Source organism: Aythya fuligula, chromosome 1 (genome assembly GCF_009819795.1).
Source record: "Aythya fuligula isolate bAytFul2 chromosome 1, bAytFul2.pri, whole genome shotgun sequence".
Lineage (NCBI taxonomy): Eukaryota > Metazoa > Chordata > Aves > Anseriformes > Anatidae > Aythya > Aythya fuligula.
The window spans coordinates 136,785,553-136,928,845 of NC_045559.1; the positions used below are offsets into that span (position 1 = coordinate 136,785,553).

At 43.8% G+C, this 143,293-nt stretch overlaps 3 protein-coding genes and 1 non-coding gene across 5 annotated transcripts; 2 read left to right on the plus strand and 2 right to left on the minus strand.

Moving 5' to 3' along the window:
- Positions 1 to 13,242: 13,242 nt before the first annotated feature.
- RP2 (RP2 activator of ARL3 GTPase) lies at positions 13,243 to 30,462 on the minus strand. Its single transcript, XM_032207764.1, has 5 exons — positions 30,316 to 30,462; positions 22,369 to 23,034; positions 20,638 to 20,752; positions 19,403 to 19,488; positions 13,243 to 16,241 (listed from the first exon to the last, which is right to left on the minus strand). Exons 1-5 carry the CDS (start codon positions 30,460 to 30,462, stop codon positions 16,158 to 16,160), a joined length of 1,098 nt encoding a protein of 365 aa, XP_032063655.1. The 3' UTR covers positions 13,243 to 16,157.
- Positions 30,463 to 44,212: 13,750 nt separating this feature from the next.
- Positions 44,213 to 106,417, plus strand: SLC9A7 (solute carrier family 9 member A7). 2 transcript variants are annotated; one of them, XM_032186309.1, is made up of 17 exons: positions 44,213 to 44,545; positions 71,054 to 71,253; positions 72,526 to 72,603; positions 73,260 to 73,336; positions 74,331 to 74,443; positions 75,764 to 75,869; positions 76,157 to 76,298; positions 79,159 to 79,264; positions 79,662 to 79,750; positions 79,879 to 79,992; positions 82,945 to 83,056; positions 84,320 to 84,473; positions 90,476 to 90,535; positions 93,884 to 93,947; positions 96,547 to 96,629; positions 99,624 to 99,729; positions 104,662 to 106,417. In XM_032186309.1, exons 1-17 carry the CDS (start codon positions 44,260 to 44,262, stop codon positions 104,908 to 104,910), a joined length of 2,139 nt encoding a protein of 712 aa, XP_032042200.1. In that variant the 5' UTR covers positions 44,213 to 44,259; the 3' UTR covers positions 104,911 to 106,417. The 2 variants fall into 2 exon arrangements, with proteins under 2 accessions (XP_032042200.1, XP_032042207.1); XM_032186316.1 differs by lacking the exon at positions 90,476 to 90,535.
- LOC116485216 lies at positions 102,550 to 102,743 on the plus strand. Its single transcript, XR_004252819.1, has one exon. It is a non-coding gene; the product is annotated as a U2 spliceosomal RNA (small nuclear RNA).
- Positions 106,418 to 123,030: 16,613 nt separating the features above from the next.
- On the minus strand, positions 123,031 to 125,048 carry CHST7 (carbohydrate sulfotransferase 7). Its single transcript, XM_032206612.1, has one exon. The coding sequence runs from the start codon at positions 125,046 to 125,048 to the stop codon at positions 123,621 to 123,623; it is 1,428 nt and encodes a 475-aa protein (XP_032062503.1). The 3' UTR covers positions 123,031 to 123,620.
- Between the last annotated feature and the right edge of the window lie 18,245 nt (positions 125,049 to 143,293).

The following is a 143,293-nucleotide window of genomic DNA, read 5'->3' on the forward strand; positions in this document are numbered from 1 at the left end:
CAAACTGGCCCGAGGGCAAGGCAACTGCAAACGGGACCCGAGTACAACAAGGAGGGCTGCAGAGAGCAGCTTGCTTGGCCTGCGTGCACCAGCGATGGCACACTACCACGCAGAGCTGCTGCGGAGCCTCCCCAGGTCCCGTACATCACGTTCTCCGCAGTACAAGTGCGCACCGGTACCTGCTGGTGGAGGCAGAGCAGCCTGAAGCAGCTCATCCCTCCCTCACCTCTCCTCCCACCACCACAGAGGCTGACAAGCTGCTCCGCGGGATGCTACAGCACTCAGCTGCCTCCAAGGACAGTCATCACGCACCAGCTCAGGTACCAGCTCCTCTTTTTCAGGACGAAATATGCCACGACAGCCTGGAACAGGATGCTCCTCTCCCTCCAAGGGGTGGGTGCTCCCCGCAGCAGGTCACACGGCAATTCAACAGAGTGCAGCAGAAAGGGCACAAATGCAACGGGCAGAAGACTTAAATTGGGATAAAAGTACTTGGAACTGGCGGGATGGGGTACAGGCACATGTGAGAAGTGTGTTTTGGTGCTACCAAAAGCTGGAGAATGGAGCTGTAAGCAAAAAATACAAAACAAAACAACAACAACAAAAAAAAACACCATACATAGCAAAACCAAGCTATTTATGAGGATCTGGAGAATAATAAAAAAAATAATAATAAAACACCACACCCTAACTCCAGTTCTTAAGGAAAGGGAATACTGCATTTCCCAGTCAGCCAGAGCCCCTCGTTGGCAAGCTGGGCTTTAGCCATCAACTCGCCTCATTCAACTTGCTCATCCTGTGCTAAATAGATGGACTTTTACACGCATTCCCTAAAGCAGGGCGCTGGCAGTGCTATTTCATCTCATGTTCTGAAGGGAGACAGGCAAACCCTGCGGAAGCAATAATCTAGATGACCTAGAAGCATCTTTTCCCATAGCTGATTTCCATTATTTAATGCAACTATATTTGCCCACAGTTATGGACATCTCTAGCGGAGATCTTAAAATAAGAAAATGTTACAGTTCACCAAGTGTGAGAACTTCTGAAACACGGTAACAGATGTTATGTTTTTGATGGCACAGCCACGCTGTTCTCATACACTCTGCAGAAAGTCTCATGACCCCACAACAAACACCAGAGAGTCACAAACGCTAAAAGCAGCATCACTGCTTCTCGCTGGATCCTCCAGACACTGGCGATGTAAGAGACCGAGGGCCAGATTTAGATTTAGGACTGCAGCGATACTGAACCGCGCCATTCAGTGCTTTCAAGTTCAATCTCTGGCTCCCTAACAAGAAAACAAACCCCTTCAGGCTCCAACCAACTCCCCAAGAAGCAAACGAAGAGGCCTGACCAGCAGGACTCGACGTACCCAGCACGCTGAGGACAGCCAGTTTGTGCACCAAAGAGAGAAGCACGTCAGAGCTCTCTCCTCCTGCTCGGATTCAAGTGCTGATTTGCAGCCCTGTAAACAGATACCTCCGGGGATCAGGTCTGCACTGGGACCTTTCTTCCTCCTCTCCGCACCTCACGCACCCAGTTCAGCATCACGAAAGGCCTGGGCAGCCACCACACCTGCAGAGGCCATCTCCTCCTGCAGCTCACCTGCCCACAGAGCCTCAGCCCCATCTGCAGCCACCAAACCCCAACCCCTCGCCCTCGCAGGGCTCTGCCACTGCCTGCACAGCTCGCCCACAGCCAGCCCCTGGAAGCCCATCCTGCACAAGCCTCTCCTCATCAACTTCATGCCCGCTAGCTTCCACCACCTATGTGCAAGACGGTCACTGACTGCCGGCTGGATCCAGAATAATTTATTTCTGGATTACCCTAGGAAAGCTAACTCACAGCCAGCTGGCAGTCGTCAGGAAAGCATTTCTGGATAAGCTGAGCTGTAGCACTCACCCCTGCGTAACTCACGGGCGCACAGAGACTGCAGCACGTATGCTGCCAAGTTTCTTCAAGAGCTCTGGGTGCAGGGACACTAGAGTCTGAGCGTGTAAAATAGTCTGGGTATGGTGAATACCTTTCATCTTACCAAGCTCCCAAGAACTAAGCTTGCACCAAAAGAAAGCTGTCAGCACCTGACTCTTACCAATTGCTGCCTGTTATTTTTATTGTTGGTCCACTGAGCCACTCACACCGAGCTAGATCTAATAGAGTGTATTAAATGCCTAGGAAAAAACAATTCCTCCTTCCTGGCTTTCAAGGTGGTCTCAGCACCCTCCGAAACATCATCCAGGCAAACAGCTCACCCCGCACCCAAAGGTTTAGCCGTATTTAACTGCATGACAGTCGGAGGTAAGGAAGGGTGAGAGACAAATAGCAGTGCTGACTTCACCACAGTGATTTAGAGTATTTCCCACACCCCTCATCAAACCCATGGCAGGGGCATTTGTGAGGTGCTATAAGGAAAGGCCCCCGCTCCCCCTCGGCATTCAGACCTCCTCCCCCCGCAAAGAAACCCCAGGAATAAATAGAGCGCCCAAGCTGTGCACCGGGACGGCACAGACAGGGCTGGAGCACAATCAAGAGACAATTACCGAAGCAGCAGAGCAGAAACCCTGCTAAACAAGGCTTAATCAACTTCATCCTTTGTGGCTGCAAATTCCAAAGCAGCGACCAAAAATTCATTCTTCCTTGAAGATGATCTTAAATCCTCAGAAAGGGTTGGGGGTTGTTTGCTTGTGGTTTTTTTTTGTTTTTTTTTTTTTTTTTTGGTTAAAAATGCTATGAAAAAAGACTTGTTAGTCGACACAGGTTTCTTTTCCAAAGCCATTCCCGCTCAGTCAGACAAAACAAACGACAAGTTCTGAGAAACAAGCAGGGAAAACGTGGCCTCAGTGGAGTCGACAGGCATTAAAGCCGGTGCCAGAACGAAGCCAGCAATCAGCAAGACATTTATCTAATGAATTTGTTAGCAGAACTCCTGTGAGAGAAAACTGTATTTATTTCTTCTCAAAATCTCCAGATGCAGGCATGCTGGGGGGGAGGTGTCGAGATGGAGCTGTAATGCAAGAGGGCTGCTCCGCTTAAGCACCTGCTGCCAGGAGAGCTGACTGACAGAAGGAAGAACAGGGCCTTCAAGAAAACTATCAGAAAACGCTGAGATTTTTATGATTTATTGATTTTTATTTTTTTTTTCATTTTCAGCAGGACTCCTGCTTTCTAAAGCTGTCACCTTCGCGGAGGCGAGGCTTTTGAGGTTTTTTAGGTCTCAAGGGGCTACGCCAGGAAGGCAGAGCGGCTGCCAGCCAAGCGGGCACAGCAGGGCCGAAGGCCACCCTCAGCCCCTGGCACCCCTGAGGTGCTGCACCCACCAGCAACCACCTCCAAAAGACCTGGAGATGTTTCATTACAGCCAAAGAAGCCAGGTAAGGGAGCGAAGCAAGCTCGCCTTGTGCAAATCAGATGTACATGGCCAGCTCGGCCACCATAACATAGTTACTCTAGCTTGACGCCTCCAAATTGTTAGAAAATTGGTAACTTTCCTAGGAGGAGATTAAAATACGTTCCCTAAAACGATTTCAAAGAGGAAAGAAAGAAGCATTCTGACAAAAAAAATAACACAGGGCAGAAAATTGGTAGAAAAGGCTTTGAGGACAAGCACATCTGAAGCCGCTTTGAAGTGTTTTGAAAGTTTCTCAACTAAGTCACTGCTTTCCCACTGTCTTGTTTTTCCCAGCGGCTCCTCTTGATACATTAAAAGTTTCTTTTTCCCTTTCAAAGGCTACATATTATCTGTGCAAAGTAAATGATGCTGATGGGTGTTTAAAGTCAAACACAGATTCAACTCCCTTAACCAAGCAAAACACACATATGTACAGGCATAAGAGCACAGAAGTTTGTGTGAAATACATTAGCAAAATACTAATTAACACAAGCGTTCACTAAAAAAAAAAAAAAAAAAAAAAGCACGTTTTATAACGTGAATGTTTTACTTCATCTGAATATTAAAAAATACAACTTGATTTTTCAGTGGATGATCCTTTTATAAATCCGTATGTAAACACACACGGATACCTCCTCACATAAAAACACCGTCTCCTATCAGACCCACCAAACCTACATAGATCTTACCCAAGAAAATCCCCAGAGGTTTGCCAAAAATATTTTCAGGCTGACTGCAAATAATCTGGAAGCCCGTTCTGTCTGGAGTTTGGTAGAGGAGACAAATTTAACGTGACCTCGCTGATTTATAGGGTCCCAAAAAGACTGCGAGACACTCACGAGAAACGCCGGTTTGCTACAGCAACAAGGAAAAAGTTGGGGAAGTCAAGGCAAAGACAAGAGGGGCCAGCCAAAGACCGAGTACAAAGGCATCAAAGACATGGCTGGAAGAGATAAGGAGCAACTATAAATCACATTGGAGTTGTTGTGTGCGCTTGAGGCTTTTTTCCCCTTTTTAATTTACTTCAGACCCTTTTTCAACCCTTAACCCATTCATACCTCAAGTGGACTGTTTGAAACGCTGAAGTCAAGCATGCAGAAGCAAACACACAAAACAAATTGATTCCAATAACCTTAAAAAGAGGATGAAGCGGCACCTGCAAAAGCTATTAGCCGCCAGCCCGAGCTCACGCGCACCCATTTGCTGCTGCACCCGGCGGCTTCTGTTACATGCAGAGGCTCTGACCTAGAACAGGCACGCAGAAGACACCGGGCAAAGGACCCACGAGCACTTAAGCCAGATTAATCCCAGCAACGGGAGTCAGGGGCTCCGACTGATCCCACGCTGTTTGTCAGGAGGGAGAGCTTTCTGAAAACTTACATCCTGCCTTCTCCGAAGTTTTCTGACATTTGTAGAGGACGAAAAATGAAAACCCCGCACGTCAGATTTAGCGGAGAACCCTATACACTCAGCTATAAGCAACAGAAGAGAGTACTAAATACTTGTACGTAAACTAATTTTTAACCTCACCCTCCTTCACTGAGCTCAGACCAGAGGCTTTATATTTGACAACAGCTTTTCCAGTTATTTCACCTCTCTATAGCCGCGATTAGAGTGAGCCAGGTCTACATCAAAACCGCAGCACGGTACATAGATGTAATCTGACAGCCCCTGCCAAAGCCTCTCAACTCTCACTGCAAGTAAACTGCGCATTCTCTAGCTGTATATATATAAAAAAAAATAAAATATTTTGATCAAAAATATCACGCTTACTACCAACTTCAACATACTCATATTTGGGTGTTTTTCATACTTCATCATGAAAAATGCCCAAATAAAGAAAAGCTTTCAAAATTTACATGAAATATTACTGGAAACGCATAGTATGAGATCTTAATAATTAAAAATAAAATAAAATAAAGAACAGATACCAGTTGCAAAGAACACCCCAAACCAGCTTGCCTTATTTTCATTTGTATCGGAAATTTGGAATTATTTCATCCCACAAGTTTTCACCTCTTTCATTTCTTTGCCCGAGAACAGCGAGGCAGCACTAACCAAAGAAAGCACAGAAAATTAATTTCTGCAACAAGGACAGAGCATTCAGCGAAAATAATTTCTAGAGAAGAATCAATACCATTAAGCAGGAGTGAATTTTCCTTCCCCTCCATGCCAATGGCCATTACAACACTGTTGTTCATAAATACGCACCTTGTATTAACATCAGCCTTTCAGTTCCTCCCTCGCTCTCTGCACATTCTGCTACAGAACTGCAAGTCCAAATTTGTCTGGCAAAATGCTTCACTTACTTCTTAAGATTGCTCATTTCATGCTACGCTGGAAATGATTATGTTGTTAACATAAGGAAGACTGCAACTTCATTATCAGGTTTAAGTATCTGCCTTTCAGCTGCTTAAATGACAGCCAATTTGATTTTTTCAGAGGAGCACAGCCGCTCCTGAATTAAGCTGATGCTGAGGAGCTGCGGGGACTCCCCCGGACGAGGCAAAGCGCGGTGTGGCTGAGGACCGGCCGTCCTTCCCTCATCACATCGCCGGCCAAACACGGGGAACTATTTTCCACGCTGGAGGCAAGCATCTCTCCTTGCTATCAAACAACATTTAACAAGGTTTACCTTTCCCTGCAAATGATCACCTGCTCTCGCTGCTTCACTCCAGTCCATGAGCTGCAGCGAGAAGAGCCTGTCTGCATCAGGGCAGGCACGGGAGCGCAGATTTGTCACCCCCCTTCCCCTGCGAGTGCTAACGGGGGCAGGAGAGGCATCCTGCACCCTTCTGCAAGGGCCCCCTCGCCCCACAGTTGCCTAGCTGACCGCTTTCCCCTGCATTTCCACAACTCACACACGCACACGGCGTGCTTTGGCTGCACGAGGCTTTTTCCATGAGAGCCCGAACCTGCGTGGGATACGGCCCCACTTCAAACGACAAGTCCCCCCAGCCGCTTCAATACCAACGCCTGCACGTCAACACTTGAAGAATATTAAAGAAATGCAAGCAGTTAAAAGCAGAACAATGAAGAGAATTAAAAACCACAAGTAATCCCACTAGGGACATTTCTCTCCTCCCCTGTCAGGGTGCATGCTTCTCCTATACATTTCGCACACAGCGGCTCAAGACCTAAGACTTCCTGTGTGGCAGTAGGAAGAAAATACTGCCAATTCATCCTGCTATACATCAACAAGCCTTTCACATTTAGTGCACTGTAAATACTAATTTTCTCAATATCTTAGCGGTCCTTAAAGCAAGCATTACTTAAAAATTGCCTGGCCTGTTCAAAACAAGTCGCAATTTCAGAGCGGTAGGAAGGAAAGCTCGGAGCTGGGCTGTGATTTTCAAGCGCTCGTGTCCCTGCGTCAACCTAACAGCCGTGTCAATCTCTTTTTGTTAGGAAGGAAAAAAAAAAAAAGTGCATTTTGTCTAAGATTTGTAGAAGATGTGTCAGGTATTTTGCCTGCACGAGGAGCTCCTCTCGCCCAGCACGGTGCTGTAGGTAAAGGCGAGGTGGCTCGGGGCCTGGCGCTGTGCAGCCCTCCCCGGCCCCGTCCTCATAAGCACACACAACCACCTGGGATGGGACTTGCAGCAGATCAGGTGCTGCAGCTCCTCACCACACGCTTGGACCGCGTTTTTAAGAGAGAAAGGAAGAAAAAGGCAGGGAAAAAAACCAGGCCCGGACAGCAGTAGAGTAGCCAAATAACACACAACCCCCTCCAGACCGTGTGACGAGCTTACTCAGTTCAGCAACCAGTCGGGCATGTGCATAAACCTGTTCTTTAACATCTCCCTGCAGCTCTAATTAACGCACACGGAGGCATTAACGACACCAAGCACTACGTTCAGCCTGCAGTTCAATAAGCAAGATGCCCTGCAAGTGCATCGTAGGAAACGAAAGCGCTCCCGAGTTTTACACGCAGCTGAAGAGGCGAAGGCGAGCCCTTCAGTGCTCCCCATCCCCGCCAGAGCCGGTCCCAGGGCACGCCAGTCCACAAATCCTCCATCTCCCACATGCTGCAACAGGATCCACAAGCACTGCAAGCTCAGATGCTGCCTGGAGAAGGGCGACTTGACAGTAAGCGAGCAGCCCAGGGCAGCAGGGAGGCTCTGGACAGTTACACCGGGGTGGAAGGGCGACGAGCAACGCATGTGGGCCTGGCATCGCTCTGCCTCCTGTCAAAGAGCAACACCAAGCTCCACGCAGCCTTGTGCCGAAATGCAGAGAGCCACCAGCTGCCTGGCTCCCCCCTCTCGCTCCGCCCTGCCCCACCTTCCACCTGCACAGCACCTGACAGAGCCCCCACGCAACGTCTCGGGATGCGAGCAGCATCTGCGGGCTCCCATTACATAAACACCTCCGATAAGAGCTATTATTAACTTGTTAGTTCCCATTTTAAGTAAAGCACGTCAACACTGCTTTTCTGCCTCCAATTACACGAAGCCTCCAGTGTCACAAGCACTTGAGATCTTCACAACACAAAGGGAAACGCCACGCAGGAGCTGTTCTCCCTCGCCAGGGATTCCCACGGCGCCGAATTCCCTTGCCCACAGCTCCCCCAAAAGCAGTGGGAGCGGGACGGGCGCACGTTTGCGTGGCTGAGCAGCGGGGTTTGCCTCAGCCCGCTTTGGCCTGCTCGGTCCGAGACGCGGGGTGCGCCAGGCAAGCAGCAGTGACACCGCTCATCTAGGTGGAAAGGCAAGGTTTTGGTTATTTAAAAAAATAAAGCAAAACAACATGAGGAAACGATAGCCACACGTAATAAAGCATTAGGTTTTCAACTTCGGTTCGATGTAGTATTGCTAATTAGCGAATTGGCTTGGGAAGTGGGGTGGAAACACTGCAGCATCAGAGCTGCTCGGGCAGCAGCCCCCACACGCTGACACCCAGGGGTCTGCGCACCCGTGCCGTGTGTGTGTCCTTGTATCAGGCCGTGCCTTATATCAGGTGAGAGGCGACGCTCAGGTGCTGCCGAGCGGCGTGGCTGTGTTATTTTTAAGTCTCCTGGTGCTGTGTCTCCAGCACCAGGCACCCGCCGCCACCTCAGGCTGTCCCTGGGGCGCAGAGGCGGCCGCTCGCCGCGCTCCCGGGGCCGGGCCCTGCACCCCTGCGGTTTTGGGGAGCCCAGGGGCGGGCTGCGCCCCCTGCCCAGCCCAGCCCAAGCCCTGCAGGTGCCGGGCGCTGCTGCTGGGGGGCCGCCGGCCGCGCCTGGCCTCCCCTCAGGGCCGGGCCGAGTTCTAGCAAGTTCGGCGGCGGCGGCGCGGCTCTGCCCGCATCGGGCCCCGGCTCCATTTGGCGAACAAAAGGGCGCCCAGACCAGACGCAACTTTTCCCTGCGGGCTGCCCCCTCCTTCCTCCCCCCCCCCTCCTCCTCCTCCTCCTCCTCCTCCTCCTCCTCCTGGGCCTTGGCGCCAAGCGCCTCCACCTCCCCCCCCCCTCCCTCCCTCCCCTCCTTCCCCTTCCCCTCCCCTCCCCTCCCCCGCGCCCGGGCCCCTCCGCTCGGCGCGGTGCCGCCGGGGCCGCGCTCACCTCCCCCTCCCCGCCGTCAGGGCCGCCGCTGCCGCTGCCGCTGCTCCCGCTCCCCGCGGTGCCGCCGGTGCTGCCGCATCGCCCCCGCCCGCCGGGCCCTGTGGCGGCGGCCGGCGGCGGCTCCCTGCCCGCCCTGCCCGGCCCCGCCGCTCCTCCCCCGGCCGCACAAGGGCCCTATTGTGGGCCCCGCGCCGCGCCACGCCTCTTCCCCTTCCTCTGCGCCCCGGCACGCACGGGCGGGGGGCGGCCGCCAAATGGCACACGGCAGGAGGAGGCGGCGTCCCAGCCCCGGCCTCCAAAGCCGGGTGTTAAGGCGCCGGTAAAACACAGCACCCACACAGAGCCCCCCCGCGGGAGGAACGCTCTGGCAGGCAGGGATACGCGAGCTGTGGTCAGGGTGAAACGAAGTGCACGCATTCGCCATACCCGGGTTGAAGCGAGTCATTATGCGGCTGCACGAAGGCTGCCCACAGCATCTCGGTGTGCTGAGGAAGTTAGCCCGAAGTGATGTGTAACATCGGAGAAATTGGGGCACTCGGAGTTTAACGTGGACTGGAGCCACAAGAGCAGCACCTATAATTGAAATGCCTACAAGTATTTCAGTAAAATTCAACAGAAAATGTTGCGTTTTTTTTTTTTTCCTGCAAAAATCTGGCTTCTCTGATCCAATGCCAGAGCAGTGAGAAGCAAACGGGTCACAGCATCATGAAGGAGTTGTGGGGTGGGGGGGAAGCGAGGTTATTTAACCCATACCCCTTACCTCCAGGTCTGTGCAGCATCCCCAGCCCGCACGTGGAAGCCTCCCCGGACAGCAGTCCCCGGGAAGGAAGGGAAGACACCGACACCAGAGCCTGCCATTCCTCCTTGCTTTGAAACCTGCAGATGCTGCATAAAACCTGATTCATCGGTAGATCAGATACCGCTGATGAAGCCTTGATAGCATGTCCTTGAAATGAGAGCGAGCACTGACAGCTACTGGCAAGAGCCAGAAAAAAAGCTCACCTCCCTTATTTTCTTTTCACAATGAGCAAAATTACTGAAGTGTTGCAGTAAAGCACAAACACCCACCTGCAAACAAGAGAGCTAATTATCGCTGTGGAGTAACTTTCATTCTTCTGCATGAAAAAAATAAAAATAAAAATGCAAAGCAGCGTCTCATCTAAGGATCATTAGCTGTCTCGAAATCCTCCTGTGACTAAAGGTGTTTCTTTCTGATAGGCACTATCAGAAAAAGGAGCAAAGAACACTCGGAGCTTCAAAAGATCATCTTTGCCTCTAACACTGCGGCCAAGCCTTTAGCACCTGTTGGGGCAGCTATCAAAAGATGCCCTCGGGTCATAGCACAGCCCTGCCATTTAATTTGCAGGGCCCTTTTGAAAGAAGTACCTGAAGTGGTTTTTTAAGCAGGGACTTCAGAAACGGGGGGGAAAGGTCTCCCCACATAAAAAGGTCTGACAAAAAGACTTTATAAAGTACTACCACAACCGTGAAGCATCTACGCTCTTCAGAGCAAAATGTGCGCACCAGCCTCACTTCTCAGGATCTGACAAGTTCAAAGTCTTGCGCGCAGGGAGGAGAAGTATTGCTCTTTCTCCTTCTGAGACAGTAGCACAGAATGGAGGGGACTGCCAGCAGCTTTCAAAATGCATCAGTAGTACGGGTCTGTACCTTAAATGCATGCCAGTACCTACCTGCCAAAAATGAATCAAAGAATGTAATGTATGGCTGCATTAGTGAGGAAAAGCACAGCATCTCTTACCTAGAAGAGCTGGAAAGCCTCGACGTTGCCATACATGCTAGCGCCCGGACAATCTGCCCACAGCGGTCAGCATCCATGGACAGAGGAGGAAGTAAGGCTGCCACTCCCCGTAGTGCTCAGAAATCACAAGCCAGCCAGCTCTGTCCACCCTTCCCCCCAAAAGCAAAAGGTTGTTTCAATTTTATTTTTGAGCCGCGCGTTTAATGGCTTAAAAAAAAAAAAAAACACCAACCAGAAAACTAGCTTTTTGAGTTTTCTTCACCATCACGGGAACAAAACTAGCTAAAAATGAAAGCGCAGACTCTCACATGACTTTATCACCCCAATACTTACGAGAACGTTGGAAGAGCAGAGCGATGCGTACCGCTGTCATCCTCGGAGCTCCCAGTAGCGCAGAGGCGGTTAGCCTTAAGCTTAGGCTCAACGTTCTGGTAGAATCTGTAAGAGCCCCTTGCTTTTAGCCTTTGCAGTTTGGCAGCAACAAACTCTTGTTTAAACAGTGCTCAAGAAGCCCTTTAGCTTAACCTTAAGTTTCTTCACCCACCAACTTTGCCTGATGCTTTAAGGATAAACATCCTACAGTGGTTTTTATCAGAATGGTTTGAGGGAAATCCACGTGTACTTGGAAGATCTCATTAGATAGACCCTTCACAGCACTGGCAGTTGTAGAGCCTTGTGCAATTGGAAAAAGGATGACTTGTGCTTGACAGATGCTGGTCACATTGAGCAATACCTTCTGGGAAGGACCTCAGATGCTCCAGCCGTGAAATTGTGCATAGCCAGAGATCAGCACTGGATGCATACAAAAATAAAGGAGTGAGCAGTTGCTTTTTTTTTGGTGTGCGCTCAGAAAACTTTAGAGCTTTTAAAAAAGTGTCTCACTTCCCCTCTTTTTTTCCCCCTCTCTTACTCAGAACCAGCAATGATTACATATGCATCAGGAAGACTGCATGACCACAAACACGGCCAGCAACAGTCTCACAGCAACCGTACACCCCAATAAAGGCAGTAAAAGCATTCTGCTATCTAAATGGACACCGTGACCGTTCAGTGAAGCCACCTATACACACTGCTTTTGGTTTGATGCTCCTCAAGATTTTCATACCAAAACTTACCCCTGGCAAACTGCTACAGCTCCTATTGCAAGTTCTGAGACACCCAGGGAACTGCGTGGACCACCACAGAGCTGCTTTTCAATGTACACGGGAGCAAAAACGCAGTATTAGAGCACTCAGGGGAATGGTGCTGCTGCCCACGTGCACCGTCCTTCTCAAATACACGCATACTGGAGGCAACGCTTAGGATCAGCACTTATTCATGGCTTTTAGTACAGTTAGACTGGAATTTAGATGTTTGAGACCAGGTTTAAACGTGCCTTGGAGGAGCTATTCCTGCAGACCCCCAAAGACTTATGTCACTCACCATTATGGATTCAGAAGCACTTATCAATTGGGGGAAACGGCATAAAATACAAAAGAGCCAGCAAGGAGCTAAACGTGAATTAAGAGTTTAGGAACTACTCAGGCAGGCACTTGGGTTGCTTCTAGATCTTAAAAGATTCATTTTGCTCCAGCTTTTATTAAATCTTTAGGAAAAAAGCCTAAGAAATGGACAACTTCTACAAGATATTATCAGCAACGCTAATTTGAATATGCACAGAAAGTTGAATGCTGCATGAATAAAGCCTGAATGCTTAAAAGCCAGCATTTAAGACAAGGAGATACTCAGCTACAGTTCTCTCTCAAGCCTAAGTCAGTAAAACTCATTTTTGCCCCTATTAGTCAGGATGACTGAGGCACATATTTTGTAACACAGTTTCAAGCTCCTTTTTGGAATGGAAAAAATTTGTCCCAGTTATGTAAGTGCAGCCTGGTATGTGGATTACTCTTAAATACATGCATTTTATGCATGACTTATCTAGATAGGACAAAGGAAAGTGGGTGACTTCCTAGCAACTAGGCACAGATACAAAGCTTCTGCTGCTTAGTAGTTGAGGATGCGACTGGTAAAAATTATGAAAATATTTAAGCTTTACTATTACTTAGATACTACGTTAAAAAAAAAAAAAAAAGATTAGCAAGCAATTCAAATCTAATTGGGGTGTAAGATTTTATTTGAACTGTAAAATTGTACAACAGCCGAGTGCAAATCAGAAGCTTTTATTCTTTTAAGCTTCCCAGTTGAACCCAATCACTTTAACAGATTATATTGATACAGTACTTCATGTTCTTAGCGAACATTTATGCTTTGTGAAAGTTACCCTGGACTACCTCTAGCAGGAAAATTCTCATTTCTGACCAGTTTAAAGCTCAGACTGGAAATTTATTAAACATTTACCTGCTTTCAGAAGTCCTTAGATTTTAAGTAGAACACAAAGGAATTAGTTTCTAAACAAGCAATGCTACTATTATAAACACCACTGGTTTTCATGTGCATACATTGCTAGCATCCATCCAGGACCCAAAGAGGTAAGCACAGTTAAAAAGGACAAAACTCCTACATGTTAAAAAAACAAACAAACAAATAAGCAAAACCAAAACAAACGTGCACACAGAGCAGGAAAAAGTGCTTTAACAGCCTCCATCCTTGAATCTCTGTACTTGTAACTCTACAACTTGATATAAGAATATTTTCCTGCATATTCTACTTGGAAAACTGCACTGTAAAGTTAATCAGATCTTCAGTGACTCTGGGGAAGAATCCCTGACTGGGTTGGAGGATGGATGACTGCACTGCTGTCAAAAATGCATCTTTTTTGGTGGACGGATGACTACAGAGTTTGATGCTTATTTTCAAGTAGCTGTGAGTATCTGACAAAGTCCCTGTTTAAACATGGAATTGTTTTAATATTTAATTATATTTTGCAATGGCTTGCAATTTAAGAAAGTCTTCTAGAACCCAGAGTTTAGATTTGCAATGTTTATTATGAATTACATTCATGGTGCAATGCAAATTACACAAAAAGATAGACATGAAACATAAAAAGACTACACGAAGCATGTACCATTCAGTAATGCATACAATACCTGATGAACTCTTATTTAGGCTAGAAGTGTTCTTAACAACTGTTAAAAAGAAATTGAAGTCAAAAAGATAAATAACTGGATTGAGAAACTCCTTCATTATTTAGGTTTTTAAAAATTAAAAACCCTTTATGTTGCTTAGCATACTAGCAACACAAAAAAAGCAATACCCTGCTCTTCCCCAGCATGTAAAAGAAGGTTTTCACTATTTCAAGCCTTGATTAATTTTCAATTAATCATCTTGTCCTTCATCAAAAGTAGTCACAAAAATCAATTTAGCACTTTGCTTCCAGATTAGTTTGAAAATACAAAAAATAAACTGTAACATATACATAATTATGTGTCAGCATATAAGTTTAAAAATATGGTATGTAAAAGGTTAGAGATCGAGATGGTCCAATACACGTACTGCTAAAAGAAATGACACAATGACAGCTTTGAAGTACATTACGCAACTCTGTCCATATCAGAAAAATGTATTTACAGTACATATCCAAAGTAATTCCAGCAGTATTCACTGACAAACTGTGCTAGTGCTTCGTGGACGGATCCAAAGATTTGCAGCTGACTTTACAGCCTCTCCTCACACATTATATAAAAAAAAAAAAAAAAAATCTAGCTGGCTAAGTGCAAATAAGCAGCAATTTCTTCCACCAGTCAGATTTAGGTGGCAGTTTAATTTTATTTCACTCTGTCAAATACAAACATTTCACTAAAGTGACGTTTTTCTGACCTTCAGTATGCGAATGGTTTAGTGACTTCAGGAGATATTCTTCCTTATTTAATCTATGCATAATGTTAGTAAGAGGTCCTAAGGACAGATTCTTGATATGTAGTTTAAACTAAGAGTATGCATTTGCCTAACAGTGACAAAATGACAGCCCGGAACATCTCCTGGGCATGACAGAACTATGCACTTCAGGAGAACAGGTTCTTTCATGTGCTAATTCTAAAAAAAAGGTTAGCAAGAGGTGTGTTCTCAGCCACCCACTTTGGGAACTCTAGAGCTGTGAAACGGATGCATTGTGCATCTGAACTGAAAATGAGTCTCAAGCTCTGATTTTTGGACAGATGACCATAATGAGGACATTACTGCTTTAGCACCTCAGCACAGCCAGCACTTGCTCAATGGGTTGTAAAGGCTACACATATTGGCAAACCACAGTTTTAATTAATAAATTTGGTTTTGTGCATTTGTATGCACAGCCTGTTCAAGAATTACAGAGGGCTTGTAAACCTGGACGTAAGCTTTAAGTTCCTGTAGGAAACTCGGTGAGGATCAAATATGCCCAAAGGAATTAATCATGTATTTAATATCAGTATAGATATGCACTCTAATATGCACTATAAAGAAGTAAGCATCCTTATTGATTGCTATTCAAACACATCTTGTATGTTAGTAGCACTTCTTCAGTCTGTTTTTAGAATTAATCTGAAGTAAACCCTACAGCACAGTGTAGTACTTCACAGCCAATTTTTCAGTACTACTACTGAACTTTTTTGTAAAACCCTGCTCTTGAGGCTTAGCAAAGAAAATACTCTTAATGCCTTCAGAGCCCTTCTCTGGCTCCAGGTTGCTGTACATCCCTTAGAGCAAACAACAACAGTGCCAGAAAGTCATTGCTCCAGAGCCCAGGAGAACCTCAGGTACATCCCACAGGTGACATGGGACCACCAGAAGCAGTGGAATCTCCAAAGACCCTGAATGGACCTTAGACCTCTGCATCTTCAGATGGGCGCTCACACTCAGAACTCACCTCAGAGCAGAAGAGTCTAGCAAGTGCTCACTCACCAGCTTGCTGATGTGACAACTCTCAGTTTAAATGTTCCTGCAAGCAACTTTATTAAATAAAAATAATAATAATAAAAAAAGACGCCAAAGCAGAATAAAGCAGATAAACATTTTAAGCCAAGCACTGCTTCTGAAAGCATGATATAAAGGAAGAATCATTCCAGACTAAGCTTTCAGAAGAAAGTCATCAACTACAGCTTCCTCTCTGCCCCCCAGTGAAGGCAAATTTGCACGTGGGAAAGTTTTGAACAATGAGTGTCACAGAAATACACTTTCTAAACTGTGTCTGAGTTAAAGTTCACAATTATTAATGCATTAAATGTGTATCAGCATTGCACTTGTCAAATGTCTTCCTATTCAATGTTGACAAGAAACATTCAAACGTCAATAAGAGTTTAGAAATCACTATAAAAACAAGTTAGTACAAAAGTTCATGGTTTCTGGAGCTGGCTTCAAACATAATGCACACAAAGAGGTATGAAATTTACTCCAGTTCTGGTAATGTGGTATTAAAACTTCCAAGAGCTTTAGAAAAGGAATATATGAGAAATACAAAATCAAATGACAAAAGTTCTCTGATACTACTACAGTGTTCACACCAAGTGACATCCAAGTGTTGAGGCAAACCATACGTGAGCATCTGTGCGTTCCACTTCACATTCCCATCTGCATTTCAGCAAAGTTGTAGAAATTGTCTACGTCTTGAGATGCTGATGCCTTGCTCTCCGATACAAAAACCTATTTTATTAAACAAGGGAAGAGTTATGCATCACCACTAGCAAGTTCAGGTAGTTTTTGATCGTTCACAGCCAGTCATGATTTTTTATTTTTGCTTTTCACGAGAGGCACAAATCGCTTGGTTTCCACTATGCGTTCAAACAGCCTTTGAATCCTCTGAGCCCTGACGCACCCTTGGTTACTGTGACCTGTTCCTAGCAGTCACACGAGCTGCAGTAACAGTAGCCTTACACTGACAGGAATCAAAAGTTTACACAAAATTATTCAGGGGCCACAGCTTCAGCTAGTATATGGTTAGATGTATTTTGCTTGGTAAACTGTCTGCAGGGCTGGGAGTAGGGAGAGGGCGGACACGACAGGGATGACAAAACCTCAGGCTACCATTAAACTTCCATTCCACAGAACCAAAGTTTGTAAGAAAAACTCCCTTGCATTATATTCCCAAAAAACTTACAGCTGCTGCTCCTTCTTCAGGTTACTATTTTTTTTTAAACAAATAGATTTTCATTTTGTAAAGAATTATTCTGAAGTGCAGTGGAACTGTAGAAAGAGATAGTTACAGAAATGTAGAATTATTCCAGATAATCATGCTTGTATAGTCCTGTTTTTCTGCTTCAGCTCAGAGTACCCTACCAACATAGACTATGACAGTTCCTTAAATTGGTTTACTTTTAACATGTTCTAAGATGGATATCCTTTTGTCCAGCAAATTTCAGGTTTCAAAACAATAACTAAAAAAACCCTATTTCATCACAAAGCAAGCAGCTTCCTAAACTACTGCTTGGAGGTACAGTAGACTCCTGTTTGAAGGGATATGACAATATCTGTTAGTTATTTGGCAGTTTGCTGGTGCAACAGCAATTTGTACCACGGCCGTAACAAATGTCTTGTAAAATTAAGTTTATTAATGGATGAAGTCAGTAATTTTTAACCGTGGCTTTCAAATGCAAATGTAACTACCTGCTTAAAAATCAGACTAGCTTCCCACTAAGTCTTACAAGATAAATATCTTCCTAAGAGTTTTTGTCATTGCTTTGTGATGAAGGGTACCTACACTTCTTTCTGAGCGCTCTACCAACTCTCAAACTGCCCCAATGATAAAGGCAATGAGGTGAAAGCATTTTATAGAGCTTTCCTGAACCTTCTGGTAGTATTAAGTCTGAAGTTTGTTACTCCCTAAATTGCTTCTAAATTATGTCCTAAGAAAGAAATACATTTCCTATAAATACAGGTTGAGAGAGCTGGGGCTGCTCAGCCTATGGAAAAGAAGGCTCCAGGGTGACTTCATTGCAAACTTCCAGTACCTGAAGGGTCTTAGAAAAAAGACAGAGACACTCTTTGCTCAATCAGATATTGACAGGACAAGGGGGAACGGTTTTACACTAAAAAAGGGGAGATTTAGATTAGACGTTAGAAGGAAATTCTTCAGGTGGTGAGGCCCTGGCACAGGTTGCCCAGAGAAGCTGTGGCTGCCCCATCCTTGGAGGTGTTCAAGACCAGGCTGGATGGGGCCCTGGGTAACCTGATCTCGCGGGTGGCATCCCTGCCTATGGCAGGGGGGTTGGAGTTAGATAATTGAGGTCCCTTCCAACCAAAGCCATTCTACGATTCTATGATTCCTAAAAACATGTAGACATGATATTTAAGTATCTAGAGATCCATTAAAAAAATGCAGCTCTGATTGGATGTTTTGGGGTTAAGTTTTTATCTAAATAAAAGATAGATAGTTCCCAGGAAGCCCAAAGTCCTGATTCTTAATTCACTTAATGTTACTTAGTGTAACAAGTGTTTGGGAAGTAAGGTAGACTTTACTGTGGGGCCAGGCTGTAAATAGAAGTTTTGAATCCAAGAGCAAGAAGTAATTCCACATTTGTAACCTTCAAGAAAAACGATTACTTCACAGCAGGAAGTGCATAGCCTGAGTTTCCTGGATGCATGTCAGATCCGGACATTCACTGCATTATGACAACAGATGCCAGTCATTTTAGTGAGGAAAGTATAAATTCTTATATGTTCTAATAATTAATATCACTTCAGCCTCTGAATAGAGAAACTGAGATCTAGAAGAATAAGTTAATTACCCACCCACTGTCAGCCTTGTTCTGTATGAAAAGAATATGTTAACTATACCAAAAAAAAAAAAAAAGCCACTGTAAGCTCCCAGTCAAAAAGGTGAATTTTATGGTAAAAATTGCAGAGACTTGTGGGGAGCAAGGAACAATCAGTAATAGCACTGTCCAGACTGTAGTTCTTGTACTCTCCAGACTCAGAGATCTAATTTAAGGCCTGCAACACATCAGGGTTTTGCTGATGCAATAGTAAACCCAAAACAAAAGCATTAGCTGCATTTCAGGTGACAACGACTTATTAAAAGACTGTTTTCCAGAATCTGTGCAGTCTAGTTTCCTGAGCAATTCTTTTAAGAGGAACTGAAAGATAGCGAGGAGCTGTATGGACACTGTATGTCCCAAAGACATTCCAGTCTTCGCTGAGCAGCTTGAAAGCAAAGGGTTTGTCCCTTTCCTACTATCAGTAATGCTGCTTCCTTGCAGTGCTCTAATTCTTACCAGACACTTTCTCAAATCCACTGCCATTGAAAGAAATGGGGACGGCAACCAAAAAGCAAGTATGGTATAAAGAAGCTACAGTAAAACAAGTTGACAGAAGAAAAAAGCAAAGTATATTTGAAGGAAGGCATTCTGCAATATCCTTCACAGCAAAAGTAAATCTTGAGAGAAGCTGAAATACCATCGTATCTTTGTCAGGGTTTAATAAAGTAGGACATGACAAAGCAGACTTCAGTGTAAGACCTGGAGGAGAGCTTTACCCTGCTACATTTATAAAATTTGTTTTTACTACTATGTGGAATAACAGTTTTAGGTGGAAATACTCTATTCTTTAGTAGGCATGGAGATTTAGTGCTCTTTCCTAGGGGCAATTTTTCTCCTCTCCTAGAAGCAAACTTGAGTTCTGTGTAAAACAAAGAAACAAAAACCCCACAACTGGGATACTTGGATTTTACTGTGCAGAAACATAAAAAGAACATTCAGTACGTCAAAACTACAGCTCGACCACAAAGTCTTCACAAAACTACAGCTCGACCACAAAATTCTTAGATGTCCTGTAACATTTTCTGCTAATAAATCAACACACCAGCTTACCTTGGTTCCATTAAAAACATCATTTACAGTGCTTTGACATGCTTCCACAGCACCATCTCCATTGAACTCCAAAGCAACTACTGGACCTAGAAGATAGGTTTATCTAAAATCAATGCCACTTTTAAGCACTAAAACATTAGATTTCTCTTCCCTTCACAAATTGTGAAACTTGCAATAACCATTTGATTTTTTGTTGTTGTTGTTTGAGCAGCCATAACACAGGATAAAAAATAAAAACAAGCATAATTTCAAAGCACAGCGTTATCTGAAAAGAAAATATCTGCAGTTCCATGCTCATTTTTGCAGAGGCTCTAGCAGGTTTCCAGTTTTATTTCTTGAAAGGCAGCAATGGCACAGAAATGCTAAAGAGTGGAGGGCATCATGGAAGTGAGTCAGACTATACTGCTCGAATAGTGAGCCATTGCACAGACATCTGGAGTAGGACTGAGTCATTCAGGCATTTTTACCTCAGTACCAAGATAGCAAACGGCCTGACTTTCAGACTTATTCTCACCCCCCTATTTCCAGATCCCCTTTCTCTTCTTTCATTTTGAGCATGTTATTTCTTCCCACATGGGTGCAAACTAGCCCTTAAACGAGTCTGTCATCTAGAAAGTGTAACTTTTGTCCTATTCTTGCAACGAGCACTATGGACCTCATATTATTCTGAAAAAAATGCATGTTGCTGCTATGTTTGGGAGCGTGTACTGAGCTTCAGCATATAACAGATGGCAGGATGTCAGCACTTCTACGGCAACAGACAAAAAGCAATTACAGACAAATCAACAAAAAAGCTTTTGAAGTACTCTGACAGTACACCGTTTATAAACAGGAATTTAACACTTGCCTGCTTTATAGACATCCACACTGATTTGCTTCAATGTGTGTACAGAAACACTGAACATCTAAGTTGCTCACCTCTACTGCAATAAGCCAAAATATTTTGATTATAGAAGCACAAGCTTTTGTTGCCCACCCCAAACAGATCTGCTGGCGCCCCAGCTCCTGAGCTATGCAGTTGGGCCACTAGAGGGGGGGCAGAGCCACGAAGTACACGTGGATTTGTTCATTTCTGATGCCTTCAGTTTTGACTGGATCAGGGCCTGTCTGAGGCTTCCAAAGTTCACCTCAGCTGGCTTTACACCGCAGATTTGTCCTTCCTTCTTCTCCAGAATGCTCCACGGCCAGCTAGCCTTCTGTATCAAGAGGAGAAACAAAGCAATGCATAATCTCACCTTTTTCAAGCAGTGGAATGAATTCTGATGCACACTGACGGAAAACTCTCTGAGCATCCTCTGCTTTCATTGGGACTTCTTTGGTCTGTACCAGCTGAAAGCCTTTGCCAGTCATCTATTAACAGATAAAGAATTCAGGTTAAAAATGTTTCTAAGGCACACAGTCCAGCTTGAGTATCCAAACTACACTGGAACAGACCCATATGCTTTAAGCCACAGAGCAAAGGGACCCTTTTTCCTCCTTTCAAAGAGGATTTTCTACAATTCTGTTTATTTTCATTCCATTCATCCAGATTTAGTCCTCTGCCTTAGTGCACCTAGAGTGGTAAATGTGAATTTGTGCTTTATGTTATGGCTCGGGTTGTGTATTTTTTTTTCCCCACAATCCCTGACAAGCTGAAACTAATAGGAGTTAAAAGCATTCAAGCATCTGGAGTCAAGCAGTTAGTTCTCATTAGTCTGCAATAGTTCAGACAAGCATTAGCTCAAACACTCATCTACCCACTGCTGCCGTTTTCCATTTTGGAAAAAAAAAAAAAAAAAAAAAGTTACAAACTTTCAAACACACACAGCATTTTACTTCAGATTTAGTATGAAACTAAAGGCACGTGAAAAACAAACAACTATGTTTGTACTTCCAAATCATTCATTAGTCTACAGGGCAGTAAGATAGCCATAGCATTTGTCTAAACTAGTCTTTTAGAATCTCCACAACTATTACTTTCAAAGGGGACAAACACAGGAGAACACCTCTAATATCCTCTTTACTGCAGGTACTCCTTCTTCAGAAAAAATACCCCAAAATATCTCCCTTCACTCAAGTATCTTTTGGTAGCTCAGTTCCATCAAAATCCAACTGGGGGAGGCATGGAAACACCCTAGAGCTTTTTTTTTCTCCTCCCTTGTAGTTAAAAAAAAAAAAAAAAAAAAAAAAAAAAAACAAGGCAAGGAGCTCCATCAGTTGTTTTGTTGCTCACCCACCACTGGGATCTGCAGCTTTTGCAGATATCTCTTTCAAGCTGTAGCTCAGTTACTGGCTCTGCTCTGTCATCCCTGGCACTCCAGAGCACTAAAAGCAGCCAGCCACTCCCAGATTTTAGCCCAGTGAAGCCCAAACTCAGCCAAGCTTAGGAGCTCCTGCCTGACAGGAAAAGAGACAGCACCAGCTATTTAAGTAATCAAAGACAGCTGACCAGCTGTGACAAACACTCTCTGCCTTTTCCAGAAAAAAAAAACCAAACAAAAACAATCCAACGCTGAGTTGGGGAAGGAATAGAGAGGGGGTTAAAATTTAACATGTTATTTTTAGCTCTGTTAGCACTGCCAAAGCTTTCAGGACAGATAGCCAATTAACTTTTTAGCTTATTGCCCCAGAAGTCACAGCTATCAAGGCTATCTGCCTTTCACAAGCATTGCCAATCGTTTACATTTGGCCAAGTTCATCGAATGAACTACACATTTTCCTCAGAGCGTAGGTTTGGTGTGCTGTGCTGAAAAAATACGTTGGGACTATTAAGGGACAGATATGCCAACCACAGCATGTAGAATAACTGTTCAATCAGATGAGCTCCATTCTCTTATCTCACTATAAGGTTTTAAGAAGTGCAGTTGATTACTATGGTTAGTAGACATGCAGAATCTCACCGTTCTCCCTTCAGTAAGCACCACGGCTATCCAGAGGAAAGTTCAATTAGAAATTCATAAAGTTGAACACAGAAGAAGGTCACTTACCTCATCAATTAACTTTCTGGCATTTGCAGTCGTATAGTCACCAGCAAAAAACACGGCCAAGCACGATTCCTCGCTGCTTTTCTGTCTCCGCCCTCGAGTTATTGGTATTATGCTCCTCATAGCATCCGTAGAAATTCTGACAGCTTTCAGCTCTTCAGAGCTGGGCAGAGGAACATAATCCTGAACCACAGCATTCTCGGGCAAAAGGCCCCAGTTATTTTCTCCTGACACAGGGGTAAAGTCATGGATGTTGCTCCATGTGTTATTGAAGATACTCAGTCCAGCATCTTTAAATTGCAAAGCAAGCTCAGGGTAATAGTACTGGAAGCAACCAAATTTCATACCTGTGGAGGACTCGATAATGGGCTGGGTAGCACAACACAAGAACACCTCCAACTTTCTGCAGTCCCGAGTGCGAAACTGTTGGCAGGCTACTATGCATTTGCAATCTTTGCAGTCACGGAAAAACACGCTGCCTTTTATTGGTCCTAAAAAGATTTGGCAGTTTACACAGTCATCAACAGTGATTGTAGCAGAATGGTCAAATATGTAGATGCTACAGTTCTCGCAGTCCTGAATGATGAACTGTTGCCCTGCTACTTTTCCAGGCAGTCGACCCACAGTTTCATCTTTAAGTCCAGAAAAAGTGTAATCTTTTGGGTCAATCTGAAGAAAGAAGGAAGAAAAAATAAAATGTGAAATTCTTCACATAGAGAATATTCTAATGCCAAATGTTAATTGGTTTGGATTAGCCGAGATATTACAGAACTGTACAGGATAACTGTTCTTTGAAGAATATTCTGGCAGGTTATCAGAGTGATGAAAGATCGGAGGAAGCTTTTTTAGCCAAGGTACTGGAACACATAGTATTGAGGTACAACAACAAACTGAAACAAAACTTGAGATATTCCAAAATAAATAAATAAAACCCACCACAACTCAGCTTGTTCTCTAATAAGGAAACTGGGGGAGGGAAAGGGGGGTGAAGTGAACTTTCTCTGAGAGATCTAAACCGTTCCAACAAGAACGATTGTCCTGGGTATTCCGGTAATAACAGCAATAAATGAATTGGCCAAGGTACTTAAAGATTCATAAAGCTAGGAAGAGATAGTATTTCGAGCAGCTCTCTTGGTCTTATGTTACCACGCCTCGACACATTGCAAGGAAACCTTGCTACCTCCAAGCAGCATCTCCTCTGTTATGTTTGCAAACAACAAAGCTTGCTTAGCCGTGCCACAGCAGTATCTTGTGCTAAGAGCCCTGGGCTTTTTGTGCTACCGCCAGCTTCATGACTGTGTTAGCTGTGAGTAACAAGCGCGCGCTGGCAGTGCTGGTGTACAGGTCACGCTCACAGACCTCTCCTCCTCCCCGCCCCAGCATTCTTCCGCCTGGGAGGGACGCTCCAGGGGAGCTGTGGCACTCCCCAGCGCGCTGCGCTCAGAGCCCAAAGCTGCACAAGGGCTGTCATGTGATGCACGGGCACTACAGCAGCTGCTGCCATAGCGATGAAGGAATCCGAGCCGGGTTATTTGACAGTCACGGCAATGGTGCTTCCCAGAACAGATTCTACTCTGCCCCCTGGTGCAAGCTTATTAACATAGCAGTTGGAAGTATGTGAGTACCTGAACTAGTCTGACACCAACCAGATCACTTCACAAGCCTCCCACTTCATTCAGTCTGAACGCCTTAAGGCTTGTGCGCTGTAAGCAGGGTTAATGCATTGCAACAGCTCCCAGAGAGCTCAATTTGGATGAAATTCCTCCTCCCCAGTATCTCAAACTTGCACAAGATGAGACACCACAAAAAGGTCTCTAGTCTCTAAAACCACAAACCAGGATGGGCTTGCGTCAGACATTCAGTACAACAGCTCAGTTTATGTAAGTTTTGTCCAGAATAGCTACTGGAAGCTCTAAGTGTAGATTAACTGACCAACTGTGCTTTGATACACATCATATCTGACTTCCTGACACAAGACTACGCTTGCAGCTGATGAATCTGCTCCATGAACGCAACCCAGAAATCCCCCCCTCAGCCACATTCAGTATCACTAGCACACATCCAGGAAGCACACATACAGGACTGGGAGGCTCAGATGATAAGCAGCACAGCATGGAGACCCAGCTGTACGATTAGGAGTCAAACCCTTTCAGGTCATAAGCAAGTCTCACATAACGGTACTTACTTGATCCAGCAGGGACTCTCAAGACATTGAGACAATTTCAATATCAAAGCTGCCATTAGATTCTTCCCGTGCATCTCCTAGTACGTGCATGCACACATCTGTGTTTATGAACTTGGGAAACAGACACACTGCCTTGGAAACAGGGTTTGGAGGAACAGTTACTTCTCTTAGGAAGGGGAAGTTCAAAGTTTCCGGAACTTGCAGCTTTTCTGAGCCTTAGCAACTACTTGTGTCCTTCTAAATCAGTCTCTTCTAAAAGCCTGTGGAGCAGCACTAGTTAGTCCTACACTGAGGTCTTTGCAGACGTGTGAAACTTCACCTTGTGATTTTATTTTGGCCTATGTGAAAAACACCGGTTAGTCAGCTAACCCACAGGTTACAGAGTCTCAGAGACTCTCGGAGAGAGAGCCCTTGAGAAAAAGAGCAGTATTTGAGTTTAACGATAATCTGTATTGATTCAGGAGCTCAATTTTATTTCCCTGATGTGAATTAAGAGTTGTGCAGTGATGCAACTCTTACTTCTCAGTTTGTTCACCACTCTAGGGAGTTTGCCAATTTCCTTTAATTTTGCCTTGAGTTTTCCTTGTATAGAGCAGGAGTATTTATTGACTAACACAGCCACAGGCACTAGAGGGACCGAGCAAGATACATGTAGACCTCAGCACTCTCCCGGCCACACCAGGTTATTGGCCTTGAGAGCAGGCAGTAAGCCGAGCAGCTGTAGCTGCTCGAATATTGAAGTGAAGAATATTTCACTTCCCCTGCGTAACAGAAACACCTTAGAGAAACAAGCATCAAAGCAGAACTATAATTTTAAGGATGCACACACACTTAGCACCGAGGTTCACGCTTAACAGTACTGAAGTCTACAGATATCATCAACAGGTTACTGCCACATGGGTACATCCACCTTTCTTCCCCGGAGACGGGCAGCACTAATTGCTTCAGTAAACAAAGCAGACCAGGAAATACAAAGCAACAAAAGAGAACGTCTGAAGATTCACACATTGATAACCATGGCTACTTAGATCCTCTGCCTACTCATTTGGTGAATTTTTGTTGTAAAATCTTGAGCATGTGGCAGGTCAGCTACAGAAAAATCACCAGGTTGGTAACTCATCCACCTCTCATTCACATTTGGACAAAGCTTCAGAGAACCCTGTCCAATGCTACCCACCTCACCCAGACACAAGTTTTATTCCCCATCCCTTAAGAGATATATATTTTTTTAGCTCCTTTTTCCAACCTGGTGTAAATCCAAACAATGACAGTATTTATAGATGCAACTTTAAAACTACTCTTTCATCTGAATTTAGAGAGACAGTTTGGCATTGATAGATACAGGCAGAGCTCAAGAGTTGAAACCTTCTAATCAAAATGCGACTTGTAGGTTCAGGAATTACTTCATATAGTAACCTAAATAGCCAAATATGATGATCAAATAAAAAACAAATCCCTGATAGTTTTTCCCCCTTAACAGAAAAGAAGGGGACATCTCATCTTTGGTTGTTGGAAACAACATCAGTGGTAAGTCCATTACAAAGGACTGGAGAATGAATTGTAAGAGTGAAGATTTTAAAGCACAAAGGAGAGAAACGAAGGCAAGCAAAAGTCTGTCAAGGTTGCTTTGAACTCTAGTAAGTTCTGCTACAACAAGTAAAAGATGTATTAAGCAGCTTTGCTTCCTGCAAACGCTTGTCTTGCGAAAAGGCCAGACATGAAGGCTGCAGATGAAGTACATCTCTTCAGCCACCATCACCCAGCTTACTGGCGCCACAACCAGGCAGCTCCCATTTGGAAGAAGACCAAGAAGTCCTAGACCCTCACAGTTTCCCATGGTAGCTGTCCCTAGAATCACCATGGTTCCTAACAGCTTCCTTCTGCTATGTGTTCATGTGCTAACAAGACTTTTTCACCCAGTCAATCAGGAAAGGTGTCTTAGTCAGCAATGATACACCACTGCAAATACAAGGAGGCACTGCAGTTCTTAATGGATTGTGGTTATCCCCTAGTTCCTTGTCTCTAGCCTGCAAAGCAAACAATAATTTTAAAGTCTTTAAAAACCACTGACAGAGGTGTGTTTTTTGCTAATATCATTCTCAAAAAAAAATCATTCCCTATCTCTCTAAATCATAACAGACAGTATTTCAGCTACAGACTTGCATGCACTTGAGTATGTAAGAGTTGTAAGAGTTGGCTGCTGACATGGTGACATTAAAAACTGCCGGTACAGGGTGGGTACATGGACTTCAGAAGCGTTATGTACTAGTTTTGTCAGTAGGGGAATTAACAGAAAGGAAATAAGGGAAGTGCATCCCAGGCCTATATGCTTCTGCATATTCATACTTCTATGGGTTGGTGCCCTTCAGCACTATTGCAACATCCTCTGGAGAATGGGTTTGTTGAAGTTACTCACCTCTGGCTGATGTCTGGATTCTCAGGCAGCACAAAAAGGTGGAAAGAAGTACAACACATGCAGAATCTAGTCACTAGCACACAGTTTTTCATCTTGGAGTATCTCCTGTACACCCTGACTTTAAATGCGACCAGTACAACGCCAAGCCACATTTCACTTTGTTCTTCATAATCTTCCCCCTTTTTCAGCATGCCAATAATAGCAGTAAATGGTCATTCTCATACTTTTCTGAACAACAAACTGTTACCAAATACTACACATAGAAAAATAGGAAGAAATAAAGAGCTCCTACACACTTGCATCAGACTTAACTCAAAATGTTGTTTAATATTAACCTGTTGGCTGTTTCTCAATTGGTAAGACTACAGTTTGAGAAATACAGTAGTTTTTCTGGTGCACTGAGAAGCTTAAGGGAGATGCATCAGATTTAAGGATAAAATCTCCCACTACCTAGAGGAAAAAAAAGGCAAGAAAATATTAAAGATTTTGTATTTATTCAAAAATAAAGTAAAAAGGCTACGTGAAAGAGATAATGATATGGGTACATCAGCTCAGACCACTCCAGCAAAATCCTCATACATAAAGTAACTAACAGAAGACTATGATTTATGTAGAAAGTTAAAGTTCTGTTGTTTTGTTGTTGTTGTTGTTTAAGTTTGAACACAGCTATCACAGCCTGATAGTAATGATTGTTACATGTTCCCTATCAAGTACAGCAGTTTATCTGCAAATCAATTGACATGAAACAAAATCTTAACTTGTTCCTTCAAAAAGGGAAAAAAAATCTGGAAGGAAAGTCCCTCTAAACTTTGAACGTCACTGCAATCATAATTTATCTAATCCTACTTCTTTGAAGATGAAAAACAGGAAAAAAAAAAAACCAACACTATGCAGCTTTGTGTGTTTCTTCTCATGCAAAGAAGATCACAGCTCATGGCTTTATCAGCCACCTCAAGACACACAACCCCAGTTCCTCTCTCCGTGCACCCACGTTCTGTTAGTGCTGTGAGTTATCATTCTGGTCCTGCACGTAACACTGTTCACTCACACAAAATGCCATCGGGTAGGAGAGCAAGAGGGAGACTGAGAACAGAACTGCAATCTTATGTTCCAGGTGAAATCACAGCTGAACACTGAGTAGCTTCAAGCACCACCACTTTCTTTCCTTAACTTTAATTCATTTATCAGCATATTTCACATTTAGTGTTCTACGGTACGGTCCGTTTTCAGGACTATTACACGGGAGTCATACAGTCACAAAGACTTTATCTCAGTACTCTTTGGCTAGGTCTACACTACCAGTCAGTACCACCAGCGACCTTTTGACACAGAACACAATAAAGATGCTGTGCTTCAGATGCAGAAGGAGCAGTTTTGCTGGAGGAACGCCTCAAGTTCAGAGCTGCTGCCAGCATAGCTGCCAGCCAGTCATCACCTCTTTTCCCAGCCCTGAACGAAGAAGCATGCACACACATGTGCCTGCACTGCTCTGCCTACCGTGAACACGCCAGCCTGGCATTCACCTACAGGAAGACAACTGGAGTGTCTGAGCAGCAAGACTTACCCTCTGTGTTCTTACAGATGGGTATCTTGTGAGAACCACAGGCTATTCCCAGCTCCACTTGCAGAACTGCACTTTGCAACCAAAACTGCATCATTGCGTATGATAGCCTGAAATTAGCACATCCCCTACCCAACACGTTATTAAAAGTAACAGGAAATGCACATTAAAAGACAACTCTGTCAACAGGTTTGCTAGTGGATGCGTTCAGGGTTCAGAACACAAATTTGATGCAGTTGATGTCCAAGAAGGAATCTTAATACCAGAAGTTTTCCAACTGACTTCAATCTAACCTTGCATACAAATGAGTAAGTGGGATATTTGTGATGCATCAAAAAACAAAGACAGCGATAGAAAACAGAAAACATACCAGAGAGAATACCTAAAACTAATACATTAACATCAACTTAGGATCACTGTATACCAAGTGGAATGAACAAATTAAGCGCAGTAAGCGCTCGGTATTCCTTTACCTAAGACCCAGTGTCTCAGCACTGCCCTCCTGCTCCCATGTGCACACTTAAAATCCCAAGGGCTGCTGTGAGCTGCAGAGAGCAGGAGAAGCGGGCTGGGACATCCCGTAGCTGTTCTTGGGCTGCACTGTACCAAATTAAGCAGATAATTTGACGGCTTCCACAGTTCAGCAGAACAGCCCGAAATCAGATTCTTCCCGTTTCTCAGAGTCCTTTATACAAAGAGGAAGTTGTTGTATACACAATGCATTACATGCTTTTTCCCACCCCAGAGCTAGCTTTTTCATGCTGTAGTAGCCCAGTCTGTTAACTCGCACCTATTTCCAGCACATTAACAGTCACCTCCCTCGCCAGGAGGTTGGTTGTTCTCCAAATCAAGTGTTTCTAAGTTCCGATTTTCCTCCTGTTACAGTTTTAGAACTTAGTGCCACGTAAGCAGAGGAGGTAAAAGAAATCTCATACGAGCTGAGCTTTATCCGACCAAGTTGCTCTACAGTTAAATGACGCTCTTTTAAGCGCTCAGCTAGCAATATCCTTTTGCACAGGGATTCATTCTGCTCCCCATGTAAGAGCAGTCCAACAGCAACAAGCCCGGCACAGATCAACCTCCTTGATCCTCCAGGAGCTGATTCCACTGGGGCACGCGCACGCTCCTGTGTGCATCTCCACCACAGCTTGTCTTAATCTACTTGGAAGGCTTAAGGGACACCCCAGAGCACCTAGCCAGGTTACAAAAACAAGCAAGCCGAGCATTCAAATAAGCTCACACGTTTTCTTTCCTATACTTGTAAAACATGGCCTAAAGGTCTGGGGATTCTGCCTGCTCAAAACCTCACGAATTAAGTTTAAGTTTTGCCCTGTTTTCTCCTTCCCTGCGTAGAGGCGACCAGAGGAGGAGGAGGACTATGAGGGCAGGGCATTTTGGAAGCCAAACCTGGGACGAAGTGTGCTGAATGTGGGACTTGGGTGCTGAGGCTTCGAGGGGTCAGGAGCTGCCTCCACCCAGCCCTCCACAGCGGGCTGCCGGGACGCTTCGACAGCCCCGGCAGCATTTAAAAACCAAACAGCGCTAAGATAAAATAAAATAAATAAATAAATAAATGAAAGAGGAAACAACCCCAAGCCCCTCAGGAAGAAGGCACCCGGCTGCCAGCCGCACCGCACGGCCAGGTTCACCCTCCAACAGGTGCCGGCAGGCGACCTACGCCTTGAGGGGACCCTGAGGGGATCCTGAGGGGACCCTGAGGGGGGACCGGGACCCAGGGGACCGGGACCGGGACCGGCACCCTCCGAGCCGCGCCCCGCGGCCCCGCACCTTGGCCCGCTGCTCCCAGCTGTACTGCGGCGCCTTCTCCTCGCCGGCCGCCGGCTCCCCGTCAGCTCCGGCCGCCTGCTGCTGCTGCTGCTGCTGCTGCTGCCCGCCCTGCGCCGCCTTCCTGCGCTTGGAGAAGAAGCAGCCCATGGCCGCCGCTGAGGGCAACCGCTAACGGCACCCGGTAACGGCCGCCGCCGCGCGCGCTCCAACCGCCCCGGCGCGCGCCCGCGGCCGCGGAGTGGGCGGGGAGGGGAGGGGAGGGGAGGGAGGGGAGGTGGGGGGGGGGAGGATCGGGAGCGCGCGCGCCAGCGCAGCGCCGTGCCCGCGCCCCGCCCCGCTTCCGGGTGCCCCCGCGCGCGTGCCCGCGGCCCCTCAGGGGCTGGCGGGGGGCGGCGCTGCCCCGGCCCCTGGTGACAGCTCTGGGGAGCGGCTTTTAATCTGTTTGAGCGCAGGTTTTAGGCCTGCTGGGCATGGAGAAGACCTCGAAAATGTCGTCTGTAAGACGCGAAAGTCAAGAAGAGAAAAATTAAAAACTTCCCTGCTGCTGCTGCTTCCTGAAAGCTCCGCTCGGGTTTTCTGTCAGCAAGGGTCACAAATCCTGCGCTTGAGAGGCTGGCAGCTTATCCGGGCGAAGCTTTGAAAGCATCCCCAGTTAAGATTAGATTCACCTGCACTCATATGAAACTGTGACTTATGGGAGAGAGAAATTACACCTGGCAGGGGCAATTCTTCATGTATTCAGCAGAAAGGAGGAGAAGGGCGTTTACTGCTGGGCTCATCCCCTGAGACTGTGTTTTGATGCACGGTGATGACAGGGCTGTTCCCAGAAAGCATCCCTTGCCTCCAGCTGCTTATCTCAATCCCCCACCACCTATGCACAAATGTTTGCACAGACGTGTGGTAAACTGTGTTGGGTGACTGATGAACGTGAGAAGCAACCATTTTAATTAGACATCTGTGCATTTGTGTCTAAACAGACCCTCTTTTTTTTTCTTTTTTTCCGCAGAAGCAGATGACGTATACTGAGTAATCTCATGCAGAAATCATCGCATACTCTGGGATCACATCACACTGGCCTTTTTTCGTTTCTCCTTGCAGGTTCCCTAATGCCAGGGGCTCTCGCCAGACTGAACACCAACCAACAGAAGCTGGTCTGGGACTTGAGACCAAGACGCACAAATAATATGGCTAATTTTGCAATGTATTATAATCTATTTTTGCATTGTTACTGCTGATTTTGGACTGATTTTTGTAGCTGTCCTCAGCAGCAAGCCTGGTAGGTGTGGTACACAGCTTTAGCGCTGGGGTTAGTTAAGTAGGAACAATGGACCCGTGTGGCTGTGTCCCAGGTCACTGTGAGCTGACATACTACGACGAGGAAAAGCACAAATAGCAAAACTGAACAGTTCATTTTTGCTAACTTGTTTGTTCAGAAATAACCTTTCTGATATTCCCAACCTAAATTAACTTCCTGGTAAGCAATTACACCCTGTCCACAACCCTTTTTCTAGTGCTGGTGTTTGGGACAAAGATGAGCAGAGTTGTGTGCAGTACATTAGACAAAAACAAGGAGTATGCTATTTAATATCACTCTTAAGAGACACTTCACAGAACTACAAGTCATTTCAGAAGGTTTTTTTTTTTTTTTTTTAACTGAAAATCTAAGTAGCCCCCCAAATTTAAAAGCCATAGATTAAACACTGTTGGCCAAAATGAAAGAATCATGTGTAAGTAAGGCCATCATTTAATATATCCTACACAGTCAAAGTATGCATCCTAATATTAGGACGGCATAATGTATGACACAGAGAACACATTAATCTGAATTTTGCTGCAAGCTGTTTCTGTGGCAGAAACTCTGCAGCTGAGAGGGGTCACAGTCCGCTTCAGGGCTGCTCATGTTTTGACTGCACTTTCTCAAACAGAGCAAAATGAAGTTTTCGTCTGTAAAGCATATTCTTGTTTAGCAGTTGCAGTTTCACAGCTGTTACACAAGAGCCGAGATCCTAGATCCTTTTTTGTGATAAGAAGCCAGCCGCCACAACCTGGGAGTTGCCCAACCGACACGCCAGAGGAGCCTGTGCTCCAGCTGAGCACCTCGCTGAGGCAGGCAAGGCTCTTCAGTGTAATGCTACGTGCAGATGCAATGTAACGACAATAAAGTTTATGGAGAGTGCCTTGTGTGGTTTCTGGCTAATAGGGCAGCAATTCAGATAACAAGCTGCAGTGCTGATTCAGCAAGGCATGTATGCACGCGCCAAAACCTACAGATTGCAGTGGGATTTAAGCAAGAGCAAAAAGCTGGGCACACGGTTAAAATTAAGATGAGCTTTAACAGCTTGCTGAAGCATAGCCCAGCAGCCCTTGCTTTCTTCCCTAGGCTTATGTCAGGGACTTTTTTAGTTCTAGGTGCACCAGTGCCCTCTGCGTCCTAGTTAAAAATGACAAGATCATCCACCAGCATCAGTCTCCAGCTGCTTCTCTGTGTGCTTTATCCTGGCCTCCAGCTCCTAATCTTAGGGGTGCTCTGTGGAGCACTGCTCCAAAGGGAGGCTCCTGGGAAGTTTCACTCTGCCACAGTCCTAATGCAGAAAGCAAAGGCCAGAAATTAAGTTGAGCCAGGGGAGTTTTAGGTTAGATGTTAGGAAGAACTTCTTCACTGAAAGGGTTGTGAGGCACTGGAACAGGCTGCCCAGGGAAGTGGTGGAGTCACCATCCCTGGAAGTCTTCAAAAGACATTTAGATGTAGAGCTTAGGGATATGGTTTAGTGGGGACTGTTAGCGTTAGGTCAGAGGTTGGACTCGATGATCTTGAGGTCTCTTCCAACCTAGAAATTCTGTGATTCTGTGATTCTGTAAATACACTGAGTAAGGGTTGCTTGCTTTTACCACTTAATATCTTTTTTTTTTCATCCTGGACGAGAGAAGGCTCAGGGGCAACCTCGTCACAGCATAAGGGGCAGCTTTACGAGGAGGACAGAGGCTCGCTCTTCACAAGGAGACATGTGGACAAGACAAGGGGCAATGGGAGAGGTTTCACCTTGATATAATAATAAAATTTTTGTTTGTTTATTTTATTTTGTTGTTGTTGTTGTTTTGTACAGTGAGGACAAGCAATCACAGGAATAACCTCCCTGCAGATGTGGTAAAGTCCCCATCACTGGAGGTGTTCAGGGTGTGATTGGACAAGGTGCTCCATAGTCTCATCTAGGCTCCCTTTTCCCCAAAAAAAAGTAGGACCTGATGATCTTTGAGGTCTTTTCTTGTCTAGGCTATTCCATGGTTCTGTGATGTTATCATTTAAGATAATATTTTAACTGTAGAAGGATAGAAGTCCTATTTGTGGTCCTGGGTTGGTTTTTGTTTGTTTGTTTGTTCTGTTTTTTTTTTTGAGGTTTGGGGGTGTTGTTTGCTGTCTGACATCATATCAACCCTGTTTCACTGTAGTTTCAAGCTGCTGCTATGGCACAGGAGAGGGATTGCTGAGGCCTGGTGTACACACTCATTCTCCTAATTCTGCTGCAGCAGACCATCAAAGGCGGGTGTTTAGAGGTACCAACACGTTCATTTGCTTTTGCACGGTTCATTAAAATTTGTCTAGCTGACGTCTTCTTTTACATTATTGCACAGCCTATAGATGCTCTTCCCATTTCAAACAGTTCATTTTATGGGGTGGCTTTATCTATGGTGCCCATTGTCTTTGTGGGTGAGAACAGTGGCTGGCTGATGTTCCCAGGGAGACTGGCAAAACGTGAGAAAAGTGGGATCTCCAACAAAAATGTACGAGACATCACTTATCTGCAACCATGGTGAAATCCTGGCAAAAGGTACTCAAGGGCTGTAGGTGTGCTCGACTCTGCCTACGTTAACTTTAGGGAATTACACAGGATCTGTATCCCTGAACATTCCCCACATGCTTTAGGGGATCAGGTCAAGGTTTTTATCAAACCTCATCAGCACCATACTGAGCCAGTGAATCAGATCTAAACTACACATTTTAATACTCCGTGTTAACTGTAAAAAATTCCTGCTGTTAAAGTCATCAAATACAGGATTCCGTTTGTTTTGCCTTTTCTTCCCTTCCTGTCTGTCAGCAGAATGTGCAATAAACATTCCAGACACTGTTTTTGGAAATACTGCGACGTCACTGCGAGGCTCCGAGGAGTAAATTAGTTAAGCTGTTGATAGCACGAAATAGCAAGGGATTCTGCAGACAGCAGGTGGAAGGAAAATAGCAAAGTAATTATTAACTGCAAGAGTCTAAACTAAAGCTTGCTTGCGTATTAGGAAGGGTTGTTGCACTAAGCCTGGTTTTCAAATCATGTAATTTGCACTGAAGGAGCAAGAATGTCCCGTACAGAAATCGGTAAATTAAAATGGTCATATCAGGAAGAATCAGGGTGATATGAAACATATGTTCTCTTGCAAAACAGACTCACTCACCAGAGTGAGGTACACAATAGACAAATCTGCAGTGGAAAGACCTTCCCTTCAGTTCAGAGAGGTAGAAACACAGATTTTAATACTGTAAAGTGAAATTCCAAAGGAATTTTGTGACCATTTACAGGGGTGTGCACACTCTGTGTAACCTACAAATAGCATAGGCTGATGGCTTTTGGCTTAAAGGTCAGAAGAAGGGAAGCACAGGCATGTCACGAGAACTTGGTGCACAGCAAGGGGAAAATGGAAAATGTCTTTGAGTTAATGCAGATGAAGTCTCCCTTCATTCAACCCTCTGCTGTTTTGCTGAATTTCTGCCCCTCTCTTTCTAGGCATTCAGAAGTCATTCAAACTGCAATAACTTCTGTAAAAAATTGTAAATGAGAGAGGCATGGGGAAAGGCCGAATAAATAAAAGAGTAACCAATAAGAATGGCTCACTTTGGGACCCAGTCTATTAATTGTCTCTGTTTTGCCTCAGTTGAGGAAAAAATTGTCCCTTCTCTATGTGTGTAAGAGACTGCATGTTTTCAGTACAGATGAACTACCAAAAAGCACCTTTCTTTTGGAGATTGCAGTACTTAACTGGGGTTCTCTGGTACCAGACTAGATTTGTGGGTTGGCTTCCTTGGCCCTAGGTCTACTAGTTAGATATGCAAGTCGGTTTGAGTTTGTCATCCAAAACAATCTCCTTATAATAGAATCAGTGGAGGAAAACTTTGCTGATGGCAAATTCATCTCCTCGGATAGGCAATTTTTGGGGTAGTTAATGTGACCCGTCTCAACTACCCATCTTTCTGTGTTGACTATAAAGCCAAAGTAGGGTGAGGAACACAGACTTAGGCATCAAAGTTCAGCTGTCTGAAGCTGTTTCAGGTGAACCACGCTTTTATGCAGAACTGCTTATTGTTCCTTATTTCTAGCAGTACCCCGTATGTTACAGGTGCTGTACATAAATGAATCTACAGTCCCTGCCAGCAGGAGCTTACATCTGAAAAGCAGCTGAGCCCAACCAGCTCACACGCATTAAAGAGGTGCTTGCTGTAACAACTGAGCTTCAAACAACTGGCTAAATTACACTTGCTTGTTAATTATGAAGGTGATATATATAGAGAGCGATAAATATGCTAAGTAAATAACCCTGTATTGTACTTTGAAACAAGTCCATTAAAAGTTTTATTTAGGCAAATGAAAAGAGTTTGAATAGTTTTGTAAGATAAGGCAAACACGATGTTAATTTTCTGAATTAAACTGGTCTGTGATCAATTTTGTACATCTCCTATTTAAAATGATTTCCTTTAAAAACAATTTGCTTTGAAATTCCTCTCTCTATTTCATAGCTATTTGCACACCAAAGAACTACACAACAAATCACAGAAAATAACAAGCAAATAATTAGAAAACATCAATCAAACAGCCAATTGCCCTGAATGTAATAGCAGTGCACAAGAGAAAGGCTCCAAGCCCCAGAAGGGGAGTGACACCAAACTGAAGTGCAAATAAAACACCCCACATCTTCCAAAACGTGCACCTGCACCTCGCTGAGGTGTCTGCATCTCTCCCAGCCGTGGCAGAGCACCGGGACACCTTCTGCTGAGGGGCTGCTGGCGACTGACTCAGTGCACGTTCACCGTGACTCAGAGGCTGCAGAATATGAAGGATGAGAAGGAAAGCCACGGGAACCGGCCCAGCACTCTGCAGAACATAACTTGCCTGTCTCGGGTGTCCCGCAGTCTGCTTGCTGCCCTGCCGAGACTGCGCCAGCTACTGCCTCTGAAAAGGTTGATCTTCTCCTGGCAGTCCCATAAGAAAGTGTGGTTTCTTAATCACACAGTCATGTTCGCTGATTTCTGCTGCCACGTTTGCTTCCATTTCCAACTTATCTTTGTGCCAGTGGCTTCTTTCTGGCAGCCCTGGTCCTACCTCTCCCTGCTGCCAATGTCCATATCCCAGGCAGGGAGCCATTCCTGACCTTCTGCTTTTGCTGTAGGGACTTTGGACCCTCCAAGTGGAAGTCCTGCTTTTCTTCCTTGAGGGAACAGGACCCCAATAGGACCCACAAAACCAGGGAAAATAGAACATTATTCTTCTGCCAGTGTTAAAAAAGAACAACACCTGCCCTTAACCTCCTGAGTCACTGCAGAAAAGACGCTGGAGGCTTTACCTCCAGGTACTCCTTGCCATTCCTTCTTGCACTGGTGTTGCTGGTTTCTTATTTCTCCACATGAAGACAACAGAAGGGAAGATCGATGACTGTGTGTAATTAGTTGACAACAAAAACATCGCTGCAAGACATTTGCTCTGCTGAGTGTTTGGAATTTCTGCTGAATTAAAATCTTTTCTCAATCCTATCCTGGCCATGGGACAACATTTGGGCCAGTGTAAGCCTGACAGTAAGGCAGGATACATCAGAATAAACTTACACGTAGTGCCTCTGTAAGTGTGGCTTTTCCCCACTTATATCAGATTGCTTCGAATGACTTTGACAGCACTTGGGCTTAATACCACTAGAGGTCATGCAATGTACTTACTATCTAAGCTGCTTTTGAAAAAATGCTCTAATACTCCACATTTAGTCGATGTATTATTTGTAGATGGTGTTTGCAGACACTGCTTTGGCCTGCTAGATGTCCCTGCTTTGTATGGATGTAATAACCAGGCCACAATAAATCATCCTACCTAATCTATTGCCCAAACTTGGAATTTATCGTCAGTAGCACACAATTAGAGAAGGATGAGGAATGGGGAATATGCAAATAATATCAGCATGAAAGGCCTTCTTTATAGAATGAAATATGCTCCCCACGAAAATAACAAACACACAGGGAAAGGCAGTCCAGTATATTAAGAAACCCTTCGTTACAATAGTGCAAGTAGTGACTTGTGCCTGACCCGACTACTATGACGCTGATTCTGCTAGCATATCTGCCTTGGATTTTCCTATCGTGGGGGCACAGCTTGAGATAATCTTGAAGCAGGTGACAACTACTCCCGGTCTTTTGATTTCAAGCCTTTTGGAGTCTTTCTCCTCTTTGCCTTTGGCCAGCAGCCTAACAGTCAACCAGATAAGCACCCCTTTCCATATCATCCCCATCCAGCTCCTTCTTGAATAGGCATGCTTGTGAGCTGTCAGACTTCATGCTCTGCCACAATGTGGCCTGGCCCCACTGTAATCATTAATCTGGCAGATGCAGAGCTGTTGTGAGAGGGATCAACTGTTGGAGCCAGAATGCTTTCCCTTAGAGCTTCCCATTGTTACTAGCCAGGGTCCATGAGGCACTACAACTTGCCCAATGGCAAGTTTTGTCCTCACCAGCCTGAGTTTGCTTATTCTTGGAAGAAAGAACCAGCTCCCAGTATCGGCATTACCTGACCTCATTCTGCACTCACGGCTGAATCTCTTTTAGCTAGGCAGCTTTTTCTGCCTCCTTCACTCAGGTTTCCCCATGTTGTGGTGAATTACATAGCCTTTCGAAAAATATCTCCAGATTTCCTACACAATTTGTCCAACCCTGTGAAATGAGATCAGTAACAATCAGCTAGCTGTTTATTTTCCACAGCAATCAAAATTTACAATGAAGTTGTTCTTGTCCTCTTGGAGGGCCATTCACATAGACTTTTGCCAGTCTGGGAAACACTGGAGACAAGTATTGTTACTAAGATAGATGCTACGTTCATAATCTCATCATTGATAAACATCGTGTCATACATTAATAATCTCATCAATTAGTATAAATATGTGAAGGGGGGCATTAAAGAAGATGGAGCCAGGCTCTTTTCAATGGTGCCCAGTGCCAGGAGCAGAGGCCCTGGGCACAACCAGGCCCCCAGGAGGCTCCCCCTGAGCCCCAGGCAGCACTGCTGTGCTGTGCGGGTGAGGAGCCCTGGCACAGGCTGCCCAGAGAGGCTGTGGGGTCTCCTCCTTGGGGATCTCCAAAGCCGCCTGGAGATGGGCCTGGGCAGCCTGCGCTGGGTGGCCCTGCTGGGGCAGGGCTGGGGCCTGGTGGCCTCCAGAGGGCCCTGACAGCCTCAGCCCCTCTGTGATTACCGGCCAGTTAGCTGACACTCTGCTAGTAAGCAATTTATTATCTATGTAGGAGGTTGTTCAGATTACACAAATTGGCTGTATTAGTATATTGTTAATAATTCATCACTTTCAGCATCAGGAGAGCCTAAGGAAATATGGCAAGCAAGTTAGACTTACTTGCCAAACTACTGGGCTTTCAAAATTGCAGAGCACAGTGTGCAGCACGATAGAGCCATTTATCACTCAAGCACATTTCTCAAGGGATGTTTTAGGATCGAATATTTATAGAAGAGCCTGTTTTCCTGGAGAAGAAATCAGAAGTCTCCTGATTTTTCCAGAACAAGAGTAAAAATAAATACATTCAGGTATAGCTTCCTAAAAGAGATCTATCCTTTTTCTTTCATATGCCTAGCCATGCCTAATTCGTATTTGATATGTCTAGCTGCCTAATTCAGATGAAGCCAAGATACTTACCATATTTTTACTCACAAAGATCCACTTTCTAGCCTATCCGATGCCTACGGGCATAACGTATTGAGCGTAATCAAGATTTAATCAAACATAGTTTTGGCATTCTGTTTCTCTACCAAGAAGAGAACAGAAGAAGAGCTTTGTCAAAAGTTTTGGCACAATTGTACAAATCCAGAACAGAAATATTTTCTACCAAGCTTGAATGCCACAACACTGTACCCAGTCTTTCACCCTTTGCACTTGAGAACCCTGCCTGAGGAAATCATCCATAGGTAGTGTTTCCAGTAGTGGCCAGCAGGCTGTTGACAGAATAGAGCATCCACTTGCATGTTTGCAGTTTCGATGGTCAAATAACTCCTCACAGGGCTAGACAAGATCAATTTTGCATGAGAGGAGGTCAAATTGCCTCAGGCAAGGCTTGCCTGCTATTCTCCAGAACTTTTTCAGGCTCTTCTGGCACAAGGTGAGCCCTGGCACCAGTATATTCGCTTGTTTAAGTATTTATGGGGACGTGATGGGGAGTGATGAGAACAGACCAGTGATCACTTTGCTACTTCAAGCAATTATAGGACTGAAAGTCATCACCATGACGTGCACCTGCAAAGAGTAATGAACTACCTTCTTACGAAGAATAAGGGGAAACCTGCTTAGTTCCTACTAGAATGGCACTTCATTGTCTCATGAACAGCTAGAAGGGGAAAGCATCCTATTTGGATGTGAGGGCCATGACAAAGCCCCCCTCTTTGGATAAAATTCCTACTCTTATTCCTCTCTGACATTTTTAAAATGTACCATGCCTCCAGGACATGGAGGTGCTTGAGCGGGTGCAGAGAAGGGCGACGAAGCTGGTGAGGGGCCTGGAGAACAAGTCCTACGAGGAGCGGCTGAGGGAGCTGGGCTTGTTCAGCCTGGAGAAGAGGAGGCTCAGGGGCGACCTTATCGCTCCCTATAGGTACCTCAAGGGAGGCTGTAGCGAGGTGGGGGTTGGCCTGTTCTCCCACGTGCCTGGTGACAGGACGAGGGGGAATGGGCTTAAGTTGAGCCAGGGGAGTTTTAGGTTAGATGTTAGGAAGAACTTCTTCACTGAAAGGGTTGTGAGGCACTGGAACAGGCTGCCCAGGGAAGTGGTGGAGTCACCATCCCTGGAGGTCTTTAAAAGACGTTTAGATGTAGAGCTTAGGGATATGGTTTAGTGGGGACTGTTAGCGTTAGGTCAGAGGTTGGACTCGATGACCTTGAGGTCTCTTCCAACCTAGAAATTCTGTGATTCTGTGATGCCCTAAAAGCCAAGATATGGCCGTACAGCAAGGAACAACTCTCGCACCCTGCAAGTGTCACGAAAGAGCTTTTACTCTTGCTACACTTTTGTCTGTTGGAAAGGGTAATGTTGATTTCTGCATTTGCACAATGAAAAGTGGCAGTTTTGACATTTTCTCTGATATACAACACCTCTGCAAAACTGGTACTAATAGACAAATGTGTCACAATTGTTAGCACCTCCAACAAAATGGAGATTCAAACAAGTTCGAGTCAAAATATGACACATTCTTCAGGATTTTGTTGCAGAACACTTAGTTGTCTTTTAGGTGATGTTGGCAACAAGGCACATTTTCTGGGATCCCAGGGTGTGGGGATGTTTTAATGCTGACACAGGTGGGCAGCCCACAAGGCAATCCGGCCACTGTCAGAAGCTGGCAATAGGCTCAGGATGGGTTGTCATTTTGAAAGGATGGTGATGGGAGGTTTAAACTTAGGTGGGAAGAAAGGAGAAAGAAAGGAAGGTGATGAGGACTGTGCTAGCTGCTGCAAGGTTATTCTGAATACTAATCAACTTGCTGCTGTGTTCTGGATTAATGTGGTAGAAAATTTGAGCATGCAAGGGAAGTTGTACAAAGACACCACATATTGAGATAAGGATTAGTTTGATTTTCCAGTTTGTTGTAAGCATAAGCGATTGTGAGGCATTTCTCTCTCAGAATCAGTCCAATAAGGGCATGTTAGATCAGTGAAAATCTCAAAATGCTGTTTTCAGCACCACAAAGAGCTACTGAAAGCAGAGCTGAACAACACAAAAAAAAGGTCTGGACAGAGGGTAGAAGCTCTTCGGTGTTACTGATGAGGAGCGAACAATGCTAACACCAAGAGCTCAGAGACAGAGCAAAGCGTGAAAATAACACTTGGCATTTGCCTAACATAACATTATTCAGTTCTGGGAATAAGAATAAACAAGAAGTGTGTGTCGTTTCACATGGTAACAATAGCTTACATAACAAAGGAAATTATAAAACTGCTGAATGGACAACTTGATGGTGCTTCTGGCAACATGAACTTGTCAATGAGAGAAGACCGCCTGGCAAAAGGAATGGAGCAGGCTGATCCGTATCAATCCTGTGAGTCACTGTGACTGTGTGTAAATGCACCTGTTTATTAGTATTTAATACCAAAAATCCTCCTGCATCCCTCCAGCTATGGCTGAACTCAGTAGAATGATTAGATTTTGTCCACTGCCATCTCATAGCTTTTGTGTTATGACCTTGATGCCTCTGTTGTGATCCCACCTGGCCATCACCTTGCATGTCATTGTTTCTGCCTCGAGCAGGGCCTCTCAGACAGCAATCAAATCTAAGGCCTCTGCATGGAACCAGATAAAAATATGGCAAGTAGGAAGAAAGCAGGGATAGAACAAAGATAGTTTTGCTAAGTGAATAGGTTACAATGTATGCGGTGGCCTTGAAACAGAGGTAACATGCAGGTGCCACTTACAGAGAACGCAAAGGTTTAGTGCAGAATGGCATGGGAAGGCAGGCAGAGACCTGCCAAAAAGTCTGGAGCACAGCTGCAACCACAGGATTACTGTGGTGATGAAGCTTACCTAGAGGTGATGTTGCTGATGTTCCTAATGGACTAAAACCACCACAGCAGTCCACTAGAGACATTGCTGTAAGGTACTGAGGTGTATGAACACAGCTCTCACAGAAGGATGCTGTAAATCCTGGTTCACGGTGCTACGTAGACAAGCTAAGGCTGATACCTTTATTTTATTTGATGCTATACTCACCAAATGATCCTGTTTAAATCAGATGAACTATTCAGGCACCATCATACCAATCCATGAGTGTAAGAACAACAAACTTTGGTCTGTAGGAGCCACATATACCACATGTGGGAATATGTGCATCAAATTTCCTGGCAACAACCTATTAGACAATGCACAGAACGGAGGAGACCTTAATTACATCACTATTAAAAGTTGACTGAACTCCTAAACAGATGGAAACGATCATATTCTTGTCACCAATTTGTGTATGTGATTTAGTCACGTCCCCATTGTCCAACACAAGGATGAGTTTTACTGGATTTTGTGCACAACAGTGGCAAAAATAAATTTTATGTGCAATAAAAATATTTTGGGACAGTGCCCACTGAGGTGCTGATTTTAGTGGAGGTGTCCCTAGGATGAGGGGATACCTGGGCAGAGGCTACAAGGGCAATGCAGCAGTCAAAACACATAAATTTGAGTGTGGAGATTTAAAAGTTGTGCTTATGGTAACCGACATGCCAAACTATAGATAATGTTTTCCTCCACAAACAATAGTTCAGCTGAAAGAAAAAAAAAAAAAAAAAAAGAGTAAGTCCAGGCTATTACACTTCAGCATTGAAAGAATTGCCTTGATATTACTCACTGTTGCCTGGAGAGCAGGAGGCATAATGCATCTGACCTGCAGGAATGCTGGAAGATAAAATACAAATTACTGGTGGAAGATTTTGCAGAATGCAATTTAAGATGCTGACTGCAGCTCATCTACGAGGTAGATGAGGTAGATAAAGCATAGATGTAAATTGCTTTCTTAAGACCCACCATACACTCAGGGACTGACTTTACTTGGCACAACACAGCGCACAGCAAAGAACAAAACAGAAGAGAGCCAAAAAGGTTGGATGTGGTGCTTAGGGACATGACTTAGTGGGTGATATTGGTGGCAGGAGGATGGTTGGACCGGATGATCTTGGAGGGCTTTTCCAACCTTAGTGATTCTGTTACTATGGTCGTATAGCTTTTTATTTTACATTATTTATTTATTTTTTATTTTCCAACTTTATCAGCATTACACATACCTAGCACCGTATTGCACACCTGTAGGCTGCTGTGAGGCCTATAGGTTGTTAAGTCCTGAAGATTTGGAGGTACAACGCTATCTTTGCAAGAGAAACACTAACCTGAATGTGAGATTTAAAATGAGACAGTCTGAAGGCGGCAATTTTTCGCGGTTCATGTAGGTTTAAGAGCTAGGTCTTTAAGGCAAATGAGCATTTTTCATCTCCTCGAGGAACACTTTCACTGCAGTACAAAACAACCTTTACAGATAACTGTACCAGGTTTTGAAGGTTGCTGAGGAGCTTGTATAAATGGCATGTTTAAAGGGACTATGTGTAAATAAAGATGTGAATGTACATAGTTACCATCTTGAAAAGTTTCTAGAAGGGACTCTTATGAATGAAAGTGTATGAGGTAAGAGGCAATCCCGAGTCCACTAGCAGGAAAGTTTGGGACAGACTCTTGAAAACCCCAGAGCACACCCAGAGGACCAGCTGTGCATTAACATTGAGGCAGAGGGCAGCACTGCCCCTGGGGCACCTGCTGTACAGCCAGCTGGACGTCTCCACAGCCTTTTCAGCTGCCTTTCCCCCCGAGCAGCGAGCCCAGCCCCTGCAGGCGCAGCGAGCCGCGCCGCCCCATTTCCCCCCTCCTTCCCAGACACGGCCAGCCCCTGCCTCTCGTCACAGCACCGAGTCGGGGCAGAAAGTTGAGATTTTGGCCCCACCGGCCCCAGCTTTCCCCCCTACGGCCCTCGCTGCCCGCCCCTGCGGCCCAGGAGCCGCCCCGGCTCCGCCCCGCGGCCGCCGCCTGTCAGGGGCCGGGGGCCGGCGCCTCGCTCTGTGCCGGGCCGGGGCTGGGGCTGGGGCTGGGGCCGCCTCCCCCGGCTCGGGGCCCGGGCAGCCGCGGCCATGTCGCTGCCGCCGCTCTTCCTCCTCCTCCTCTTCCTCCTGCTGGGGGCCGGCGGGCTGCGGGCGGCCGAGCCCGGCGCTGCTGCTGCTGCTGCTGGTGGTGGTGGTAGCAGCAGCGCCATGGAGGAGCTCGCCACCGAGCAGGAGGCGGAGGAGAGCCACCGGCAGGACAGCGTGAGCCTGCTCACCTTCATCCTGCTGCTCACCCTCACCATCCTCACCATCTGGCTCTTCAAGCACCGCCGTGTCCGCTTCCTCCACGAGACCGGCCTGGCCATGATCTACGGTGAGCTGGGCTGGGCTGGGCTTGGGGGGCTGCTTGTAGCAGGGTGCGGGTCCTGCCTGCATCGCAAAGCAGGTAGCCTGCAAAGCGCCCCCAGCTCGTCCTGAACCCATCCTGTTCAATGCGTGCAGTGCTGGGGTGGCTTTGTCTGCTCCTGCTCCCAGGGAGCGCCAGGAAAGTGGCAGTGAGTGCCTGCACAGAGCCTGTGCGTGTCCTCGCCCGCTTCCCGTGGCGCTGGTGGTTGGGGTAAGCCGGGCTCCCAGCTGTTTCCACGAGCCACTGGTGCAGGGAGCTGCAGGTGAGCCCGTGCTGGGGCGTAGCGCCCTGCTGCGAACTTATGCAATTGGGATTCGGGCACTACAGGGGACGTGACGGTCCCGAGGAGAAGCGGTCACCCATTTGGAAACTGATTTGCCCTGCCCTAGCGCTGCGGGCCTTTCTGATTTCTTAGTTGGCGTTCCCGCTGAGCAGTGCGAAACACCTGCCCGCTGCGGGTTGGGATGCCACGGGTGAGAAATGCAGCAGGGAAGGGGGTCCTCCCCGCCGAGTACTACTGCTCTCAGGATGGACGTGGTTGCTTGCCAAGCAGTGGAATTTTCCTCTGCTGAAGCATCTCTCAAACCACCCCGCTTTGCTCTTAGTCACTGATATCTTTGCTGCATTGCTGTGTATTTCACATATGCTCCTTGTTGAAAACTGGCAAATTAAAGACCGGGCATACAAGTAAATTATGCACGAGCATCGTAATCCTTAACATATCGTAATCCTTAACAGTTGAATAGCACCCGGGAGGTGGTAGATTAACTGTACGAATGCTGATTGGAAGTGACAGAGTAAGGTTGCATTGAGGACGTTATTTAAATATCACCCTGGTGCTGTCACCTTCAGAAACTGCTTTAAGACCATTACAGTGCTCCAGGTGGTTGGCTGTATGGTAGAAATTCTGCGTACATGGGCGTGCTGATGTGTGCAATACGAATAACAGGGCATCAAGGGCGTTTGCATTTTGATGAGCTGTGGTGGCAACAAGAAATTGTTCACCCACAGAGCTTCTGCCTCTCCTTAAACTCAAATTAGTTTACGATAGCTTGCAGTTGCTGATCCATGAAATGGGCACTAGATTCCTGATTTGATGTACAAATGGTGAAATTGTGTGGTGGAAAAAGTGCCATGCTATGGCCCTTTCTGCACCATAGGCAACACTGCCAAAATAATGATTGGCTCGAGCTGCCGCATGTTCTTGGCACTCCCTCACCTAAATCTTTTTGTTTTCATAGACGGTGAATATCTTGGGGAAACATCCCAATGAACCCCTCTGGTACCCCAAAACACACACTTTCCTACCTCCCAAGCAAAATGACTCTTGCCATGTCACAGCAAATGTCTGAGGAAACATACTCAGCAAGTGCAGTTCTGTTTTACGCTGTTAGCCTTCGGTGCCTGTGAAGCTCTGCTGAGGCCTGGCTTCGTTTAAATGTTTTGTAGACTTCCTTTAGAGCAAAGAAAAAAAAAACGTAGTAAGTATCATAGTAACTGTCTGCTGCATTTCTGATAACCAAGCTTTATTCTTCACATGGGAGTGTTTTCCTCTTCTTTCTGTTATTTAACAGACAGTGGTTAAGCTGAGGTTATGCTTTGCTGATAACTTGGGATCTGAGAAATGCACACGTCTCAAACTGGATGTTTATGACACATTTAATGTTTGACATAAAATCGTGTGGCGATATTCTAACCGAAGTTTGTAGTCCTAAAAGCAGAAGCACCTGGCATGAAGCAGTTCTGATTATGATAACAGGTGTCTAGGTGCTCTCAAGATGTATTGATCAGCATGGTATTGATGTAGGTAACTTTCACAGGGTTTTAAGCTCCAGTCGACAGCTCCTGTACCGTTTTGCATTCCATTTCTTTAACAGTGGCTTTTAGCGGTGAGTAAAAGGCTTTCAAGTACAGGAGAAAAGTAGGCTGGCAGTTAAATGCCGATTACTTTTTATCGTGGAGACAATGACCCAGAAAAACTGGTCTTGTTGCACCTAAAAGCCCTCTGAAATGGTTGGTTCCAGTGACTGAATCTTGGGGTGATTGCAGTAGATGAAAACCTGGCAGCATGATGTGTTTGAGATAGTTAGAGCTGGAGGTGCTGACGGTTGCTTGCTTCTTCCTTTCTTTAGGAAAAGGGGATGGAGCTCTTCTTATTTCTGGTCTAGCCGCACAGCAGCGTGCCATCCGACCTCTTTCCTCGAGCACAGCAGGAATCAGGTGGCATGACAGCGGCTTGAGGTGGTGGGCGGCGAGAGCAGAAGCTGCCTGCAGCCAGACCTTTAACCAGCATTTCTCACTTATCTTTTCTCAGAACCCAGCTACAAGCACATCCTGTTCTACTTTCGCCATGTTTTGGCTGCTGATCTGATCGCGTTTCTGATACAGAAAGCACGCGCTTTATCCAGCTGAAGGGGCCTGTGGCCCAAATGCTGCTGGTGCTGCTGAAGTTTGCATTTCTTCTGGGCTTTAAGTAGCGCCTTTCCTGTTGAGTAGGAGGCATCTGTCATGCCGGTCAGTTTTAGTGTGGTAGTCTAACAGTTACCCAGCCCTCAGCAGAGCAAAGGCTCCTGCCCTGTCCAGATTTGCAGGGTGTTGTGGAACTTCACCATGTGAGCTGCTTTGGTTCAGAAGCCATTGGGACCATAACAGGGTCTTGCCATGTTTCTTGTTTCCTGTGCTGTCACCATCTCTTCAGGGACAGTCACTGTTTTCCTGTCTATTATTCTGATGTGCTAAATGGCCTCCTGGAAGTGTCTGTTAAGATGTAAAATAACGTGAAGTTTACACGACTGCTTAATGACTTACAGTGCTGCTTTCTTGTGTGGTGCACAGCTTAAAGTCTTAGAAATAAGATCAAGAAATATGAAAGTCACAGAGCTCAGGTGCACGTGCTAGCTCTGACAGCTGCGTATGTGAAAGGGAAAGAGATCTTTTGGATGTCTTAAAATACTGTTCACCAAGAGCTGCAGGTTCAGGTGCAGTGCTGACTGGTTCTGCACCATGGCACTGCACGGTGTCTGTGCCCAGGTGGTTCCAGAAGAGGCTTGTGAATAGGGTTGAAGCCTGGTCTTCACACGTTAACAGGGAGTGCTGCTCTTCTGCAGCTGCTCCACCAATGGTATTGCTAATGAGAGTCATTACGGAGCAATTAGAGGGAGGAGGAGGGGGCAGAAAAAAGTAGATTGAGGGCAATGAAGGAAATGAGGTGCATGCCAACTTGTGGTGGCCGTGACACTCGCATTGTGCCTCCTGAGTCCTGAGGGCACAGTGTGCCCAGAGCTGTGCCCTTCCTGAAGGGGCTTGGTGGTGCGGGGCTGCCTTGGCTCCTCCTGGGAGCCCTCCTGGGCTTTAAGGAAACACAGGATGCCAGAGGAGAGCACGTCAGCATGGGTCCCAGCTGAAGCTGGGGCCTCCCTGACTGCAACGCAGGTCCGAGCCACCTGTGGGCCGCACCTCGTGGTGCTGCGGCCTGGCTGCCTGCCCTGGTTTTCACCGCTGCTGCCTTTGTTGCGTGCCGCTCTCCTTTATCAGCCACGTTACTCCCAAAGGTCACGCTGCCCGAACAATTCCATCAAAGTCTGGCCTCGTGTGACGCAGGGAGCAAGCCTAGGTAGCCGGATCGTTTGTTAGGCTCTTCTATTCAAAGCTGCACTCCCTGCAGGTGGAAATGAAAGCCAAACTGGACTCGAGTACTAAGAAAAACAATGTATGATGAGTCACTGGAAACTTCTGTTACTCTTTGTAAATCAGAAATGAGAGGTGAGGTTAATGTTCAGGATAAAAAATACTAAATTTGTTCTGAAATACTCAGTTTTAGATGAGGTTCTTGTATCTGGAGAGTAAGTACAGAAAGCCTGTCCTTGTCTCATCTCGCTGCAGTGTTATCTGTTACAATTCTAGGCTGGAGACATGCAAGAGAGGACCTGATGCATCTCTGTGGCTGTCAAAATAATGGCAGAGTTGATGTTTAATAAACCACTTTTATGTGAGCATTTCACTATTAGATTTAGGAGCAAAACTCCAAGCGCTCAATTTCAAGAGCGTTATCTTCTCTTTGGCAGCCTGCATGTTCTTTCTAAATCACTGAGTTGCAAACTTTCAAAATGAGTCTTGCTCCATCCTTTGGGTGCTCTGGACACTTCAGTTGTACCGCAAATCTTGTTTCTAAGCTTACTTTGTGGGCTCTGCCTACATAGTTGTAAAAATCTTTGTCTTGTGAGAGATTTCAGAAATGTTGTATCTCTGCCATTAACCTACCTCTATTTCAGCTCTGCTTTTCAGGTGGGATAGCTGGGTGGCCTAAATATTTCTGAAGTGTCTCTGGGATACAATTCAGTTATAGTCCTCAGGACAGTAGGGTGATTTTTTTGTTTGTTTGTTTGTTTTTTTTTGTTTTTTTTTTTTTGAAGTGTTTTCAATAGCAATTAATATAAATTAGTTCTTTTTTGTTAATCTTAGCTTCTCAATGCACTATCAAATCAGTGTCAAAATACCTTTCTGATCACTTGTAGGAGAGGAGAGAAATGCCAACCCCAGATTTATGAGGAGAGAAATGACAACCCCGGATTTCCTCTGTCTGAGCAGCCTTTTGGTAATGTAACTGGCTTTTGAAGCTAGTGCTGCTCTACAACATCAAACTGTCGTGGTAGGAAGGAAAGTGTTCCCTCTGCATATACTTCAATTCTCATCTGATTTAGAAAGTTGCTGTAAACAAGTGCTAGTAATGCTGCAGAGCTCTCACACGTGCTTGTCTTGTGCTCGTGTGTGTCTGTACAGTGAATGGTCTTCTTGGTAAGAGTGTGCTGAACTGAGGGCAGGTAACCCAATGTCTAGTGCACAGCTTTGTTATTAGACGGTGATATTCTTCTACAGCATGTTACACATTACCTAGCTTGAGATTTTCATTAGTCCATTTCAGGTTTTTTTTTGTTAATTTCTGGTTTCTTTGCCACCTTGCAACAGAAATGGCTCTCAACAGGTTGTCCAAGGAATTTCCCTAAAACAACACAAGGGCTGAATTCCCCTAGAGATGCCTGCAGCTATTCCAGTACCCTCAGCCCTTACTGCAGATAAGACTGAAAAGGGGATGATGAGGGAGTGTATAAAAGCTGTCAAGCCCTACAGGGATACCCCCGAATGCTTCTTGGGTGCTGATGGTATCCCCACCTCAGTGCTTCTCTACTTAGGAATTGGGCTCCGTGTTTTTGGGAGAAGGTGGTTGGGACAGAACAGGTCTGGGTTTTCAGCTGTTTCCTTTCCCTTTGTTGTGTGTTTTCTTTATGGATAACAAAAAGATAATAGGAAATATTTCCTAGGTCATGCTATCAAAAATCTGAATAGCAACCATCACAATCTCATTTCTGGATTTTGCAATACAATATTACCTTATTCAAAATAGAATGATCAATTTTGACACTGTTTTACCTGATTTTTTTAAATTTTTTTTTTAATATTGTGCTGGATTGAAGTCATTTTTGTTGTGGACTCTGTTGCAGCATCTCTTACATTTTTTTCTCACCTTTTGTGCTAAGGAAAAACCAGAGCATCATAACACTGAAGTCACTGTCATGCAAAGCAATTAGGTGCGCAGCAGGGTGCTTTCAGAAGTGCTACAGGTTCATTTGTACAGCCAGTCCTGGGCAGCATTTGAGTGCAGGAGTGCGACCTACAAAACTCCTTCCTAAGTGACTGTGTCAGGCTCACTGACAGAGGTGGGAGCTGAAGGTTTCTGCTGTATGTGCTCCTGGCTCCTGCTGTTGGCAGAGCTGGTGCAACTGGAAACAAGCTGACACCTCGCCTCTGACTCGATAGGGCCCGAGCTCTCACTTCTGTGGGGGGCCTGGCCTTGCCTCCAAGCTGTGATGGATTCCTGCAGCGTACAGAGATGGCTCTGAGAACAGCTATGGGAAGGCTAGAGTCTCCGACAGATGTCTTGATTCAGCTAGCTATGTTCCTGCTTGTGTCGCCACAAACCTCGCATTGCAGGTGCATAGTAAGTCTTTTGCCCCCTTCCTTCCTAATGGACATTAACTTTCCCTTCCAAACCTATTCTATGTAGCAGTTCAAGACAACACCTTAAAGTGTGTGTGAAACCTTTCCCTCCCTTCTGATAGGGAGATATTTCCACCCCAACCCTACTATCTGAGCAACTAAGCATCTTTGTTATTTAGATAGAGGTGATAGTATCTGTCGCCTGCAAGAGGTGATCTAGGAACCAGAAATCTGAAGCAGGAACTGCAAGTCAGCCATCCAAAATAATAACACAAATAGGTAAGATTCAGAGCTATGGACGCTAAGGACACTTCCTGCAGGTGTTGCAGTTCCTATCTAGCCCTTTGAAGCTTGCTGCATGCCGTGGATGTGCTTTTCTTGCTGACTGCTGTGAGTCCTGCACTGAACTGCTGAACTGTTCCTTGGAGACAGCCTCAGTATCTCACTCAGGGCTGTTACTTTCACTCTGACAGCTAGAAACAGCAGCTTGCAGATTGAAGAAAAAAAGTTTTAGAGTGCTCTTATTTGTGATTTAGGATTAATACTTCATCCCCATTTAAGACTGAATGTAGCCTTTCTCCCTCTGCTTTAGACTAAGTGGTATCTATATTGAAAGGAGTGCGATACAAGCAATTATTTTTCAGAAGGGTATTTATCTTGAACACTTCCACTAGTGCTGTAAAAATACACAGTTGTTCTCAGCAGATCAGATCTCTTCTGTGTCTACGGAAGATGGGTGATTTAGCTCAAAAGTACTGCTTTTTTTCCCCTCCTATTAAAAAGCACTTCAGCCTGCAATTAACAGAGTGTGAAGGAATAAAAGGGAAATGATTTAAAAAAAAAACAAAAAACACAAAAACAAACAAACAAACAAAAAAACACTGCTTTTTATCATGCCCTGAAATCAGACAATTCACTTCAGTTTAGAGGTGCCTAAAGGCCCCTGAAAGCTATGGCGAGGGAGTTGGTTTTTATCAGGGCGAGAGAGTTGGAGGCTCCCCTTCAATTAGCCTGGAGGAAGGTGAACTGTGCTCCTGGCCGAGGGAGGGGTGTGCTTTCTTCCTGGCTTCGGCATTTCACATTCGGTTTCAAAGGCAGGGTTTAAGTTCCAAATTCCTCTTGATACAGCTGTGAGCATGTGAGCAAGGCATGGAGGAAGACTGAGGGACCCGGCCTGGCAGCGCCCCGTGGGCCCAACATGGCTGCCCCACACGAGGGCTCACAGGGAAGCCCTGCTGTGGCCTGCGCTGCTTCTCCCTGCCTGCCGCTGTCACAGCTCACAGGTTTTGTGACGTGTCCCCTGCTGAAAGAGCTCTGGAGCAATTCTCCTCAGTAGTTTCTTTAGTTGTTCTTCTGCTCTTTCCTTATGAAGGTGGGTGGACTATTCTTAAGAAAAAATAAAAAGTGTAGAAACAAAAGAGCACAGTGTAAGTGTGTCCCAAAGTGCAATTAACTTGTCTGTGCATAAGATGACAGTCTTCATCATGTTGGCACTGTGTCACTGTGTGATGTGTGCACCTGTGACTCCTAACATCGGTGGCTACCTTTGGTTAAAGTGTCCTGTGCAGTTGGATGTCCTGCAAGCATGAGACTTGATAAAAGTATTGTGTCCTGCAAGGGTATGGATAGCTTTTGATTTGTATTCTTTAAATCCAGTAAGATGGATATTACCTCTTTCCACACTGATTTGGTGAGATAATTGTTATTCCCCCCACTTCTTAGCACTTTATAATCAAGTCTTTCAGTAGTGAAAGGGGGCCTGCATTTAAAGTGTCACATACATCTCAGCTGTTTTACTGCTGCGTGATCCCTCCTATTTGTTCTTCCTTTCATGTCAGTCTTCACTGTGCATACTGGTTGGGTGTTGGTCTCTCTCCTTCCCCTTATCCATGAGACAACGTGAATGTTCTTCCTTAATTTGCCTTCTTCATGAGCAAACTGATAGGATTCGGCCCCAGCATCCACCCTTTTCTGTGGCTGGAGAACTTGCTTTGCAGACTTGGCTGCACATACAAGTCTTCTGCTACGGAGCTGAATACTTCCTCCATCCAGGACTCTGCTGACGCTGCAGGTCATGTCCTTGCATTACCTGAATACCAAGGAAGAACCCCAAAGTCATAAAAATAAATAATAGCTGTTATTGCAGTCTCAGGACCTGGTTGTTTCTGCGGGTGAATTGCAAACTCTTCTGTACTGTTAAGTATTTTTAAAAGTATATAGATGTTTGGAGATTAGTTACTTGTAGAGGCTTCATCAGGACATGTTTGAAAATGATCTGGGTTGGCTTGTTTTGTATAACAGCAGTAATCAAAGACCTAGTTAGGTACCTGCTTGTCTGTGTGTGGCTGAGAAACAGGGAATAAAATTCATGCTATATTTATATTTGCTAGTGGATATTGTATTTGAACTTGTTATTCTTGGCCTGAAACACCAATTTATTCCAGCCGGCTCTTAGCTTTGCTATTTAAGTGACTCTAAGTAGTCTTTAAAAGTTGGACTTAATGGAGTTTGAACTGGCAAAAGTAGAGAGCTCCTTGGCTGGTCAGGAGGGATGTGCCCCATGGGGTGGAAGCAGGCACTTGGGCTGGTTTCGCTTGACTGCCAGAGCACAAAGCCTCAAGGCACGAGTGTGGCACAGCACGGAAGACACAGCTTTGCTGCATCTACTGGGAATCTTGCAGGGAGCTTATTCGCACTGTTCAGCGGGAGTATGCCAAAGGAGGAGAGTATCTGGCAGACGTGATGGTGTAAGTGAATTAGCCTTAACTCTGGGATAGACTTTCATGTGGGTAACTGAGTATTGCTGCAATATTTTAGCCTGACCATTACTGTTTTTTCATCTCTGCACAGCAGTGTACGTAACTTGGCAAATACTTCATGAAGTTGATTTTTATCTCTAAACACTTTTAACCTTTAAACCCCTCAAACCACATTCATCTATGTTAGAGCGGTGTGTTTATGTGCTTAGTCCCAGACATATTCTTCAGACTTAAGGAGCTTAAATGGGAAGATTCTGTTTCCATACCAGCTTTAATTTTTCTCTGGAGTTTGGACTTATTAAGTTGTCAGGGCATTTGCTGCTCCCAAATTGCTCTCTCCCTCTCTGAGAAGGAGTCTGTTCAGAACACACAGATCTCTTGGGCTTCCAAAAGTCCAGTGGGTGACCATCCTCCTAATGATTTTTTACAGAGCTTCATGAACACAAAATTAATCTTTTCCTTAGCACAACATAACTGAAGTTGGTGAGTGGTTTCCTGTTGAGAATGCTTGTTAAGCTGCATTAACTAAATATAATTACAGCATACTCAGTTTTTACATATGTGCACATGAAACAGAGGAAAAATAACTTGGATAACTTGGTGATACCTAGTACTTAATATGTTGATTTCTTACTTGCCTTTCCCATATATTAGCTTCAGAGAAGCATAAAAAAGGAGTTTATTGCTATTGCTGGCAAATATTTGAGTGTATTTATTTCAACATTTTCAGTTTCAAATCCTAATGGTTCTGGGATCTTTTCCAAAGTGTAAAACGTAGGACAGTTATGTTTCTCTGTACTTCAGACACAAATACCTAAGCTGCTTAGCTGACATCAGAAGCACCTGATGCAATATGTATTTTGTCAACCCTAATTAGGGATGGAGAACATTTTTCATTAGCTGTTGAGTGTGGCCCTATGCTACAGGCTGGAAAGTCAAGGCAGGAAGTGCAAATGCAATCTACTCTATATCTATTAACATGTTCACCCAAGATTGTTGAAGTTAAGGCCCTGGATCAGGGCCTAGGTTTCTTCAGTTGTGCTTAAACTTGCAGCTATGTTCTTTTTATAAAACAAACAAAAAACACATGAGGGGGAAAAAACACATCTGAAGTGTTTGGTTTGCTACCCTCGCTGCCCAAAGTCACAGTTTCTCTGCTACCAGAGCACAAGCCATTTTTTAGCATTAGGTTCTACCTCTACCATAGCTCCAAGAAAAAAGAGGGGGTCACATAATGAATAATAATTGAAGAATAATGTCCGTATGGATTTTGGTAGTCTCCTGTCTGCCTTTCCCCTCCTTTTTGTCATACAAGAGGTGCTGACGTGGGTACAGATACGTGTTGCCCTGCAATGGCTCCTCTGGGTTTTCCTGTTGTTTTTGGTCATGTTCAGCTCCCCTAGGAGTACTGTCCTCATTCTGTCCTACAGCTTTTTGTGCAAAGCACCTTCAACTCTTTCTTCATCTCTTCTCTGTTTCTTACCCAAGGTGCATTCAGTAGCTTAATGCTGGCAACTTGGATTCCTCATCGTATATTGGGCCTGTTTTTTCAGTCAAAACTAAACGTTTTTGCTCTTCATTTCTTTTGAGAACAGGTAACAGGCTCAAGTCCAAAATGACTGAAATAACTTCTTCCCCCTGCCGCCACCAACTTCTCTGTCATGCAGGCCTGTTCCCTGAGCATTGCTGAAATGATCTAGACCTGTGTTCGCCTGTAAGCTATTTAAGTGTACTGCTTACTGTTCTTTACTACCAAGGTTATGTTATGGAATTCTCTTGGACTGGTGAGCGAGGACGTGAATCCAACTTGGCTTAATTCCAACTGTGTTATTATGAGTTGGGTAAAAATAGGCTTTTAGTGGATCTGATCTGCTGAGATCTTCAGGACCCTTAGCTGCAGAAAAGGGCAATTCTTAAGAACAAGAATGGGCAGATTTGGCAGTGATGGCAAGTGCCAGGATCCAAGTTACGCAATATCTGTATCATGTTTTCCGGACACTGAGATCTGTGAACTGGTCACATTCCTGACCCACGTGCGAGTGCCCACATACTACACGCATGCCACAGAGCTGACTGACTTGCTTGCCAGAATAGCCTGTTCTTGGGCAATACTGTGTATCCAAACACAGAAACAGTCTTCTGACACTTCCCTAAATCAGTGACATTATTTTCTTTGCATTTGATTTGGTGTAGTATGTACATAACTTTAAATGTCAAGGCAATATTTTATTTTCTAATGACAACAAGGAAAAAAAAATCAAACACCATTGACTAAAGAAACACAATTATATTGCTCAGCCCATATATTTTTTTTAATCACCTGTTAACACCACTCCTATTTTCTTCATACTCCTACCTTGCTTGGCACACCTAGCGCACCTGAAGGGGTGGTGTGATAGCAGAGAACAAGGGAATGGCTGGGCAGCTTCTACTCATCAGCTTAAATCTACACGAGCCTAAAGTTAGTATCTATATATTACTCACAAGATCTGCTCAGATCTCTTTATTACTGTTTAATTCAATGCAAGATTTCAGTTACCATTGTGATGGGAGAAATTTGGCACACCTTGTTAACTTTTAGTTATATTTCGTGTTCTTTCCCTTAAACTGCTGAGGAAAGAAAAAAGATATTTTGCTCAGAGAGTAACTATAGCTGAGCCTAGTGCTCAAAGCAAGCTTTTCGGGAGTGCCCAGTCATTGTGCTGGTTTCTAAATGCGTGGGTTTTATACACTCAGTCATAATACCTGCTGGTTTTTTAGTGTTACATTTGTGGTCTAAAATGTGTCTGATTGCGATCTGGTAATGCTTTCCCGATGCTCTTGCAGTGCAGCCTGTCAGTATTTGCTATGAGCAACTGGTTTTGCTGTTAGAACAATCCAGTGGAGTTCAACAAGGACAGCACTGTACTCTTCACAGAATCACAGAATTTCTAGGTTGGAAGAGACCTCAAGATCATCGAGTCCAACCTCTGACCTAATGCTAGCAGTCCCCACTAAACCATATCCCTAAGCTCTACATCTAAACGTCTTTTAAAGGCCTCCAGGGATGGTGACTCCCCACTTCCCTGGGCAGCCCGTTCAAAGTTCTTCTTCAAAGTTCTGCTGTTGCTTCTGAAATGTTTTCTTCCAGCATAAATAATTGGTATGGCCCAATAAATAAATTGGGCTAATTAGTCCAATTGCTTCTTTATGATAATGAGCTCTGATCTGGAAACCGAGCCTTTATCCTAGCAGCCAGGTAACGCCTTCCTTTCAGGAGCAGTTCTCCAACTTGGTCTCCTATTTATTATTGCTTAACCAGTTCGTGTTTCATAACAAGTTTTCATGCTTAAGTTGATACAGTCTCGTTAAAAGCTATGCAAAAAATCTGGTGAATGCGTATTTACTGGTCTACTGTGCAATTTATTCTTAGAATTTGAGAGGCAATTTTTTTATTCGCATTGTTATAGCAAGAGTACTGTAACAGCTGGTACGCCTGCCACAGAGCGAAGGCTCTCTAAAGCGGTAATTCTCTTGAGCTCCTTGGCATGAATAGGCATTGCAGCAGTGTTTTTTTCTCTTAAGAGCTACTTTAATGTCACTGCTTCGGAACAGAGCAGTGTCAGGAGCTGATGCGAATTTGCTGGCTGCACAGAAGCAGGAGGATGCTCCGCAGTGCCCTGTAATTTCTGCACACTGGTAACCTTGTTCGATTTTTGTCATTCCTTCTTTCTGCGAGTTATTGATCCCTAGGTACCAAGGTGTGGGGAAAGGCCATCTCGTTGTGTGTTTGGGATGGAGGATGGGAAGCAACTCTGTTTATACAGAAGCATATTGCAGCTTTTGAAATATAACATCTGAATGGTCTAGCGCTTTGTAAACCCCCTTTGACTTAATTTCTACAATTTTCCTGTTTTGTTGGAGAACATGTACCTTTGTTGGCTGATCAATGTGCAGATCAGCAAGTCTTCAGCGGATGCTTTGAAAGCCTGAATTTCTTTGGATGGATTTTCATTATGGCCCCCGCTGCTGCTGTTTGCAATCCAAAGAAAGCCCGCATTCATGAGGGTTACTGCATCTGTGAAGGATGAAGAGCAAGTAGGAATGATGAACTCCAGTGGTCGTGAATGGATGGATTGTCCCGGGCTTTGGTCGTTTGGCAGTATATTGTGATGTATTTGGGCTGGCAAAAAACATTCGCTGTGGGTAGCATACAGGTTTTACTGAAAGCATAAAGGAGTACTCAGAGGGAATGTATTCGGAGACAGCACGTGATGTACCAGTGTGGATCTCAAGTATGACTTGATTTTGTTTATTTCTCAGGAAAAGCTTGCAACTTCAGACTTTAATTCTTCCTTCCATTGTTAGCTGTGCTTGTCCTGTCAGACAGGTCTTATAAAGCTGCCTGCACTTTGGCGTGGGATGTTATACCAGGACCACTGAAGAAGGGAAATCTTACCACCTTGGTTAGGATCTGAGTTGATTCAAAAGGCTGAATCATCCTCTGTTTGCAGGTAGACTGCAGGTCAGAGTGGACTTGTCTTCATCACCTGGGCTTCCAGTTCCATCAGTACTAGTTCACCTGGGGACTGCACAAACAAAATACAACCCTCGTGCTGATGTTAGTCTTATTTACTGCACACAGAGTTAATATTCTGATCTGAAGAATGTGGTGTTTTTTTTGCTTTGTTTGTGGGTTTGTTTTCACTGTAGAATCTGGCACTTCAGGTATTTTGGTTGGGTCAACGAGCAAATCTGGGGCTTTTTGGAGACATCTACGGTTAGACATAGCCATTCTTCAATAGTGTGTGGCTTGTGACAGCTTGTCACTAACAGCAAGTCTTGCATAAACAGTTTTTGAACAGCGAACTAAGAGCTTGAAAATGGTCACTAACTGAGATACGTAGTTGGAGGAAGGACGTTAGAGGGTAAAGATTTGCTCCATTGATGAGGATACTGTATTTAAATGTGCATTTTGAATATTGCTCTCATTCAGACTTCTGGTGGCGTTGCTTTGCATGCAGTTGCCATCTTTAGGACCTTCACCAATAGAGGCGTTGAGCGCACAGGTTTTTTTCTTTTTTTTTTTGCAGATCTCTGCTAACGCATGTGTGTTCCCTGACTGGGCATGAATTCATGGCTGCATTTCCTGACATCAGGGCATCTACCATTATTGCTGATAGAAGTTGCTAATTGAATATTTGTCTTTCTGTAGGCATCAGTTGCTCAGCTGTTACCTGTGGGGCTTGATTTGCATTGCTGTATTCATGTCAGATATTTTTTTCATGTTATTCTGATATTTTTGATAGGTCACAGTGAAGAACTTGCCTGTATAGAAGTACATTTGTACAAACTGGCTTCCATACTGCTTCTGGCACAAAAAAAATCAATCTGTGATGTCCAGTGTTGCTATACCCTGGTCACCTGGACTCCTGGGGTATTTTACCAGGCCTTTGGAAACTGCAAAAGCCACAATTGTCACATGCAAAGCATGTTCTGGACCAACCTGTGCTCTGCATGTGTCAGTCCTAAGGAAAGGCGTCATGTGCCTGTCAGTGTGCCTAGCTCACATGTCAGCTCCTAACCATGCTGGTCAGGTTGTGTTTCGCCTTGGTCTCAGGAAACGTTGCTTCTAGCAGCAGTGAAGATGAGTTCCTACATGTGTGAGAGAGGGGGGTCCTCAGAACAGCAAACGTCTGCATCTTGAGAGCTCTGCCTCACTTGCACAGTAGTCTCTTAGCTTCAAGAAAAGAGCTTGTATGTGGTATGTAGAAGTCTCATCATGTCACACATCCTTCCTGAAGTTTTCCTTGCTCCTTCTCCTGTTTTATGGGAATCCAAACACTGGAGACTGACCAAGCCATCTGTTAAATCCCCTGATGTGTTTGCAGAGGAGTGCTGTTACTCCATCTCCCTGCTAGGGAACTGTGACAAGGAACAAGATCAAGAGCATTCACCGAACCTCTTACGATGCCCATGACAGGGATTTTTTCCTCAGCGTAATCCCAGGTATGATTTCATGTACCAGTGAAGCTTGGAAAGCCCGGTACTCTTGCAGGCAGACCTCCTAAATGCTTACTGGTGTAAGAATGCAAACACACACCCCTTGTGGAAAGCCCCTTGTGGTTGTCAGCATCACCCGGAACCTCTCGGGCACAAGCCTTGAATCCAGCTCTGCAGACAGCGTGATGTCACTCTTAGAAAAAGACCCATCTTCAGGTGATATCCTTTCCAAATTTTACCAAACAGGATGAGGGACAAGTGTGCAGCAGCCTCACGTGAGTTGTAACTTGTCTGATCTCAGAGTAAATCCCAGCAGAAGTGTTAGATGAAGGCTGGATGTCATTTTTAAGCTGATTTGGTGCAATGTTCTTGTGGTCTGCCTGCTCTTGGAGCAGAGGGGGGATTCACCAAAGCAAACTGAGGTGCAGATTATTGCCCTGCGTATGCAGAGTAGGAAACGCTGAGTGCTCCGCACAACAATGGCTATTGGAGTTGAGATAAAGTTACAGCAGTTGTAACAGAGGGAAGACACAAGTATGGGATTGCAGCTCTGTGCAGTTTTGGTTGCAGCTTCTTTGCATTTTGGTGACTGTTCTTGTCTCAGCTTCCACGGCTCATTGCAGCCTGCTCCTTCCTCCTCCCTCTTGGAGCTGTCGCTGTGCTCTCCCTGCTCCAAGATCTGTGGCTCTTGTGGCATCCCATGAGCTTCTGTGCTGGGGCAGCCTAAGTAGATACAGTTTTTGTTATTAATCTTTCCTAACCAGTGACAAAACCATGATGGGAGCCTCCTTGGAGATACTGATTGATAAGCTAGCTCAAAGTTTTTCTAGTGTAGTAAGTGATGTCTTAAGAGCTGCAACAGCCTCTTCTGTCTGCTGTCACTTTATGCTCAGTCTGGACATTTTTTGAATCCCCCTTTTTAAAAAAAGAAAGAAACACATGGAGGTTTTTAGTTAAGTTTTTACAGCAAATTTAATTTAAATCATAGGCCTTAACAAGGATATGACTTCAGCCTAGCAAAATCTCTCATACAGTTTTATTTGAGAGAACTTGCCTTAGTTTTAAGAAACACTTTCTCAAACTGGAACTGTGAAGTGTCATTTTTTTGATATAAATATTTTCTACTCTTTTTCTGCAAAAAATCCAAAGTTACTTTCATACAAGCATGCCTTTCACAGAATCCACAACAGCGTCAGGTAAGGACATCCTAGAGACACTCAGGCTGTCAGTGCTGGATTGTGAAGTCTTAAGTCTTGTTGGCATCTCTGCAATTTGTCAGGCCTTAATGTTTTATAAACCTGACGTTCAGGAATCTCACGGATGAGAGTAGTTCCTTAAAAATTGCCTTGTGACTTTGTTGAAGCTCTTTCCAGACTCCTTAAATTCAGAGGTGTGCTCGTAGCACTGTCCCTGAAGGCTAAACCAATAATAATCAATGTTGTGGCTCCATATTTCTGTTGTATTCAAGTCTTAAGCTGTTTGCAGGAAGAATGCTTTATGTAGCACCTTGTATCCCAAATCTGCAAGCTCAAGTTTGCTTTTGGAACAGCTGCCCTTTCTGATTTCGGGGCTGCTTAAGCAAAGGATCTATCTTGCTGCAAATCCTCAGCCAGTAAGTTGTTTTGTCTCAGTTCCAGGAAGTTGTGCACATTTATTATATAATAAATACAATAAATAAAAAATAAAATCAAATCTTGTGACACTGGCATGTTTCAACAAGGAAATCTATGCTAAATGTCATAACACCTTTGAATTAGTTGTGTGTGTGTGTGTAGGAAACTGCCTAGCTGAATTGAGAAAGCACTGCTCTGAGTTGCATGGTTTGGGCGTTAGCAGTTCTGGAAAACTGAACTCTTCCAGGGAAAAATAGTTGCAGTTTTGTGGGTCAAAAAGGGACCTTTTTTTAGGTTTCAAAAGTGATTTGTTACATGAAGTATAAAGGAAGAATGTTGTTGTTGTTTTTCCTCCTGTTTTATTTTTCTGGAGGGTTGAGTAAAGCAAAGAAAATAAAAAGTTTGTTATAGATGGAAGTCACAACTGGTTTGTAAGATCACCTCATTTTTCTCCTAATATGTCCTTAGAATTTGAACTTGAGCTTGAACTTCTAGTTTTTTAGACTGAAGTCAGCGTTTATGCTTCAACACTGTAATTTTTGTTTGCAGTTGATTACTGTTCTTTTCCCCCACCTTTCTTGATGAACAACCTGGAAGAGGAATGTGTGGGAGCTCTTGCAAGCTGCTAATGACTTCTTCTAAAAAGCAAATCATTAAATAAAACCTCTTCTCTTTCAGTGCACCGTGGATTTTCAATCTCTGAAAGAAAGGAACTTCACTTATAGTACTCCTGTGGCTTTTTTTTTTTTTTTTTTGACGTGAATTGTGCAGGGGAGATCTAGAGTCCGTGGGACGTAACTGAACGCAACTTTACAGTGTATTAAAGCAGTGCATTTTTCTGGGAGGTAGGGAGTAACCTGTTGGGCTGAAAATGCTCCTGCACTGGCGGGCTGGAAACCTGTCAGTGGGATTAAGAGAGAAGTGAACTTCTGGCTAAGGGTTCGGAGTTGCACTAGCAAGCCTGGGGGCTGACTGTTTTCTGTTAGCAAGCAAGCTTGAGCCCTTGGAAAGGGATGAGAGAACAGGACTGTGTCCTGCTGGCTACAAGCAGGAGCTATTTGTTGGTCCTGTGGCTTCCCTGAGCTTCGGGGTATATGTGCGTGATGGTTATACCACCACCATGGCTGCTGGAGGCAAAACAGAAGCTTACAACAAGTTGCCCTTGATAAATTACCTCCAGCAAAGCAAATCTGTGGTCTTTGTGTGTTAATTACTGATCAAACTTGTCCGCTGAGAGTATTAATAAGGTGCACATACGTGCATGGCCATCGACCCACAAATTCATATGGTCACCGACCTCGGAGTAAGTACTTAACATAAATAAATAAAAAAGTAAAGTTTCAAGTGGTGTTTTTCCAAATGTCCAAATAACCACCTCTTAACCACGCTGCCCAAAAGCAGTAGTGCCAGCATGTGATTTTATAAATAAGCAGCTTCTGGCAAGGACTCGACTGCTCTCTGAGAGCTCTCCCTATGAGCAGCATGGGCAGATCCGGATATGCTCAGGCAGGTGGTGTAACCGGTTATCTCCACAAACCGGCATTTTGGGGAGTTTTGTGTTACTTTCAGCTGTTTGTCTGATACAGGAGTCCTAACAGCCACGGTGCTGTTAAATAAGGTGCTTTTTTTGTGGTTTGGGATGGCAGCTGTAGGCTAGACACAGTGTTTTATATGGTATTGCACATTGCGACTGGCACTCGTGTTATTCCGTCAAGCATTTCTAGTCTCAGAAAAGAGTGTATTTGGAGAAGTGAAAGTGACGCGAAGCCAGAATTAGCTGATGCTGTGTTTTGCTTAAACCTGAATGGAAAAGTTACAAAGTCAGGTGGCCGATTATTTAAAGAAGTCTCACGTATGGTGGAGGGCATCCTGCTGTGGTGAGCAGCAGCGCCGGGTTTCACGGCCTGCTCATCCTGTGTGGGTGCGAGCCAGGCCCTCGGCCTTCACTCCCACAGGAGGTGTTCACGTTCCTCATGGCAAATGTGTACGTTGCCAGGTTTTTATACATATGGTATGTGGTTAATTCTTCTTTTGAAAGCAGCTTTGGTGGTTTTTATAAGCAAACTGCTTACAAGTTGTTAACCCCTTGTGGTTGTCTTGATGGAAACCGTGTCATGAGAAGCAAGATAAAGTTCGGAGGGTATGTTGGTGACAATTTGCTGAAACGGTCCCAAGAGTAGTGTAAAGGGAATGAAATAGATCTTTCTGGTCTTGGTATTTTTGTGAAAGGGCATTTTTCCACCTTGGGATGCACGAGTTGCTTTATGGTGATTACTTTGTACGTGTCTAAATTCAAGATCTTACTGTTTAGGTTTTTGTTGCTGTTAAAATAGATTTTGTGGAAAACCTACTGGCTCAATCTGAGAATCTTACTATTTTCTCTTCAGGTTGTATCTTTTGAGAAGGCCTGCAGAGAGGAATGGATGGCCAGAAGACAGCATAAATAGCTATATGCATGCAAAAATGGTTAAGATAAAAGCAGTCTCATGAGATGTACTGTGGTTCTGATCATGTAGGTGAGATCAGCCTTTGGAAGAATGTTTTACTCCTTATTTTTCCGCTGTTGTAATGCCAAGGGGTCTTGCAGCAAGCCCTCGCAGTTTCAGGCGGTGCCCTGGATGTCAGTGGGTCCTATTTTTCCACATAGCAGGGACTGACTGCTGTTCAGCTGAAATAAGTCTGATCCTACTGGATCTCAGCTGGCACCTTGTGGGCTACAAGGGGATGTGAGCTCATCAGTTCCCAACCACCTCTGTCACTCTAGTGAGATGTGCTGGGGTTAGGGTTGAGGTGGGATGCAGATGAGACACAGCAGATGCTGCTCGGGCATCATGCTGACACCACTGGTGCAAAAAAGATGGAAGGGATGGCAAAAATGTCAGGCGAGAACAGCATTTAAGATCTGTCAGGAACAGGCAGGGAGACATCAGTCTGCAGTGGGAGCAGAGACAGTGAGTGCGAACTGTAGGGTGATCTTGGTTAGAGGAAGGTGAATCTTGTACCAGTTCTGGAGGGAGCGCTGTAAGAGGCTGGGAATGGCTCCTGGAGAATGGTACAGGCATGGAAAGATGGAATAGGTCTCCTGTTGAGGCTGTGGGTGGGTGTTGCAGTAACAGGACTTCACTGATCACACACCGTCACCACAGGAAGTCACAGGGTTGTCATCTTCCCCCCTTCTCTGGCATCTGGATCACTGCATTTCCCTGGAAGCCGTGACCTGTCTCACGTACAAGCACCAGTTGCCTCAGCAGAAAGGATTTCCTTGAAAATTCAGTCAACTTTAAAACTTCCTGTTCCGCAGGTAGGAGGATGTCTTGTTAGTAAATGGATGTGGCTTGGAGCAAAAAGACATTGCAGGGAGCATTGGGAAGTACTCCTTAAAACCTTTGAATGCCTTTTTGATGCAGGCTGTAGCCTGTTCACCTTGCTCATGTGTCTTCAGTCAGTCTTCTTAAGGCTTTGCTTGGGCCACTGTCCTAATCAGAAGATCCCAGAAACAGTTTCCAGGATGAAGGCTTCTATACGCTCCTGTAAACTTGCAAATATTTTTCAGATGAACAAAGGCTGGTGGCTGGGATGTGGTTTGTTGTTTTTAGCAAGAAAACAGGCTTATCTGTAGTTCACAGCTCTCCTCGTAGCCGTTGTGGAGTCTTTGAAACCAAAGCCGCGCAGAGATGGATATATTTCCTGCCTCTTCCCTTTTCACCCTCTCCCTGTGTCAAACCCTGAAATGATAGTGTCAGCAAAGAGATTGCTGCTGCTGCTTAATGAGTTTCTGTTGGGTTTCGGATTGAAGCCAGACTTCTACAATGACAGATTAATAATTCCTTCTGCTAAGCATTATGGCATATGTTTTGGGGTGGTCGGGGCAGTAATTGTTGTCTGGGCTTTTTTCTCTTACATAGGAAAGCTGCTTTCCTGGCTAGTGTCTCAGCCAGGTGATGATACTGGTATAAAGGTTTGTTGTACCAAACAGCTTGACGTTATTCTTTTTTGACCTCTGAGGAGCTCATGGGCTCCAGTTTGAGGTATACCAAGTGTTCCTAGTGTGTATACATATGCAAATGGAGAGAAAAGCAGTAACAAAACACGAGAGAATAGGAAGTTTTATGTTATATAACACAGAGCTGCTCCCCCTGCTTATTTTTCTCAAGGAGCCTGCTAGTGTGCCGAGAGAGAAAATAAAAAATAAGTCTGTTTGGGCTTTCCCTTCTCTGGTTTAGAGGTCTCTGAAAGAGATGCTTGGACCCTGCTCCTGCAGCAGGGGATGGGACTGGTCGCAGCTGGTGCTGGGTTACGAAGCCATGGCTGCATGGGGAAGGAGAGAGGGAAAGAAGTGCCCTGAGGTTGGAGTCAGGGTTTTCGTGGTTGCCCATTGCTGCTCATGCCTCCAGGAGTACGTGTGGCTTTAGTATGTGTATGGTTTTCATTGCTCTGGGCTTGATTGCTAAGAAGGAATACTTATTTCTGGAAGTACAAAGAATCTTTTAAAATATGTATAAAACGCTTGACAGTAAATGCTTTAAGAACGTTGCCTGAGATGGTAATTGTGCTATAATTGAATTTGAAGGCACACAGACAGTGTACTTGCAGACTGTTACCTGTAATCTCTGACAAACACTTAAAAGTTGCCTTTTATAACTGCGGTATCTTATTTATTTGTGAGGGTGTTTCTTGAAACTGTCCTCCATGGCTTGTCCAGGCTGTTCCACTGTGTCACTGCTGAAGCTGGGAGCTGCCAGGAGCCTTGACTCACTGTCCCATGCTTGGGCCAGAGGCCACATGCCCTTACCACAGGACAGCAATTTCTTCCAGGAAAAGTTGTTGAATATGTGGATTTTGTTCTACTCTTCTCTGAATGTTAGATTCCAGGGACAAGAAGGGTGGGGGAATACAAGGAACAATTTCTTTTGCTGGTCAGCAGTTTGCTACATGCTTGTGGTCACGTTTGTGGTCAGCACCTTGCTAACAGTGTCTGCTCATCCCTCCCAATTACTAGGAAAGCACTGATGTTTCTGGGGTTATCACTGCCCTGTGTAAATGTGCAGCTCTGTGAAGCAGTAATTTTTCACATCACTGACTGCCAAAGCAGCCCTCTGTCTTTTGGTAGTTATATTTTTAGATGCCTTTTTCCTCTCTTAAAGCTGTTCTTTAACCCCATTGTCATTAAAGAGTAAAGTACATCTGCTGCCTTCTGTACTTTGTGCTCTTTTGACCGTGTCACTTCACGTGAGTATGTAGATGGCACTAATATGACATGACCTGAAGAAGAATTAAATCTCCGAAGACAAAAAGTGACCCATCAGACTTAACAGTTAGTCAGAAGGGCTTTTTGGCCATCAGATACTCCTGTAGCCTTCCTGGAAACCGAGGTTTTAGAGAAGGCAGCGGCGTGCATGGTGTGTGTGTGTCTGGCAGCATCAAGTCAACAAGTTAATTTGATATTTGGGTACTGTGCAGCATCTCTAACCTTTTTTGAGTAATCTGTTTGTTTAAATACAGAGCAATGCCTAGTTTGGTTCACTGATTTTTTTATTAATATATTTTTTTAAGTGAATAAAGTACTTCTTACAAAAATGCCCTTGATAGTGTAACCACTCGCTGTGCCTACAGGGAAGAATTAGTGCAGTGACATTAATCCACACCTTGTTTGCAGTCTTTTAATGTCCTTATCTAAAATAGTCCTAAGGCAATGACAAAGCATGACCTTGAATCTGTTATTCAACACTTCAGCTCCTGGATATCCCCAAAGTTTCCTTCAGACTTAAGACCTGGCACCGCCTGCCTCCATTTCCCCTCAGAAAAAAAACTCTTTCACTGAAACGTGGTGAGGGCTCATCCTGTAGTTATGCTGCTGAACCTAAACTGCCAAAGACGAGGATTATTTTCAAAACAAGTCTCATCTTTTTGCAGAGATCTGATGAGCTCATGAATCCTGCGCTGGAAGCATTGCACCCTTAGGAAATTAATTAATGGTAGGTGGTGCTGAGTGCAAGACCCTAAGAGAGGGCTGAAGCTCAGCGATGTCTGGCTTGCACCTCACCTTCTTGGAGAAGTTGTACTGCAGTACGTGGAAAGGACGGTGAATAGCAAGCGTTCGGTACAGAGAGAGCGTGTTGCAAGCTGGTCTGCAGGTGGGACCTAACATTTGATCTGATTATTTTAGGTGCAGCACTGCTGGCTCAGTTCTGGATCAGAAACAATACTTGAATTCTTTCCTTTGTAAGAAGTGTTGACACTTCCTGATGATAAATCACTGAAAGGTGAAGGTGTGGGCTGTCACGTTCAGAGGCTGACCCTGTGTTAAGAAAAACACTTCCTGGTTTTTTAAAACTGTGGCATCTCAATGCACACAAACATCCTATAGTAAAATAAGCTGTGTGATAAATATTGTTTATTATTATTAGTCTTCTGCCTTGAAAATATTTGAGCAGGGCTTTCTCTCATCAGTCTTGCTTTTTTTTTGTCTTTTGTTTCTTGGTCCACAAATTGGTAAAAAGTTCGGTTTGGGTGTATGTAGGAAAAATCTAGGCTCTCAAATGTTACAAAATCCTGTTCTATTTACTTTTGGGGAGAGAAAAAAATATTTCACTTGCCATCACCTCGGACCACTTGCAGGCCAGAGCCCCACAAGTACCCAGAAAATGCTCTGTGCCTCTCAGGCTGTGCACCAGCAGCACTGTCTCATTGAAACAAAGCTCCAAGGCTGACCAAGGAAGCAGCAAAGTTGCTTTTAAAGAAACCTTTGCAATATAAATTACCTGTCTGGGGTTCTAAATGTTTGCAGGAAAGAGTCTGAATCGCAGAATTAACCCAGGGGGAAGGACCTCTGGAGGTGGCCTCATCCAGCCCTCTGCTCAGAGCAGGCTGCAGGGCCACGTTCGTGTGAGTTTTGACTGTATGCAAGGATGGAGATTATGCAGCCGGTCCTGGGACTTGACTGGAAAACCACACGACACTCAGCCCTGACCTGGGACAGGCGTTAGTTAGTGGTTGAGCTTAGTGCCTGAGCTCAGTCTCACAGCAGTGATTTCTGTGCTCAAACAAAAGCAAAAGTAAATATGCTGCTTAAAGTGGTGTTTTGTTGGATTGGTGTTAACTGCCTGTGAAGTTTTTATCATCACTAGAGATTCCTTTTTTTAAAAAAGGAAAGAAGTCCTAGCTTTTTAATGCTTTATGTGCAATAAGATGCTCTTTGTGTAGCAGCTGCATGACTGGCATTGTACAGGCAGCGCAGTGGCAGAAATGCTTTCTCTGCTAGAAGTGAGAGCACAAGTCATGCGTAGGCAAGACATAAAGTATTAATTTTTGAATTTATCTTTCCTGAGTCCTAATGAGCAGTGATGTAAATCTACAGCCATTACCACAAACAAATTTTGAAAGTAAGGCTCTTCTAAAGTTTTGCAGCGTTTATAGTTTGCTTCTAGCTCTCTCTTGTGACAGCCTTGCAGTAAAAGGCAGTGCTGGTTTAGTGGCCCTTGAGGTTTCTTTTTAAAGAGCTAAAATGCTCAAGTGTTCAGACAAATATTTGCTCCATTGATCCAAGTTCTCTATGAACTCTTCATCAGTGAACCTGTGCAGGATGAAAGTAGCCTGGGGACTGCGTTATTCCTTGCTGCCATCCCTCCTCTTGCCTCCAGATGAGCAGTAGTGCTGTACCAAATCTGTGCTTGTATTAGTGTCCTAGCAATTGTTGCTAAAGTAAGTCTGGAGCATCCCACTAAGCCTGGCCATCGAGCAGCTCCAAGTCTTTTTCTTTTACGGCCTTTTTCTGCAGCCGTGACTCTGTTGCTCTGGAAATGGTTGAAGTCAAGGATCTAGAGAGAGTTCATAAAGGATGAACTTGCTCCCTCTATAACACGTGATGTTGGGCAGCTTAGAAAGGCATCGCTTGTGAAGCTGTAAATTGGGCTGTTTGGTCTGCCTGAAAGCTGCTTAGGTCTTCAGATGTTTGGGACCTTGGGGGGATGAGTAGGTAAGGCTGCATCCTGCTGGTGATGGTTTTCCCAAGGTAGCTGGGGGTAGAGCTGCAAGACAGCCTGACAGCAGGGATCAGAGCTTCCCAAACTGCATGGTCCTGGGTGTGAGGGTCATCCAGCTTGGTGTTTTGTCACTGGAAAGTGTATGAAAGCAGGATATTTCCCGGTAGCAGGGCCATGGGACGCTGAGGGTTAAAGTATGTTTAACCTCAAACAGTGAGTACGAGTTACAGCTATAATTGTCGTGTCTTCAAAACCAGATTTAAAATAACCGATGTATTTTATTACAGGGGAAAATGTATGAGTGGCTTACATCCAGTCCTGTAATAGAATCACATCCTGCTCCCTCTGGTGCATCCTCCTAATACAATAGCAACAAAGGTTTCCCTATTTGCTTTGGAAATGAATTCACTGAATGATGCTCTCTGAGCCTAAGAAGCTATTATGTCAGCCTAGCAGTAGTACGGAGCTGGTTTTGTGCCACTGCTATGAGTACAAGCTAATCTGTGGAGTTTTTATTCTTGCTCCTGATTTACTACAGGGTTTTGGCTGAACCTGGTTAGATCAATATTTAAGACTGAAAGCCTTCTGGGGGTATTGTGTGAGCTCGGTTCTCTCTGTCTAGGGATGAGGAGAGTGGGAACAGCAAAAAGTTTTGGCAGGTTGGCTGGTAGGGTTTGTAGAAAGCGTCTGTAGCCATCGCTGGCAGTGCAAATGGCTGGGAGCTGGCTGGCCATAGCCTGTCACTTTGTGCATAGCTGTGTTTTCATCGCAGCCATTATGTGCAGCCAAAAAATACTCGGGGGTCATGAGGAAGCATGCTCCATAACTCTGCCTTTCAGTTGTCAGCAGCTGAAATTTCAGAAGGTAGTCTTGTCTTGCCCAAGTCTTCGTCCCGTGTGTTCTTTTTGAGTATACACATCTCGTTTCTAAACGAAATAAATGCTAATCTTTCAATTAGGTTTTAATGATCATGCTGCCGTTATGGTGTGCTGATGGCAGAGAAGGGGGACACGTGGGTAGCCGCCCAATGGAGTGGCACAGCTATTGTTGTACCTCCTTTTCCATTAAAACCATTTTTCCACTCTGAACCTGAGGAGAATGAGGAGGCTTATTTTGGTTGGAGGTTGTTCTATTTTTTAAAATTGTTTTATTACAGTTTGATTACTCTTTAATCCATGCCATAAAGATAAGGTTTTTTTGGTGCTGTGTATTTTTTTCTTATTATACCTCATTTATGCTCTGGCTAACACCTGTCAATTTTATTTACCATCTGGGGGGAAAAAAATCTATGGGTGCAGATTGGTCGCAGACAGCAAAGCCAGCATTAACTACTGACCTGTCCACAAAAGGATCATTTCTCTACTGACAAATACCCATCATCACCTTGCAGCTGTCTGCAACAAGGATTAAATCACAGGTTGTTTTAAGGTGGCGTGGCGGGGAGACTTTAAGAGGGCATCCATTTGTGTACTTAGCAGACCAAAGCCACTCTGACTATTCTTATCCATCTTTCTGTGGAGTCTCGTTCATTCCACAGTACCTTTAATAAGAAATGGTGCTCAGTTAAATGTTATACTTCCCCAGATTTCTGGCATTGTCCTTCTATCAGGTTACCTTTGTTATTTACAAGTATGCAGGAGATCCTGCATCTGCTGTTGTTAGCTGGCTTAAAATTGCCAGGCAAAAAAAAAAAGGCTGCATCCTCACTGCAGCTGTATTCCAATATTTTACAGCAAATGGTTTCAGTTAAGTTACGGTCTCACGTTTTCAGCAGTTATTCATCAGCAGTGGTATATCTACTCAGTTCTGCCTGTAAGAAGGTGAAATCCATTTGTTGTGTCCCAGTGCTTGGCCTCAAGCACAACTCGGTGTTTACACATCAGAGGCGTGAATGAGGGTGAGGAAGAAGAGACATGAAAGTGAGTATTTTTGTCACTTTGGGCAGAAGCCAGATTTGACAAACTCATCCTTAGTTTCAGTGTGCTTGGGGCATCTCTTCCTTTGCAGGAAACTGAAAGTAGCAATTCACTGCTGTGTGTCTGATGCTTGTGAGGTTCCTGCTTTATACTTCAGCTGATACTCAAAACTCAGCAGCGAGGTAAAGTGGCAGATCAGCCTCATGGATTTTTAACTCTCTTCCTCCAGGACTCATCGTTGGGGTGATCCTGAGGTACGGGACTCCCTCTACCAGTGGCCACGATAAACCCTTCAGCTGCTCGCAGGAGGACAGGCCGTTTACAACCCTGCTGGTCAACGTCAGTGGGAAGTTCTTCGAATATACGCTCAAAGGGGAGATAAGCCCTGGGAAGATCCACAACGTGGAGCAAAATGACATGTTGCGAAAGGTGAGGCTAGGCCATTTCTTGTGAGTGTGTGCTGCTTGGCTGTGTGCTGTTTTTTTTTTTTTTTTTTTCTGCAGCTCCCTCCTTCCCCTGCCATTTGTATGTTAGGTAGTCTCAAATGTCTGCATATCTGGTGGTAACAACACTTCAATGCTGAATTCAAAAGCACCTTCTGTGCTCTAGCGCTGCTGGCAAAGCTGTGTTCTGCTGCCAGCATGTAGTTCTCCCCGAAGCCCTTGCTTGCTGCTGGAGGCTTAATGTACACTGCTAACATCTGTACAACTCATGAAAGCTAGCTGAGCAAAAAAGGCCTTCGTTCTGGTCTCTGATGCTGCCTTCTATAATACAATATATGGGAGAAAACGAATTGTGATTGTTTCTTTGTTTTGTCCTTGGGTTTTTGACTGTTTATTTTCAGGAGATAGTTGCTGCTTACATCCCTGTAACCTGCCGAACAAGACAATCTGGTGTTGGAGATGAAATTCACGTATCAACTGTTGCTTGCATCTGCTATGTCACTGCTTCTATTCAGTAGCTGGAAATAAACACCCTTTCTGTGTAGCAAAGCTAGACTTTGAGGTATAGGATTGCCGCTTTAGGCCTGTAACCTAAAAATACTTTTCTGTGATTATGAAGAGAATGTAGGTGACTGTTCATATGTACCTGTCTGCTACAGATTAATGAAATGAATCCCATGCTGGGAGTGCACACGTGTTTATATTCTAGTCTGTGTTTAGATACTAAATGAAGAGGGCCTAGACAGCCTCATGTGTGAGGGTCTTGTTTTAATTCTAAATGTTTGGGTTAGTTCCTTAGTCTAGTGCAGTCTCTCATGGATATCTGCAGTATCCACTGAAATATTTGGAAGTGATGAGTGATCCCAGTTCCTGAAAACCAGACTTGACTGGCGGGGGGGGGGGAGAGGAACACACACAACAACAGAAAGTACAAATATGTGACTGTCATGTATCACAATAAGAGATACTTTCTCCAGTATCCTTTCTATTAGAGTATTTTTTATTCAAAAAGGGGACTGTAAGACTGTCATTACTGATGAATGCAATGTTTATTTTCCTAGATGCTCTTCAATATGAATAGATGCAGCTTTTTGCTGCTGCATCTATATAGAGCTGGCCAATATTTTGGAAGGTCAACTTGGCCAAAAGTTTATTTCAACACCTACAAATATTTGTCAAAAAAATAAAAGAGGAAAAAGACTTATTTTTTTTTGGGGGGGGGTTGTTTCTAATTCATTTCACACTTTATTTTTTTTAGGTAACATTTGACCCAGAAGTCTTTTTCAACATTCTGTTGCCTCCTATTATCTTTCACGCTGGTTATAGCCTGAAGAAAGTAAGTGTAATCATTTCCTGAGGAAAATAGCCTTTTCTTAATGAGAGACTGCTGATCTGGTCAGGATCAGGATTTGTTCAGGAACACGTGCGACAATAAGAAAAATCCGTTTTCCTGCATAGATGGTTAGGTCATACTGTTTTAAGAGACAAACGTATTAAATTGCTGATTTGTTTTCCTTTGAGTATTACCAGAGGTTAATATCAGTTACATTTAAAGTAGATGTCCTGCTATGAGTCATGTTGGTCCTTCTCTAGTGTCCAAAATGCAGTAAATTACCCTGAGAAGTGGACCCAAACTTGAATCCCAGTGGAGTTGTTCTAGATTCTGGGTGACGGAAGGTCTGGGTTATGACATCTTCAAGTGGTGCTTGTGTTTATTATTATAGCTATGTCTTATATCTATATATTATATCTAGATATTTGTTATAAAAATATTATTGGAAAGTTTCCTGTTAGTGAGCTCCATATAAGATTCAATACTTGGTTCAGATTTGATATATTCAATTTATTGAAGTTGGACAGAACTTACATTGCAGTAATCATTTGATTTCTCTAGAAAGCACCAATAAAGGCAGGTGTAATAATGCACTGTATGTTTTTGAACAAGTGATGTAACTTCTTTAAATGAGTATGTAAACCTGTTTTCTTATGCAGAGACACTTTTTCAGGAATTTGGGGTCAATTTTGGCTTATGCCTTCTTAGGAACAGCAGTCTCTTGTTTTATCATTGGGTAAGTGAAATCTGTACTATCTGTTGCTATTTTTACTAAAGCTAAATTTGAAAAATTCACACTGAGCTATCTAGATTGTCTTAATTTTGTGATTTGTTTGATTTTTATTTGCAAATCTTCCAGACAGAATTAAAATAAACTTCTGCTGAGATATGGTTTTTAAACAATGCTGCTCCTTCAAACAATATTGTCAAGGTCAATTGGCAACAATATTTACAATAGAGAGCAGCGTTCTGTTTTTAATGTCATGTTACAGTACAAAGTGAAAGCTCGTTAGGCTCCTATTAGAATTAACTTTATCTTGAGTTGTAGGCACTACTTGTAATAGAATTTTAGCTGTCAGACTTCTAGAGATGTTCCTTCCATTGTGCATGCACACTCTCTCCCCCTTCACCCCTGATGGATGTGTATGCATAATTTTATATGTATATGTACACGTTTGGTTAAAGATAATCACATTGGTTTACTTGCATACAATCACTTCTGCAGCTAGTATTGCTGTGTTCTTGGCAATTCTCAAATACAGAAATTGCAGAGAGAGAAATACAGAGTTGCATATGCGACTTTGGTTCGTGTCTCTCAATTTCACCAAAGAGAAATATGTTAAAAGCTATTCTTAGTTCAGAGCTTTTTCTGTGTCTTTGTGTACTGTGGCAGAACCAACACTGAGGGGAATTCTGAGCACAGAAATGTTCCCTGCGGTGGAAAAAGGAAGCAGCCTGTGGAGTTTGTGCTAGTTGTATGAACAGATCTTCTGCTGTTTGCTGATTTTAACTGTTAAATGTTGGATCATATCTCACTCTTTGCTCAGTTTGCTCAGAAAGAGAGGGAACTTAATTTTGAGAGCATGGTGTTAAACTGCAGCAGTGTTTCATGGAGCTCTAGAATAACAAAGCCCACCTGAAATTCTGTTGCTTGTGGGTTTTTTTTTTTTTTTTCCTGTCTGAAATGTGCCAGCTTGTTTGACTTGGACTGTTTTATCTTCTCTTTACAGGAATCTCATGTATGGGGTTGTGAAACTAATGAAGTTGGTGGGACAGCTCTCTGGTAAATTCTATTATACAGACTGCCTCCTCTTTGGAGCAATAATATCTGCCACTGATCCAGGTAGCTTGCTGAACAACTTTTAATAATCTTCTTAAAAGATCCTGTTGCTAGGATTGTTGGCTGTACAGCACAAAGTTATTAATTGCATTTTATTTTCAGTTGTGTTGTGTTAGTATCTCAGATTTTTTGTGAAATGCATACAAATGCTGGGTGCTGTGAAAGCTGTTCTGTCAGTTTGTTGATGTGATAATATGTTTGGGGACAAATCAAACTTTCCTGTTCATTATGTTATTTTAAATATTTTTCCCTAATAGATTTTTGTTTAGTGTACCTCAAATTTAAGGCTGAAAATTAATGAAATTATTATACTGTCTGGATAGCAAGACTTCTGTAGTTATGTTGCTTGGGACAATGGATATTTTAAGGGCTGTACTTGAGGAGGCTTTGTGTTTTTTCTCATTCCAATGATGCTATACAAATTCAAGCAGAAGAACGCTCTTCTGCAGATTAACTTTATCTTTTGGCAAAAAAATTTAGTCATTCCTTGGAAGTCCAGCATATTCACAAAGGTGTCCACACTTGACAGGTGAGTCTGGAGAGCTGGTGTGCGTGAAGGGCTAGGGGAGGGAGTGTTGAAGTGTGAAGCCTGATGTTTAAAACAGATTGTGTGATGTCGTATGTGTTAGTTGGTGTAAAAATGGGAAGTAGCTCCTGTGATTGAGCTGAGCTCTGAACAGCTCGTGGTTGCACATGATTTTGGCCTTTATGCAAAAAAGAAGTACCATGTGATTTTTTTGAAGCTGATATATGGGAACATCTTCAGAGTCATTCTCTCATGCCAGACTGAAGTGTTTGTGAAAACACTGATTGAAATGGGCAAGACTGCTAAATATTTCTAATCTTACACAATTTTACACTGCTGTGGCATAGTGCGTGCTTTGGGGAACACTTACAGCTATTAGCACTATGACTGAACTAATAAAGCCATGTCAACAAGCCATGCAGCCTTTAAAAGTAGCAAGGGCTGCAGAATGTTTTGCTGAAGGTGTTTAGGTGCTGAAGGTGTTTTTTTTGTTTTGTTTGTTTTTTTTTTTGGTAGAAGTTTCATTTGCACTGTGCCCTGTGATCATGGGGGACTTTGCAGATGGGAGGACTGCAGAGCCCCCGTCCTAATGGAGCTGCCTTAAAACCGATGGTGAAGCTGCTTACCTGTAGATAAATGTGGCTGGTCTATTTCCCAGTTTGATTCTGAGCCTGTACTTCAATTTTGGGTTTTGTTGCTTAAGGCAAACTGGAAAGTCTACTCTGTCACAACTCACAGTTTTTCTTGAAGTCAGCCAGTCTTGTCTTTTTTTTTTTTTTTTTTCCCTCTTTCTGTAGTTACCGTGCTAGCAATATTTAATGAGCTGCATGCTGATGTTGATCTCTATGCCCTTCTGTTTGGGGAGAGCGTGTTGAATGACGCTGTTGCCATTGTATTATCTTCGTAAGTAACTACCTGAAATTCTGTTCTGAAATTACTTAATCGTTTTAGGTATTTTTCTCAGAAAAAGCATTTATTTTAGACGTGCTATTTTAAATTTAAGTGGATCATCTTGAGCTGAATTAGTAAATATTACAAGCATTTGCCAAGATATCTCATGCATAACAGGCACCAGAAATGAAAGTTTGCCTTCTGTATGGGTTTGTCTTTTCTGCTGTTCAGGTGATGCTGTTGGAGTAAAGCCTTGCTGATGCCACATCTAACTTGTCACTGTGTTACTCTGTTCCTAGATCGATAGTTGCCTACCAGCCAACAGGTGAAAATACCCATGCTTTTGATGCAGCAGCATTTTTCAAGTCGGTTGGTGTTTTCCTGGGAATATTCAGTGGTTCTTTCATGATGGGAGCAGTGACAGGAGTAGTGACAGCTCTGATATCCTTTTTCATGTTTAGCTTTTCCAGATAAAATGCTACATTCATGTGCTAATGGAGCTTACCTATTTCCAGCAGTAGCAACGGTGACTTAAGCCGGTTTTAATCTGATTGTGAAGACGTGACCAGCATTCGTGTGACCTCTGCCTATAGAAAGGCATATAGGTATCCATAAAATCCCCTTTTTCTGGTGTAACTGTGGCCACACTAGAAGTTTTAGTGATGTTGCTGCGTGCGTTGTACTGCCAAAAGATTTAAAGCCAAGGGGGAGCCCTAAATAGACACGTCCTAATGTTGAGTTTCTTTTTAGGAATTACAAAAAAGTTTTTATTATATAGGCTTGAAAGACATCTCATAGGATAACTGGTGTTTTGCTCTTCTTCAGCAAAATCCTTAATAGCTATTTCTGACCCTAATGGGTTCTTTCTGAGTTCTGCGTTTAACCTTTCTGCTGGAAATCTTGTATCATGCGGCTTGGATAAGAGTATCTCTACCAGAGTTAACATCATAACATTACCTGCTTTGCTTGACCTGTCCTGCTCTCTTGAAGCTTTGTCTATTTGATGAGAGCTCTGAGGCACTCAGGGAGCAATCTGTGTGGGTTTTGCTTTAGGCTTGGGCAATAAATCTTAAGCCTGATCTGCACCAGAAATTGTGATGTTTCCCCAGGAAAGGGAAGAAAAATAAAAATCAAACTCTGCTTTTGGACTGGCTAGGATAATGATACTTTTACACATCCCAGCTTGCTCTGATCTGCCTAGACTTCTGAAAACTGGTAGAATGTGATATTTTTTACAATAATCATGAACCTGCGACTCTTGATCTTCAGCAATAATGTCTGAACTGTATCTTGTTATATATACACTGCTCAGGTTTTCCTCATTGTATCCTGCAGAATGGAAACCCTTCAGATATGGGGGGAAGGTGTGCTGTGATGCTTTAGCGTTTGGTCTTCAAGCTCCTCTGTTCTGCAATCGATGTGACCCAGAACGATGATTCTTAGCCTGGCTTTTAAGCTACCAGCCATCTATAGCTCTAGCCGATGGAGTGCTGTTGCTGTGGTTTTTGGCTTTCTGGCTAGTTTCTAATTACAGCCTGAATACATTCGGATCCATTTTGTAAAATCATGATCTAAAAGCAGCAGTCGGTTCTTGCTGTTTGTAATGCCTGTGCTCAGGACAGTGCTATGAAACTGTTCACAAGACAGCCTCCGGTTTAAAAATAAATACATAAAAATACATAAACTTATGCTCTAATTATGCCATTTAAACTATTGTTGGCGAAGGAATACTTAACATCTTGTAATAGTCTACAAGCAAATGGTAAATGTGCATTTTACTACTCTCAGCTAATTAGAGCCCATAACTTAAGCCGTGAGTGAAGTTAATAGGACCTGATTCCCAATGTTTTGTAGCACTGCCACAGCTGTGGAGTACCTACAGCTGTACCTGTACCAGCAAAGGGGGTTCCTGTGGTCATGCATTGTCCTTTGAAAGCAGGCAGAACGCTTGGTTTGCAAATATGATGCAGATAATATATGCTGACTTTTGGCTTTCTAAAATGTTTTGGTATGGTTACTTACAGCATAACAACCAGGGGAATAGAGTTTGATTCCCAAAGCTGCCAGAAGAGACTAGAAATGAGGCATCAGCTCCGATGAGGGCTCTTTCTTAGCTTCAGAAGGCCACCAAGACGTAGTGGCATGGATGGGGAGCAGGTAGCTGGGCTCAGCAGTGCTTTGTGCTAACCAGACTTCCCCTGAAATTAGGTTTTGGTTGTGTAACGCTGCAGAGCCCTGGCTGCAGCTGTGCTGTGCGTGGAGAGGAGCCATGGGTGGTGGTGCAGCCTCCGTGTGTCTGTCAAGGTACTGGCTTCCTACGTAGGGGCAGGGGGTGCTACCACCTTGTCACTGTTTCAGGTGTCCTTGCTGGTCTCGTGCTCTCCTTCTGCTTGGATTTCAGAGACGACTGCTAGTTGTCAGACCAAGGACTTCTCCACCACTCTTACTAGCACATGGTTTCTCTCTGTAACGTGTTTGCGTGCTGCCAGAGTAGTGATTGTAGGGTAAAAAGGTCCATAGACAGGTGAACAAACATTCTGTATTATGTAGAAAGCTATATTTAAGACTACTGAAATCTGTCCCACTCTTTCAGTAGCTATCTGAACTGTTAATTCAGTGTGTGTTTGACGTTATTCAAGTTTTGCCCTCATCTGGAAGATAAACTTACTCCCATTGAAAGGCTGAGCTGCTGTGGTTGAGCTGGCTTGTCCTCTAAAGCACATTAACACAAGAAGCAATGCGTTTTGTTGTAGGCAGGATATCTGCTTTGCCTCAAAAGTACAGAAGTAGCCCAACTTGCTGAAAGACCTTGTCAACAAATCTGAGCAGAAAAATTCTGACAGATCTACTTCATCCTAGGATTCCTGTAGTCAAGAACAGCCCTGTAATGAAGCACTTCTCAAAGTATTTTATGACTTATTTAAAGGTGACCTGTGTACATGTGTTTATTTAAAAATAAAATGAAAGAACAGTAAAAGGAACACCAAGTACACATGCCTTCCCTGCTGGTGCTTTGCAGGGAAACATGGTATTGAATAAGCTCTTAGTTCATGCAGGTGGAGCCGTAGTTATGCTGTGGATATGCAGCACAAATACCTAAAATTAATGGCTTGTAAGGGGAGACCTTGATTCTGAAATTTGTCTTGATGTAATGGAATTGATGTTTTTCAGCAAAAAGTGTTTTGTTCTCAGAGTAGCGTTGGTTGTTAGTACGTAATAGCTCTTTTCACAAATATTGGGTACAGAGAAACCAAAGGACTGGTGAATTTCTTATTTTTGATCCCTTAACAAATGACTTAACGTGACGAAGTTTACCAAGCTGCACTGCTTCCCCCTGCTGGAAACGGCTCTCTTCTTCTTGATGTCCTGGAGCACCTTCCTGCTAGCAGAAGCTTGTGGATTTACTGGTGAGTTGTGGCTTCGAGTACGCTAAGAGAACTCCTGTCTGTCTAAGCTACCATGTTTCCACTTTCTCATTGAAACCTTCCTATAAGGAACATGATTCTAGCAGTTATATATATATATATATATATATATATATATATATATATATATATATATATTTATTTCCTGCACAATACCACTGATGGTGCAACTCACTGTGTGGCAAAAGCTTTTAGGAACAGCTTGGATTTGTTTCCAATGCTTCTGCCCCCCTGTGCCTTGCCTAATCCTTGACTTGAAAATGAGTTTCATAAAATCCCAGGGTTAAGGATGTTGTCTAAGTTTAATAGAACTTGAAAAGGGAGAAGTCTTGTGCAATGCAGGAAACAGACTGATACTTACATGTAGTTCTGTTCACAGGTGTGGTGGCTGTCCTGTTTTGTGGAATTACCCAGGCACATTATACATACAATAACTTGTCAGTCGAATCAAGAAGTCGCACCAAGCAGGCAAGATTCTTTTTCCTCTTGTACATTCTATTGCTCTAGAATTGTGTACTTTTTTTTTTTTTTTTCTTTTGAAAAGTGTCTTTATTGCTTGGCCTTTAATATGTTATTGTCTGTGTTTTTCCCCTTAGCTATTTGAGGTATTGCACTTCCTGGCTGAGAACTTCATATTTTCTTACATGGGTTTGGCACTGTTTACTTTCCAGAAACACATATTCAGCCCAGTTTTCATCATTGGAGCTTTTGTATCCTTTTTCAGTTTGAGGCTTTGGTATTATCCTGTGTGCCTGAAGGCTGTTGGTGTCTGGCTTTACTAAATAAATGATGGTGGTTGACTTGGAGTTCCCCTGATGTCTTGTAGGAGCAAAAATTCTGAGAAAGGTTTTCATTAACACTTACACCAAAGTCCTAAGGACTCTGTGCCACAAAGTTGTTGGCTTTGCACCTGAGCAAGTACTAAAAGTCGTGTAAATTCAAAATATAAATGAACTAATATGCTTTGCTGCATGTAGTCATAGCAGTGGAGCTTTTAACATTGGATTTGGAAACTTCTTTCCTAGCTCAGAAACCTCGGTGTCAGCAGGAAGGGAAAACAGCATGCTGCCTATGTTTGTCAGCATACGCAAACTGAGTCAGTTTCTTAAGAAGCGTGAGCACCTGCTTTTCAGATATGGAGAAACACTTAATCTAAAGGTAAACTGATGGATGATGATACCAGGGAATTCTTGGTGAAGAGGAGTGGTTCTCCAATGCAGTGTTTTCTCCAGATGACACTCAGGAGTCTAGTTTTTTTATCTGCTCCCTTCTCATCCCAAACTTACATCTTGCACACCTAGGAAAATTATGCTACATTGAATTTGTGGAGTGGAAGAGAAACAGGAAACGAGAGAGAGTGGTATTGGAGAGGGAACGTGTCTGAGTTGGGCTGTTGTTCAGTGTACCTATGTCAAATATTAATCTGTGCCTTTTGGGGAAGGAAGACTCAAAGCTTTTATTCTTCTCCAAACCTTATAACTGAAGAAATTATATGCATCATGCAGGTTAAGCATGTGTGGTGGTGTGAGCTATATTAACACAAAATCTCTGATTCTTGGCAATAACCTGAAAAAAAAAAAAGTGAAATAATAGCTGGTTATCCTTCTGCTCTTTCCCAATCTTTGCTGTGGAGATGTTGACAACTTAAGTGGAAGCACTGTGTGGTTTTCAGTCCATATAAATGGAATAATAGCTTTGTGAATCAGATTCCAAAAGACATCAGGACAAATAAAGTAGAGATGAGGTTATGACCACCTAAGCTTCTTTCTTATTACTGTTTTTTTGTACAGTCTCATGCAAAAGAAAAAATGTTCTTGTTGCTTCTTGTCAAGTTCTGTTGGGATGGGGAGGGAGGACAGCAAAAAAACAATTCTTTATCATATGCCTTGGCTATTAATGCCAAATAGTGCTTCTAATGCTGTTGTATTCAAACTTTTGGGACCTAAGAAGGACTTTTTTCCTCTTCACTTCCAGCTGTCCCTTGAACAAAGCAAAAGAACTTCAAGTAAATAAAAGGGACTGTGGGCAAATTGTTTAAGCAATATTCTAAAGGTGGAGGTAGGTTCTCGGGTGATGGAGGAGGCAGGCACTGAGCTGTGGTGCAGACCATGAAGGGAACACAGTGCTGAGAGATGCTGATGTTGGATGTGGGTATCCAGTTCCCCTCATCCCTGGCTGACTTGTTGACTGGTTCTCAGCTGCCTCAGAGCAGAGCACTTTGCTGGTAGTATCACTCAAATTACTTGGGAGTCATTAGATACTTTTCTCCCCCTGTCCAACTTGAAATCGCCTATATACCTATTCCTTCGTGGTTTACTGGGTGCTTAAAAAAAAAACAGAGCAATTATGTGAATCAAACAATGGGGACGGATCTTCCTGTCTTGTTTCCTCCTTACCTGCTGCAGGAGTAGGGCTATCTGCTGTGGAGATAAAACCCAGTTAAAAAAAAAAAAAAGATGGCCTAATATAGAATATACTTTTTTTTCTTACTCTTTATCTCATCTGTTTTATCACATAAGTCTTTATTTGGCCATTTTCATTGCTTCAGAGAAGTGAAGAGTTTTCCTCTGTCTTCCTATCTGTTCTTCTGAACTAAAAAGTGTCCCAGAGCCCTATGGCCATTGGATGAAGATGTGGATAGAATAGCTGTCTGTTTGGTGTGCTGTGTCGCAATTTTTCATTTCTGATATAGCCTTCTGTTCTCTGTTCAGACTATGCTATCTATGCTTCTTTTCATGTAACAATTACATGAACTTTTTTGTAGAAAGTAATTATAAAAATCTTAGTTTCTTGTAGACATAACTTTCTGCAAGCTGTGTTGTTTTAAATCCATATTTAGGTATGACAACAACCCAGACATATCTAGAGTTCTTCTCTACTTCACATTTCTGTAAGAGAGCTGTTTCACTTTTCTAATGTTGTTATCCCAGCAGCAAATGAACAGTGCTCAGTTCGTTTCTAATTATGTTGGTGTGTTACAGGATTTCAGAGCTTATCACTCTATTTTGTACCAAAGTGTTCCTGAGTTGCTGGAGCATGTATTCAGCTCTCTGATATTCACTGGAACCACGGTACAGCATGGAAAGAGCTTACCACTTACTGTCATGAATTTCTGCAGTACTTTTTTAAAAATACTTTTTGAACCTCATTATAGTGCTGGCAATTGTTTTTGGATTCATCTTTGTAGTTTCTCTGAACTCTGAAGTGCCTGCCAGCCCGTAGGAGATCGTGCCTCTGCAGGAGCAGTAATGTAGTGGCCACATGCTGGTCTCCTATGTTGGCTTTCCTTCTGCACTGGGGCTGCATTTCTGTTGGGCTAAAATACACAATCTAATGTCAGTGGTAGTTGTTTAACATGTGATATTAAGTCTTCATTTGTACTGGTAGCCTTAATACTAGGTGTAATTTCACTGTGCCTTAAAAAAAAAAAAAAAAAAAAAAAAAAAAAAAAAAAAGTGGGTGTATTAGTTAAAGGTTGTAATCTGTGCAGTGAGTTCTCTATGCAAGTAACTGGTGAAACTCTGTTTTACATAGACAGGGATAACGTGAGCACTTTATCATTATGTAAATTTCCTATTAAAGCAGAAGGTTCATATTAGAGCCAGGTACCTGAGTGTGCACACCCCAGGAAAGTGAAATCCTTAACCCTCAGCTGTGAACAGGTTGCGATCTTTTTGGGCAGAGCTGCACACATCTACCCTCTGTCTTTCTTGCTGAATCTGGGCAGAAGGCATAAGATCAGCTGGAACTTTCAGCACATGATGATGTTCTCAGGTAAAAGAGCAAAAATGTTTGGTAAAGCAATAATACTCTTTAAATCATAAGATGTTTATAGATCCATCGTCTGCTTTTATAATTCACATGTAGTTTTTTTAAACAGAAGACTTAACAATTGCAGCATGCCCTCATGTATCTTTAAACTTTTACATGAAGTGTCATGTCTGAGAAGGGTGACACCTTGAATTGCCAGCTGCTGGCAGCCCACAGTCACCTTATGTTGGGCATGGAGTAGTTTCATTTGAAATGTTGAGCATCTGACGGCAATGCGGGGAATCGAGATGTATTTCTTCCAGAAAGTTAGTTCTAGGTGAGATGATCTGCATGTTGTGCAGAAATAGGTATCTTCTGAGAAAATTGACACATTTATGGGTGACTTCTCCTACTTAATTGAAAAAAGAATATATATTTTACTTAAACTCCTTTACTTGACATGATGGAGTCAGGCTGTTTCCAGCGGTGCCCAGTGCCAGGACCAGAGGCAATGGGCACAAAGGGAAACATTGGAGGTTCCCTCTGAATACCAGGATGCACTTCTTTGCTCTGCAGGTGACAAAACACTGGCACAGGTTGTCCGGAGGCTGCAGGGTCTCCTTCCTTTCAGATCTTCAAGAGCTGTCTGAACGTGGGCAACCAGCAATAGGTAGCCCCTCATGAACAGAGGGTTGGACCAGATGACCTCTAGAGCCCCCTTCTCTCTAGAGCTGTTTGGTGACTCCCCTCCTAAATAAGTTTGCAGGTGACCAGTTGCTTGCCCTTGATAGGGGAGTTTCATAATCTGTAGGAGAGGGGAAGCAATGTGTTCTGCCTGTGAGCATGTTCTTAACTAACGTATTTTTCCAGGAGATAACAATTCCATATCAAGAAGTTAAGTTTTGGTTATGGAATCAAATGAAAAAGTGTCTATTTTCATTTAGATTCAGGGAGCTCCTTGATTTCCAAAATATATTTTGATATTGTCCACAACTTGTTTGTTTCTGCATTCCTTTCCTGTTAATTTCTGGAAATAGTTACTCCTTATCACTGTGTTTTCTGTAAGCCACATAAAAGCACTAGGGCAAATCATGCTTTAAAACATGCCAGAGTATAATTTACCAGGGAAAATGAGATAACTGAAATTCACCTGAGAACAGGCTGAGCCCCATGCTTTCTGCCTGTCACTGTGAGCCTGTGTGGCAGGGAGGGAGCAAGGAAAGATTCCATGTTATAAATAGGCATGATTGCACTTCTGAAGCTCTGCTATTTTGTTCTTTTGCATAGGTCTCAGGGGAGCCATGGCCTTCGCTCTGGCCATACGAGATACTGCTACCTACTCGCACCAAATGATGTTCTCAACAACCCTCCTCATCGTCTTTTTCACTGTGTGGATTGTCGGTGGAGGTACAACTCCCATGCTGTCATGGCTGAACATCAGGTCAGTATGCAAACGTATGCTGGGGAAAACTCTTTTGAGGTGGCAACTTGAAGTCCTACAGAACTTGTTTGATGCTTGCTAGAGCTGCTCTGGGTGTTTAGAACGCTCTCTTATATAGAGGAAGGTGTTAGTGCAGGCAGGTAAAGGAAATGCACAGGCTGCTGCTGGGATTCAGCTCCCTGATGCTCTGTGATTAGGTACCTGATCCTTCTCAGCCCTGTAGGATATGGGATAGCATTGCAGGATAGTAACCCCTGTACTGAAAAGAAAGAATTAGCCTATCTAGTACCATATCGACTTCTTGTCCTATTAGTCATTTCCCTGTCTTCTGGCTCTAGGTAATGACCCTATTCTATTTATTGAGTTAGGTGGAGCCTTTAGTGTTAAAAATGCACTTAAGTTTCTTTGGATAAATGTTTTGATGACCTTACAACTGTGATAAATGGGAACCTGCTAGTCTTTCCAGTGTGTTTCTTCTGTTTTTGACGAGACCTATGAAAATGGTGAGCAGCATGAGTATAGCCACTTGGCTTTAAATCTGGGTCAATACTTAGTACTTTAGGGCTGCAAGTATATTCATGTTTGAGGCTGTTTATCAACAGAAGTCCTAGAGAATCAAGAATCCATCATTGTTAAAGACTACGTATGTTTTTCATTCTGTGAAAGCTTTGGCTGTTGTTGTGGGGAGGGAGGGTAAATAGAGTGGAATTAATGCAAGCACGCTGTACAAATACTCCAGTGCATTTTTTCATATGTAAATTATGCATGCTGTTTGGTCCTTGAAAGTGTACTTTGTCTCGCATTCTAGTTGTGCTAATCAGAATTTGTCTACTATTGTTTTTTCCTATCCTAGCATGCGTGATACAATCTTGGGTAAAGAAAACAGTTTCAGACTTTGGAAGAATTAACCATTCTCAAGGTGTATTGCTGTTTTTTGGAAGTCTTCAGTAAATTTCTTGTGGCGATAGGTAGCAGGTGCTTTCTAGGTTGGGGGAAAAAAACAGGATGGCTAGGATGCTCAGAAATGCCTGAGACTCCTATTATTGAAAGTAGCTAAAGCTAAAATGTCTGATAAAACAATGTCAACAGCAAATTTTGGAGTTACAGGATGAGCTTACCAAAGCTGTGTTGTCAGACTGACTGGCTGACATCCTGTCAATATGGATATGCACTTGAGCAGAGCTGAACCACTCTGTGCCAAGAACATAGCACGTGTATCTGATGTCAAATGCTTCCAGCCCGAGAGAGGTACTAGAGCTGAAATATGGTAAATCACTGCTGTAACAGCACACATTGGAAAATCCTGGTTTCTTTTTTCTTGTGCCACACAAATCAATTTTTGTCCTTTACAACTGTGTTTAAATGCAAGTTCCAGAGATATAGAGATATAGAGAGATATATAAGGCACAACTGTACTTATACACCTCACCAAGCCAAGCAGCCAGAGTGTCTGTATAACCAGCAGCATATGTATTCTTTCTGGAGAATGGGGTATGAAGGAGCAGGGGATGAGTTCTGGCATGTGCTGTGCAGGTAAGAAGTCTGCCAAGATCTGCCTGCAGCTTTTCGTTGGCTGAGGTGAAATTCAACCATTACCTCTGCCACGAGGCTCCTTCAGTCATCCGCAGAAGGACAGGACTGAATTCTGGCGTGTCCTAGCTCCTGGCCAACTGGAAACTAGTTGAAGTAACTTGCTGTTTTTGTTTTATTTTATTTTTATTTTTTTTTAGTGCAGTCTAGCCCAGTAAACAGTTTGTGGAAGCATCTAAGAAGCTGCACTGACTCCTTTAACAGGTCTAGTTGGGCTCAATAATGAGATTCCACGAACCTGGTTCATGAGCTGTCCCTGAAGGTAGAAAAAGCTAATGCCATATCCGTTCCAGGCTTGCCCTTTAGGTAAGATGCACTTGCAAAATCACTGCCATGGCCAACAAGGCAGAACAGCTGGAAACAGTGAGAAGTGCCTGTGATACTGTCTCTGGGGAGCAGCTGCCAACAGTGAGCTGAACCACAGTCTTGAGTGTTTAGCTGTTTTGTTTTGGAAGACCTACGCATGCTTGCTAGTAAGTAGGAATTGTAAGTGTCAGTTGACAGAAAAAGCACGGTTGACAGAAAACAAATAGTTAGCATCCTCATTAAGAGAAAGTTACCATGTAGAAAAGGGCACTCTATGTAAGTATACAGTTGCCCTGATGAGCACTGCTGTGTTGGTCATCGAGGCTGCACTTTTTAGGGTCGAATTCAGATTTGTACCAGGAGGTGGCAGCCGTGTGCAGCTGATGAATTAGGAACTTGTTTCTGGTAAAGTAGAGTTTGAGACAAAACCCTTTCTGCAGGAAATCAAGACCTGTCTGACCTTACAGAGAGAAGACAGGGGCAGATTAGTTTCCAGCTGAATTTTGGAAGCGTGCTGCTTTCCTCCATTCCTTTCCAGGCAGTGGAGGAGGTCGGCAGGAGGAGATGAAGATGCTCCTCTGTCTCGGTGCCTCAGGCAGCTGCAGTGCACGCTGCTGACACAGCATTTTTTTTGGATGCTTTGTGAGCCCTGGCACTTACCCATTAGATTGCACCGCAAGAGGCTGGAAATAAGTGCTGCTTCTGTATAGCGCCATTTAGCAGAAGGGAGAATAAAAGATAGAAGGCTGGTTGTTTCCAGGAGTAAGTAACTGAAGGGAAATAGGAAACTAATGCCATTTGTGTGTTGGATTTAAACGTTAGGGCTTGTGTGGACTCTCACAAGTCCAGCTCTCGTGTGAAGCTTACAGCAGTTATTGGGGAGCGAAGGAAGGCATAAACAGGAAGGGATCTTATTTAAGGTTAGTCTGCACAATTTAAGTAGAACAGTACCGGAGAGCTGACTCCAGCCACGACTTTCAGCCTGGCTTGGTACTCCTACATCCACAGTGTGCGTATGTGGGGCAGTGCCTTTGCAAGGACCCCGAATTGCTTTGCTGGGGCTCAGAGGCAAAGGCAAGTGCCTGTTATTTTAATAGCAGTTGTATGCATGCTTGGTTCTTCTGGCCAGTGTCCAGTGCTCAGGATTAAAAGGTACAACCAAGCAAAGGACCTACAGTTTGCAGTGGAGACTTAGTTTGAGTTCACTGCTGAACTGGTTGGGAAAGTGACACCATGGCATCAAAATCCAAGCAAAAGGAACGGGATCTTCAGATGCTGTTGGTTTCTGCCACTTAATGCTAAGCAAGCTTAAAAGTTGACACCAGAAATTAGTGTTAAAGCCATGATGTCATATATTTGAACTTGCTGGCTGTCTTGGCTGTGAAACATTCATGTATGTGAATCATAAATGGTAATTTTTTCTAGCAGTAGATTTGCTTTTTTTGTAGATATTAAAGCATTACTTGAATTTTACAAATGAAAGTGTCTTCCTTTGAGACTAAAATGATGAAACAATTTCCTGCGTGAAGCTTTAATGCTTTCAGCAAATTAGCCCTATAAATCAGAACTACTGGCAAAGTTCCTCTTTTCTGAAAAGTAGCTGACTTGTTTCATTTATTTGTCACAGGAAGGAAAACAAAAAAAAAGAGGAGCTTCTAGCATTTGCATTGAAAAATATTTGCCACTTTTCATTAGGGTTTGACCTGTTTTTGTTTTTTTTTTCATTTTGAATGAAGCAGTAGGTAAATTAGTGCCTGCTTCTCCATCATAAGCTGCTTCAAATGTTTGTGTATTTTAATAAAGTAATTTCAATTATACTAATCAGTCTCTCTAAATCTTAAACATGAGAATAGTATCTTTTGATTTAATATAGTTTTGTTATCTTTCTGGAGAAAAGTTAAAGGTTGCCTGAATTATGATAACTTAAATTTTTATCGCCTTCTATATGACTTTGCAATTATAATCTTCATAGCTTTTTATCTAGTGTTTTTTCCTCATTAAGCAAACTGAAAAAAAAAAATCTGGAAATACTGAAACTCATACAGGTAGACAGTTCACATAGCAGCTCTCTGGGGTGGTGGTAAAACAGCTTGATGTCAGTCTCAGGTTATATTATATTAAATCATCCAGGGTGGTCCAGCTATTAGTTGCTGGGTTAAATGTGCATTCCTTAAATACTGTGCCTGCATGTGCTGCAATGACAAGAAGTGAGTGTTGATGCCAGAATCCAACCTTGTTATATCCAGGGCTGGTGTGGGGAATGTTTGATCAGAGGTCATATCCTTCTCTTTTGCTGCCTGTTTCGACTTTTTCTGCAATTTACATCTTTCATTTGGCTTATCATTTTCTAAGCCTGACTTCTAGCTGCTTTCTTCTGCCCACGCAGCAGGCACTGTGCCTTTCCCTCCATTGTGGACTTTTTTATTTTGCCATATCTTTCTGCACTGTTCTCTCCAGTCTTCTTCTCACATTTGGTTTCTCCTCTTCTCTTGCCTCCAACCTCTAATTTCTTGTCATGGATCTCTTAATGGAGGTGCAGGACAGCCTTCAGTTCTCCACCCTTGCTGAACTGGTCCCCAGTATCTCCTTGGTGGGAGAGGGATTGCTTCCTCTTTTGGATGTCTGGGTGTAAGCATGGGAGAAGCTTTCTTATGTCAGTTCTTGTGCTCTTAAACATGGCAATTCCTTACACAGAGAGAAAGAGAGTATGGGAAAGACCCACAGGAGTTGTGCTGATGTATCTACAGCAAATGGGGTGATACAGGTTTAACTGCTGAGCTCTAACAAGCCTCTGTGGGCAGTTTCAGGAGCCATTATCTTGGTTAGGTCAAGTAAAGGAATCCCTGAAGGTACCCTAAAAACAACATCTGTAGCAGCTTACCTAGTTCTAGGGTTTTTTAGTGATCAGTGCTTTCATATTTTTTTAATATTGGGGTGGGAATTGCCTTCTTCCTCAGCCACCTTCTGAGAAACAGTTGAACTCTTCCAAAATAGCTAAAATTTTCCAAAAATGCTGTACTCATTATAGACATCTGGGAAAACTTCAGTATATGAGCTTGGCAAAGACACAACAAAGAGAAAAGTCATAAAGGGAAGCTATCAGACAGTTCTCATTTTAGTTTTTGCTACATATACAGAGCTCTCTCAGCGCTGGCCTTTCATGCAGAGTGTTCTGACCTGTGGCGTGTGTTGGCATGAGAGCGAGCTATTGAACCGAGAGTCCAAAAAATAAATCTAACCCAAGTTCGGTATTTGCATCAGCCTTCAAGGATTGCATTAGTGCATGTTCTTTGTAGTGCAGGCTATGGCCTTAAATGTTTGGTTCTTAAACACGTAAGCTTGCAATCAGGAAGCATATACTTGTTCTTCGTAAAGTGAAGCCACTGTGGATTTGCGGTAATCTGGGCATTTATTTCATGTGGGCAGTGTGTCACTCACATAGCACACCTTAATGGAAGAATAGGGGAAAAAAAAAAGCACAAACTGCTAAGGAATTTATATTGAAAGTACTAGAAACCAAGCATGCTTTCACTTGTTTTTAAGTACAGTAGAAAAAAAGTAAAGGAAGGAGTAAGAACAGTGTCTGAAGTATTATGTTGAAGATTTAGTTAACTGTTAATTAAACCAATTGAGTGATTTATGCATGTATTACCGGTTGTATTTGACTCAAACTAGGAAGTGATGATAGCCTCTTTCATATATGCATAGTTTTCAGTCTTGACTTCATATTATTACTTTCTTTTAAAAAATGCACAGGTCCCAAGGCACTGGGAGCATGTCTTTGAGTTCTGTCTACACGTAGCAATTCTCTTAAGAGCTGTTGAATATAAGTTATACAGACTGATGGCCTGTCATGAATGTGGGTGTCTTTCCTAGCCTGAATCTGAAAAAAATGAAGACTATTATTTGACATCTCAATCACTAAGGGCTGCTTTTGTTAATTTCCATGATTTTTGTCACTTTGTCATTGTTCTGCCATTCTTATTTTTGTATGTCGTGTCTTCTTTGGTTGGGTAGGTTTTTGTTTTGTTTTTGCTAGGCAGCTTTGTCAAGCTACCATCTCATGAGCGTTTTGTTACTCACTTTCCATTCTTGTGCTGTACCAGAGTTGGTGACCGTGTTCCATCGGTGGAAGAGATGAGTGAAAGCCGCTGGCTGTATTTCAGGTGACACTGAGCTGCTTTCCCTGATACCGAACTAACCTGGTGCTTGGCTTTCTTCATCTTTATAACACCGTGTGCTCTTTTTCTGTTCTATGGCATGCCGTTGCTGCATCTCCTCTTTTGCAGTGCCGTAGATACTCCTCACTTCTGAATTAGTTCTCTTCTTGTGAGCTGGGAGAGTGTGGATCATTCATTGTCTTCAGCTTAAAGACAAAACCAACCAAACAAAAAGTACCTTTAACTCTTGTGTATGGGTAAAAAATAAAACAAAACTAGTGTCTCTGGCCTGTGAGGACTTGAAAGCTGAGAAGTTATGGATGTGATCCTTAATCACACAGATGGTCTTAGGCACTCCACGGGATTATGTCATACAACTGTTCAGGTAAGAAGGACTTCTGTGGGTGATTCAGCCCACAGAATCTATTGGGATCTATTTTTAAAAGCAAGGGTTGTTGGAATGCTTTGCATGACGATGCTGATAAGGGTGGAGAAGACACAGAATCCTAGACTTCTCCAGCTGGTGGCTTCTAGAACTGCTACAAACACCCCACGCTCCACTTCCCACATTGACTGGCCACACTGCTTTTGGTGCAGCCCAGGGTATGGTTGGCTTTCTGGGCTGCAAACACACACTGCTGGCTCATGTTGAACTCCTTATCCACCAGTGCTGGGGGGTGCAGGGCCTACAAAAACCATGCTTGTCATTAGAGCTGGGTGTATGTCTCTTTAAACTTGATTAGACAGACTTGTTATGAATAATAAATGTTTTCTATCTAGTGCATCAGATAGAAGATACTCTACGCTGGTTGGAAGATACAAAAAGTAGCTGTGGGAATTCAAAATAGTAATGCATTTGGTGTTAAACTGAACTGAGGGACAAGCTTTGAAACAGCAAAATTTTTTTTAAGGTGTCTTGAAGGAAAGAAATTCCTTAGAAATACTCCAATTACCTTGAAGAATAACTTTGGAAACTGTTAAGAATAGGAGCCTGTGTCTTTGTATTATTTCAGTGTTGAAAGAAACTTATGTAGTAAGAATTTATTTTATTTTTATTTCTTGAAAGCTGAAATGTTTTAATATAGAAAGGTGTTTTTCTTATTCAGGAAGTCAGTGAACCTGACCTGTCGTGTATTATGACTTTTCACTGAGCAGTACGGTCATCCTGCTCTGGTCCCCGAAGCCCCATTCCAATGCCCTGGGGAAGCTAAGAAGTCTGCAAAATCAAACACACAACCTTATCAAATAAAACCTGCGATGTTCTGAATTGTTTATGCTTTTATATAATATGAAGTGAATGTGTAGCACAGGGAATTAAAACTATTTGGGGTATTCGAGATATGTTTGTCTTCTGGAAGAAGTTCTGTGAACTCCCCGTTTATACGGCCAGTCACAAGGCTAAGTCGAGCATGGTGGCTGTTCGTAGTGCATTGAGCCTCCCTGATGTGTAATTGGAGTGAGAAAAGCCACAAATCTTTAATTATTTGTATTTATGAAGGAATGTGCAATCTTGTATATGGCCATATTGAGCCTGTATCCTGATGTGCTTGTCAGCTTCGAGTGAGGCCTCATCAGATAACTGATCTGTTTGTCTGTAGAAAATCCTTCTTATCTCTTCACTGCTTAGCAGGAGCCTAAGCAGTAACGTGTAAGCCCTTGTAACCTTTCCAAGCTCTTGTGTGTGGCATTTCATTCTGGCATGTGTTACAATCCAGTGCTCAATCTATCTGACCAGTACTCCCATCTGTCTAGTGTTAAATTTGCAAAGCTTTTTAGTCGTTGAGGCTGGTCAGTGCCAAAGTGTTAAGATGATTCTCTTTGTGTTTCTTTGCTATGAAAGGAAAAATAAAGGGATGAAGAAAGAAAAGACGGGAAAAGTCAAAGCAGAGGAGTTGGATTAGCAGTAGCTAGTTCAATGTGAGGATGCTGCAGGCTGTCTTAGAGCGACCTCCTGGATTTTCTCTGAACTGCATTAAGTTCTGTGAAGCCTTGAGTCCACAAGGATGATTTAAACATTGAGTTCAATGCCTACCTTTTTTTTTCCTTAAAAAAAAAAAAAAAAAAATCCTATTAGAAAGTTCTGCCCTGTATGCTGTTTAATGGTGTTCTGTTTTAGTTTAATCAATGCAGTCTTCTGTGTCTGATGGTAAGTCATGTGTGGATCCCTGTGTGCCTTACACAAGCATGCATCCCTTGGATGCACAAATGATATGGTCTTTCCTACAGTATTCTGTCGGTTTCTGGTTATCCTGTCTCAGAAGGGAGGTTGCATAGACACTGTGGCTAGAAATAGCTGACACAAAGCCGAGGTGGAAATAAATGACACTAAACCAGCTCAGTCCCTTCCTAGAGAAGGAAAATAAATGTGAGCTGTTTAAGGCAGTGTTTTTGTTAGTTCTTGCATTTTTCTACACTAATTATATAACTCCATAGAATTCAAACACAACAGTTTGACACTGACAGTCTTGCCTTACAGGTGAGGTTGTACTTCATTGCAGAACTTAAACCACCAGAGATTGAGACATGAATGGGATTTGAGGCTAGACAAGTCTAATCTGAACAACAGATCAGAAAACCGTGAACATACTTAAAAGGGTCAGATTAAATACCTGTCTTGGATAGGAAGGCTGTGTGAAAGGATGGTCCAGTAGTAAGATGCCTGCTAACTATGCAAAAGACAGTAGTCATACACCATCTTACTACAATGACCCTTCCTGAGATGAGAGGCTGGACTAGATAGACTGCCTGCTAATGCGTTGTGGCTGTTATGTGTAAGGTGAACAAAATTTGCAAGAACTAATGTTACAAACCTTCATGAAGTATTTTTGATGATTTGTACTGTCAGTGCCTTAAAATGGTGCGTGTATATGGGTTTTGTGTTTTCATTTTCTTAATAGTATGTTAGCTGAGAGACAGGCCTGAGAATAGCTCAAAGTTATTTGCCATGTCAAATATTTAGGCTGGATTTATCCTTAGTCTCTGGTTTCCTGCTGCTGGACATGAGGAATCTTCACTGAAGAGGAGCTCACCTACAATTCACCTGTTTAGGCCCAAAGTAGTATTTGCCAGTGTCCTAAAAGAGTTGGCAACAAAGGTAAGCAGTTAAAGCTAATGCTGAGGTAGAGTTAAAGCTGTTATCTACAGGTAGTAGTAGCTGCTTAAGTGAAAAAGCATCGTGTTTGTTCCTATGTAACTGCACGGGAATAATAGACAGCTCTTCCTCGAACTATTCTTATCTCTCTGAATGCAGCTTTGCTGGATGCTTAAGGTGCTTTTAAAACACGTTCTGCCAAACTCACAGCATTTGCAATCCTCAGTAACACCACTTGCTTTGTTTTCCTAATGTTTCTGTAGGGTTGGGGTTGACCCAGATCAGGATCCTCCACCTACTAATGACAGCTTTCAAGTCTTACAAGGAGTAAGTAATTACATAACTTCTCTATTAGGCTGACCTTTTTTTATAACTTAGGATGATAAAGAACTGCAGAAGCTACATGCATGGGGGAAACCTTTCTCTTAGCTGGCAAATCAATAATGCATTTTACTTTATAGTATTCAAGTAATGCCCACAAAAAACATTGTGTTGTTGCATATAACACTGCAGTGTCTCTCTGCATTTCAAATTTTGGCGTGTGTGTAAATATAAGGCATCAAAACTCTTCCCAAAGCTACTAACACAGTCTATAACAATGTGCTTTCCTCTTCCCTCACCCACCACCCAATGTGCTTTTCAACATTTTACAGCATGAACGGTCCTCCCTTAGACTGACACATAGATAATCGTCGTGGTTTATGTCCAGTAGTTGATAGCAAATTTTGGCCTTTGGACTTGATTTGAATCAAAGATTAAGTTTGCTATTCCGACTTCAACTCCTGTATGCCATACTATTGCCTGGCTTGATCTTGCTTTAGCTACCTACCTTGCTTGAGGCAAAAGAAGAGCTGGAAAGTTGTCATCTTCAGCAAACGTGCTGTGAAATGTGCAGCATTCTGTGCATCAGTAACAGTCTGAGTTGCTTTTTTTTTTTTTTTTTTTTTTTTTTTTGTGATGCAAAGTGTTATGTGCAAATAAGACTCCTGAAAGAATGTTGTCTGTACCAGAAACTTCAGTTTTCCTCATCTATAAATTGAGTGAATTCACAGGAGGAGCAAATAGTCTGGAAAGAAAACAATTCCTGAGGTCTGACTGGGAGCTTCCTCTGTGCAAGGACACTTTCATCACAGGTTTCTCTGTCCAGACCTAGGTTTACACTCTCCCAGACAGTGTACTGCTTGACAGTAATCGTTCAGTGGTGTGACTGATTGGTTATGTAGGCATCTGCTGGAGGAAAGTGAGGTTGAATGGCAGGAAACAGGATGACTGAAGCCAGAGGATGAACAGAGCACAAGCATGTGAGCTCTGCCTTGTAAACCCCAAGTTGTATGATGCTGGTGTTCAGGCTGGCTCTTACTCCATTTGGGATCATCTTTTATTAGTGGTCTCCTGTCTCGTGTAGGTGTGCTGGTTTTCTTGTGTTTTGTTTTGTTTTGTTTTTTCTTTTCCTTTTTGTGACAGGTTCTGCAGATGCTTACCTGCTCAGGAAGCATTTATTTCATTGCAGAAACTGAATTAGGCATCTCTGAGTTCTTTTTATGAAGCCTGGGTCCAGCACATAATAGATTCTTGTAGATTTTGTGTGTGTCCGGATGCAACCAGAAGGCCAGGCTTCCAAACACCATCTACAATGAAGGCCACAGTTCTGGCATAAAACCAAGGTTAGGAAGCGGTATCAGGGTAAGATGACTTTCAGACTGAGCTTGTCAGTATTTGAGAAGTTGTTTTAACAGGAAATAGCCACAGCCAGAACATGAGTATTCTGTTCTCATTCAGTGTCGGGGTGGAAATCACTTGTTTGCTTTTTTCCCATGTAAACATAAAGCACTTACCCATTTGTTTCCCTCTTTAGCTGTGTATTACATTCCTACTGGAATCCATTAGTCAGTTCCCTTTGGACTCCTCTGTCTCTCACAAAGCCAAGACTGGCTGCGAGTCACAGTTAAAGAAAATACAAAGTTAGGGATAAGGCAGGGGGGAAAAGGAGTTTGTACTGAGGTTTAACTCTTGGTGAATCATAGGGTTTTCTGCAGATGGGAAGTACACAGGGCAATTCTAGCAAAACTGCTGGAGAAGAACACCGCTGGAAGATGATTCACGCAGGGCGTTCTCGCATCATCTGTTTTCCTGGGCTTAACTTTGGTCTCTGTCCAAGAAAAAAAAAAGTAACAAAAGTGTAAAAAAAAAAAAAAAAAAAAAAAAGAGGAAAGAAAAACCACAAATGCAGCTGCAGACCAGCTGGTGTGACGACATGTAGCACAGCTAGTGAAGGGACTATATTTAACTGTTAGCACTTCTGAGGGCTGCTGTGATCTAGCACTTAGGAAATTTGCATAACCTTCCTCAATTGTGATTTTTATGTGGATTCCCTATTAAGCATGTTTCTTTTAGGCCTGATGTGTTTATTCAGGTTTGCAAGAATTTATCAGGTATAGTAAATTCTCTTGTTCTTTCAAGGGTGTAGTAGGCTTTAGGAGTATTTTATGTTTTCCCTTGAGTTAAGGAAGCCAGCTGAGTAATGAAAATGAATCAGACTGGACTGTCTCAGTGCATTTATTTGACAGGTGGGTGGAGGACAGGGTATCAGTGAGGCTTATTTCTCAGTTTTGAACTTCTTTCCTTATCACATAGTCAGTGCAGTGACAGGTGAAATTTAAGGCTTAAGGTAACTTGGTGGTAGGGAGTTTATTAAGGTAACTTGAGGATAATGAAGAGAGCCTGCTTGTTCTCTGCACAGTCATTTCTGGTCTTTCTAGGGAAAGTAACATCAGTACAAGTCTCTAAATAGTTTTCTCCTGTGGTCTCTGTACAGCACTGAAGTCATTTGGCTTTGCATAGGCCATTATAATGTGAATGACTGGAATGTATGACTTCTTTTTTTTCCCTCCCCATAATAATGAATATGCTTTTATCTTATTTTTAGGATGGCCCAGATTCTGAAAGAAGGAACAGAACGAAGCAGGAAAGTGCTTGGCTCTTCAGGCTGTGGTATAGCTTTGACCATAAGTATCCTTCTGAAAACACAGCTTCACTTCAAGACGTGAAATACTCAGACTTTTTTCCTTGCCATATACCCATATGCAGCTTTAAGCACTTGAGAGAGTCAGGCATGATTAAAGATCAAGTATTTAACAAGGCACAACTGAAACTTCACCTTGCTGACTCAGAAAATGGACATTTCCATTTCATGCATGCTATCTCACATTTGCCAGATGACGAAAAAAAGAAGTCAGTCTGTGAGCTGAGGTTTTGCTTAACAGTAAGACAGACAATTAACTCTTCCTATGAGTATGAATGTAGAGCGTGTCTTTCTGTGTCTATATTAGTACTCTACAACCTTTCTGAAGCTGCTGTTATGCTGCTTAGATAGCCTTGCTTGAACTTCATAACTTTTATGTACCTGTCCAATCCTTCATGCTAGAGTTTGTTGGCTTTTTCTTTTTTTTTTTAAATTAGTCAGTATATTCCTCATCAATATATCATACGGGTGTCCCTCCTCAATGTCTTATATTCACTTAGTAGACAATGGGAAAGCTAATCTTGTGGCCATACCAAGTCCCTTTTAACTAAAAACTTAGACATTTCTGTACTTGATTCCTAGTAATTCGTGGGGTATTAAAGATACCTGTGATAGGGTCTTAATCTTGTTGCAGCTTGCACCTGAGAAGTGAATAGATGGCCTGGGGTCTTGTCCATTGGTGGCTGAGATGTTGCTGGCCTGTTTCCTTCCTTGCTTTGTACATCAAGATCAGCCATCCATGGAAACCAAGGTGTAGTGTTGGAAGCATTTGGATCCAAATAGCACTTCCCTGTTCAGGGTAAAACCTGTGAGTGATGCTTTCAGATAGCACAGTAGTGGGACAAAGCCCAGAAGGGTGTGTGTTTAGTTTAAATATTCATAGCTATTAATGATTTCAAGTAAACAGTTTGAACATAGTGGCTGGTGTCCAAGTGCATCAAGGTCAATTTTTTGTTCAAATACCATATTTGTATTAAAAAAAAAAAAAAAAAAGACTCGTGTGGTAAGAGCAGGACCTGGCTATGACTGACTGCCTTCCGCTCACCCCCCAAGGAAGCAGAAGCAGAGCTGTCCTCTTCCCCTGCCTTTGCAAAGGGGATGTGCCTTATGAATAACAGGAGTAGCTGGCAATGCTGACTTCCCTTCAGCTGACACCAGCACAAGTGCAGTCCCCAACAGCCACAGCAAGGGGGGAGTGCTAAGTGGAAATTACAGCTTAATGAGCTGTTTCACAAAACTATTATTTAAAGGGTGCTGATAGTGCACTTGCTTTTTCAGTAGCAACTAGCAAGCTTTAGTGAAGCTTTCTGTCAAGTTTGTGCTGAGGAAACTGCCATGCAGAGGCAGAGCTGTCTTGCTGTGTCTTAAGTTAAATTCTGTTACTTCTCTTCTAAGGAAGCATTCAGATAAACATCTGCTGGGCGGGCTTTAGTTGCACATAAAGGATGATCCACAGAGTTGTTAGCTCTATATTTACATGTAAATATCAAAATATTTTTTGCTGATGTATTCACTTGGTTTTGAGTAGAAAGGCAGTTTGTCTCAGAAATCACTCTTTGCAAGAATGAAATTTGACTTGAAAAAGATGCAAGGTGTATTTGGCAGTGTGCTGTAATGCTGGCTATTTTCTGCAGAGCACTGTGCGGAGGAGTAACTGGGAACTTCATTCCTGTGGAACATGGAGTTCATTCAGTGCCATGGGCTTTTCTCTGGGTTCAGCCACAACCGTTAAATATGAAGGAAACAACAACTGTGATAAGTACCAGGTGTCTTTTAGTGGGTTTGCTTTTTTTTTTATGGTGGATTTGCTGCTTGCCTGTCCAACACAGGGAAACATGTAGGCAGGTAGGTTAGTGCAAGGGCTGGGGGGAGAGTTTTTCTTTCCAGGACTGGGTGTAGCCGCACTGTTAGCAGAGAAGGTACGGAGGGAATATAACCCTGCAGTGGCATAATCACACCACTGTGTGTTCAAGTAAATGCACTATGCCAGGCTTTGCCAAAGGAGAGGGATACCCCTTGGCTAAAACAATAATTTATTTATTTTTTAGTTCTCCTGACCTTCCCCAAACGGTCATCTGTTGAGTAAGAATCAGGAAAATTATTAATTCACAAGTGGAATAAATTCTCGCTGTGTATAGAGGCTTAAAGTAGCTAGAATGCCTGTATCATGTTTGCATTTAAAATAAGCCCTAAGGAAAAAGGAAACAAACAAACAAAAAACAAAACAAAAAAAAAAACACTCGCCCTGGTTTCAAACAACATTTGGACATCTTAGCACTCTCCCCCAGCTCTGTTCTGGAGCCTGGAGCCAGGCAGGATTAGCATGCTGCTCTGTAGCTGGGACACCCTTATTGATTCATGAGTAATTTTTTTGACTTCTCAGGCATATCATCAGCCTAGAGTAATAGTATGAACAAACATGGATTTATTTGGAAGATTCCAGGTCTACTCCTGGCTGCATCTGTGGCTCACTGGCCAGCTAATAGTGGACCAGTTCAGGTGACTGTAGTATGCATGCAACATCCTCAGAACAATATTTCATCACTGGTATGTGTTAAGCCACATAGGTATCTTGTTATCTCTAGCGTGCAACCTCAACACTGTGCTCCCACCTGCAGAGCAGAAATACCCTTGGACCAACATTAAAGCACTTGTACCTCTGCTTGCTCCCCTTGACTTCAGCAAGCGCAAAAGCTTGAAGTGTTGCAACTACATGAAACTACAGTAAGGGAGTTAGCTAGTTGCCCTTGCAGAAAACATGTGGGTAAAGAAGCTGCCCTTAAAAGGATCAAGGGAAAATTGGGGTGGGGAAGGGAGATGGTTTTAATTTATTTCTTCACAAATGCAGGCTTTTCGACGGATGTTACATGCAATTAGTGAGCAACACATAGATCAAAGGCAGAACCATGTTTATGTACAACTGTCTTTTTATTTTAAATAGTGGTTTTCAAGCACTGTTCTGCTTTCCTTAACTACTAAAGTTATTTAAAGCCAATTCTCACTCACAGCGGCCCTCCGTTAACCACAACTCTACCCAGCTGGTGTGGCCTCATAGCCCGCTGCCTGACGAGTCCCCAGGTTTATGATGTAAGTAGAGCAACTCAATACTTGTGTTTTTTTTTTTTTTTTTTAATGTATTTAACTTCACCAAAGCATTCTTTTAAGAAAAGGTGGTCTGATGTACTTATTGTAAGTGCTGGTAAGTGATCTTAGTAAATTGCTTCCAAATATGATGTCTGTTCTTAACATTTCTGGACAAAATTGTTTTCTTGTTACTGCTGAGGCTGTGTTGAGGTCTCCTTCAGAAAAGACACTGACATGTTTACCAATGCCAGAAAGAAATCTGGTAGAATGTCCCTTCGTTGTTTCCACAGTGAAATTCAAGATCTGATTTCAGAAACTGTTAATCAGCTACTTATCTCAGTCTAGCAGGGCAGTACACTGTGTTTGCAGCCGTGTCTTGCAATAATTAATGCTTCGTTCTCCTGTTACTCTTGCAGGATCCTGATACATGTCATTCCTATCTGTAAAGTGCTCCTTAAATCTACAACTTTTTATGAACTGCTTGTAAATAAAATCTTAGTACTGTGTGATCATTCCAGTTTGCAGGTTCTCCAGAACCTGGAGATGGTAACATCTTTGTTATGTTCAAGTAGCACAGCCAGTTCTCTATTAATTTAGGACCAGATTTCTACTATTTTCCCCAGAAAGTTACAAATTCCACATGCAACTTTTGATATATTTCCCTTCATTTCTTTTTGTATTATTAGAATCTTGCTTTTATCTGACAGTAAAACTTCAAAGAAACTTTCCTCTTCCACTGCTTATTTAGAGCTATTAGTAATGCAAGAAATTGGCCTTGTTCCCATCTTTGCAATGCCATTGGAGATCTTAAAGCAGATCTAGGCTGGAAAGCATCCATCAGAGCAATTAGCCTACTTGTGTGTTGCACATTTGGCTATCTGTGTATGATCTTATGAGATTACTTTTCCAGTAACTGAGGATCTAACCAGAATGAGCATGTAGTTTTGGCTTTCATTTTCTCTAACAATTTGGCTCTTTCTTTACTCATTATTAACTACTGCCATTAGCCACTGCTAATTTATTTAATCGCATTGGTTCTGTGACATACCTCACCATCCCCTGTCTTGAGGTGTTAGCTTCATCACTGCATAATTCGCTATTTATATAAAAAAATGTTAAAAGCCTGCATACTTTTTTTTTTTTCTTTAACACATATAATGTGGAACTTCCATGTTGTAGTCTTTCTTATTGTTCCGATTTTGGTGCATTGCTACATTAGGATTAGGAATATTAATTTGAGATGAAATTTCTAGTTTCCTTTCCAGATATCTTAACTCTGCGATTGCTTTTTGTTTCTTTGCATGGCTGCCCTTGCTGCAATGGCGTGACTACACCGTTTTATTACTAGCTAGAAGGATAAGGAAGCTTCTTGCCTTCTTAAGTGCAGATGAAGCAACTCAGAGCCATGTCTTCTGGAGAACAGGATCTGTTTGGAGTAGTTTTGCTTTTGTGAGGTATTTTCAGGAAAATTGCATGGTACATCTGAGAGGCTTAAAGACCAAAGACCTATTCTACCAGCCATTCTTCCTGTTTGGAAGAAGCGCCTGTATTCTCATCTGCTTTTCCTGATGAAGCACTGCTGGCTACTTTGTTTTTGCTTGGTTGCTCAGGGCTGTATTTTGTGTCCTACACATGTCCCCACCCATTTTTTGAATGTTTAGCTCTTGCACCATACACGGTGTGACACTTGGTATGGCAGTAGAGAGAAGTGGTTTTCTAAATATGTAAATCCAATAAAGAAACTTCATTTGCAGTATGTCTGAGTCTTGGGGAAAGTAACTCTCAAAACTGGTGAGAATTGTTATTTCCTCACCTCGCCCCCTTTTCCTAGTGGATCTAGCTTTATAGCAGAAATTTAGTTTCCTTCATGGGTTTGAATTCAGGTGAGAACTAGAGAAAGTCTAAGCAGAGCATCAGATTTAATTTGTAATATATTTTGCATGCATAGTACATGATGCTTTTACTTTGGAGCCACAAGATAAGTAACTTGTGATGTAAGTTTTGTCGCTTGTGATGCTTGTGCTTTCCACTACTAGCAGTGGAAATAGTGCCTACCCGTGTTTTGCACATGTAGCATGCTTCATGCTTATTTTCATACTGCCTTAAGAGGCATTAAAGACCAACACTGTGAGCAGTAACTCTAAATAGGCTTTAGCAGTGTGAACATCTCCAGCATGTGGTCATAGGCATGTGACCTCTCAAACAAATTTTACGACCAGTGCTGTAAAGTCCGTGGGTTACAGTGCCCAAGTTGAAACAAGATTCAGTCTTTTGTAGGATGTTGGATTTAGGTACTTAGACATGATAGTTTTTAAGTAGTGAAGTTCAGACCTGTATTTCTTGAGCGAATTGAGGTTACTCTTAACAGAGTTGTAGGGGATTGTAGAGGCCAGTTTAGGGTTATTCTTGGAAGAATTTCAAGTCTCGAGGGACCGACTTGGATACATTTCCTGTCTTTCTTGAAAGAATTGTTCATGCTGCATGAAGCACAGTAGGTTTATTCATGCATCCTCTGTGCTTGTAAACGTAGCATCAAATCTGTATACTACATGGGTTTGTTCATGTATGTTCTCTGGGGAAGCGTGTGAAATGAAGTGCCTGCTGTTTGCAGCGTACTTCAGAAGGGAAACAAGTAAGAGGAGCTTGCCTCACGCAAGGCAATGTTTGTTCACTATATTGAGAGAAAGCTTAGTGCTTTCTCTGGAACTGATCGTGTTTATGTACATGCACGTACAACTTGGGAAAACCAGAAAAGATTTAGTTAAGAATTGCCATCTAGTATAAGGCTTGTGGCCCCTGTCTCTACTCAACATTTTTCTTCCAAGAGCTGTTCAGCCTTTTGGGGAAGCTCAGGTGTAATGTGTGTTCTTGCTAGTTTCACATCTGGTATGCCCTTGCTGCCAGGACTCGCTGTGAAGTGGCGTTGTGGAGTCAGGAGGTGACTGTGGAGCTTGCTGAGCTGCTCCACATATTGCCCTGGGATCTATCACAGTACCTCCAAGTGCACTGCCTACCCTTCGTTGATGCTATTCCAAGGGCAAGCACCATGACAGGCAACTTGTGATACATCTTTGCAGCCTCTTGGGCTTTTTAGAATATAATCAGTCACAAACTACTTTTTTTTTTTTTTTTTAATTCATATTAGTGTTTCTGCTTGTCATCTTAATTTGAGTGTCTCTTCTTCAAAAATGGAATATAGAAGGATATCAGACTTTCTTAAACAGCTGGTTGTTTTCTGTACCTTTTTTGTTCCTCTTGGTTTTACTCGCCAGACTTGCTTATTTTTTGCCGTGTAAAGCTTATAAAGGCAGTTCTGTTCACTGTATCTGAACCTTTTAATTTTTACTTTTGTTCTCATTAAGACAGTTCAGTAGTTTGGTGGGGGTTTTTTTTGTAATCAAAGAAAGGAAGAATCCCAAACTCTTTTGCTCTCTGAGAACAGTGCTCTTTATCACAGTAATACTATCTGTAAATCTGTGGTGATAAACTTGGATGCCACAAAGGTTCTGAGAAATTAGCGTTCAGTCTAAGTAGGACTTGTCTTGTACCTGACACTGAACTGCATCACTTTTTTTTGTTGGTTTCGGTAAACTCCTGACACCTCTTTGAGTCCTGTCTAGTTGACATTCTGTATCATCCAGAGGGTTATGCTGCTTTATTTTGAGTGGTTGTCATCCTGAAATAAGGACAGGCAGTTTTCCCAGGAAGTTTTATTTAGCTAGGCACAGAGATTTTCATCGCAGACAGATTAATCAAAATTGTCAGTCTCAAGTGTACTGAAATCCTGTTCTGCAATAGAAGTAGGGTTTTCTGGTCAGGCTGATCTCACACAGCCTGTGCCCTGTCCCCTTCTTCCTTTGCTGTAGTGGAAGAAAATGATGCATTATGAGAACGTAGCCTGATCAGCATCCAGCTTACCAGGGAGAGCAGCAATACATGCACCTAAATTTCATTTTCTTTAAGCAATATGGAGCCATTCACATGGAGAAATGCTTTCAGTTGTAGGACAGCAAGGTTATAGTATTGATAGAATTTTCTTCGAACATGAGGAAAAGCTGTTTTCTGACCAATTCAGCCTTTTGTGAAGACCATGCTGAACAGCAGTGAATTATGGTGTAATGGCTTGCTGTTGTACTATGCTGTGTAGGACAACTAAATTCAAGTGTTTTATTATACGTCACTGATTTCTAGTCCTTGACAATATATTTCATCCCATCTCCATCAAAACAAATTCATAGGGCTTGATGAGCCACCTGCCTGAATGACGTTGAAAAGAGAACACTTCAGAACTAGCCACAAATTTATGAAGGAAGCATTTTCCTTTATCAGCCTTTCCTACTGCCAGGGCTCAGGAGTGTTCCTAAGAACTAGGTCAAGTAATTCTCAGTTTAGTATCAGGTAAACAGAGTAAGCAGATATTTGAAATGTTTAGTTCAAGAACTAAACAAATTTGTTGAGGAAGCCTTGAATATAAAGAACTTGGACTTAATGAATTCTTAGCAGCTTACATGAATCTTCTGCTTCTGAACTTGTCTAATGAACGAAAGATGCAACTCAGACTTTATCTGGAATTACTTAATTGTGCTTGGTCTCAAGTCTTTCTTTTTTCTATACAGCCTTCTAAATTGTCATGCAAAAACCACCATAGACTGCTTCTCTCTTGTACTTCTGGTGAACTTACAGTGCTATTAAATTGCTAAATCTGTTCTTGGATTCAGCTCCCCCTCATCTATCCACAAGAGCAGTAGTTATTCAGAGAACAGTAATCTGATTTGCAAACATTGGGTTCAAGGTTATTTTTAACACCTTCTTAAGGTGGAATTCTACCTCTTGTTGCTTCTGTATTGACATGTAGGTAAACTTTCCTGTTCCATTATCTCTCTGGCAAAGACCTAATGTCGTGCACTGTACAAAGACTTTTCTCCTTTATTCCAGAATCAAGAACAGCTTAGAGAAGAGGATTCTGATTTTATTCTCAACGACGGTGACCTCACTGTGACATATGGTGACACAACAATAACTGCAAACGGTTCCTCAGGCCCCCATACAGCTACCACTAGCCTTGATGGCAGGAGAACAAAGAGTAATTCAGAGGAGGCGCTGGAACGTGACTTGGGAGCAGCAGACCATGAAGTTACGAGCAGGGGTACCCGGCTAGTTTTTCCTCTGGAAGACAATGCATGATTACTGACTCAGTAAAAACAACTCTTGCTCTGTGGATGGATCAAGGAAGACTGCAGGCCACTGTGTCACTTGAGGTGGGATGCTTATTTGAACAAGTTGATGTGTTTGAGTGGTTTTACTAAGGTCTGAAGATGTCCCCTATTTTTTACTCAAGATGCTGACAGTGGGGGTTTTCTAAATGTCTGAAAACAGACAAATGAAAACTGGTCACGCTCTGCTTTTAAACCACACATTGAATCTCGGTATAATTAAGATGCTGCAGTTGTCGTGTTCAGCTGCAGCAGCTCTCTCTGAGAAGAGGTATGTGGCAAAATTGTCATAGAACTGAGCTTGTCTTGGCTTAGCTTGTGAATGTGGAAGAAGAAATATAAACAAGATGATTATGAGACAAAAAGGAATGTGTGTGTATCTGAATGTGGAGAGATCCATTGTTAACTTCTCTAGTGAGGATGAGGAATCCAGAGGTAAAATGGGACAGTGTACCTTAGGAGCACAGGCGCGTGAATGCAGCACTGTGGCAAATCTGTTACTACAAGCTGTACTTAATGTGTTTCAGGGGAAAAAAAAAAAAGGGAAAATTTCTTCACTGGACATGTATTTAAATAGGAAGACAATGAGCTGTTTGTCCCCTTAGCTTTGGGCAACTTGACTACTAGCCTACGTCTAGTGCCTCAAAAGAGTAACGTCCAACTTCTTGTGGTCCAAGACATGCCTGGGTCCAGGCTCTTGAGCAGAAGTCATGAGGAAAAACCTTCTCTCCCTTAAGGCTATTAAAATCAGTTGAAGAGAGGTGGAAATATGTCTTGGGCTGGGGAAAACAGCTGATAGGAGGAAAAAGAAGGGAAGGAAAAAAAAAAAAGAAAGCAGTATTGAAGTTGCGTGGAACCGTGAGGTTTCATATTTCTCAGAAGAATCCATAGACTCTGCTTGCAGTTCCTGTGCGACAAACAGCAAACATTTAACTATAAGGACAGACAAACATTGCGGGCTTTACCATTTGTGTCTATCCTAAAAGGAAGGTGTTTACTGCTCTTCTTTTTTGCAGAGTAGATGTGAAACTTTAGTGGGGCATTGCACAACAATATATAAACTACAGAAGTGACAAACTGTAGTATCATCTTAAATGTGAAAAGGGAAAATAAAATCTTTGCCTAGTATTTAGCCCATTTACATGTAGGCTAGCTTTAACGTATTGCTTAATGCTTTTTACTTTCAAAGTGAGGCGATATCATTGTCTTTGCCAGTAGCTGAAAACTGTTATGCTTTGAAGAGCAGTTCAGCTGTTTAAAGCATGCTAAAATGTCATTTCTCATGTCTTGAAAGGTTTATTTTTCAAACCATTCTGTGGCCCACTAATGTGATGTAATATCAGTTTGTCTAAAAATTGTGGTTTTATCTTGCTGCCATTTCAGTTGTTCGTCATAAAATTGTGTGTGAGTAAATACCCACTCTGTTTTTCCTCAACTATTAAACTTAATGATGGGCTAACAATGACAACTTGCTGCTACAGAGAAACATTGCAGTTGTATCGTCTAAGTCTGCTTTCTTTCAAATGTGTTTGAGTGATCTACCTCCTTGTGTGTCCCTCCAAGATGAAATTTTTAAAGGGCATTGATCTGTAATGACTATCTGACATTAAAGAAGAAAGACTCAAGGAAACAAAGAAGCTTTTTTTGTGGGGAAAACTGGAGGTCTGAGCTCTGATCTTACATGGTGAAGAGTAACAAACCCTGATGAAGATCTCTGAGAAGAACAAATTCAAGAAAGACAAAGATGGCAATGATTCACACTCTATTTATACTGTTTGTGGCTTGTTTCATTTTTTTTTTTTCTTTTTAAGTGCTGACAGTATAAAAGTAGCTTAAAAACTATGGAAACAAGAGTCTTGAGGACCCACTCTGAGTGAGGACTTGAGGCTTCAACAACAGTTAATTGAGTTATCAGCGAGTTGTATGAACTAAATTTTGGCTTGAGACGGTGAAATTTATCCAAAATAAATGTACATAATACAGTAAGGCAAACCTTTACAGGCAGCTTGAAGCTGAAATGTACCGAATTACTTTGACTGAAAAACAGGGGTGTATGCAGAGATCTGTTCCTTAGAAGAAAGATCATGTACAGATTGTAAAAATAAAAAATCTATTTCATTAGATTTCTTAGGAAGACTAAAGTCTTTTGAAAGCATCCGTAAATCATCTGTAGTAGATTTATTTGTCTATGTTTATAATTTCTATGGCAAAGATAAATGGCCAAGAGTGACTTTTTACACAGGCAGATAGTGACAAGACAGAGGGGAATGGCTTTAAACTAAAAAAGGGTAGGTTTAGGTTAGGTGTAAGGAATAAATTCTTCACTCAGAGGGTGGTGAGGCCCTGGCACAGGCTGCCCAGAGAGGCTGTGGCTGCCCCATCCCTGGAGGTGTTCAAGGCCAGGCTGGATGGGGCTTTGGGCAACCTGGGCTGGTGGGAGGTGTCCCTGCCCATGGTGGGGGGGTGGAACTGAGTGATATTTAAGGTCCCTTCTGAGCCAAGTCATTCTATAATTTTATGAATTAAGTTTGCCAGTAAGCCCAAAATGTGGTTGTGAAAGGGCAACGAAAGTAGACTGATCACTGATGAGAAGTGATGAATAAAGTAGTCTAACTTTTGTTTTCGAGAATTACTTGAAACACTTCTCCAACATAATGAGGAGAGACCTGTATATACAACCCTAGTTTTATTCCTCGATTTTTTTGTTTATTTTTAAAAATCTTTTAATTCTTTATTTTAAATCTTCCAAAATGTCAACTGAAATCTTCCACTGTCAGCTGAAGGTAAGCTGCACTATCTAGCCTGTTCTTACTACATTGATCCTTGTACAAAATTCCCAATTTTCCTTTACTGAAAAAGTGCGGGGGGGGGGGAGGGAGGGACAAAAGCAAGAAACAAAATAAAAAAAAATATAATAAAGCTGCTTGCCCTGAAACAACACCCAGTCCTGAAAAGCTGCGTACTTCACCAACTAGTGCTCTCCTAAAGATCCTTTCAGTTCCTTTCCAATAAGATGCTGAGCTGGCAAGAACTTGACCTACTGCACAGCAGATGTGTAAGTTCTTAGGACTTGTGCGTGAGGTTTTGCACAGAGAAAACAGCGTAAGATTGGGATGAATGGCGATTGATGCATACTAGTGTCCTTTTCAGATAGGAAGAGGGAAAGCATGTAAGATGATGGTCTTCATTGAAAAAGGTACTGCTATACTAGCATGGGGTGTTGCAGCCTGTGTGGCTGCCCTTGTGCTTGGGGCTGAGCGATTCCTCCTTGTAGGTTTTTGCTTACTGCATCGTTAACTTACTGCTGGAAATCTTCACCTGAAATTTCCAAGGTATCTCCTGATATGAGTGGTGGAGACGGGCAAAGTGAAGTCCCTGGTCTTCTTTCAGTACTTCATAGAAGACTTCATAGAAGCTAACACTGATTTAATTGCACAACAGGCCACAGCAATATACAAGTGATACATTAACATGATATTCAGACACTAAGAAGTTACCTAAACCTCTCTGTATGTTCATCTATAATGTTTGGGGGAAGAATTGCGAAGGCTTCCATTTACAGAACTCGGGAGAACACTGAAAATACCTAGATGAGGTGTTTTTGTGCTTAGCCTGCTGTTAATTGTGTGAGCGTGAGACGAATGACTTGTACACACTGCGTGTTTTGTGCAAAAAGGCTGGTTCCCATAATGTCTGCAGGGCTATAGGCGGTTTATCAGTTAAAGCTGAGAAGTAGTATGGTGGGTTTTTTTTCCACATGGAAGGAATTGCCTTTGGGGAAAGGACTGCAGAAATGTTGAGTGCAGGAAAAAAATACAAATGTGTTTGGCTGAACTTCCAGTGAGCTGATCCGAGACAAATACACTGCAAAGGTTAACGTGCCTGCTGTTACGATAGCTACTCTGTTTTGCTCCTGGGGCGGCCAGAAGGCCTCGTAGGAAGAAGTCTAGCAACCTTAATAGACAGGGTAAGCAACTTACACTAATGAAGAGGCCCCACCCCGTGATTTTAATCATTCAGCAAGACGATTTGTAGATTGCTGTGGGAAGGATGGTCTGTCTTGTGTAACTTGCCTTGCAGTCTCTCTTCTCACAGTATTGATCAGATTATTATTTTTTTTTAAAATTCTGAACAGTAAAACAGGGGAAACTAATATGTTTCACATGCCTTTCAAGGAGACTTCCAGTGTTTCTTTTAACTCTGTTTGAAGTAGCTCACAGGAATAACATGCTTGACCTCAGTCTTGGCAGACGTGGTCTCTGCTTCTGCACAAGTGTGGGAATGGAATTTGAGCGCTTGGAAGTCCCGGCGTGGTGAGCTTCTCCTCCAGATGAGGGTGAGGGGAGGACCTTCGCGGGGAGGACTCTCAAACGCATCAGCAGCAGGGACTGTTCCTCTCCCAAACATTGAACTCGCGACCCTCTGAAGCTTATAAGCAAGGGAGGGTGCAGGAAAAAAGGCAGTAAATATCCCCAAATGGCCCCGGTGTCATCTTGGTTGTGACTAGAGTCACAGAAAGCAGGACAGAGCTGCTTAGTACCACGGATATGTTCCTAAGCAAAAAACAGGCCCAGTAACAATTTCAGATGTTCCTATATTGAAAACTCCTCTTTATAAGAAGCAGCTCCCACAAACCCTATCTGCAGTGTAGTTAGGAGGGTCCTGCTCCCCAGGTCTGGGGAGGAGATGTTCACGTGCTGCAGGGAGAAACCACAGGCACTTTTTGGCCTGTAATGCTGGGAGTGCCCTTCTGAAAAATAACTTCCAGTAGAAAGGAGCCTGCGAAGTGAAAGAGAAGGAAAGTGGGGAGGAAACAGTGAATTTCAGAGCCAGGAAATGGCTTTAACAGGCAGCTTTACTGTGGGAACAGCATTGTAAACAACTGTTACTCTTAATCCTGCACTCCTAAATGCTGAAAAGTTTTGGGGGACTTCTGCATAACTTACCCTAAAGTAAGGCTGCTAGGATAACACAACAGTAATTAGACTACCCCCGTCCTAATTCATCATAGATTCAAAGTCTTTCACAGAGACACCCTGATTTTCTTCTAGTTCAGGGCAAGGAAAGGAACTTGGAACAATCGTTTAAAAATAATTTTTCATCACTGCTCTGCTTTCTTGAATTTAAAAGTCTTTAGTGACTTTGAAAGTCATTTTTAGGGTAGTATTAGTCTGATATATGTGAAAGTGCCTTATACATGCAAGATGTAAACGTAGACCAATTGTTTGCATCTGTGTCGCAGACTCAAATGACATTTCACATCTTAGTTTGATACAGGATGTGCACAAGCTTTTGCTATGGAACTTAGTACTAGATTAAGTACTCAAATCAAGTCAGATTTTTGGGTAATAAAACGATCCATCTGGTTTGGATGCTTTAGCCAATACACCTTTATCCTGTACTACTTTCTTAATCATGGTCTAGGTTCAAAGCTTTATCTAGGGACTGAAACTGAACAGAGACAGCTCATGACAATGTGTACTGGAATAAAGGACTTTCTCGATTGCCTGTGCTCTGTGTCATGGAGCTTGATGCTGTAGAAAAGTGTCAGCGTGGAGGGAAATACTGTGTACTGATGTGGAGAAAGCCTGTGCTCCTCCCACATTCATGCTCCGCAGCATAGAGCCAGAAAGGACTTAGGTTGGTGCGTACAAATGGGCAGCAATCTTCATTCTGGGGAAAAAAAAACATCTGGGTTAGCTCTAGCTTTTGTTAATGTAATGCTTTTTCATTTACTTTTTGATGCTCCTTGTTTCCTGCACCTCCCAACCTTTCAAAACTTGAAAGCATCCCATATAAGCACATTTAATATGCAAGATTAAAAAAAATAATGGAGCAAAATAGACATAGTTTTTATGCCTGAGAGCAATGTCAAAGCAATGCTACATTGTTAGCATTAAAAAAAATAATCTGGTCAATTAGATAGCAATATTTTGAAATACTGCGCTTATAGGGCCACTTTGATGTGGTTATTTGGAAGAAAAATATGTTCCCTCAGAGAAAGTGAATGCTCGACTTAAAAGGGTTTTGCTGCAGTGTTTACATATTTGGTTTTAGCCTATGAGAAAGAGATTGGATTTATTTTTTAACTAAGTCTTTGCTGCTATTGCAGGGCAAGGGAGAAGTAGGTCACGCAGTTCCATGTTGTAATGCATTCATGAACTTCATTTCCAGATCTTAGTTTAATCAAGGAGGTCATCGTCCCCTGTCGGATTCTGAATTGCAGCCCTAGGTTGCCTTACTGAGTGTCTTGATGCTGACACAGATTAATACCAGAAAGCAGCGTGCCAGGAGACATTCTTCTAGATCATACCAGCATATCAGGAATAGCCATTGTGAAATAACAGCTTCTAGCACAAGGGGTCACTTAAGGTAAGTTCGTCTGGTTTTAATTTGGGAAATCAGAAGTAAAGAAAGGGATATCACCAGAGCTGGCTTAAGGGGGACAGGGAGAAGGTAAACCAGCCAAGGATGGCTTAAATTTTTTCTTCCTTTAAGGGAGATTAGCCTTCTGTGCATTTCCTTAACATTAACACTATATCCTGTAACTGCAGGGTTGTTTCTTTTTTTTTGTTTTGTTTTGTTTTGTTTTGTTTTGTTTGTTTTTGTTTGTTTGTTGGTTTTTTTGTGTGTGTGCATTAGTTGTGATCTGTCCATAGAGCACAAAATCAGCAGCAGCATTTTACCTAACTTTTATCAGTCTGCCATTTGCAGAACTCGCAACCTGTTGCTACTTAAGATAACACAGCGGCAAAGTTGCAGGAGCTGTCTGAAGGTTACTTTAAACATAAATAGGCACTAGATAACCAAAGTAGCTAATGCCGTCCTGACTAACACTGCTGTGGTAGATGTCCTCTCCAAAATTTTTGGTAACTTCTGTTCCTTTGCTCTCAAAGCACCTACATCCTGCATTACCTGACAGGTTCAAGCTGGGGCTGTGGCAAGTGCTGTATCAGGGAGGTCTGTACCACACGGAGTCAGTATCCTTCCCGGAGACAGCATTCATCTCTCATGTGCATTTTTAATGCCACTGAAGTAACTGTGGTAAGCACAGGGTTGGTAAAATGGGAATATAACACTCCACCTGCTGATACGTCCTCTTCGTAGTGGTGATAGCATCAGCAACTGCAAGCCTTCCACTATTTACACCTGAAGCTGTGAGGATAGAAGGGCAGTAATAACTCTGCACTTTCAAGGTTTGTTTTGGTCTTAGGCTGCTCGTGCACTGAAAAAATGCAGGTGTTTTGGACCTCTGGCTTGGGAGCTCAGTATCTTAATGATGTCAAATAGCAATGGATTATTGTTTAACTATATTGTTTAACTAAAAAAAAGGGGGTTGGGGCAGAGATAAAAAACAAAAATATTGTGAAAGCTCTGTTCTAGGGTGCTAGTAGTGGAGGAGGGGGAACAGAAACACCTGCTGGGCTTTCTGCCACTGGCTGATGTGTGCACATAGGTAGCTAAACATTCAGTTGTGTGGGCAGGCATCGCTGTGCTTTCAGCTGTGTTTGAACATGCTGATGAAGGCCTTGTCCATGCAGCCCTTTGTAAAAAAAAAAAAAAAAAAATTTAAAAATAAGAGAACCCAGTGCTGCAATGAGCTGCTGTGCTGCTAACAAGTTTCGGGTTAGGTATGAACACAGACACCTGCTCTAGGTCAGCAAAGTGCTGTCTTGACATTTTTATTTATTTATTTTTTTTACTGTTGAAGTCCACCACATGTCCCTGTCATCAGCGTCCCCTGCAGCCTTTGTTGTCTTTGAATGGACACAAAACTGAAAAGGCAGAGCCAGGTAAGGTGACCAGAAATCCAGTGTAATTTTCACGTAATGAGTAAATAGCTGAGTTGTTTTGGTTTGGTAAAGGAGATGGCAAAGGGAGATCCGATAGGGCTTTGTAAAATTAAAATGTGGTGTAGCAAAGGAGACCAGGGAGCGATTCACTAAAACAAATGAAAGGCTGCCTGTTGACATGAAGGGACAAATCAAACCCAAAGGCGGTGTTTTTACTCTAAACAAATAGTGAAACTTGCTGTCACAGCCTTTGCACCCAGTGATATGCTTTCGAACAAAAGTCAGCACTTCTGATAAGAGCAGTGCCCCTGACACTGCTCGGACACAACCCAAACGTGGCCCCTGCCTCAGGCAGTCCCTGAGCCACTGAAAAATGGGGAGGGGGGCGAGCACCACACCGCTGCATTGCTGTCCCCTAGGCAGGCCGAGTGCCACTGTTGGGATGTATTTTCTTTTGTCTTCATATACAGGAAGCTGCTCTCTGTTATTTCAATAAAACAGATGAATGCTGGAAACGGCTGCCTTGTGTTAACCCCTGTGCTGTACCTGTGCAGGCTGTGGGGCAGGGGAATTCAGGGCCCAGTGCAGCAGTTGCTCATACAGGTCTGCTCCAAGCAGCAGTGCACGAGTTGCTTTGGATGGTCTTCCTCTTCCCATGGACACAGTCTGAGGCTTTGCACGAAGTGAGTGACTGTGTTTTTTGATGGCAGGGTGATCCCCAGTCAGCAGATCCGAGCACGAGGTATTACAGTTCCAGTCAATGGAGGCGAGGCCTAGCTCAGGCCCTCCTCGTCTCAGCTCCCTACACGTAGCTGAAGGAGCGTTTTCAGTCATTAGAAGTGCTGCATTTTGTCTGTGCTTGTCCATTCTGATTCACGATGAGGTTATAAAAGTGACTGAACGCATTGTGAAAGTCGTTCTTGAGCCTCCCCAGCTTCAGTTTGGCTGAGGTAGGTGTGTGCTCCAAGTTTGGGACTGTGACTGCTGTCACAGTCCCAAACTGTCCCTGTCCCTTTGTACACACAAAGCAGGATCTTGCTGACCAGGTGGCACAGGTCCCTCTGTCTGCCCCGTCCCTGGAGGGGCCCTGCAGCCAGGAAGGGAAGCTCTGCATTAAATCCAAAGGCGAGAAGCCTGTCGAGGCTTCCTGCAGTGAAGTAGGTTTTAGCGTTTGTGAGAACGTGCGAAAGCTTGTAATCGGGTAAGTTATGAAGTTCAGATCTGGTATTTAAAGAGAAGGGAACTCTTCTTCAACATTACCACGTCACCTCTTGGAAAACTAAGACCTGAGAAGATCACAGTGCTTCCTGCCTGCAGCTACACAGCCTCGTTGTTTGGGAGACTGAAGATCTGATGCTTTTAATGCTACTTGTTTGCAACTTTTTTTTTTTTTTTTCAATCCAAATAAACCATTCTTTTGCAATATGCTTTCCTCAGATGTTTGGGGACTTCCTTTTCAAGTTCTGAATAAAAACAAGCTTTTTAAGGATACTCAGTAAATTCTCGGGATGCTAGCATCAGCTGAATATTTGAACTAGATCAAACAAGGGAGGAGTAGAAATAATGCTGTGAAATGGTGGTAAGAATGAAATTGTGCTTGACAAACTGTGGAAGATCTGCACGCTGCCTTTCCCCCAGGCAGTCTGTGCATCCCTTAATATCATCAATTTGTGTTTATCAACCTAATACTGTTTGCATTGCAAGACATCATAGGTATTTAGACTGAGTTCAGTATTTGCAAAGAAACTGAATTTTGTTCATCTATTCTACCTCCTGTTTTCCCCAACCAAGACTGGAATCACTAAGTAGAAACTATTTACTCCTGTTAGACTAACCCTACTCTCAGACCAAGTGATTTCTGCAACACACTTGAAATAACATAAGTCATGTGTTTGTGAAGTTAGGAGCAAAGAGGTTTTTGTTTGCTGTTTTTGTTTGTTTGTTTAAAAAAATGTTCAGTTTTGTGCAGTGTAATGCTTGAAAATGTGACTTTTTTTCTAAACACACTGTTTAAGTGTTCTGAGCCATCTGATTAATGAAATAAAATGATCAAACCCGTGTCTATTTAAAATCTTAAAATCCAGTCTGCTCTCTTGTTATGGAACAAGAATTGTGTCTAAATGCTAAATGATAACATACGCTCTGAAAAAGGGAAGCATAATCAGCTGTAATCTTCAGAAAACATGCTTTGTTCTAGAGAGGCTGAGTAATTGCACACATGCCCCAGTTACAGTCAGAAACTGGGGTTATGACACGAAATTTTAAACACCAAGCTGAAACGCCCCCGTTTCTAAACAGGAGCCCCAGCCTTGTCTCTCCAACAGAGCTTTTAGTCATTGTGCTAAAAGAGGAGACAGCTCTCGTGTGCTTAGTCATACCCTCCGTCTTTTGCTGTACGCTCTTTAGTCTGCGCAGAAAATTGCTTCTCTTGTCTTTGGTTTCTGAAATGGTCGCAAGAAGCAGAGCTCCCCTGGTGAGTTTTGCTCCTGGAGGGGTACTGGAGCAACCACCTGGGGCAGGAGCATGGCTGCACCCCCACAGGTGGGGATCAACAACCTTCTCCTTCCAGACGGGTCCATCGCTACCCAAAAGGCGCGTTGCCACCTCCCTTGTATGAACAACTGGGTCTCGACTGTGTTTTTCTTTTCTGTTTCAACCAGAGGTAGCTGTTCAGGTTCAGAGCCCACGTAAATAGTAGCGCTGAGCAATTTAAAGCAGCTGCAGGGAGGAGATCCCAGGGGATTTAGGCGCAGCTTTGTTTAGTCAATGGGTACGCGAGGGAGTCTCCTAACACGAGCAACAAGCACGTTGATAAAACCCTGCAGACAAAACATGATTTACCCGGGGGATTGGTATTTAGGAAGGGGGAGTGGGAAATAACACCAACAAACTTCTGTGCTTCTCCCTTTGCTAGGAAGGAGCCATCTGTCATAATGTTATGGGCAAATGTGAACAACCCTACCCTCGGGTTACTGAAAGCCATTGCTTAGCTGCAGGCTTCAACAAAGCTACTTCTATAGCCAGGCAAGGCAAAGGCAGCAGCGTGGAAAAAAAATGGCACAACCATTTAAAAAAACATGGTGGTCCATTCTGGGCATTTATCCAACACAATTTGTGACAATGGATATGGATTTTTTTTTTCCTGTAGATGTTCAAGCTTTCTTCATACAGAGAGTAACGCAATGAAAGTATGAAAAAGCTTGATTGCAGCAATCAGCCCAATTTTTACCTTCTGGCAGTTCCTGCAAAACCTAACTGTCCGAAGGATGCAAACATTGCTCTGTGCAAATTGCAGCTATGCCATTACAGGTGCTCAAATTATGGCTCAAACTTAAAAGATGCTTCTAGTCCTACGGCTGGTTTAGTGCAAAGAGGAGCTATCAACTTCCCCAGAAAATTTTTACCCTCACTGGTTTAAAACCACTAAATATGGAATTATCTTTTCATATGTAGATGAAGCCCTGCAGAAATTCAAAAATCAGTCTTGGGAATTATTCCGCAGGGCCTTACGCTGCTTCTGCATTCAGCAGAGCATCGTTAGAAGAGGAAAATGTTCCATTAATTAACTGCCGGTCTCTAAATTATTCTGTCGGGTTTGTGGCATCACAGGAGACTCCCCTCCCACCTCACCCACTGCCATGCAGTATTTAAGATTTTAATAATAAACTTTATCAGAGCACAGCCTAGCTCCTTCTCTATCAAGAAACATTTTAAGTAATGCTGGCTAGATGCTCCCAATGTGAATGTAACTGCTTTGACTGTAAGTTCCTAGAAGAGCCAGCCAACAAATATTTTAGCAAGAATTTAGTGAGAATTAATAGCAAGCTATGGCACCCAATTTACAATTCATGATGCAAAGTGAAATTCATGTAAAATGATTCCTCATTTGTTGCTGATATTATTACAGTCACTTGATCAGAAAGAAGGAACTTGAGGCTGGAGCCTGTTTTGTATCAGTTTCCACCTCTTATATCAAAACAACAACAAAACAAAACCCACTTGGAACAGGCAAGACCAGTAAGCAAAAGCACCTCTATTCATGTGAGAATTTGGTGTTATATAAGCAGCTGAAATATTTATCTGGTTATCTGATACGGTGGCATTAAGGCAGGCCTTGGAGTGGTTCTGCAGCTTGAGTGTGGAATAGGGAAATTGCTCAATATGAAAGGATAAATGACCCCAAATTGCTCTATAAGAACAAGAATTACCAAATTGAGGCCTGAACTGGAAACTAATAGGCTTGAAAGCTGATTAATGCTTTGTTGTTGCTGCTGTTGTATAAAAAAAAAATAAAATCATACAATTGTGTGCTTCTGATAAGATTAGTTAACAAAGTTGGTACAGGCAAGTGGTGGCAGACTGTTTTCTGCACCCAGTAAGAGAAGTAAAAGGCTTCAGCTGAAGGAGGAATGATTCAGGTAGACAGTAGAGAGAACTTAACGGTGGGCATGCTGCTGGGGCTATGAAGTCTCCATCCTTAATGAACAGCTTGGGACAGGTGACAGATGTCACATCCTATTGCCCTCAAAACACCTGAGATGAAGCTAGGTATCACTGCCTATTCTTACACTGGTTTTAGGAAAAAAAAAGAAAAAAGAGGAGAGACTGTTCTCCTAAGTCGTCTTTTCACAAGCAGTAGCTACAATGATTATGGTAAGTTGAGGAAAGGTTTCCAAAACTTCCACCAGTGAGGCTTCTTCTGTACTTAGGCTGATCTCGTACAGTCCTCTCATTATTTTAACAACTGCACTCACCTCTTTCACCTCTTTCCTGTGATTTAAATGCTTGCTAAAACATAGCTGAAAGTACCTGTTTCACGCATGTGCATAAATTAGCAAGAGGAGAATAATTTATCAAATTCCTAGCAAAGCATTAAGGGCAGCTCATCCACTATTAGGGCAGCATTAGGGCTGCATGGCCGCACACTTGGGTACACAGCTGGATTTTTACCCATCGCAAGTAAACACGCACGTGGCTTGTGTTTACACAAACACAGAGCATTTTCCCTTCCCCCTCGGTTCCTCTCTTCTCCGCAAGCAGGGCAAACGAATTTATGATAATAGTTTTGCTCATTGTGATTTATGGTACAGTTGAGCTCTAATACGTTTTGCTCAAATCCTGGCAAAGACAAAGTCACCAGGCTTCTTCCTAGGAAGCTTTGTGTGACGACAGCCCACTGCAGGGTACTCCAGAGCAAACTGTTTTGCAGCCTTTCCGTGGAGGTCAGCGTTACCTCCTTTTCACAGAGCACAAACAAAACGCACAAAGCATCTGCGAGCCACGGGCTTGGCTCTTTTTGTAACATGACAGCCCATTTTTCAGGTTTCAGCGTTCGGTGCGGAACTTTCCACAGGCCACAGGGCTCCTGGATCACACAGCTTCACCTGTTGTCTCCACGTGGCTGTCTACCCTAGCAATCCCTTTCCATTTCTAAATTAGTGGAGTTGTCTCCTAAAAGGAGCTGTCTTTTTTTCCCTCCCTTCCTGCCCCATTCGGAAGCCTCCTTCAGAGCCACACCTCAGGGTCACCCTGCGAGCCACCGGCACCCCTGTCACATGCTGGCTCCTGCTGTGGCCCTTCTGCAAGTGCCAGGCTTCATGCGGGATCAGTTCCTCCCCAGACAGGTCCACCCTGTGGAAAAAAACACCTGTGATACGCATACAGCTGTCGAGAAGCATGGAAGGGAACTCAATGGTCCTTGGGCTCGGTGATCCTTGCGTGTCCCTCCCAGCCGAGGATCCTGTATATTCTTTGGAAGCAATAGATGTCAGTGACATGCACATGAGTCACTGCCAGCACTGGCGCTTCTCAATCCGAAGTGCAAACATCTGTTACTGGGGCCAAGGACACAGCCGAGGGCCTCCTCCAGACACATCTGTTCCGTCTGCGGGTATTAATGACCGATGCACACAGGATCGCAAAGGCGCTCCCAAATCCCAGCTGGACCAGGCAGCTCCCACATCACCCCTTTTCCTCACAAGCCAAGCTTGACAGTACTGAGGGGCAATGGGGGGGAAGAACCTTGTAAAAGCTAAGCAGGAGGGTGCTGCTCCCACCTCAGATCTGCTAGGGGCAATTAAGCTGTGGGGCAATTAAGAAATTCCTTGGGCAGCATGGGGCTGGAGGAGAAGGCATCAGCGGCAGCGCAGGGATGGCAGCTCCTGGTGGTATTTACGTGGCTTTGGTACCCACTGCCGTGTGCCTTACGCCACACCGAGCTTTCCTGTGGGGAAGGCAGAGGTCTCAGCATGCGTGCTGAAGAGAAAAGCAAGGCAGGTTTTGTTTGGTACAAAATAAAGACAGACACACAGATACCAAAACCACTTTTACTGAGCACATGCTGTTTTTTTTGCAAACATGAGTATATTTGGCCAACTTGGAATGGCAACAGAACACACATCCCTCACACAGAGGTCAGCTCCCCTGCCTGAACAGGAGTGCTCGTCCCAAAGCACTGACGTGACAGAAGATTTCACAGACATCTTGGAGAGCATCTGGAACACAGGCAAAAGACCGCCGCATCCTAACCCTGGTTTCGAAAGAAGATGGACTGAACTTCCCAAAGAGAACTGAGCCTTAAGCCCAACACGAAACATTTCAGCCTAGATACAGTTAAAGTTTGGCAAAGTTACATGATTAGAAATGAGGAGAGAAATTTGGGAGCACCAGGGAAAGGTCTGATTCCCATTTACCAACACAAGAAATGGTGCCGTGGGTCAGCAGCAGAGCTTAACAGCTCAGTGCTGGAAGCTGTAATCTCCTGGTGCTAAATGCCTGCACAGGGTGTAAGCCCTACAGAGCCAGCCAGCTTCCAGCCTGCCTGCTGTCCGGAGCCGAGACCACTGGAGGTACACCTCAACAGCCAGAAACGGGGTCCTTAGCCACAGAAAACCTCAACCTCAATGCCTTTGGATTTAAAAATCCAAGTTGGATTTAAAAGCCTGAGTTTGGATTTTAAAAAGTCTCTCTCCCATGGCCAGTGTGGCCTTGAAAATTTCTGCTAGCACAAGACTTGCTCTGACGATCTTGTTTTTGCCATATTCGTCTCCACGGCGGTAGGTACCACGTCCAGTTAAATAGGGATGGCGAAATAAGTTCAGAGAGTCCCAGTGCCGGCTGGATTGCAGGGTGGTTCTCAGAAAGCACAAGCACCATACTCGCTGTCCCTGTACCCCAAATACCACCGGGGAGGCTGAGTGACAGTTCTGCAGGCTGAGGAAAAGGACGGCACGTGCTGCCAGGCGTGCTGGCTCCTTGCTGCCTTCCGAGAGCTCAGCTCTCCACGGAGGTGTTGCTTAATTGCGTTACCGTAAGAAACCCCAAAGTTCTGTGCTGATTTTTATGCTCTTACTGAAATCTGTGGTATCAATGCCTGAAGAGAACTTAACGTATAAACTCACAGCTTTTCTTGAAGGACAGGCAGTGAGCAGGGGAACAGGACAGAAATGACCGGAGCGATGCCGAAGCTGTTAAATAAGGAACTTTGCTGCCGTTCTCCATGCCTGCTCTAACGCTTCTCAGGGGATGCTGCACTGGGAGAGCTTTGTGCTGCCAAAAAGAAACCGAAGAAATAAACACTTCTGAGCAACGAAAACATTTCTGTTATATCTGAAGCGTGTGAGTCGGTACCACGGGGATGTACAAGTGATGCTCTAGCACTACAAGCAACGCAGGGGCTCGGTAGTTTTTGACTCCGACCTCCAGCATTTCTCATAGGTGTGTCAGTCCAGTTGTCGCCCAACAATTTAAATTTAACAATTTAAACACAGGCACAGTGCTGTGACAGAGCAATTAGCAATTCCAGCGTGGAAACGCCGCATCTAGAACACAGGGCTTTACGTACAGTTACGGTGCTCAAGTTTCGACCTCCCTTAAGGCGAACGCATGACGACCTTTAAGTTAAGTAAAACCAGATGACAGAAATAAGTTGTATAAGCGTTTGTCAGTTTTGTTTCCATTTCCCACCAAGGCTCAATGTATTAAAGTTGTTAATTCATTACAAGCAGTGTAACACAAGCCTACACTTTCCCCAAATCTCAGCCTAAACTACTCAAACTTGCCATTAGGCAACTGCTGCCCAGTCCTGGATGCTCTTGCACATCCTGCTTGAAGATCCTGCTCTGTGCTACTCCATTTTTCCACTTCATGTACTCCCCGTTGATCATTTAGCAGAGTCTTCTAATAAACTCTCGTGCCCTGAATGCAAAACGGAAATTGCACTTGCTGTATTTTTGTACACTTTGCAGAACAGAGCCCTTTTCACAGCACTCAGAAACCTGCAGGAACCACACTGGGTCTTAGGAGAACAGCTTGGGGTGAGAAAAAAATCGAACGAATCACTAGCAGAAAGAAGAAAGTGCATCAGGGAGCAACTTCCATTGAGAAAAATAAATATGGGTACAGAAAATGCGTCTCTGTCAAGTGTAAAAACTATTTCAGAAGACACTATACGCTGTACAGGTAGTGGATATTTTCAGCTATAAGCACCTCTTGTCTTACCACGACGAACTGAGGCTAAGCATGCGCTTCCAACAACCTCTTTTACAAAAGACCATCACAACCCGCAGTGGCAAGAAGAGATTCCTGGCCAAGGTGAAGCAAATGCTCAACAACTGCACAGTGCAACCCCGTGACTGCAGTGTGCTGAGAAACAAATCGGCAAGCTACCCTGCATTTTGATCTCCCATCTGACGTAAGGAAATAAGTACCGTACTGTCTTTTGGCATGCGATTAAATCGTATTTTCTTCCCAAACCTGTTTGCACAAGCCAGGCTGGGTGTCTGCCAGCTTAGGCTACCCGACACAGGTGATCAAGGCATCAGGACAGGTATTGTTCATCTAAACAAATCCCACTGCTAAACAGCACCACAACATCCAGAGACCGAATCTGCTCTCATGCTTACCTACAGCAGGACACAGAAATATCCCTTAGATAATACAAAGGTGGTTTCCATACAAAATGGGCCCCTGCAATTTTTACCTCAAGCAGAAACCAAATGATGCACAACTGTATGGTGCATGCTACCATGAAGTTAATTGATTTACTCAAAAACACTTTTATGACTGCCCTTTTCCTCAGACAATGACAGCAGCAATGCTTCTACTGCTAATGTACCCTTGGGTGGGAAGGCTGAGGAAGGAAAAGAGCTCAAATAAATTAAGGCTCACCCTAACACCCTGGCATGTTTTACAGCGCAATATGCAAAGCATGAACAACTACAGTGCAATGCAAATGTTTCTTGTAAGAGAGCGTAACCCCTTTGAACTGCCTTTATTTCCAGCACTTTATATAAATATAGCTTTGTTCTTGAGCCTGGATTATCCTCAGTTTGAAGTTCGTGTTCTCACTTTGTGTTGGAGGACTGTATGTAAGTGTCCCCACAGCCTCGTATACTCCTGCAGTGCCACTGAGACGCTGTCAGGTTGGAACGGGCTCAAAAGCCGTCCGTAACGAGTTACAGCGCTGTGTCCTCACGTTACATTTAAACCTCCTATCCCCAAATTGAGAAACAGAACGAAGACACTTGCACACACACACACGCACACCCTTCTCATACAAGCTCCAGGAAGTCTGCAGGAAAATATCATCTGAAAACCCAAAATGAAACTTAGAGTGTTTTTTTTTTTCTTCTCGTTTTTCTTCCCCCTCCCCCCACTTAAATACAAACTTTTATCTGGGAGCTTCTTACGCCAAGATGAATTTGCTCAGCCCTGTTAGGAAGCATTTGCTTTTGTCTAAGCACACGCGTTACCAGCTGAGAGGATGTTATTGTTCGGAAGGGATGTGAGCAGGGGAACCTGCGCACAGCACAATGTATCAGTCAGGAAGTTAGGGAAGAAAAGTGATTCACTCATCTAGTTGAGGAAACAAAATGGAAATACCAAGAGTTCACCTTCCAGCTACAGTTATCTCTACGGGTGTCCGCAAAAAACATGTTAGCCACCTGTATTGCACGTGAATATCACCATGAAGCTACAGGAATGTATTAAAATATCCAACTTTACAAAAGGGTTACGGATTTCCTTAGAAAAGTTACGATTTAAGAAACAAACATCTCCAAAACACTTAAGCATCCAAACACTTTCCCTGCTCCTACAACCAAATACCCAAGCTCTCCAAGGGACAGAGGGGAACTGCAACTAGGAACGGGAAAGGGACGAAGCCACCCACACAGACAGAGCTCACACGGGCTCAGCAAGCGCCAACACCAAGGCTTCCTCCCTCGGCAGGACGTCCTCCCGTGGCGTGAGACTCTGGCAGTCGGGCCGTGCATAAACGCCATGAATTTCACAGAAGCCTCCTTTAAGTGTTTTAATAGCAATACAGTGGAACACAACGTGTTTTCATGCTCTGGAAGGGGTGATCCTCTTACGTAAATAACTTTTGAGTCCTCGGATTCCTTACCGAGAGTTGTTGTCCAGGGGATTTTTAAAATTTAACACAGCATTCTTGTTTTCTTTTTACACAACCCCCATTCTTGGCATGGGGTCGCAGTTTCACATCTAGTGGACCTCAGAGTCTGGCACTGTGCCCCGAGGGCATCTCTCACCAAACACCTCAAGAACGTGTCCCCTCCATCGTCACCTCGGCAGCTGTGCTCCCTGGCCTCTTGGCACCCAGTGGGCGCTCAAACCTCCCTCCCTCTGTGTGCCAACGCCAAGGCCAATGCCAATGTGTTCACCAATGCCAATGTGCCCCTCAACGCCAATGTCAACGCCAACATGTCCACCAATGTCAACATGTCCGCCAATGCCAATGTCAATGCCAACATGTCCGCCAATGCCAACATGTCCACCAACGCCAAGGCGGAGGCCCATGAGGCCACTGCTCCCCTGTCTCAGACAGGCCCCCATGCCACGGGGTGTCCTGGCGTCGGTCCCGGGGCCGCTACCGCCTGTCATCGGTGCTGAGCGGGTAGGCCAGCAGGCTCATGGCCTCGCTGCACGCCGCCTCCACCTGCCGCACCTGCTGGCGGCTGAGGCGCTCCCGCCATGCGTGGACGGCCTCTCGGGCGTCGCGGGCGGAGATGAGGAAGGGCCGCTCGGAGGAGTACGCCTCGCCGCGGGTCATGTTGACCACGAAGGCCTCCATGGCGGGGGGCACGGGCAGCCCGGCGAAGCGCAGCAGGCGCCGCAGCTGGGCGCGGGGCTCCCGCACCAGGTCCTCGTAGCGCAGCTGCGTGTAGCGGTGCCGCAGCCCCGACGGGGCGCGTCGTGCCAGCAGCAGGTCGCGCAGCCAGGCCTGGCAGATCACCTCCAGCGCTCCACCGAGGAAGAACTCGGCTCGGTGCTGCGGCGGCGGTGCCCGACCCGCGCCCAGCAGCCCGGGGGGCAGCGGGCCGGGGGGTCCCCTTGGCCGAGGTGGTCCCCGAGGCTCGGCGCGGTGCCGGCTGCGCAGCACCTGGATGCTCTCCCGCAGCAGCGCCTGCTTGGCCTTCAGGCGCGAGTTGTGGACGGCGCGGGGGTCTCGGAAGAGCTGCACCACGCGCAGGTTGAGGCCGGGCTCGCTGAGCAGCGGCAGCAGGGCGCCCAGCTCCAGCAGCCGCACGTCCTTGATGACCACCACCGGGTACTTGCGGCACTCGGCCTCCAGCTCCCGCAGCGCCCGCGGCGGGCAGCGCTGCTCGCAGGCGGCGCCGTCGATCAGCCCCACCTCGGCGCGGGGCCGCGGGGCGGCGGGGCAGAGCGGGGCCGAGCAGATCACCTTGTTGGTGCGCCAGCCGAAGATGCCGGCCGTGGTCAGGTTGGGGGAGCCGGGGGCCAGCGGGTCGCGGGGGCCGGCCGGGGCGGCGTAGAGGCGCAGCACGGAGAAGTCGCAGCGGAAGAGGGAGCGCAGCATGTCGCGCAGGGCGCCCTGCAGGCTGAGCGCGTCCCCCGGGTACAGCGCCTGCCACAGGTGCCACATGGGCTCGTAGAGGTAGAAGACGTCGGGGTGCTGGTTGAACAGCTCCCCCACGAAGGACGAGCCCGTGCGCCAGGTGGCGTGCAGGTAGATGTGCCGCTTGCCCGCCGCCGCCGCCCCGGTGCCGTTCCCCGCCGCCCCTCCGCCGCCTTCCTCCTCCTCCTCCTCGTCCTCGTCCTCCTCGTCGCCCGTGGGCGCCGGGCGCTGCTCCCAGCCCCACTCGCTCAGCGCCTCCTCCAGGCTGGGGCAGCGCCGCAGCAGCGGCTCCTCGTCCCCCCGCGCCCTCCTGGCCCCGTAGTCCAGCGCGTAGGGCACCAGCAGCAGCAGCAGCAGCGTGTAGAGCCCCAGCACCACGGCCAGGCGCCGCGGCTCCCCCCGCCAGCACCAGCACCACCGCCGCCGCCGGCCCTTCATGGCTGGGGGCGGCCCCGGCCCGGCTCGGCTCGGCTCGGCTCGGCGGGGAGGGCGGCGAAGTTAGCGGCGGGGGTGTGGGCTGCGGGCGGCCCTCCCCGCCGGGAGCACGCCCACGGGCACCGCCGCCTCCTCCTCCTCCTCCTCCTCCTCCTCCTCCTCCTCCTCCTGCTGCTGCTCTTCCTCCTCCTCCTCCTCCTCCTCCTCGCGGAAGCGGCCGCACCTGCCCCGCCGCGGGGCCGGGGGCTCCGGGGGTGCGGGGCCGGGTCCCGACGTCTCCGGGCGCTGCGGGGAATGAAGGCGGCGAGGAGAGGTGCGGGTGTGTTTTCAGGCTGCGGTGGGTTTGGGGCGGGCTGCAGGAGGGGAGCTGCTGGGGCTGTCCCCCAGGGTTTGCGTTTGGGTTTGGGTTTGGGGGCTGGGGGTGGGCAGCCCGCGAGTGAGGCGGGTCCTGCAGCCCGCACGCCCAGCACCTGATCCCCTTCTGACAGCCGCTCTCCTTGCTTATACCATGAACATTAACATCACCGACTCGGTCTTCAGCATCCGCTTTTTTAGGCTTCCCAGAATAAGTTAAATAAATCTCTTCATCTGAGCTGCGCAGCCAACAGGAGGTCGACCGCAGGTGCTTAAATACGAAAACACAGACCCAAAATCCAGCGCAGCCCCTGCCTGTCCTGGGGAGATGCTGACGGGACCGACACGGTGGGTCACGACCCCCTGTGCACCTGACAGAGGTGATGTCCCCGTCCTGCTGGCTGTGCTGCTGACCGTCCTAACCTCGAGGCAGCGCAGAAATCAACAACTAAGCACAGCGCTCAGAGAGAAATTCAGCCGGGATGACATGGTCCTCACCCGCAGCCTGTGCTGTCTTTGCCTGCAGAGCAGTCTGTGTGCTGTGTACCCACCTGTGCCATCACCTTCACCAACGATACCACGCGTAACAGCAGGCAGAAATGACCCCCTAGTTATACAGCTTCCAAAAATGCTCCTATAGTGTAAGCATATAGCTACAGAGTCTGCAACTGCCGTTGCATTTTTCTGCCTGAGTGAGTAGACGATAACCAATACCCTTATTTCGGCTTTATTTGGTAGCAGAAGGGAAACACAGAGCGCCGGGAGAGAAAAAGAGCGGTCCTGCTCTGTCCAGGTGGTGAGCCAGCAGCCTGCCTGCTAACACTTTCTTTGACCTCTGTTAAGGACGTGTTAAAGACTTGGCTTCCTGCGGTTTATGGCGTGCTGAGTGAGGAGGTGAAGCCAAACTAGACTCCTGGACTCCTGAGCAGGAGAATGTAAAAATGATGGCATCTGAAAGGAACTCCCGTCACAACATACATTTCCCTGTGTACAGTCATTGTGGCTTTGGGCATTTTAAACAGTCAGATAAATCAGCCTGAGCTTCAGCTCCACCTTTGGTAAGGCCAGGATTTCATCTCAACCCTCCCACAACTAAAGGAGGAGGACAGAATAAAAACACACTTGCCAAAAATGGGCCATGGGCTTGCCAAAAAAACTTGACCTATACAAAGTAGATGCTTATCTAGTAGTTTGAGGAGGTACCTCCAGCATGGTTGTCATCATGCATGAGAATAATTTTGGAGGATTTACCAACTTATGCTTTCCGGGACGGGATCCTGAGAAGTACAGAGGAGTGTGGTTATATGTGAGTTACTGGGGTTTTCCCTTTATATGACATTTCACAGGGTAAGACAAATGAGAAACCAATGAAATAAATATACGCATTTTTGTTTTGTTTTGTTTTTTTTCAGACAATGAGGCTACAAACTTCTATGGCTACTGTTCTGGAAAAGGCAGAAAACACAAATCAGTTTACCACAGGCTGTTTTTACTGATAGCAAAACATGGGAAGTTCTCGAAAGATTATCAAACCAAACAAGAACCACAGTAAATGTTTTGTTCTGCGCCTTCGCAGCGAGGCTCCTGTGCTGAAGTGGGATTAGCCTGTAAATGGTTGCTTTGGTTCTCTTGGGGTTGCTTTTTAATTTTAAAATGTTTATTTGGTTTTGTTTTTTGTTTTTGGAGTGGGGAGAGAGCACAAATCCCAACAAAGCTGGTATTCATGCTGCAGCTGATGGGGCGCTTTCACAAACCTGAAATCACCTCTTTCCAGCCTTGTGATGGGTCATGAGAAGTATCAGATCTGAACACACGCTCAGGAGCTGATTGCAGGTCCTAAAATAGCAGGGAGATCAGCCATGGCTTGTCTTGGTTTTCAGTTCAATGTGACTCTGTCCTATCTGCCACTAACAGTGGCGATAAGGGGGGCGATGTCCCCCACCTAGGCTTTTCTATGAATCATACAGTCACGACTTAAATCGACTGATGATCTTCATCTCCTTCCAAGAAGAGCATGATAATTCAGTGCGGGAGAGAGGCAGGCAGACAGGTTCTTTGTTCATACGCGAAGCAGCCCGACTGTTTGGCATCTAGCTTCTGCCATTTCTTGGTGATAATTCTGTGCTTTATACTATTATATAAAGAAAAAAAAAAAAAGTATGTACATTTAGCAGGTTCGGCATAATTTAGAGTAGCAGTGTTTCCATTCTAGTTTCCAAGTTTGTCACCGAAAGCACTGGCTGCTTTCAATCTAACACAGCACTGGCTTCCTGTGTGTTATCTCTTTTAGCTTAATTTTTGCTCTTCCGTCTCCCACAGCTCTGTGACTGACAAGAAAGCCAGTAGATGTTGGAATGCCGTGCTTCAGCCCCGGAATAATTTCTGTCAGAGGTTTTAAAATAGAAATAGTTGCCTCTCTCTTGCTGTTCATCTTTCAGATCATGCGTGCTCTTGTCATTTTCAAAGAGCACTTTGATTAAAAATAACTTGATTAGCTGATAAAATTAAATATGCTTTGCAAGAGGAGCATTAGCCTCAAACATCCTGGCTGTTAATGAGCACTGTGCTCACACATACTGTCACTTACAGGCTTCAGCCAAAAGGAAGTCCGTGGTTAATGACAGCTTCAGAAGCTTAGAGAAGCCGACAAGCTGGGACTACAGTTTTCTCTATTTCTTTTTGCCTTTTTTGAAGGCTCTTTGTCGTCAGATGTTTCAACATGTGCAGTACCACGTGCCTCACCTATGGGTCTGGTCCTCGTAGCTCGTGGTTAAGAGGAGGATTTCTGAGAGTAGCGGGATGGCTGGTGGCACAAGGAGCCTGACGGGTTGCAGGAGGGCTCACAGCGGTGGAATTTCCCCCAAAGAGGAACAGAGAGCAAGAGCCTTTAGAAGGCCAGCAATATCGCAGGAGTTTTGAGGGAGAGATCTAGAGGAGACGAAATGTGAGGAGGCTTTAGCCAAGGGGCTGGTGAGCAGCCCGTGTAAGAGTGGGAAGCTACAAGACCCCAGAGGCAGCTGCAAGGGTTGGTGCTCCAAGTCTAGGGACCAGCAGCCTGTGTGGAGAAGGGTGGCAGGGGTGCCCTACTCCCTTCTCTCTCCCAAATTTCTCCAGTTAGTACCAGCTGAGAACTGGCAAAATCATAAAGGCTGCTCAGTGCCACCCAGCAAGATGCCAGGCACAGCACGTGAGCTGGGGAAGTGCCTGGGTGAAGCCAGACCAGCCTGCAGCCTGCTTTTGGGCTAAGGGATGCTTAATAGCATGGTTCAGCAAACACAAACGAGCCTTCAGTCAGACAGGCACCCGGCAAGGCCGAAAGAACCACAGTCATTCCATTTCCACTTCCAGATTTTAAAGATTAACCTGTTATTAATATGGTACACTCAAAGAGTCAGCGTGGGGATTTCCTGTGGACTTGGCTTCCTTTTCTGGTTTTCCATGGCACAGCTTTACCAAGAATGGGAGATATGGGTTTTGAAATGTCAACATTTAAAAAAAGCTTTTTTAAAAAATAAAATATAATCATATTGTGGTCCATTTCATGTAACTGGTGATCTTCTGAGCTCCTCTAAGAAAGGAAGATAATGCCCTCATTGAAAGTAATAGAAGATGCTACTCTGGAAATTCAGGTAAATCAGTTAAGTGGTGATGAAAGGAGAAGACATATTCCACACTAAAACTCAATGTTAATGCAACCTGAGTATTTCCAAGCTATGCCAAGGGTGACTCTGAAGTTTTTAAGGCTCCTCACTGCAGAGTTTGCTCTGTTATCCCCTTAACAGCAACGGAGCTGGGCTTGTGCTGCACAAATAGCCAGCACCTCCTGAAAGCCTCCCCAAGCCTGACAATTCACAGTAGCTGCTGAACAAGGATTATTCCGACAGGAATGTGCTCAGTCTCCCAGTTTCAAGTTCAAGAAGTGCCTCAACACAAAGACGGGTGAGATATAACAATTTTTAATGGCAGCCACCACGAATCTTTTTTGTTTTCTCTCATTGCCGCAGACATGCTGTTGCAGGATTAAAGATGCTGATTAAGAATAACAGCAAGCTTTCGCAACTCAACAAGTTAAGCCATTGTGCCGGTATAATTAGGGAACTAAATCTTTTGCAGTTCAGTCAAGCAAAGAAAATAACTAGAAAATTTGAAACCTATTTTTAACAGGGGATTTTTTTTTTTTTTTCTCAAAAATCCCTCTGACAGCCATTGCCACAAACTATGTGCAGGTCTCCTGTGCCTTCACAACTCAACACTTTCATGCACAGAATATAATCTTTGGGTTGAGCTGTCTGCCTTTTTAGTCATTTTAGTCTTACATGCAAATTCATACTTGCATGCGTAAATGAAAATGCTGAGGGCTCAGTCACCACACCTGCTGTATATATTCGTCCCTACGGCTTTCTAAAGATTATTTTGTAAATTCGTAATTTCTGATGTGAATAATTTCCTGGAGACATTACTGTGCATTATGGGAGAAAGACAAGTGCTGTAATGTATAATTCACTTGAAATCTATTCCTGTATATCCTTGTGCCAGAGGATCTAACTTGTGAAAATGTTAACAGGCAAAAAAAGGTGGTGATTCTGGGAAACTCCTTGGTTGCTGTGACCTACGAAGACCAGGCTAGTTTCCTGGCTGTCATTGCGGGCTGTTCCTGAGGAAGTCTCTCCTGGTTTTGTTGTACTGACTGGGGTTTCCCAATTTGAAGGGCAGTCAGCAGTCTGGTGTTTGTTTTTTTTTCTTTCCCAGCTGCCTAATGAAATGCAACATTTAAAACTCGCTGCTACTCCTTTGGGCTTTCACTGCAAGCTGTACAAAATTTGGGCATCATAGCATAACTGTGTGGCTGAAACACACAATTTATTTAGTAACGCATCTATATGCTTAAAACACTAGGTGAAAACCATATTGATTTGACTGTAACCTCTGCCAACAAAGAACTTGCACACTAGCTCAGCACACTTCCTCAGGCATTGCAGGACAGCCCTGCCTAGGTTTCCAGTGTTACCATTTCATTTAATTTGCTCCTGGGCAGAAGTCCTTGGCACATCCACCTGAAGCTGCGCCCAAGTTAGCTTATCATAAGCTACTAGAAATCAATACTTTTCAAAGAAAGTCTTCCTGCTTAAAAGTTTAAAATAAACTTTATATATAGTACAGTTTATTCTATGAAAAAAACATGTTATTTGTCTGTGAGGACAAGAGAAGATTTCCTGGTAGACCTCACACACATCTAGATGCATGCAGACTCACAGATGTCTGAGAATCGCTGCAACAAACAATTGCATTAACATGCACATCAGCTGTCACGAATATTTTCCTCCTGCATCACGCTCAGTCTCACACATTTGTAGTTCTCAGAGGCAGGAGGTATTTGCTTTGTGACACTGCAGAATGAGAACAGGATACAGCAGTTTCACAGTCCCAGAGACAGGCATCTGGTAACTGCACACTGTGTTGTCAGGACTGAGCTCAGGTGGGAACAAGAAATAAAGGATGCCTGAGGTATCAGCACTCTGGCAGGAAAAAAAAAAAAAAAAAGTAATGGGGACAAGCGGTTGAACATAAGAAAACCACACGGTAAAAGGTCATTACAGGATATGGTAGCTGCTTTACAAATGAGAGATAACTAGTGTTCTAGCTGAACAACAACAACAAAAATCACATGCAGTTGCAGAGCTTCTGTGGAAATTAACGTGAACCATTCAGCTCAGGCACAAAGCGTATAAATTCAGCCTGAAAGCTTCAAGCTGGTCTCAGCATAGTTTCTGCAATGTTCTTTTTGTTCTTTGCCCAGGAGAAATTTCTGCCCGTTCTGCCTATCGCCTTTGGGTGATATATACTATTCTCTGCCCAGGCAGGCTTCCTGCATCCTGCATTAGCTGCTGGGCTTGGGTGTACGGAGAGGACCACATAGGTATTACTGGCAGCAGGACTGAATGTGTCGTCAGGCTGCTCCAGCTTGCTGTCCACAACGTTCACCAGCTGAGCAGATATTGAAGTTCCCCATACCTCTGCTCTGCATGCAAGAAATTTTCTTCAAGTCTTTGCTACATTTTTTGTTAGCTTTGCTTTTATCCTGCCTTCGCTGTCTTCAGTCCTCTTGCCTACAGGGGTTTTCTTGATCCTCCAGCTGGACGGCCCAGCCACCCAGCCTCCAAGGCTCCCTGTCCCACCTGCTACCAAGGCAGGGGGCTACTGTGGGCTTTTCACATTTGTTTTGATACTGGGGTGAAGTGGAGGGAAGCCCCTGTTTTACATCTTGTTTTTACAAATTGCCATATTTTGTGGTTTTAATGTTCTTTTTCTTTTTTTGGTGTGTGTGCGATTTCCCCTTCAACCTGCTGTTAAGACACACCTCCTGAAAATACTGTAAGACTACGGGTAAAACAGAAAGTTTTACAAAATTTTCAAATATTTTAAGTCTTGGAAGGTGTTGCCACAGCTACCTCCGTCTGAGTTGTGACCTGTTTTTCAAGCAGGATGCCTTTGATCCTGACCTTCCCCGCAGACAGCTCTGGGCTAGGCCGTATTGGGGTCCAGGGCAGGGTGTGGGGAGCCCTGAGGGGCTGGGCAGAGACAGTGAGATCTGTGGCTGCCCTCAGGGGCCTGGCACCTCATAACTGATGTTTTTCTGTGCTCTTGGCTTTCATTTCTGTCAAAAGTCACTGTGAGGGATGTGCAGGATAGCCACCTACGTCTGGGCTGACTCACTGGTATGAGGCCCAGGCTCTCCCACCTGTACTCGCTGAAAGAAGAGAAACACATTAGTGGGTTTTGTCTCGTAAGGGTTAGTGTACAATAGGTGTACATATTCTCCTCATCTCCCCAAGGTAAGCATAACACCAGCATCACAGGGATGTATCTCTGCTTGGTCTCCCTGTTAGACCAAGAGCTGCTTTGCAGGAGGGAGGTGTCCTCTTGGGTACTGGGACTGACTCAAGTAACGTCTCTGCCACAAAAAATTATGCCTGCCTCTGAACCAAGCAACTCTAGACAGCTGAACAGTCCCTTTACATTTCAGCTATTTTGGGGTTTTATCTACTTTGTCTTGGTGAAAAGGCTTCTATATAGATTTTACCCAAACTCACAGTCTGTGACTTGAAATAAAGGAGTTTCTTAGCTGTGGTATCACCTCACCTCTTGCATAACTCAGCCATTGCAGACTGTTGCTTGATAAGCCCTGAGGACCTCCTTTGAAGTTCTGGTTGAAGCCATCTTCTGAGAGACACCTCCCAGTTACGCAGAGCAGGGCAGGAGAACATGGGTGCCTTCCACCTGTCCAGGTCCCTGGCATCTTACTGACGGTCATCAAGGGTATCAGTCTGTCCGGTCATGCCCAGTACTTCGGGAAACTTGAACCTCTGTTCCCTTATTCTTGATCTATTTTGTTTGTTGCTCTTCTTATGATTCTTTTTTTCCTCTAATTCACAGTTTCAACCCTCTCCGTCCACAAGTACCTTGGTTTTGATGTATCTCGCCTTATGGAACTGACAAAAAGGCTTTGTAAAATGATAATGTAAATGTATAATGATAATCTAAATCAACACTTTTACATACTTTGGTTTTACTGACTTCCTAGGGATTGCTCAGCGTCATCCCTCTTCCCCTGGGGAAGCCTGGCAGTTACCCTGCAAGGAAGTCAAATGGGTCAGTTTGCTTAAATGTTTTGTGTGGGATCTAAGATGCCTTGTGTCTATTTACTTGGTTAACTTATCTTTGTCCTGTGGGAGACCTGAAAAAAAAAGGTGGATCTCTTTAAACAGCTCCTGTAAAAACAATTAAAGTAATTAAAATTATCTGTGTTTGTATTGCGAGACCTGTTTTCCTTTCCTATGTCACCCAAATTAGAGTTCCCTGTGATCTGAGTACCACCCTTGGATTTTGCAGGACTCGGTTTTACTGCCTTGACCACAATCCCTTCTGGTCCATGACATGCTCAAGCAGAAAGCATTTAACATCTTTCCTGACTTAATTAGCGATGCCTCCAACTGACTCATGATGAAAGTAATACTAGCATCAACACCAAACTACGTGGCTTTGCTAAATGCTCTCTGTCTCAATTTGTGCTGCCAGAAGACAGTCAAGAAAATCAAAGCAATTTGATAGTAAATTATAGTGATACGTCTCAAATGTTCAAGTGATGGACATTAGTCAGTCATCAGTACCTTCATCAGCAATCAGTATGTAAGTAGTCAGCTTCTCAGCTTTAAAAATACACAGGTTTTCACTGCAATCCAAAACATCTTATACAGTGCTTGCAGGAAGTGAGAGGTATGAAAGGATTTTAAAATTAAAAAAAATTTGATCCCTTTCAATTTGGAAAAAAAAAAAAAGGACCAAATGAAACAGCACATGTCTAATATTTAAATCCCAATTAATTTGGCAATTAAACTGGACTACTGTATTTCTATTGTCATTTTAAGATGCATAATTTTGCAGTTAAAGAATAAAAAATAACTGATTTTCTCAGTCTCTTTTTGAGTAACGTGTGTTTTACAACAGATTATAGAAAATAACTTAAACAAAACCAGCGTGGGGATTTCCTGTCTTCACCTTTGCAGTTCTGCTGCTTATGGTAGCTGTCTGCTCCTCAGTACCACTTTGTGTCAGCCTGTGTTAGCAGCGTCCTCAGAAAGTGACTCTTGCTTCCACTTTGGATGCTGATGCAGGAATCATAAACTTATCAACACAAAACAATTTTTTTTTTTTTTTGGTTTGGTAGAGTGGTGTCTGCCCTAGCCCTTCAGCCTTTCCGTACTCATGTAACACATGTAACCTATTGACAGAAATGCGACTTATTATGCATTCCTGATGTAGAAAACTGTATTTAGAGGTCAAAACACAATGAAATTAAATCAAGAAAAGGTATCACCAAAACATGTAACGCTAAATTGTAATAAAAACAATTAAAACTCAAATGAGATTAAAGTCAATTTGGTCAATACTAAAACAATGAATAGCATGATAACCTTTCCATATATAAACTTTAAATATGACTTTGAGTTTGAACAAGAAGTCCAGGCTAGGACTGGAGAATTTTACTGAATAAATTATAGAACTTAGCTGAACAGAAAAGCAGAACTATTTGTTTTTGAACCACAAACTCAGGCCCGATTGCGGAACTCCCTTCAGTTTTTGCTATGATGAGGGGACTTTGCTATGATGGCAGGATACTCCTGTTATTCTCACATTACTGGCACAGCGCCTTTATAACATAAACGTTAGCAAAATCATTTCAGTGGGAATCCTAACAGACCTTAATTAAAGTAGAGCACAGTCTCAGATCTCTAGGTAATTTGAGCTGCATAAAGTAGTGTAGAGGCTCTCCTTATGAAAATATTTAGAATCATGTTAAATCAGGGGAAATTTTTCTCACATTCATTCTCCTATGCCCGGCCTTACTGTCAGCTTTTTTTTTTTTTTTTTTTTTTTATGAGTATTTTTTTCCCAAGCCTACAGTTTTCAGCTCTACAAAATCACTTCAGTGGTCCCACTGGTTGAGGCCTCCCTGCAGCTTTGGCCAGAGCCCTGTTGATGTACTCTGAGCTTCTGCTCTCCTTGAGCTCCTGGTGGCCCTCACTGTTGCCTGGCTAGATATTCTGGACAAATACAAAATGTCTGGTTGGACACGCACATGCTTGACACATAAGGAGTGATTGTAGGAGCCCAGATGATGTGTGTGTTCACAGCAGATTTGATGCATCTAACATGTTTGAAAGATTTCTTGGCTTTGCTGCTAGTTCCTTGGGCTCCATACAGCCATGCTTTAGTGCTGCCAGCTATAGACGTGCTCCCCTTACTCACGGCATGCATGAAGCTTTCACTTCCATTGTCATAAGCAAAAAAAAGTAGAAAACTATGGGGATGGATGTCTCTGGCAACAATAACCAAATCAAATATCAGACACCTCAGGCTCTTTTTTTAAGGGATTTTATACACTTCAACCTCCAAGATTTCTAGATCACTTAGGTATGAGACTCATGAAGACTCATGTCCACTGAAATTTGAAGTGGGCCACCAGCTTGTAAAAATGCAATCTTTTTTAAGCAAAAAACTTAAAAACTGCTCGCCGTTCTCTGTATTACAGACTCCATTGTTCTGAATGTCTTTCTCCATAAAAACATCCAATATTTTGGACACATGTACAATCAGGTTTGTAAATTTTCAGCACAGCCTTATCACACTGAATTATTTTAAAAACACATTGCCACTGTTCTGTGCAACTTTTGGGTAGAGGTCACCAGAGAAACTACTACTATTGCAAAAAACCTCTAATACAAGAAAGCCAGCTGCTCAAACATAAATTCACCCTCCCCCCAAATAAATAAATAAATAAAAGCAAAACAGACAAACAACCAAACAAAAACCCAACAACCTAAGAACTAATGATTAATTTAATCATCTCTGCTTTTCCTGAATATTATCTGAAAGCAGATGACCATCCATGCTTTTGTCAACATGATAGGTGGGGTAACTTTCCTGTTTAAAACTGGGTCATGGATCACCTGATCTGTTCTGAAATCTTGATAGAGAAATATTATAGGAAAACTTACTAAGAGGAAACTATCTAACATATAAACCTCTTCCCAGGCAAGCTTTTCTCTTCTCCTGAGCCAGTTCCCCAGCAGCTGCAGGTGATGTGCTATCACCCCACTGCAGTACTCATTAGCCCACACTGATTTTACAGCTGGCATTCACTAATTGTCATTGGGATTTTGTACCTGAGGCCACAGTCTGACTTGGCCATGTAGCCTGTAGGCCCACATGGGGATTTCAGGGTGTGACACTAAATTAAATTTAACTTAATAAATTAAAATCCCACTGCTCCATTCAAAAAATCCTGTGTGCCTGCAGCTGTCTGATTTGTTCAGACACTTTTGGAGGAAACATCTGAATCACAGCACCCCAGAGTGGCTGAGGCTGTCTGGGCCCTCTGGAGGCCACCAGGCCCCAGCCCTGCCCCAGCAGGGCCACCCAGCGCAGGCTGCCCAGGCCCATCTCCAGGCGGCTTTTGGAGATCCCCAAGGAGGAGACCCCACAGCCTCTCTGGGCAGCCTGTGCCAGGGCTCCTCACCTGCACAGCACAGAAGTGCTCCTGGGGCTCAGGGGGAGCCTCCTGGGGGCCAGGTTGTGCACAGGGCCTCCTGTCCTATCAATTAAAGAGGATGCAATAGTCTGAAGTGAAGGAAATAGGTGGCAGCTCATTTCTGTGTTTCGGGCTGGTGTCCAACTGACATGCACAGCGCAAGACAGCCCTCAACAAAATCTTTGGTTTGTTTCAGGGAAAGAAATATGCAAGTCTTAATGAGATACCTTTAGTATGACCAGCCACTCACAGACACAGGGTTGGGTGTTGATGTGTTTTTAATGTCAAAGGTGTGAAATATCACTTTCAGGCAACTCGACAAGCATTTTTCTTGCAGAATTTAGCCCTCAAATCCACATATCTCAGCAGCAAGTACCACACACCTTTAAAATGGGAAGTACCCAGTGGGAAGTACCTGCTGCTTTTAATTCTCTTTTACACTTAAACTGATCCCGCAGAAACATCGTTTCCCTCCCCGGCATTACCAACTGATGCTGTCGATTTTGTTTCATTTTAGTTATTTAATTGTTTCTTCTCATTATATGGCAGAAAAGCCATGTCATCATGTGATGAAAGAATAATCCTGGGCACCAGGCCTGGTGACATCGTGGCCATGTCACAGCAGGCAGAGTGCTGGCGGTGGCAGTGTCACAGGGCAGGGACTCTGTGTCGTGGCCAGCCCCGGCTGGCAGACAAGGAGCCAGGTGAGCATGGGCTGAGAAGGGAGGCCAGTGAGGAAGGGACTGCCTATGGTGATGTAGGGTGGCTGTTCCTCTTTTATTGCACCTTGAACAGCAGGTTGTTTTTTTTGTTTGTTTGTTTGTTCTTATGTTTAAAAATATATGAATATGCCTGTATATCTCAGTGTTTTTCAGGTATGTCCCTATATGTTTGTGAGCTGCTGATAAGAAATGCAAATAAAGCTAGTGATGTTCTGGTTATTTAGGTGCCAAAGAGTATGTGGTGATATTCCAGGTCACTGAGTATGGTCTCAGTGTGTGACCGATACTCTTTGCTGTCAGTGCTATACAAAATACATGTCATAATTCAAGTATGTAGTGGCATCATTCTGCAAAACCCTGAGCACTCTCCCCTTTCTGTTTCTGCTGGAAGTGAAGTATGCTCCCAGTGCAGCAGAAAAATTCAGCACATATTCTCTTAGATTGCGCCTTATGTTAATCTGATATGGGTACTTTTATTTTAAGTGCTGTGGTGTATTCATGCAGCTATGCAGCTTGTCAAAAATAAAAACAGGCTCCATTTAAGAAAATGAACCTTTGTTAACTGAAGTCCCTGATGAGGAATACTTAGGATTTAAATGTCCTAGCATAGAATACTAATTTAAAGGATAACCTACAGAGTGTAGTTACAGGTAAGGCATTCAAGTAGGATTCAGGGTATCTGGATGCCATTGCTTCTTCTCTTATACAGAATTAATATACAGCCTGGGACGGGTTATTTTGCAAGTCTGATCCTCTAAGTGTGTTGATCTTCACTGGGAATGCTATTGTAATAAATATAATCAGTACAGTTATATGCCTCTAGCAAGAATTGAAAAGGGCACGTATCACTGGTTCATTAAAAAGATGCAACATGAACGCTTGGGTTCCAGCAAAAAGCAGAAAGTTAGTGCTCCTCTAATCACACCATCTGCTGAGACCTAAAGGCAGACCTTGACTGCTGTAGTATCTAGAGATACAACAATTTGCAGCACAGAGGAATAAAAGTCTCTCCACAGCAGACAGATTAAGCTTCTTTTTTTCTCATTCTAATCTGTTAATCATGCACAGGGTTTAAGTGCAGCTCAAGGCAGACCAGACATGGAATGATTTAATTTTGTACTATTTATTGAACTGGATTTAATTTGAAGATATGCTGTTATCCATTCCTCAGCAGTTATTCAAAAAAATAGAAGTCCATAATGAGATTTCTACCAGGAATCAGTGATTGTGTGTTTAAAATGGGTCACAGGGCTGGCCTTTTCTGGCTCCCATGACTGCAGCTCCGTTTGCTACAGCCAAGCAGGCAAACCTATGCAGAATTCACTTTACTGACAAAGGCAGGGGGGCTTCATTTGTGACATTTACAATCACTTTTTTTTTTTTTTTTTTTTTTAATTTAAATAAGTGATGGGATTAAAGCAACTTCAGCCAGCATAGAAAGCAGAGAGTTAAAAAAAAAGTCATGTAGCAGTAAATCTGAGCTCAGCCAAGAGGATGGAAGGCAGGGGCTCTGCCGGCCCAGAGGAGGGTCCATAGCGATTCCTGGGGAGAAGAGGTCAGGCCCCACTTTCAGAAACCAAAAAGGTCTGGAATGCCAAGAATGTGAGAATGTGGTCTGGCACCTGTAAAACACATAGCTGCTGACAGCATCACAGCAAATCCCAGAGGGAGAGAAATGACCAAACATGAAGGTATGCTTCAGGACAAGATGGAAAACCAGCTAAATAATGGAGGCTATGAAAACATGCTGGAAAGATGTTTCTGTGATTTTTTTGTTTGTTTGTTTTTGTTTTTGTTTTTGTTTTCTTTTATAGTTTCTGGAAGGCTGTGAGCTCATCCTGTGATGCTTTCACCAGCAAACCTCTTCTTGGGTTACATTTTTCTGGTGTCTGTTTCATTTTAGAGTGAGTCGAGTGCACCAAACACCAGAAGAGTCACTGGCCAGGCCTAGAGACACTGTGCTTGTTCAGTCAGTAAGATCTTCTGGAGGGATTGCAGCATACGAGATGGTGTATTTCACAGCAACTAGTGCTGCACCATGTCCTTGCTGATGCTATGTACAGGACTGTATGTTTCTGAGACTTCCTCCTGGTTCACATCTGCCTGCTGGCCATGCTGTCCCAGCTGCTGCTGTCCCTTAGCTCATCCCACACACAGGACTTGGAAGTGCTGACCAGCACCACAGCCTGTGTGTGTGCTCATTCAGGGCAGCAATCACTGGCTATAACAAACATTTCTTTTGGCTGGGAACGCGAGGAAATACTTTTGTGAGGAACTAAGAAATTAAACATGACCAACCTTAAATATTCAAGTAAGTAGGTCTGTTATATCTTTCTCTCCCTTGCCACATAAGCTGGTTTGCTTCATTTAGCACAGTGAAAGATACACATATTACTTTCCATGAGCTCCTTATTTAAAACTGCACAGCACATTGGAGAATTAGATCCCTCATTAACTGAATATATCAAGAAAGCAATAAAAAGGTTAAATATACGATTGTCAAGGCCAAGCTAATGGATCCATCTTTCTTTATCAGTTTCTGAGTAAGACAATGAGTGCTTTCAGAAGTCACCAAGAATTCCGATGTTTTGGTTTCCCTTCTTCTCCCCTCAATTTCCTCTTTGCCACATTCCTGGCCTGGTTGCAAAATGTGTTCAGATAGTAAATGCATATTGTTGGGGATTTGAATTAGAAGAGAATGCTAACCACAACAGGGAAAAAAATTGTGTTAGGGAGATGAATGCATACCTTACAGCCCAGAGAGGGATACAGTTCTTGAGTTACGGTATGTGAGTTTGCTGGGGTGGGGGAGCTAGGGAAACAAATTCTGTCTTCATTCACTTCATTCCTAAGTGTTTTCCTTGGGTTTACTGATAAAATTCTTATAGCTAAAAGTGCTGAAAAGGGAAAGGGCGTACAGAGCAATATAAACTCTTTCTTCTGTCCTTGCACTCTTGAAGAAGGTGTAAACCCTTCTTCAGCCATATGCCCTTCAGAGGAAGATTTCTCATTCACATTGGCTTGAGCTGTGGAGCTGCGATCATGTTCCTGTTTGCTATATGGTGTTCTTTTATTCCAACAGAGCAGCTCCAGCTTTGCATCTCTCTTCCCCTGCCTCCCATTACTTGGAAGTGATGCCCACGACACCAAATGTTGGATAAACAGATCTGTGCAGCTTTTTGTCTGCTACCATGGATGTCCATCTGTCTAGGTTACTTATTTGTACTTAGCAGTGTTTTGGACACATGAGAAAGGTTACTTCTGATTGTTTTCTCCAAGTTCATGAAAAGCACGGATGACATTTTAAGGATTTTTTTTGGTGTGAATTATGGCAACAGTAGGTCAAGGCACTCCTGGGTGGCCTAGCCAATCAGATTTAAAAACAGACTTAAAAAAAGTATGGAAAAACAAACTGTGTGATGATTACAAAGGATATTGCCTTCCCTCTGTAACGCAAACAATCGATGTGGCAGCTATATGCTGTATCTGACAGCAGCCGCAGAGGAGCACTTTTCCTCACACCTCCATAATTCTTCACACCCTTCCAGCCCACTTTAATCTCTGACTCATAAACAGCTCGGAGATAACGACACTTACTCCTCTGAGCTAATCTATTTTCAGAAATTAATGGCAGGATGAGACTTTCAGGCAAATAAGGTGGCTTTTTCCACGTTAGCTGTTTCGTTGGCCACCACAGGCCCCTCACAAAGCTGGCAATTTAGGTTGCAGGCCTCTGTCTTTCCCTTTTCCTATTGTGGCTCCACCCCAAGGCACTGACATTCCTCAGCAGCTCTGACATCAGTTCAGCATGTGTTGGTCTGGTCACACAGGGATAATAAAGTGATTACTTTGTAATTGGCTAACTCTCATCATGTAAAATGTTGTGTATTCAGTTCCCAAGGGACACAGTTTCATGTCCGTCCTTTAAAATGGTTGATGGTAATTAATGGTGCTAAGGTACAGGTCAGTACCTTAACAAAATTAAGGTTTTCTATAAGCAGGCCCTTCAGTAAGTTTTCCTTTGCTTTCCTGACAATCTGTCAATGAGCATCTGCACATACTTATTGTCAAAGTTTGCACTTTTTCTACCTAGATGGGTAAATGAAGCGACAATATCACTGACCCTTCATGACTTTGCTGTTATCACTTCAAGTGCCACAAAAGGCTGGGCATAAAGCTGGTCTGGGTAGAGGGCTTGGGGGAAGCTGATTTTGGCTGCTCCAATTTTACATGTAGAAACTTTGCCTGGGCTTCAGAGCATCGTAGGATGGTTGATGCTGTAATGGACTCTGGAGGTCCTCTGGTCCAAACCCCACTTCTGACTTAGTTTTATACATCCATGTTAGTAGCATTTACAGCAAGGCTGATCACCCTCGTCCAACCTTTGCAGTCAAAAGAGAGAAACTGGCAATTTCAAGGTGCAGTTTGGTTTAATTAGTACGTAGACCAGCTTTCACGTGGGATGACTTATACCCAGAAACATCTGTTCTTCTCCATTCGCTACAAGCCCGAGGCGACTCATGCTGCACTGGAAATATCTAATCTGACCATCTTTAGCCTACTCTCCGATCTTTGCTCTTGTCTTTTAAAAACTCCTGACACAACACATCTCTATACGCTCTTTTTGTTCTTCCTGAATTATGTTCTTCTCTTGAACTTGAAAATTTCACCCACAAGTACTGGGTTGAATCTGAAGTTCTTATTAAGAATTTATGTCATTATGAACTGACTTAGTTCACATGTTTTAAAATCCCATCTAAGTGATGAAGGCAGACTCTTTCCAAGTGTCTTCAGATTCAGCATTCACTTACTAGGAGTTCTTAAATAAATCAAAAGGTCCTCTGTGTATTGTCCATACAGGTCAAGCGAGACAAGTCCAGCCGACTCCAAGAAATCTCTAGGTGGATTGGAAAAAAGGGGGATGCTTCTTCTGGCATGTCCTTTCCTATTTATACTCAGACATATCTTCAATAATTCACTTGCCTCTTCAGCTAAGCCACTTGTTTCCCACGTGCTACAGAACAGTCCAGTGCTTCTTCCCTTTTCAGCAGACTTCTGTCTTCTTCTTTCTTTCAGCAGACAAAAGTCTGCTGAAGGCTGACTTCTGTCCTAGCTCGATTTACTTAGAAGGCCTCTCAGTTTCTCCTTCACTACTTTCTTCCAGAAGGGAGCAGGACAGACTCTAATTTAAGCATAATTTGCCTCCATACTATAGGTGCAGTTTTGGTAGACTTTCGTTATGTTGCTCAGCCCTGAAGACAGACCACATTGAACTATTGCCAGCTCATCCTGAAAGTATTTTCCAAACCAGATGACATTTGCCAGATGACCAGATGAAAAGTAAAATGAATTAAGAAACTAGAAAGTAGATTCAGAAAACAAATGAAAAGAAATGAAGCAACAACAAACTTTATTGGTTATCTGTCTTTGGCCTGATTCCCAAAGTCTTCTTTGGGTTTTGTTCAGCTGGGAGCTGACAGGACACGTCTGCAGCTTGTTGGATAAGGGAGCTGGCTCCCTTGACATGCTGTGTGCCCTGGCACATCCCCTGTGCTAGAAACTCTTGTTTACAAGGAAGATCTTACAAACATCTCTATGTGCTGCCAATTCAGCTGAATATAAATGCACTTTTGGAGACATCCAGTATCCCATGGTCATGACAATTCCTTTAAATAGGGTATTAATTTATGACGCCCCAGATTGTGAGACATGGTCCCAGGTAGCTGTGGTGCTTCTGAGATGCCAGACTGGGCCAAGTGGCCTGTGCTCTGTTATTAACCAATTTGTCAATAGGCAGTTTGCTTACCTAGTATTAATGTATCCCTTTTGACAAATAGGGTAATTAAGAGATGAATTTATGAGGCTCTGCTATAGTGCAGACCTCAACAGCTACTTATTTTATAACTGTTTCAGTGCTAACGAGAAATATAGTTTATTAGCAGCTTCAGACAAAGACTAAATATGACAACCTGGGGATCATCCCAACTACAGCCTGCAGGATCCCATGTTTACTGACAGGTGACATGTTTGAAAGGGACTGCAAGAATCTGGAGGTGATAAGTGGGGTGCTCTTCTTTAAAGGG

Bases quoted from the DNA above. Each gene is read 5' to 3' on its own strand.
- RP2 (XM_032207764.1), bottom strand. From the start codon at position 30,462: ATGGGCTGCTTCTTCTCCAAGCGCAGGAAGGCGGCGCAGGGCGGGCAG. The intron at 19,489-20,637 runs GTGAGATTATGC...CCTATCTTCTAG, and splicing joins CATTCCACTGCTTGAAAAAG to GTCCAGTAGTTGCTTTGGAG. The intron at 16,242-19,402 runs GTAAGCTGGTGT...TTAATAAAATAG, and splicing joins ATGTTTTTAATGGAACCAAG to GTTTTTGTATCGGAGAGCAA.
- SLC9A7 (XM_032186309.1), top strand. From the start codon at position 44,260: ATGTCGCTGCCGCCGCTCTTCCTCCTCCTCCTCTTCCTCCTGCTGGGG. The intron at 83,057-84,319 runs GTAAAAGAGCAA...TCTTTTGCATAG, and splicing joins GCACATGATGATGTTCTCAG to GTCTCAGGGGAGCCATGGCC. The intron at 90,536-93,883 runs GTGACACTGAGC...ATGTTTCTGTAG, and splicing joins AGCCGCTGGCTGTATTTCAG to GGTTGGGGTTGACCCAGATC.
- CHST7 (XM_032206612.1), bottom strand. From the start codon at position 125,048: ATGAAGGGCCGGCGGCGGCGGTGGTGCTGGTGCTGGCGGGGGGAGCCG.